Raw genomic sequence first — 105689 nt, forward strand, 5'->3', positions numbered from 1 at the left:
CATCTAAAAGAGAGACGGTTAAATCTATTGCTTGTAATATATATATATATATATATATATATATATATATATATATATATATATATATATATATATATATATATATATATATATATATATATATATATATATATATATATATATATATATATATATATATATTTTAAACCGCAATTCAATTCAATGTTATCTTGCACCACAATAAATCGATAGTTCGGCAGTCGTGATGAATCCGCAGGAGGCCTTAACCCCCCCACCCCCTTCCGCGAGTTATTCTAATTGAAGTAACAATTGAAATTTTGAGATGCTCCCTTACAGATTCAAGGTTTTAACATATCAGACAATTTTCCTCTTCATAGCTGATTAGATAATCATTGGCATTTATGTTGTAATGCATAGCACCTGGCACCAGTTACTTGGACGAATGAACCAGCGAAGCCCTTATTTCATTACATCAAATAGTAGCGGCTTGACCAGGTGTGTTTTTACCGTATATCATGAATTTCCATCTAAAACATTATGATAAACGCTTTTTTAAACAGACTGCAGATTAATAGTTAATCAATAATTGCTTATCCAATATGCTTATTCAATAATTACCTACACTCAGATACAATACAGACACCTTTCATCCTCTGAACGATACGATTCCTCCCCGTTCAAATCATACATACGTATGCTTTCTTCATCATCGGCCTTTCGTGATTGATTGGCTACAAGTGATTGTAGTGGTTATGCAGTACAGGATTAGTTCAGCAAATGCCATCCTCTGAACCTCACGATTCATCCGATCCATTCACTTTTGTCCTCTGAACAGTATGATTTATCCAATTCGTTCAAATCATACATCCGTGCTTCATCATCAGTCTTTCGTGACATATTGGAAACAAGCGATTGTAGTGGTTATGCAGGACAGAATTATTTGAGCGAATGCAGGTCACCTGAAGAAAAAAACCGAAAAAGCTAATTATGATGACGGTAATAAGGTGACATCAGCGGGGACAGACATGGTACAGCAGAGTACAGATGATTAGGATAAATGCACATGACAGTGGTTAATTTGTAAAGTCCCATTTCGGAATAAACTATTGTATGAATAAGTCAGATTTCATAAGCCAGCCTAAAATCTCTCAGTCAAAATCAGAAAATAAGTACAGTAGACTCTGCCTGAATCGGTAGCGGTCTATCCGGTAATCAGTTCAATTTGGTAATAAGATTCCTGTTCGCTACTATTTTTCAATACATAAACACTGCCTAGTGCAGTATCACTAAATTGGTTATCTGCCTTCTTACTGTCATACAGTTGCTATCCATTGTTGGTCCATCAAATTTCATACAAGTTACCATAAAAAAAATTTATGTTATTATGACCACGTATCTTCCTTCTTATCAAATCTTTCAGGTATAACTCAGGATGCAGAAAAATCAAACATAACCCCAACACATTCACTATATTATCACCGCAGGGTGAAAGGCGAAAAACCAGTCGAGTATGGCTTCAAAGCAAAAATGAACTTTAATTAACATTGCTGACGGCTACAGAAAATGAGGGAATATACAATTATGGAAATTTAAGCATCAGGTTTGCAAAATCAGCTTTGCGATTTTGGATTAGGTTTTTAAGTTAAAATTTTTTTAAACTAATTACCACCACATCTCGATCGCTACACCATATCAGGTATACATCATGTATACGTGATCTGAAAGTCGACGTTAATTAACGGGAGGCGTTGTCCTTCCGCTTCATTGCGAAGTGGCTCCGCGACAAATATGACAAGCACTTCGTTAAGCACCGGTTCTAGTACTAATACAGCGACATCGTACGATTCTGGAAGCGGCAACAACACGAGCAATGAAAAGGCCTTGACTGTCGAAACGACGACTCTGAATTGGTGCCAGATCGAACGAAAGCTACCAGTACAATTCCAATACGAGTTCAGCGTTTATCTTTACCTCGTCGCCTACACGACGTTCTGCATATTCGGAGTGTTCTTCAACAGCCTGACGATAAGCACGCTGCGACGAATGCCGAAGAGCGATTCGTATTACCTCGTACGAGTGCTCGCGATCTTTGATTTAACGTTCTTGCTCGTCGTCACCGCTCTGTACCCGATACGAACGACGTACGTATACATCGTGCTCGGCGACATCATTTTTCGAAGCGACGATTACCACTATGGGAAAGTCATCATTCAAATAGCCGAGCCGCTTTACTATACCCTGCAGATGGGGAGGAATTGGATCGTCGTCTTGTTAAGCTTCGAACGCATGGTCATCGTTTTATTTCCATTGAAGTCGCGTGCGCTTTGGACGCGAACGGTCGTCAACGCACACATATCGTTCATCGTTGTCGCGTCGTTCGCCGCATTTTCGCTCTACTATCTACCGCGCTTCGTCCCCCGCCCGGTCGATTGCAACGTGAAATGGGTCGACATCGTCGAATGGCACGAAACCGTGTTCAACAAAATGTGGGACGTATTCTTCGTAATATACGTGATGGAAAACATATCGGCGATGTTCTTCACTTTCATGACGCCGGTCAGCTTGCTGCTCGTCATCAATTCCGTGCTTATGGTAACGTTCGTTGTCAAGAAATTCAGTCGTCGAAAACTATTCACGCAGAAAGCGTCGATCAGTCAGTCACACGCCGCCGAACAGAGCAAACTGATTCGAATGTCGATAGCCGTCGTCATTACGTACACGGCGTGCGAACTACCGGGAATAATCGATCGGGTCATCATGCTCGGATGGATCGAAACGAACATCACGCTACGAGAGGCGATGTACTTCCGCAAAATTTCCATATCATTGACGATTTTAGATTCGTGCTTGAACTTTTTCCTCTACTGTTTCACGAACAACAAATTCAAACATAAAGCCATCGAAATTCTTTGCTGCGGCGAAAACAAGGTGAAGTTTTTCCATCGGCGTAAGTCACCCTGATCGCAAATACTGTACTCTTAAACTATGTATCAAGTCAGATGTTTTAATGGGATTTAAAGGGAATTTTTACGTCTTTTGTTCTCTTGAAGAATGAAAACCCTAACTAAAAAAAGACATACAGCTCAATTTTTGTACGATGTATTGACTTTCCTTTCTAAATACCGACTGCAGGGGTGAGACTTGCATCTCTACCTTATAACTGTGTTTGCTTCATAGCATGTCTGCCCTCAGTGTCCGACTTGTAGCTAGTGTTATTAACACAGTTTTTATCATTCGCGTCACAAAATACTACACCTTAACACGATATCCTCAAATATTTTCATCTGTTTGGTTCTGGAGGAGCCAACTCACCAACAGAAATGAGAAATGATTCCAGTGATAGACTGCTGAGACGACTAATACAGAGGATCTTAAACATGGCTCCTACAAATCATTTATCCCAAAATCTAAGATCATTCCAAGACATTGTAGATAATTTAGGGGGTCACTCGCCAAAATTTTCTGATATACTTATGAATTAGTGCCTTTGAAAAATTGCAGGTCGACAATTCTTAGTATTTTGCACTTAATAAGACTGAATTTTGGGAATTTTAGATAGGCAGGTACCATGTTTTAAGCGTGATACTTCACCTTCATGGACCTTCAAGCACGGACCAGTTAAAAGTCAAACTTGATTACCATTACTTATATATACTTCATAGCCACTTGGCGCTTGTCGGCAAATACTGTTTAAATATTCCCTATATGAACTGTTATGTAATCTTTCATTAATCATACACACATCTTACACACAATAATAACACTGCCCCTTTCGCAGGGATAAATCTTGAATGTGTCAAAAAAATGATGTTCCATTTCGTCATTACAATTTCAACGTAGTCCTAAATCAAAATGAAAAATTTGAAATAAATGTGAAAGGAAATAGAGCGGCAAGTGAAAATTCTGAATATCGTAAACAACCAGACACAAAAAATATCCGACCAATAATTCACTTGAAAAATTTCTTCATCCAATAAACTTGATCATAATTTCATTCAGGTCATCAGTTGAAACGGGACTTATTAAAAATCCATTCCATTATTGCGAAGACAGTTGTCAGTTTTCCGATTGCTTTAATTACGATGCTTTAATCAACGAAATTACTTACCAGTATGTCAGTAGTCATTTGTTTTTCAGTTAATTTTCTATTAGAAATTTCTGTCCTTATAAGCACAGGTGAAGCCCCAAATATTTGGAAGAATATTCAAGCAGGCCCATATTGAACGCACTAGCGAGTGCATCCAAACAGCAGGGTTCTGAATTATTCATGAACGGATTGAAAATACATGAAAACAAACATAGCATGGTAAACGCCATTTTCACATCACTCCCATCATCGGCATAACAAAAGCAGGCTTAATAAGCGCCGAATCACATACGATGCCAACTCACTCTTCGTTAGCCCAGAATTGCTAGTTAACATCCCTTTGATACGTATTATGTTCGTGACATGTGGTGCAGGCCATTAATGTCAGAGCGCTTATACTCGCTCTATACACGATGCCCAGTCTATCCATGATTTATATCTTCATGATTCATAATGTAAAACTAACATACATTAGCGTTCAATCCTACGTAGCAACATAGGAAATAATCTCTACGGAATGATAAGGTTTTCAGCTGTTTTCGCAATCGGCTGCCTTCTATTCGTAAATCATTCAAAAAAGATCATAGGAAAATACTACTCAAGATGATCAGCCATTTAGCTGCAGGGACAACTGAATGCTCCCCTCCTCCCAGTTATGGCTGTGAGTTCTGCTTGCATACAGTGACATAAAAATTCATGTTGAAAGCCCATCTAGAATACTTCCACTTATTCATTGTAATAACACATCGTTGGTTTTTGCAAGAATAGGCTGCCAACAATTTGCCTGACATAAAAAAACCTCCGTATATCCATATCTACCGGTAAATAAGTCTCAGATCTCTACCCTATGGTGACAATAGAATAATTCATACAAGTGCTACATTAATAAGACAGAAACCGTTTATATTATTCTAGATTATTCTAGATTCTCACTGATTAGGCAGGGGCTAATCATCTCCGTATGATAGAGGCTATCATTTTAGCTTCTTAGCATTATTCCATTTGAATGCTAACTAGTTCTGGAGTCGAGCTTGTCACAGCATTGTTTCTATAGTAACGAGTGATCGTGATTTATAGGCCTACACACTCTAACAATGCATGCAAATGTTGTGTAGGGAGCCAGCTGCAAATTAATTCCTTAACGATGTGATATGTGGGAGCTATTTCAATGGGTATGGGGCATTAAGCCCCATATCTGTAATTGCCAATAGCATTCATCTGAAACAAGTTTTTTCATCAGAATCAATTCAAAACCTCTTGTAGGGTATGTCTAAAATAATACCTAGGCCTATTAGAAATTCAAATATATTAATTATTTTTCAATAGTTCTCCCCGTAAAACTAAGACAAATATAGTGGTTGCCTCTTAGTTTTGGACCTTGCCGATATAGTATAGGCCTACTACAAGCGCATCAGTGACTCATTCATTGATCCAGCGATATAAGAAGATTTCACATGAGAAATTTCAGCATTAATATCAATTCGCAGCAGTTATCGCAGAGATGTTCAAATGATTACTCTTTGTTTTGAACCATTTCGATAAGTCTAAATAACCTAGCTCTTTTGTAACAAAAAAATAGCTTAAAACAAAATCAACAACAAACAATCAATACCCATTATAACGAATAAGCTTGCTTACCATCTCATCAATCAGCCCTCTCAGTCTCTCCTCCAACTGCACGATTTCTGATTCACCGAGATTCGCCTTAATGTCTGGGTAGAACATGGGACTCGTATCATCTGTATTGTCAGATTGCAGATCATTAGAAAAACCATAATAATGTGTTAGGCCTATATCCAGGGCACATAGCCTCTGTATGGTACTAACTGAAGTGTGGTGATGTCCGCACTGATTCGACTGCCTGGCTGACAATTAACTGACAAGTAAAATCAATCGCCTACAGTCAGCCCCACAAGGCTCCGCAACCGCAAATGGCACGTAACAGCAAATTACATGATGAAATCAAATACCAGAATTCATAGACGAAACGTCGCTTTTCAGAGATCAAACTTCAGTTCAGTGGTGGCTAATTCGGGCTTACGGGCCACTCGCAGTCCTGGTGGAACTTCAGTGAGTTCGCCGGCTCTGGTTATATTAGTAAACAGCCTAATTTCATTTATCAAGTCTGTTTTTGAAGTGAAGGTCCGCCTTGAAAACCAGCCGAGATATCCTACTGATATTTAATCGTTTCGGAGGAACCATTTTCTGGGACACACTGTATTGATAGTGCTTACAATCAGAGATCAAATTATCTAAAAATCCTCGAATTCTCGCACAAAGAAATCTCTAATGCTATCCACAGTCGCTATACTTTCTACATCTCACTTTCTATTCTAGTCTAAAAACCAAATTCGGCAACTTGAACTATATCTTATCATCCTCAAGACTTGGAACTTTTGTCACCGCTCGTTCGCAGTCCACTGCTGCATAGCTGAAAAGCTGGGTCTGGTCATGGACGTAAACTAGAGGCGAATTTATCCCATTATTTTTAGGCGATTTTCCTAATAATAAATTGCTAATCTAATCAAATAACATTTGCAAAACAGGATGAATTTGACGACTTGTTCGAAACTGCTGAGAAGAAAATACTGCCCGCTTTTTGAAATATCATTTCGAATGAGTTTCTTTTCTCTTAAGAAGTTTTGATCAATTTTTATCAGTTTCCGAAAAGAAATTTGTGAGTCCACCATCTTCAAATCGTATCAAATCACATCCGGAGGTGATTTGACAAATCGATTTGAATTTGATACCGTGTTAAATCGTCAAAAATTAGACCAAATCAAATTTGATTATGTCAAGATAAAAACGATTTTACTTTCAAATTTAATTTGATATGATAAATTCGCCTTAGATTTATTTAGATCTAGATTGTGACGTCCATGGTCTGATCGGGTGTGTAGGCACCGGTAACACTTGTAATTGCGAGGGCGGAGGCGGACCAAGAGCTTATATTGAGGGGTAGCACCCGACAAGAAGGGCAATGATTATCACAAAGAGGCACTACCCACGCGTAACGAAAGGGGGTCTGTTGGCCCTCCCCTACGAAAATTTCTAAAAATAAAACCCCGCCGATGAGATTTCTAAGCATTTGAGCTTGTTTCAACCAAAGGAGCCTTTCGACGTCCTCAGGTGTACCGAATTTTTGACGGGAATGATTTTCGAGACCAACTGAAAACCTAGAGGGTATAGCACGTGCCCCACGAGGTGCTACCCCCTGGATCCGCGTCTGTGAGGAGCATGTGCTATTTAATTGCAAAATTACATGTAGATCGTAGCCTTTCAATTTCACTGAACTCTATGTCCTTAGTCGAGTGTATAACTCAAACTCAAATGGAAAAATGTGTAATCTTTCTAAATTCATTAGTAGAATTAGACGAAAATATTTTCGGACGCCCTCCCTGAATAAATTGAAATTCATTAACATATCTTACGGAATAGAAGTTTTTTTCTGTCATGATTTGTACGCAATACATTTTATCAGATAGGCACACATTTTTGCATTTAAAAACGCCACTGAGGTGTCATAATAATTTTGAGAGAAAAACGTGGACTGTAACGGGGACATCGGGTATAGGCTACAGTAATTTAAAAATTCACTATTGTTGCAAATTTCTCGAAATTCTATAAAAACAATTAGTTTCTTGCAGAAATAATCAATTTTGATCAAAGGTCGTGAATTGGCTATTTGTCTGAATTTTTGATTAATCTCTGTCTGGGACACGAAACTGGCGACTCGTGATGGTGGCTGATTCGGGCCATAAGGCATACAACTAATATTTTGTACGCCTTTATCCGGCGCGATAAATTGTTTACATTAACCCATTTTTTGTTTTTGTTTTTCGCGCGGTAGTCCAAAAAGTTTGATTTTCTCGTGCGAGAAAAACACAACATTTTGGTTTTCTCGCGCGAGAAAACAAAATGTTTTGAATTCCTGCGCGAGAAAACCAAGGAATGGGCCAATGTAATCAATTTTTTCATTTTACTTTTAGTCGTCGAAAATTTCTTTTTTTAGTAAGGCCACCATATTTTCACCTCTCCTCGGCAGGGACTCGCACCTGATGGGGCCGAGACGGCTACGGTTCGGAGGGTGCACTTTCATGAAGAGATTTGGATTTTCGAGTTACACATAGACGCATGGTGTGCGCGCTGAGATGTTTCATGCCACACATGATTTGACCGCCGCCGGGTTTAGTAAGCTTCAACTCAATATTTCGTGCGTGGGGCGTATTGGTTCGACTCATTAATTCAATATTATAGTAGGATGGCTGAAGTTCTAAGCGGTAAAGAAGTTGCCCTGTAAGTATCAGTGACATAAAATGTCTACCTGGGTGGCTGATTAGGCGTGACATTTTGTAAATGGTCTGTTTGAAAGTAGTTTGATGAAGCGACTGCAGTGTTGTTTGGCAGTTTCTGTCCCCCTTTTCATTTTGGCTTGGCCTTATAATAATATGGTTACGTAAGGCTACCCGTACCTAACCATAACACTAGGCGTTTTTATGGAATCGAATCTTGTTCGGTTAAGCAAAACCCGAAACAAAAAAGGATTAGTAAATCGAATGATTTTTGGTAAATTTTTCAAGTCGATTTATCAATACAAGGTGCGAAATGGGCGTGATGCCGGTCACAGAATTATGATAGATTGATGGTGTGCAATAATAGCCTACGGGATGTCGACAAATTCAAGTTCTTGAATTACTCGTTTGATAGCGCTTGTCAGAACCGGAAATTGGAACCTAAATCCGCCATCTAGTTCATTTGCAAAGAAAATCACGTGTTTCAAGTTTTTAGTTAGTGATATTTTACTTACTTTAGATCGTGACGCGTAATCCTTTAAGTATGACATCCTGACAATGTGTTGATTCGATAAAACCTCACTTCAAATGCTAGAGATCACTAAAAGAGTCAAAAATTGTTTAAAAAATTACCAAAAATCACAAATTTAGTGATGACGCTTGAAGCAGCTAAAGGAAGTAAAGACTGGTACTGGGTGTCATAACTTTTATGTTGAGTTCAAGACTCTAAGGTGAATTAATTGCTGGCTACACTGATAAATATGAAATGATATTAAGAAATAAAATAAATTTTAGAAGGAAATCGTAGATCCATAAAAAAAATATGAAAAGTACCAAGACTCGAACCGACAATCAAAATTGGGCAACAAGTCTTTACATCGTCAGCTGTCGCAAAATGTTTTTGGCCGTTTTTTGTCTCAAGATAGGCACAGTTTTTATGCCAGATGCCACATTGCATTTGGTATTGCAAAATAAATTGTTAGTTAATAACTAACGACATTACTTTGTACCTTTAAAGGGAAATTCGTGGACAGTTGAAAACCGAAGTCGAAGCTATTCGGAAAGAGTTTTCGTCGTTCAGACCGGGTCTTGCAATCGTACAAGTCGGCAACCGAGATGATTCCAATGTGTACATTCGCATGAAACTGAAAGCATCCGAAGAATGTGGCATTCACGCTGAACACATAAAACTAGCGGATGATATCACAGAACGTGAGGTAAACAGTTTGAACAGTTCTTCCAAAAACATTCAGATAAATTTTTTCTGGGTAGAATTGTCCGATGGTGATGATTGTGAGCTCCGTAGTGTAGCAATCAATGATTTCGCTTGTGGTAAGTAAGGATCCACCAGGTTGCGACGATGTTGGACTTTTTCTCGAGATTCAATTAAAATTTCAAATTTTATGAATGATGAACGAAAATTGTGCTATGAACTCGAAAAATCAATCTTGAGTTGTTCACAAGATGTAGAGGGAGGCTAAAAAATCTAGATGAAATTTAGGCCTAACTTAATTTCGATTACCATTCAGAGGATCATTCGTCAACGGCCTCCCAGCTAAGCCACATGATGATGAAATACAAGCCTTATCAACAGCTGTATTCAAAATCGCACACTGTTGGCTATTTTGAATAAAGAAGTTTCCAGTTTCTAGGCGCCATTTTGTGGCGGTCCCTCGAGGTCCCCATTGTTGCGATGATTTGCGCTCATTTTTAAAACATAAGTTTAGATTGAATATCATATAGTTCTGCAGCCCCTTGTTCGATGAACTTAAGTTATACAGCATTTTAAAGGAAATGAAATGCAGATATTTGCTGGCGATTCTTGGAATTTTTGAACGCAACAATTGGGGGCATGTCCTGATACCGTTATATACATGTAGGCCCTACATCAATATGCACTTATGTACAAATGCGGTGGCATTACTCAATTTACATCCATATGCTTTTGTTAATGATATGCTAAAGCACATTTGACCTTTGTGACACATGTGACCTTTGTAACAAATGAAAATATTTTTCAATTATATGCTAGGCCTCGCATTTGATGAAGATTAACATATCATTAACAAAACGTGTTTTTTTAAAAGTTTTTTTAAAGTGGAAAATAGGTTCGGGCTGTTAGATTATTACTAGTATTGAATGTTTTGTGCCAGCCCGAAATAATTGGCTGTTTCCTTTCTATAGGGTGCAGTTTTTGAAATCGATTGTTCATTTTAATACACCAAGTGTATAGCATCGAGCTTAAGGTCCCTATTGATTTTGGTGTAATTTGCATTTATGATGGCTCATTGGCGGCCTTATTTGATCCTTAAGATTCATAGTTTCCATTCTACAAGGTGCCGTTTTTCAAGTAGAGTAATCATTTTAATATATAAAGTTTTCATATATTAACTTGAATAAATAATTGATAAATATGGCGGAATGTGTTAACTGAACACATCAATGACTCTTGGGATGAAGTGAGGTAGTGTTACTGCAAACTGACAATTATTTTGGAAATAACTGCTATCAGCAGATCCGAGACATCTTTTCTTTTGTAACCAATAAACTTGCCACCCATGGCTCAGTTCCACAGTTGTGAGTTAGCTCTTTGAGTTAAAGATAGTTCATTTTCGATGATTTGACGATGTAGTTTAATCTCAATGCCTTACTGTGGAACTGGGTTCAGGATTCTATTTCTTTATTATTCTGCTATTCAATAACATTTTCAAAAATTGATGAGTGATGCATTTTTAGCCCACTTGGGACTTTAGTCCCAGCAGGCTATTGCATTCACTTTTCATCCGTCGTCCATCCGTTTGTCCGTCCATCACTCGGGTTGGGTACGAGACTGGTATGAGGGGGTCAGGTGGGGAGACTGGTACGAGGAGATGGACGGACAAAAGGAATGTGTACATTGGTTTTTGTATATGGTCACCAGGGGGCGTTGAATATTGAAATTGTTAGATTGTTGAGCATTTGAAACCATTTCCCAAGTAGGCATGGTGTCCCTGGACCCCTCGTTATGTTTATTCATGTTGTTACAGATTTTGAATCGACTGGCTGAACTGAATGCTGATCATAAAGTTCATGGAATTATCGTACAGGTACGCCAAAAACAAAAGAAATTTAGAAATGAATTAGTGCATTTCGGAAGTATCTTAAGCCATTTGGAATAAATTTTAGGCAAAAATTGCATATCATCAAATTGAACATAACAAACCCTAAAAAATGGTTATTTAAGTAAACTGTAAATCATAAATCTGACTTGCTTTCAGCTGCCTCTCGATTGTAAAAATTCTGTTGATGTTCACAAAGTGACGAATGCAATCATCCATGAAAAAGATGTAGATGGGTATGATGAATTTTTTTTCATTCTAATATCAATTATTATTTGATCAATTCATATCGTAATTAAGTTAATCAATATATCTAACTCACAATGGCTAAGTGGGCACAAGTTACATCTACATGGGCAAAAGTTACATGGATATTCGATTTATATATGTTCTCTGAAAATAGATTAGATAAGCTTTTCAAATAGCTGTAGGTCTAGATCATAGTTTAGTTATTTAAAATTAAAGTTTAGATATGCGAATTTTCTCAAGAATCCCTTTGTATCCATTCAAAACAAATCTAGATTTCAACTTTGTGGGTAAGGAATGAAAATTCAGTTATGTTTCATATGCAAGATACAAATACAGATGATTTTGGATAATTTTATATAGAAATTTGATTTCATAGTAGTTCCCTATGGTATACGGAAAAAATGCCACCGGTAATAATGCCACCAGAAAAAAATTTTCAACAGTTTGAAATGAACAGATGATGATAAAATTCCACAGTCTATGTTCAGACATTTCCTATCCAGATTATATACATGTTTGTATGTAAATAATGTTTTTCTGGTTGCATTTTTTCCTACCTTACAAAAAGTGGCATTTTTACCGGTCGCATTTTTTCCTATATTGCAAAATTTGGTGGCATTTTTACCTACAATCGTTCCCTATGGTCTATCTAAGGACAACGTGTCTCAGTTAGCTATCATGTGTCACATATTGTAAGATCGATGATTACCGTATTGAATATGTTTAATATTTGTGTTTCAGTTCAGAAATAAACTTCTTCAGTTGATGTCTGTCCTTTGCCATTGATCAAATTGTCGAGTTAGATTTATCATTTCACAACATTATGCCTACAAGTATTAATAAGGATTTAGGACCTACTCATTGCGAAGAGCTGTTTCCTACCAAGATAACTACAGTTTCCATTTACTTCTTCAGACTTGGAGAAGCTAATGCTGGAAAATTGTCACGTGGAGACTTGGATAGCTGTATTGTACCATGCACTCCCCGTGGATGTTTAGAATTGATCAAGAGATCAGGTAAGGTGTATTTGCTCTTGTCTTGAATTCTGATTTCGGTGTCTGCTATAGCCTCCTCTCTCATGGTCCATTCTCTCCAATTTTTCACTCAAATTTCTGAATTTTATTGGAACTTGAAGGCTTTTTGAATTTGATACTTTGAACTTAAAAAATTGTCTATTTGTTATGAAAGTTTCTAGAGTTGACTGATATGTAGCTTTGATTGTTAAGTATGGCACTATAAAAACCTTATCACTGTTAGGAATATATTACTAGTGTATAGCAAGCTTGATTTTATATCACACAGCTATAGGGTTTTATTTCATATCATACCATTCATTTTCAGCATTGTCCTAAACATTTCAGGCAAAGCTAATCATTGAGCTATTCTCTCAAATATCATATTACAGTAGTCTTTGTTTGGGGTATAAAAATATTTGGGTAACTCCCCTAGGATTAGGTCATGCGACATTCATCATCACTACATTCATTAACGTTACATTGATTGGCAATTACATTGATTGGCTGCTTGTCGTGCTGGTTACTGGTTAATTCAGTTTCACACGGGGACACAAGAAGTACCTCTTGACTATCAAAACGAATTATTTAACTTGTTACCAATACATCAACTTTTATAGATTATCAAATAGATTTCTATAATAATCTCATAACATAAGCCCATTTAGTGTTGCAACAGGAACTTGGCCTAATAGCTTAGTCTGCGTAGTCATAGATTGTTAGTTCGAATATTTATTATTCTTTTATGCATCTTTTTTGCAGGTGTGAAAATTGAAGGCGCAAATGCTGTTGTTCTAGGAAGAAGTAAAATTGTTGGAGCGCCAATGGCGGATTTGTTGCGTTGCAATAATGCAACAGTAACAATTTGTCATTCACGAACTAAGGATTTGGCAGAAGAGGTATATTTGAATTGTTTGAAGAATCTTTTTCGCTGGAAATTAAAACACTATTTTTCGTAATAAGTTCAGACATAGATAAGTATTGGAAGATCTTAATGATTCAGATCACAGCGATTCACTAAATGTCTCGATTGTTCTTGGGGTTAAGGTACGACGAGCTGATATCGTAGTTGTGGCGATCGGCAGACCACAAATGGTAAAAGGTGACTGGATAAAAGAACGAGCCGTTGTTATCGATTGTGGCATCAATTCTTTACCAGGTTTGTAGCGTTTTGATCTTGCCTGCAAGGTTATCATACAACAAAAATTTGTGGTGCAGAGCTGACTTCAATTTGAGAATAGTTACTACTCTTGTAAGAATTCAATAATACTCCTGAGAAATGTCCAAATATACTAAAAATCAGAATGGTAGCTAAAAACTAAAATTTAGTTCATTTTCAATTAAATTACTACGGTATTAAAGATGTCAAATTGTGGTGAAAGCCACTACAAAGATAGATACCAATGTATTCATGTCTGGGTATGAATAATGTGCAATGGACAAATTTAAGAATTATTCAATCATTGAAAACTTATAGCGACATATCCAATATGAAATTAATAGAATTCTAAACAGACTCTACCTAGCACCTAGCAACTTAATGTCAAATGAGCAGAAACTGGGGCCCGAAATATTTGAGCAGTTTTGAACTTAGATTAGAACGTTTATTTTTATAGATGCTACGAAGAAAAGCGGCTATCGTTTAGTCGGTGATTGTGATTATGGATCATGTAAAGAGAAAGCGTCTTGGATCACTCCAGTCCCTGGTGGTGTCGGCCCAATGACTGTGGCGATGTTACTTCGTAATACAGTCGATGGAGCGAAACGAGCTATGGAATCTGATAAGGTTTGAAGATAGTGTAGTTTGTTTATATATACTTAAGATACTTGATTGATTTATTTACCAGGGGTTTGTTGTCAAAATTATTACTGTACCTGACCCGCTTATAAACGATGCACATAAATGGATTATTTGGAGTTTTGTTTTTCAGTCAATGCAGTGGCGGTTGTCACTATTTTCTGTCAAGCCTCAAGTCCCTGTTCCAAGGTACGAATCATTGCATGATATCAGAGCTGAGTAGCATGTCGAATATATTCTGCTCAATACATATACTTGAAACTTCTCCCTAAGTGCATGTTTATGTATAGTATGTTCTCTATTTCATCTATAATTTAGTGATATTGAAATCGCAAATGCTCAGACTCCTAAAAACATCGGCGAACTAGCCGAAGAAATTCGATTATTGCCAGAAGAGGTTGATTTGTATGGGAAGAAAAAAGCGAAAGTTTCGCTAAACATTTTGAAAAGACTGGGAAATCAGCCCAATGGAAAATATGTAGTTGTTACTGGGTAAGTAAATGTTTTTCATATGAGTATATGTTATACAGTCAAAGCCTGTCGTTTAAGGCCATCATCGAGACTGATGACTATGAAAAGTATGGCGTTAAAGCAAACATGGCATTATAAACAATGGTATTTTCATTTAATATGAGTGTATTAGTTCTCAAAAGAATATAGGTGTTGAGTAGGCTCTGCGATTTAACAGGACAGTTTTATGATGGACTTTCACTGTACTTCAAAAGCGTATTCGAAACAAGGAAAAACCTCTAAAAACTGTAGAAAAACTTGCGCTCATTAGATTGCACTCATTTCAGAATAACACCCACCCCACTCGGCGAAGGAAAAAGTACAACAACTATAGGATTGTGTCAAGCTCTCGGTGCTCATCTGAAGAAGAATGTATTTGCCTGCGTGAGACAGCCTTCACAGGGACCTACGTTTGGCATCAAAGGTAATATTCTTATTCCTGGAGTCTAAAGTTTAATGTCAAATAGTTATGCAGTTCCAGGCTGGTTTTCGTTGATCTGAACTTTCCTCCTGCTGGTGGTCCAGACATTACTTACTTCATATCCACTTATACACAAGAACGCTTTCAATCCAAATTTTTTTCAAGTACAGGAAGATAAGATTAATTAGAAATAAGTAATGAAAGATCATAAAAAATCCATCTGGTTTGTTGAAGCAATCTGCATTGAAAGTCATTCTACATATGGTACATTTTAGTACAATTTGACTGTAAATAATGAGCACTTTTTTACTCTGAATTTGTTAGTCCAACAAATATATAGATTAATTACGCTTTGCTGTTTACATGTATATCAAAAAAACACTTGTGAGTGCATGGAATTAAGAATTTCGATTTTTTGCCTAGGTGGTGCGGCTGGTGGAGGGTATTCCCAGGTGATTCCGATGGATGAATTCAATTTACATCTGACCGGTGATATACACGCTATAACGGCTGCTAACAACTTGCTTGCGGCACAAATCGATGCTCGTATGTTCCACGAATCGACACAAAGCGATGAGGCCCTCTTTAGAAGGTTGGTGCCGAAAAAGAAGACGTCTCACGAATTCTCCCCCGTACAGCTCGACAGATTAAAGGTGATTTTCTCGAAGGGGCATTAAAATGGATAGGGTGTCAAAATTGTTCGTAATAATAATATCTGTACTGTAATCATAGCGTGAAATGGCCCTACTGGGATTACTGAAAAAGTAGACCTGAAAGTACATTGGTTTTGTATGTGTTCAAGACCCCCATCTTGCTCAGTGTCTCATTGGGACCTAGATACTAAGAGTTGAGAACGAATATTTGTGAAGTTGTATGGACGAGTGGTCAGCGGGATTCACTGTCGGAAGCCAGGCGTCGTGTGTTCAAATTTGTACATTAGTTTAGTGTCCCCGGACAAGTCGGACAAGACACTTATCTTCATTGCCTCTCCACCCAGGTGTAAGTGGGTACCTGACCTTGTAGTAGTCGCTGGGATGTTACTTCTCAGGGAGAAATGATTGATACATTGTTAGCATTAGAGTTGTATAATACCGATTTAATGGAAAGCGCCTTGAACATTGTATCAGTAGAAAGGTCGCTGTAGAATTGATATCACTGTCACTACTAACGTGGATAAGTGAGCATTAGGCGCTGGTCTTTGGCTATGAATCCCTCTGGACTCCATACATAGGCCTGATCATTGCCATGGATAACAAAAAAAGATTATCGGGGAATATATAAACTTCGTGGGTCATATATGTGTACGATATTGTGTTAATCCACCAATATGGCGTAGTTATGCCGTCTACATGTACCCGGTATTTTAATTGTTGATACCAACCACCATTAAAGCCAAAAAAACAAGTCGGACAAGACACTTATCTTCATTGCCTCTCCACCCAGGTGTCAGTGGGTACCTGACCTTGTAGTAGTCGCTGGGATGTTACTTCTCAGGGAGAAATGATTGATACATTGTTAGCATTAGAGTTGTATAATACCGATTTAATGGAAAGCGCCTTGAACATTGTATCAGTAGAAAGGTCGCTGTAGAATTGATATCACTGTCACTACTAACGTGGATAAGTGAGCATTAGGCGCTGGTCTTTGGCTATGAATCCCTCTGGACTCCATACATAGGCCTGATCATTGCCATGGATAACAAAAAAAGATTATCGGGGAATATATAAACTTCGTGGGTCATATATGTGTACGATATTGTGTTAATCCACCAATATGGCGTAGTTATGCCGTCTACATGTACCCGGTATTTTAATTGTTGATACCAACCACCATTAAAGCCAAATCCTTGTTGACAATTAACAGGAATTGAACTTTAATGGATTATATTCTTTTATAATGTGTTAGCCTGTTACATGATTTCATATATATTTGTAGAGACTGGGCATTGAGAAAGAGGATCCAGCTTCGTTGACCAAAGAAGAGATTCACCAATTCGTAAGATTGGACATTGATCCGTCCACGATCACGTGGCAAAGAGGTAACTAATTAATGAGTGATAGTTCGAGGTAGCCTTGGATATGTAGACATTTTTGGTCAAAAGACCCTCCATTGTCGGCTTATAATGGCCTAAGTTGATTGAGGGGTGAAAAATTGAAAAACTGGTTGTTTCCGAGGCCGATTGGTACAATTTCTAGGAAATGTTTAGGTAAATGATATATCAATGAATAAGTTCTTATCCTGACAGCATGACACTGGCTGGATCTATGAGTATCAGATAGAATATATTGGAACTGCTAAATGTGTGGCACATTAGCTTCTTAGATCAAACTAACGTTTCAATTGTCGTGTTGGTTTGAAATCCTAGAAAATGATTCCGCGCAGAGTGCAGTTGTTAAACTGTTTGATGTTTTTGAATGTTCCTTGTTTCCGCTACTAAATGATTTCAAATATTCTTATTTGGCTGAAAATTGAATCCACAAAATACTTTCCAAAGTTTGAACCGAAACGAAAATATTGATTCTTTCGCTACAGCTTTGTCCAGAAAACTTGTTATCGATGCTTTGCAGCTCTTTGTATTTAACCTTGTATATTTCAGTTATGGATACAAATGATCGCTTCTTGAGACTAATCACAGTTGGTAAGTCTCCCACGGAACAGGGCAAGACCAGAGATACAAACTTCGATATTACAGTTGCTAGTGAAATAATGGCCGTGTTGGCTCTGACAACCAGTTTGGCAGATATGCGAGCCCGTCTGGGAAGGATGGTGGTTGCTAGTAGTAAGGCTGGTGTGCCTGTCACTGCAGATGATTTGGTATGTCTTATGCTTTTTAGTGTTTTCAAATGAGAGTTATTGTTCTCTTAAATTTGTGGCCTACATTGCAGTATTAACACCAAGCAGTTAAGTTAAAATGTTTATATTCCCATATTCAAAACTGCTTATTCTGATTGGTAAGTTATTTGGCCATGATTTAAATATGCAAGTCTTCTGGGGGAGATGAATACATCTCTATAGCTTCTATTTCAATACAGTCAATATTAACATGAACCTTTTATTTCTACCTAAATTATAGGGTATTGGAGGTGCTTTAACTGTTCTGATGAAAGATGCGATTCGTCCAAATTTGATGCAGACAATAGAGGTAATCAGTGCATTACATGGAATGGAACACATGTTTGCCATTGAATTTGTGTTCATGATTTCTTATGGACATACATTAAAGATCTTTGTTATTGTATTTCGTTATTGGCGTATATTATGATTTATCCAAATTTCAAGTCAAACTGAGTGTCGGTGAAAGTCGTAATCACCACACACCATGATGTTTCAAATATGCATTTCGAAGTCCTGTACACTTTGTTTCTGGTGTCTAAAATCATTGACTGCTTTTAGGGAACTCCAGTTTTCGTACATGCAGGGCCATTCGCAAACATCGCACATGGTAACTCTTCAGTTCTTGCTGATGCTATTGCTCTTAAACTTGTTGGAAAGGATGGATATGTTGGTAAGTAGTTGGATTGATTAATAGTCATTAGCAAAAAGGAATTGAGTTAACCCTTTCAGTGCTGACTAATTAATACCCTGTGGTAACTGGGTATATTGGTCAGTGCTGGAGATAATTTGAAAATTTTTAACCCTAGTGTGTTGAATAACAGGAATACCACTATAGTGTGTCTACACCGCGGCGCGGTGTATCGTTAGTTACCAGTATTTCACTATGTTTGACAGATGCTGCCATTTTTCAAGAGAAATAATTACTAATTACATCAATACACTGCAGTGCGGTGTACTAGCAAAATCTATCACTGATTTATACACTGCGCTGCGGTGTAGATGCACTATAAGGGTTAAACTAATGTGTAATTCCTAACTTTCAGTGACTGAAGCTGGATTTGGAGCAGATATTGGAATGGAGAAATTCTTCAACATAAAATGCCGCTATTCGGGTCTTGTTCCCAATGCCGTCGTTCTTGTAGCGACAGTTCGTGCATTGAAAATGCACGGTGGGGGACCGAAGGTGACCGCAGGAATGCCTCTACCAGCTGCTTATGGGGAAGAGGTAAGATTGATTATTTTTCGTCAATTCTACTATACATGTATAAAGTCATGCTTTATGTTACTTATTTGTTCATTGTACTTTTCTATTCAGAATTTAGAACTTTTAGAAAAAGGATGTGCCAATCTTTCTAAACAAATAGAAAATGCTGTGATGTTTGGAATTCCTGTTGTGGTTGCTGTGAATAGATTTTCGTAAGTTTAAATCCCAAAGACGAATTTGTGAACTCGAGTCAATTGGGCGCAGCAGTCACAAATCCCCTTACTCCTGAATGGCTTGATTCGGATATTGCATATTATTCTCAACATTAATTTCAATCAAGCACATGAACTGAATCATTTAGAACACACTCAATAATCAAATGTTTGGTTTTTGAGTTTAATCCGTATCAAAAACGATTACCCTAAGTAAAACAATTAGTTATGGTTAAATTCTTAAAACTTATTCAGATCAGACACTGAATCAGAGTTGAAACTAGTACAGAAGTTGGCAATCGAAGCAGGTGCTTTTGATGCTGTTATATGCAATCATTGGGCTGAAGGTGGCGCTGGTGCTGTAGAGCTCGGTCACGCATTGGACCGTGCATGTGAACAGCCGTCGAAATTCAGTTTCTTATACGATGTCACGGTGAGTTGCGAAAATTCAGGTCGGTATTTGGCGCTCAATTTAAATCTCTTACTATCTTGTATAAATTTTACAATGTAGTTGCCGCTTGAGGAAAAAATTGAACTTATTGCTCGCAAAGTTTATGGCGCTGATGGCATTGAACTGTCAGAAGAAGCTCAGAAGAAATTGGAGCGTTACAAAACACAGGTAGAAAAAATGAAAACCTGTTCAATCGCAGATACAATCGAACCTTGTTAATGCGAAACGAAATCTGTTCATTACAATGATTTCAGACTACAATACTGGCTCTGACATTGAAATTAATCGTCATTTGAATAAATAATATGAAACCTGTTTGATATGATGGTTTCACTGCTCACAAGATTCACATTAACGAGGATCCATTGTACTAAGGGAGCATCTCAAAATTTTGGTAGTTTCTTCAATTAGAATAACTCGCGGAAGGGGGCGGGGGTGGAGGCTTCCCACGGATTCATCACGACTGCCGAACTATCGATTTATTGCGGTGCAAGATAACAGTGAATTGAATTGCAGTTTCAAATATATTACACGTAGTTGATGTAACGTCTCTCTTTTAGATGCTGTTGGTATTTTAGATATATTTAATTTTGTTTATAAATTCTATTAGAGTTTAATAGGTTTTCCACTTGTAATTTTGCTATTCAATTTTTCAATTAAAAGTTGTGATCGACATACACTCGTGAGATGTCTTATCTTTGTCTGTGGTCTCTCATTAGAAAAATCAATAGTTCCAACTTTGGCATGTGTCTAATCGAAGGGGGGGTGGGGGGTTTAAAACCAATTAGACAGTTATTTTAATCGACGGAACTATAGAAATTTTTAGATGCTCCCTAACTGATGCAATTACCTCGCGATGTCCTGTATTCGAAAGTCATTTTTGTTTTGTAAATTATTTCAAGGGCTTCAATGATCTGCCAATTTGCATGGCGAAAACTCATCTGTCTCTATCTCATGACGCTACTCGCGTTGGACGGCCAGTTGGATTTACTCTACCAATTCGAGATCTCCGTGCAAGCATTGGCGCTGGATTTATTTATCCACTAGTCGGAACAGTAAGTAGCAATGCGTTCTAATGACTGGTCCTTTGCAATTTCTCAACAGCAACTGTTAACCGTCAAATTCCATTATAACGCCATCCTTTTAGTGCTAATGCTAACTAATCTTTGCCAGGTCTTAGTCATATTCAATAAAAATATTGGTAGCATTTGTTTTTACTGCAAAATTTGTTATAATGCCATGTTTTGCCCCAAAAGTGACGTTATATGGACTTAGAACATAGTGCTGTTTCATTAGGCTACTCTGTGAATTCATCATTTCCTTGCAAACCTTCTATTTTAGATGAGTACAATGCCTGGTTTGCCAACACGGCCATGTTTCTACGATATTGACATCAACCCTGATACAGAGGAAATTGTTGGATTAATGTGATGGAGAAGTTTGAGAAGAGTTCTATATAATTATTGTCAATATTTTTACATGAATCATGTGAAACATGAAACAATGATCCAGAGTTGTGTAATTATTATTGTCAGAGCATTTGCATGGTTGTTGTGCGATATTTGATTTGATTTGAAAGAATGTATTTTCGTTAATGATTATATTTTAGATCAATAAAATTGATATCTGAAAGATTTAAAAAACAATTGTCATTTATGATCTGTGGGAAGATTGAGAGGCAGATTAGCCTACTTAGGCTATATTCCATCTGTATTGTTTGTTCGTTTGGCTTTTATGTCAATTGGGTTGTGGGTTTCCAAGACTAACCCAAAGATCTGGATAGTGCATCATTGGTAAACTGTGGAGTGGCTGTAGGCTTTGGTGACTGAACATAGTAAGCGGTCCATAAGGATGCAGAATAAATCATTGCTCCAAAATCTGAACGACGTAAAGCCAAACAAACAAACAACGGATCTACAATTATTAAGTTACAGGTACAAATACAAACATACGAGGGGGAGAATCATGAACATGAACATGATTGCCGTGGGTCTGCTACACCAAATAGGTTTACAGTCGGCCCTCATTTTTTTTACATGCACAGCTTTAATAACTCAAGAAATTGTAAATTGTTGAAGTCATCGTGACGCTGAATCTAAATGGATATGGTTTAAAATTTCTGAAACCGTCGAAATAAGAAACAGGTAGGCCTACGTCTAGCCTATGTAATTAGAATGAAATGAAAATTGCGTTCTCATTCGTCCAGCGAAGGGTTACCAGTTAATAATCGATATAAGATTACTGAGGGATGCTGTGGTTAAGCATGTTAAGCCTAATATTTAAGCAATTGGAATGATCTTTTAGGAAAGCTTCAAGCTTTCATGGCATTCATTAAATTCATATAGAAAAATTATTTCGAATTATTCTAATAAAAGATATAATAGATATATGATAAATATATAAGAATAAATGTGATTAATAATGGATATAATAATAATACACATATATATATATATATATATATATATATATATATATATATATATATATATATATATATATATATATATATATATATATATATATATATATATATATATATATATATATATATATATATATATAACGCTTTTAGAGTACCGTATAGTTGAATCTGAAAATATTTTTACTGAATCGTCGTTTCGTCATGTAGTTTTAGTTCACAAAGCGGTCGCTAGTTTTCTCTGTCTGTGCGGCAATGCTGCATATGTGCGTGTGAGTCTTCTCCTCCGAGGTTATAAACACAAGTTCAAGGATTAATTCTCTATACGGTGCGTAAAACGTGGATGGATTCGGCATGGAAAGTTCTAATTCGACGCACAATTTAAAGCATGGCTCTCATTGATGATAACCGAACCGTAGATTTTGGTGCGAAAAGAAGAGAACAGAAGATAATCGAATACAGACAAAATAATCGGGTCCTGGCTTAAAAATAGAAGTTGGAACTGGAAGTTAAATCAATAGCAGCCGTCCGTGGTGCCCTATTGAATTCAGTTTTTTGGTAAGAAACAAGGCTTATGTAAGGGCCAAAGTCAGACATCCTACTAGTAGCGAGGCCAATGAATAGTATACCGGTACAGTACCTACCTAACTAGCGGTAACTGAAATGGATTTTTGACTTCATGATTGCCAACAATTGGGGGCGGTTAGTTGGCTTGTAAGGGAGGTCTATTTTATGGATTTTAATTTTAAAGCGAGGTAGGCCTAGGCCGCAAAGAAAACATTTCATCTTTGGATCCCACAATGCCTATACACTTAGTAGTCAGTAACCGGTGGTCATCCTTATTACCGAGATGACGTAATTTACCGAGATGAACTGAGATGACATGAAATAGGCCTACAACATATTTATTTATTCCTTATCGATTTTAACACTTGGAATCATATTATATCAGTAATAAATACCTTCTAGAGTCATATTCTACATATTTTTCCGCATATTTTGTTTAAAAAAATTTGAAATCGATAAGGAATAAATAAATATGTTATATTTCATGTCATCTCGGTTCATCTCGGTAAATTACGTCATCTTGGTAATAAGGAGTCCGACCGACCTGTCTGGTTTAGTTTCACGATCGGATATTTTCACAAACCACATCCGATTGGTATAGGTAAGCCCATACGATTATAAAAAGCCTACCACCAACGATTAAGTATCTAACTACTGTCCACCCAGCCTTGTGACCATCATCCAACCTTCTACAATTCCAGAACGTCATGCTGCCAATAATCTGAGAATCGATGAAAAGGTGCAACTTCAATCTTCGGATTTGATTTCGGTTACTTGACATTTTCAATAAGGACAACAATTCAAATTCTACCCTTTTTAGCCTCAACTTTTTCATGAATATGGACCCGAGGGCCATTTCATAAATGACTGGATAAAGCTTGCACAAATGCGTGAACATGACTAATGACACATAAAAGTCCTGTGAAAACAGCTCTTGAGAATGCGAAATTGGTGCTTTGACATAGGAAAAATATTTCATATTCAACTTCCCTGGGTTCAACATTGTTTAGGCCAAGGGGCAACAGAAAGTTACAATATTGACATAGGTTAAGTGACAGCTAGTGACAGTTCAATTTGGCTACTTACAAGTAAAGTTGTCACAGTATTTACATAGAGGCATAAGGTCTGTCATTTATGTATGTCTGTTTAGTTTATTGAAGCAACTTTTTGTGAACATTCGAAAACTTAAAAATTTGGCAAAGAGGTGTGTCTCAGTTCGACCGAAAGGTTAAATGTCCCAGTTCGGTGAAGTGAGCTTCTGTCCTGATGAAAGGTTATGCCTTTGTAGTAGCCCTTTTAAAAATGCATATACTCTACTTGCAATTAGCCCTAGTTGAAGTGCCGACTTCTCTGATACTACTATGATATATACTATCTTATAAAATCTATTAGATTACTGGCAGATCATGCTACTGGGGAGGGGGGAGTTGGTTGCTGTTATTGCTGACTGGATGTTGTGTAGTAATAGTCGAGTATGGTACCTCATAAGAAAGGATATTGCTAGCCAAGTTGCTTAGAGAACATCCATGGGCTTCCTTTATATTGATCCAACTTATCACTAGGTTTAATATTGGTGATTATGATATGTGATTAATTCTAGCAACTGATCATATTTTTCTTATTTTGTGAAATCGACACTCATAGAGAAAAAGATTGAATAATTGTCGGTCAAAGTATTTTTCCTACAATTTGTTCACCATTTATATTGTTTCACCCTAAACCTACTGGTTCTGCCTTTGATGTACCAATGAGTAGGCCCCTTGTTTTAATCATTCAATTAGATTTTACAGGTCGATTCGTCATTTGGATGGGATTTTCTATTTGTTATCATTAAACTGATAGGCTAATGTGATATAGGTTGAACGTATAATTAAAACGACATTAATGTGTGTACACTAGTCATTTGATTAAAACAGAGTTTATGGGTCTGTGGTGGACTATTGGATTCCACTATCTGGAAGATCGGGTAGACCTATTTGAGGAAAAATCCATTTTCTTTCATGAAATCTCCCAAAGAACTTTGAACCGAAATTCTGAGATATCGGATTTTAAGGCTTTTTTATTTTCATATTTTAAAAGGACGATATTATTATCAGGCCTAAGCCTAATGAAATATTGGATGATAGCCAGGGCTGGATTCTAATCCTTACTTCCTTATTTTTGTTGTAAGGACGCTCACTTTACTAAAGGCCTATTATAAATGCAAACCTATTCTGACAAATTCTTGATGTAACCGTCAATAATAATTCAAATCAATTGAATTGATTTAGGTTTGTGGTATTCTATTCAAATTAGACCAGGGGACTGGACGCGCACATGTTTAGGAAATGCCTTCAGAAATTATCGTACAATTTGATATTATTATTCTATTATACCATCAGATGTGTAGTGGATTACAACACAGCTGAACCGGTATACCGGCGAACTAGCGATGGCGCATATAGGGGTGTTGTATCTGCTAGTAATCCGGTGGTAGTCGTTGTCGAGTATAGGAGCCTAGTAGGCGTTTATCTCGCTAAGACATCATGTGACGGCGGCCGGCAACGATCCAACGTTGACGCATGAGTGTAACTGATAGACGCAGGTAAATGCAACGTTGGTACGTCTGATGCAGGATGATATTATAAATCGACGGTTAGAGCGGATTCAACTACGAAATCGGAACTGATTACATAGATAACGAATTATGTTGGCTTGTTACGGTCTTTGCTTTGAAAAGATATCGTATTCATGATTTCTGGCACTTCTGCTGAATTTTGAGATGAAGCTCGGTTCGATGTTTTTCACTGACTGATAACTTTGCAGTGGCGTTGGAACCGTAGCGACTGCAGCGGAGAAAGCTGCGGCAATAATTTACTGAATGATGTTTTTTCTTTCTTTGAATACCACATTTTTGAAGAAAATTAAGTGATTTCGCCGAGGCAATATTTAGAACCTGTCCACAATGGGTTTTTGGTCGCAGCAATCAAAAATTGCTTCGAACACGCCTGCTTTGAGAACTCTTTTGACAATTACCGATGTATCTATTGATATTAAGTCTGTGGATTGTCTAAGGCAATCCGATTCAATTCAATCACAGGAATGATAACATCGTTAGAGAATTTACAATTAAGTTAGAGAAGACCAAATGATATCCAAAATACGATATCGATATACCGGTAACAATTGATATTTCCTGTGAATATGCGTATAATTCATTGAAAAATGAAAGTTGATTGCAAATGAATCTTGCAGTGATGAGGGTGGAGATAACCACTAAGTTGAATTGGTCGTTTGATCATATCGAAGGATTAGGAGAAACAGTTTATTTGATCTGGGATGTATCCAGGATGACGGGGGGGGGGGGGCAATTTTTTTGTTCAGAATAATTTAGAATGGCAGTGTTAAAAGAAAAAGATAAGTTTTTTCGGAGGGGGATTCCAGACACTCTGAAATGCTCCCTGGATTTGCCCCTGTTGGTCCTTTGGTTTGGTGGTTCTTTTCTTAAAGCACTTCGCACCATTGTCATGTCAACCAACAACTGTGGACTGCAATCATCAGTAGTAGGTTTTGACGCAGTTTGACAGTTGAGGATTTTGAATAGGAGTTTTTGACTCTCAAATTATTTGACTCAAGTTCTACCTAAACGATATGGTTTTGCAACTAGCAAGCGAGCCAGTTCCAGTTTAATGAGTTCATCATTTCGAAAATAATTATTTGAATTTAAAATAAGAGGTATGAAATATATTCAAGCGCACAATAAATGACGAAATTCACGATTGTAATTGTTATTTCGAAATGCTGATATTGATATAAAGTATAAGTGCACTTTGGCTCATGCGGAACCTTTTACGCAAAGTAGTTATTGATGTATGGAAACAATGGTTTTTTCAGCGTCCACAAAAAAGTTACTTTCAAATTTTTACGCCCTAAGTATTAATTTCCAATGGGAACTGTTTCGCAATTCTCTTTCTATAGCGCAGTGGCCTGGTGTTTACAACAGTCTTATTGTCACCACATCCGCCGATTTCCGATTACAAAAGTCTGTGTGTAGGTGTGATTAGACAACTAAATCAATTTGAAATGATTAACTCACTATGAAGGAAATCTTCGTTGCCTGGCAACTGCTTCAGTCGCAGCATGTCGGAGCACATTTCCTTCTCGAATAAACTTTTAAATGAATTCTATTAGTGCCACCTTTCTGTTTTTCGGATCTGTTTAAAAGTCATTATTCATGTGGAGTGGTAGATGTTTTACCACGCTTATGCAAGTAGGTCGACGACTTCTCCTACAGTTGCCGACTTGTCGGTTAGAAATCGGTATGAAAACTGTTCGGCAGTTGGCAGTTGAAAATTGTGACGAAATTTTTACAGTTTCTTGTGTGATTTTCGTAGAATTATGCATTTAACTTGTTGCTGCGCTCTCTGCTGGATTGCTGTTAGGCGTTGTGGTCAGTAAAATCATTTAGAAATAATCTGTTATTTGTATTATTGAAAAGTATGCAATTCTCTTTTAATGTACTTTTTTCAGTCGGTAGCTCTAATGTTTAGATAAAGCAAATGTTTTAATATCTCAATTCATCAGATATTTTTCTTCAAGTATTATGCTTTATTTCCACTGTGTGCAATCATGACTATAGAATATGAATTTGGCTTTAGAAGAAAATCCATTGCTTAATTGTCTAGATTTTAGATAAAGCTGGGCGATTGTTAGTTACGAGCGGTAAGATTTTTAATCGGCGGCAACTTTTGATTAAATCACCGACAATCACCCTTCTAGTTATCCACGATCGCCTACTAGTTGTGGCCAAATTCTTTCGCTTCAGGAGGCCGCCCATTCGAAAATTTCACACGATTTTTATCTCGGCGCTTATTGGCTATTTGTTATCAGAATTCGAAGTGACTCGTCGCTAGTAGTAGCCGCACACTAGGCGACCGGCGGCATTATGCTTGGTCTTCGACAATCTTCTCACTGAATACCTAGCATGCTAGATACTGAGCAAATTAGTCGCTGTTGGCCACTATTCGTCGGCCGACAATAGGTTACCAGTGACCGCACACCAGGCTACGTCATAATGAATTTGTCTCAATGAAAATCGCCAAGAAATTGCCTAGTATGCAAACAAATTTGGCACTGTTGCTTCTAATTCTTTTTTACGGTGGCTTTGTGGCAATCGGTTGTTCTGTTCCAAAGCTGCCTCACACTACCGAAATAATGGCACCGTTCTAAATTGGTGCATTGACCTGCAACGGACAAAGTTAGAATGGGCCAACCTGGAGGTGTGCATTGTTTAATTTACTATGGATTAGTTATCGCTGATGTGGCCTTGATTATTTTACCTGGAAGTTTCTATCGTAATGATAGTTTCAGAGTTCATGGCTTTTATTCATTAAGAAAATTTTTTACAGTTCCGTACTGAAATACGTGGCTCATTAAGCTTGGAATGCGATTCCGCGCCGAAAACCCGATCTCAGTACGGAACTGAACTGGTGGCGTATTTTCTGTAGTGGGAACGCAGATTCGGAGAGTATTCACATCCGCGTAGTATAAACACTAATTACACTCCCCTCTATCGGCACACCGGGTGACTACTATACAAGGCTTACTAAGTGCCGAATTGCCGCCTCACCGTGTGAATGTAACTTGCTGTGTAAGCGCCGTATTTTGGTGAATTCGGCACCAGCGAAGTACAGTGCTTCATAAGCACCTTTTCTAGTGTGAATTTTTGTTCGATATTTCGAGGACTTCAGGCAGCTTGAGGAGTAATAGGCATGACGGATCTGGGCGGCTTGAGTGCTAATGGGTTAACACACACCTGGATCTTGGTCCAAATTGGTCTGGTCATGGAATGGATCAATTTATAACAGTTTGAATGCGTAGTCTAAATTGGAAGGTACCAAATTTCGACTGTACTTAATTACGTGGTATGAACATGGCTTAATAGAACAATGCCAGCCTGTTTTCTGATATATATAACAGGATTCATTTGATAGTAAGTAATATTAGTAGCACGGAGAAATATATGTATACATGTATTTTTGCTAAGTATAATATCACTGGTGGAAGTAGGTTGGCTGCAGCTTGAAATGAAGGCCTTTATTTAGAATATTACGCAATATATTCGTTAATTTGAGAAGATCCATCATTTAACCATCCGTCCTGTTTTACGGATTGATCAAGAAATGATTTATGTCTCCCGTTAATCCATTTAGCGCATTTCGCTTCTATGTTTTGTACTAACTCCTTTAGGCCTGGACAACTCCCTGGGAGAGATGAATAATTGAGTTTCTCGAGGTTCAGTGTTTATATGATTACCGTCTGCTATTCCTAATTATCATATAATCCGTCGTCTGTTCATTATACGGCTTCAATGTGAATCGATCGAATTGTTCAAATTTAGTCAGGTCTATACAAATGATGTAGGGTCTAATGAAGAATGGTGTTGGAGTTGTGAAGAGAAATTCAATCCATTCAATTTCCAATAGTCCTAGTGGTAATAGTATTCGGGTAATGATTTTTCAATTCTTCGTCGATGAAAGCTCTATTATATTTCGGACATCGAATTTTCATTTTTACGGATAAGACGAAGGCTAGATTCTTCGGAAGAGCTGCCAAACCAGTTTTATACGTAAACCGCAAAAGCTAGTTCCTCATCACAAGATCTATATTTATTCTTGTCTATGATTATAGTAAAAAAGCATCGGTTATAGTATATCAGCACTCATCAAATTATTTTTCTGAGAATGGCGACTTGTTCTTTTTACGATAAGCCTAGCTGATTACGCCTAGAGCCATCACATAAGGTCGTGTTGATGATTGAACTTTATAACCGAATATATCTTACTCAACGGTGGTACTCAATTGGGCTTAATTGAGACTCGTTCTGTCAATAATTCTTTCTGGACTAAGTTCTGGGCTCAGATCTCGTGATTCAGTTATTGTCTGTCATCTATTGTGAGACCAGCACTCGCTTGACGCTGATATTTTTCCGATGAGGAATATGTCAAACTTGACTCGTTTTTAATGAAAATGCCATCGTTTATGACGCCGCGTTATGGTCCTAATGGTGCCATTATGTTTTAAAGGATCTTAACCGTTACACTAAGAGATCATTTTCAACTGGGTATGTGTGTGAAATAAAATGTGCTTGCATGTACTTCAGTAATATAGAAACATGATAGATGTTATGCCGACATCTAGCAAGGTTTAGTATAGTACGCATATCTCCTTCACAAATTATTTCTTTCTGCAGGTATATTTTTCCTATAAGCGATATATATATATAGGTGTTTGTATATGAATCCTAGGAACTTGTGATAACGTATACATCTATTTTCATCATCATTAAGTTTTTTATTAAGCTATATAGGCCTATGTATACTTATTACACATTTCTTCGTCTATTTTTTTCTAACATTTGAATAATTTTAGCTCACTTAGGGCTAAGCCCAGGAGGCTTATTGCATGCACTTGTTCGTACATTGATGGAATCTAGTTATGTTGGGAGGTTTTGAAAATTCTTGGATTAATTGTCTTCATTTTTGGTTTTCATGTACCGTATGTGTCTTAGAGGTAGATTCTACCCTGGAGACATCTGTGGCCGGATCAGAATCAGAATTGCTGACTAGCCACCTTTTTTATTACTTTTTTTTATTATTACGAAAACTTTGTTTCTTAATTCAATACTTATTAACTTTATTCAGAAATCTTATTCATTTCATATAAGTACCTATGTATATTTTGTGATTGCAATCGGTTGCCATGTTGTGGTTATGTATTCTGACTGGAGTGAGATTCAATATCATTGATTTCTGTTATGTTCACTGCGCATTGAATTAGTAAAATTAGATTTTAGATTAGGCTTTCCATGGTATCTATATTTTTTAACCACAGCCATAGCAAAGTCAGAGTGAATGACATGTTCTATGATAGTTATCAGATTTAAGATCTGTTTTGTTCACCAGGGGGCATTGTATATCAGAAAGTGAAGTATTTTACCGGGTGAGCATGGTGTCCTTCGACCCTTAGTTCTTACTTTTCTTGTTATGAACTACTTTGCGATTGAAAGTAGAAATAGAAACTATCTGGTTTTCATTTGCTAGAATCCTCGATATTTTTGAAACGTGGAACTAAGTAATATCCGTTCTATTTCGATGTAAATCGTTTTAAAAGTAATGAGACAGAAAAAGAAATTCGGTAGTTATTTTTGAGGTCATTTTATGCAGCTGCGTTCGATGCTACGTACATGCCAACTGTGCCAGTGTGGTACTGTGAAGCGATATAATGACAGTCAATTATGCCACTAGATAAATGAAGTCAGTAATTTTTTCAGGAGAGACAGGTGTGCAGTTGTCGGTATGTCACAGAAATTTTGTATAGGTTGACTATAGACCGTATGAAAATATTCCGCATGGGTTTCATAATGATATCTCTTAATGTGTTTGCATTATTCTAATGCCATTATAGTAATGAATGAATTTTTATCAACTTTGTTCAGACTTGAAAGGGTATATACCTTGCTTAAATTAAGGACATATTTAGGGCTATTAATAGAAGAGGGTTTCGCTCTCTAGGCCTGCTGATTCCATCATTCTGTTTGTTCTGGTGCATCTGTTTCGACCAGAGTACGCTACCCATTCTGGAACCTATCCTCTTAACCTGATTTCTTCTATCGTTATATTGATTATAAAATTTCTCAATGAAAATTAAGTTGTTAACTATTAGGCCTCGTACTTTCAGAACATTGGTGTCTTGAAATGTAGATCAACTTGAAAGATAACATGATAGGCCTATAGCCTGAATGAGTCAATAGTTTCGTTATTACGTTACGTATTCAATTATGCTGATTATAATTCTATTTCATAGATATAGGCCTACTTTTATTGATACTCAAGCCTAGATTTTCGAATAAACCATTATTGGCATAATGTCACCGAAATCGATACACCCAGTTTGATGGGTGTCGTAGGTTGGCCTTGCAACTGCTAGTGACTCTGCGATCCTTAAATACTGTTGACCTATGCACCATCGGACAGGCTGTCCCTCAAAGATGCACTGACATACAAGTTTGCGACTGCTAGTGATACAGCTGCACATCCGCTTTTCGCCACACGACAGTCCCAGCAAAACCCAACTTAAGCTGCCCTTGCGTATTTTCAATAAATGATATTTCTAAGTAGAAAAAAAATCTATGCGCATGTGCCTAAATTTTGCGTTCTTTAGTCCAAGCCTCTGAGATGAGTGCTCGTAGGTCCAAGGCAATCAATATGCGGATGACTACATCACTTGGTGCAAATGGGCACAGAATGTGCATCATTGCACCTGTCGATCTTTCTAAATCACCATATCTCACTCTGAAATTTTAGTTGTAGTCGAGTAACATGTTGTATTTGGTACGGCTCGGGCTTCATAAATTTTTACTAAGTATAAGTATTAATATTCAGATTAATTAGATTGAATTTAAGAGTGACAGATATGTATAAATTCAATTTCAATCCAACCCTGAAATATATGAAGTTCGATTTTATTAGCATGAATTGTAGGGAAAAAATCGCCCTGTATTGTGTTCCTACCACATCCAACCACTGCTGACTTTAGTTAAAGAATGGGGAAAAATAATTATCTATCATATATCATATATCAGCCACTCCAAAGAGCATGGTTGGTTACATACGTATTCTTAGAATTATGACATAAGCCGCGATTGCACAAGCACTTTTGGCCCGGGCCAAAGCTTCAAGGCCCATGGGCCTCTCTTGTCAATCATTCATCTCTATAGAAGAATCTTATTTTAACTCAAAACAGGATTCTGGCTTTTGATTTCTATAGTAGGCTTTGCTTGTGTTGGATAATGGATTTAAGGGATTGAGCAGAGTCTGCTGTATCAAACACGCGTTTACCCTTGAGGGTTGAATCAGGTGATTAAATATTGTTTCGCTGACACACTACCACACTACATGATATGAGAGAGTGATTGAGTTGGATTGGCCTGAAAGGTTGCTATCTATCTCTGCCTTAGATGGTATTAGATACATGAGTAGTTGGACATGTAGAAATAAGGAGAAAATAGGCCTAGATAGATTCTTATGCCCCCCCCCCCAAGCTCAACTTCAACAGAGAGGGGGCATAAAGATTTACCCGCATCTGAATATGCTGTCGCTGCCGCAAGTGACGTTACCAGCCTAGAGGCGGCAACCGGTCTCTTTCAAACTTGGTAAACAAGTAGGAGATTATTTGGGGTAGAACCCTATGTACAAATGGAATGTAGGTAATGATCCCCTCCCGGTAAAAATCCCCCCCCCCCCAGTTTAGTTTTCTATCAAACAAAAGTATAAAACCTAAATGAGATTAGACAGACTTTCTGCAATAGTATTGAGGAATGTGTACACACATATCTTATTATTAGTTTTTAACTATATCTCTTCATAGAAATTTTTTAAACGGATTGTTTCAATTTTGATGCAAGTAGCATGCAGGTTACTTGCTACGTCACAGAATAATGTCATTTTCATGCACGTTGCTCGCTTTCAGTCACAAATAATCCAAGGTGAATATTGTGAAAATAACACGAAGAATATGAAAATTATTAAAGTTTTTCAACATAAGAATAATGCAGTGTTTTGCTGGGAAATCAAATTTGGGGGTCTATACGAGTATGGCCACCAGGGGCTGACATAAAAGCAACGTTTAACAGCCTAGAGGCGGCAAACGTTGACTGATCTTTTTCAAACTTGGTATCTTGGAATCAGGGCACTTCAGTTTCGCTTCAACAAGTATTTACATACGCAGATCAGTACCTCAGATGTGCCATGCAACTACGGGTGTGTCAAATAACAGGAGTAAGAATGTCATTAAATTCAGTTCAAACTGAGAAGGACCTGAGGGTACATATAGACTTTAATCTGACTATCAAATCATTATAACAGCTTTGTACTTCAATTATTCTACACTTATGATAAATTTGTATGCCTAGAATTTACCATTGTTGACGATAATTCCAACTCTTTGTCTAATATAAGTCTTATGGAGATAATTGCGGCCACAATATTTCTGATGTCTAATATAAGTCTTTTGGAGATAATTGCGGCCACAATATTTCCAACGCATTCACCGCAAACCCTGTAACTTGTGGCGGTGAATTTAGGCCGGGGGGGGGGGGCTTCCAGGCGTTTGCCCCATTGTAGTCTCTTGAGTTATTCAACTTACATTCTGCCTAATGGGCTTATATGTGAATTCATTGATAATTAGTGTTTGTCATAGTCTGATGGTATGATTAAATGGGTTTTTTTTCGGTGACCAGGAAGTTCTCACACATCTGAATACGGTGATATTCGGATGTACAGTGTTCTTATTCTGCAATCGAATGATTGTTCCGTGAATAGATGACTTTTGTCCGCAATATTGTCATTACCAAAACAAGACAATTCGACGTGAAGCAGTGATTTCAAACTCGCTTGTGATATTGGACACTAATTTAATTAGGCCTCAAATTTGAAAATTACTTGGAGTACGGTATCTTCCACTTCTTCTAGTTGTAAGTCGTGTCTTCATGATTCTTTTCTTGATATTACTCAAGTTTTGCAGATTCTGGATTCTGGGATTTCAATCCTGAGATGTTACGTGGCAATACTCAGAACTTTTGTTTTGATTTTCTATCGCTGTTCCCTTTTATTTTGTTCCCGAAAAAACCTGTACTTTGATTGAGCAACAGGTCTCACTGTAGTAGCGCCTGTTATAACTGTTACAATGTTCGGCGAGGTGATATCTATGGTCACTGGTGTTCGGCAAGGTGATATCTATGGTCACTGGTGTTCGGCGAGGTGATATCTATGGTCACTGGTGTTCGGCGAGGTGATATCTATGGTCACTGGTGTTCGGCGTACTCTTTTCTGAAAAAATGTCTTCAGGTTCATTTCGAAGTCGACGACGACGTCGGTTTGGCCATTTTATACAATGCTAATGATGCATCACGGGAACATCTGTCTCTCCAGTGCGGAATAACAATTTTGTCTCTTCTCTTCATGATGAATAACAAATGAATCTAAATATTTCTATTGTTTATACGTACACAGTGTTCTCCAAATGGTGGAATTTTTAAGTGGCTGCCGAATACCCCCCTCAATACCCCCAAAAATGCAGAAAATATAAGCTTGATTTTGGTGTAATCTTCTATTTTGTCACGTTAGCTAAATATATTTCAAAGCAATTATCAGTATTGGTAGAATATTGACATCACTCTGGTAGGGGCAGTGGATATTTTATAAGGGATGGCTGATTTTCAGAGGGGTGGATTTTCAGTAAAAATGAAGCGGGTGGCTGTCCCTCTAAAACCTGTTGCGGATGTTATGATGTTATTGGGGATCATTCATTTATTACGTACGCATTTGGGAGTGGGAGGGGTAAGTGCCATTGCGTTCTGTAATGCTTAATTTATATGAAAAAATGGCTGATTTTGTGTACAGGGGGAGGGGGGTTAAAAAAGTCAAATTTCATGCGTACGTAATAAAAGTATGATCCCTTGAATGATACACATATTTTAGTTGGACAACTTATCATTTTGAATAATCTCGTGTTAAGATTCTACGTCAGATCGACTTTCATGGTACATGTAACAATAACCTAACTGATGCTCCGATTCGATACTGGATCTCTGTGCTACTGAGGTGGGAGGATCGGCGGACATAGAATTTGGCATAAACTGGTAAAGAATAATGAGGTTTGCTTGAGTTATCGAAATACCGAGTATTTCGTTATTTATTTCAACAAATTCGGCTAAATGTAATCGCCGTGTATCGCAGCCTACGGCGTACACGAGTTGTAGGTAAATTACCACGAAAATCCATTACAGATTGAAGACGCCAATAAGCTCGGTGATTTTCTGTAAGACGTTGGCTTTTAGTATTAAGTATCAGTTACTCCGCAAACATGAATCTGGAAATTTGATTTGCACTGTTTACGTATCTATTAGCCAGTAAACGGTGAAGCCGTTGTCGTACGCACTGATGGTTGTTACTGCGTAAGTTCGCGTCCTACAATTACAATTAGTTTATTGCTCCACAAAATTTACATTTGCACAGAGCACAAAAAACAGGTTCATACATTGTACACGTATCCATGCAGTTTACATTATTCATACAAACACGGTTTAAATGAAAAGAAATACATGAATTCTTATCAATCAACAATAGCTTAAGGCGGGCATTGAACAGTACATATTTAATATGAGTTAGAGAAACTTTGATCTTTGCTGTATGAAGCGAGACAGGTTACAGAGCTGTTTGCCCTTAGAATTTAATAATTATATCAGTTTGAAGGCACTTGGTCTTATTCTAAAATATGGTTTAATGAACCTACGAAGTGATGAAACCGGGAGTGACTCGTCGCTGCTTGCGAGCAGGACGCCGCGACTGAAGATTTACAAGCGATCAGTGATGAGTCGCAGCGCCGCTCCGTGTAGCAGGTCACCGCAATTATCTTCCAAGAATTGTTCCCGATTCGTTCAAAAACATTAAATGTGATTATCAGGGGCTTTAATCCGCGTTCCATACTCATGAAAAATAGAAGCAAAAGTTTTCATGGCCGGGTAGAATGTTTTTCATTTAGGAGTTGGGAGCGCGATTACTGGTCATTTTTAACTGTAAGTACCGGGCAAGCGTCATTTTGTGACTTACTTGTGGATACAGTTACCCTCGTGCGCCAGCTATATAGCAATTGTTTAAATACAGTGGAACCTCGTTACAATGAACTTGGATACAATGATTCATCGGGTATAGAAAATAATTATAGGATTTTGACCCGATGAAGAAAATTTAATTAATTTCATATTGGATATAAAGAGCGAACATATTTTCTGGTGCTGTGAAGTTTGCTGTAACGAGGTTTCACGGTAGTTGCCTTGAATTTCACTCATCAAATCGTCGTGAAAGTATCGACACATTTTAGTTGGATACGTAAATTGTTGCAAAAATTGACTTTCATTTTGATAAGCGACATTACCAGCCATGAGAGAACGATCGTGCATTGAAATTCTAGTCTCTGATCGACGTTCATTTCAACCGATACAACCGCGTTGGTGTGTGTGTGTATTTTATCGTGTGTTGTCTTCTACAATCGATAAATCAGGGCCCTTCCAACTTGCCCACCTTTTCAATCCTACTGTATGAGCCTTCTGCTCGGCGCACTGGAACTCACGGTATATACCGAGCGTTGGAAGTTCATACGCAAACTGAAATGACATAGGCCATGCTGAGCACGTAGATCTCGTGTACTGCAGCGACGAAACCACCTCACCTGAATTAGCGGACGTAGCTTTCTCGTAATAAATGTCACTATAGGTCTAGATAACTCTCGTACGACTCATCGTTAAGTATGTGTGTGTGTGTGTAATTTCAGGGAGACGTCTATGATTTTGTGAATAAATGCGGTCAGCATGATGGAACCGTCGAATCTAGATCCACGTAAAGAGCGAATGGGCGCCGTACCGGAAGGCCTACGAGATTGGGGATCGTTTCACCGCGCGCCAGCATTCGACGATACAGATTATGCAGGTAATTAAGCAACTATCCGTCAATTTTTTGTCTATCTCTTGACATTATGGGCATATATATATATATATATATATATATATATATATATATATATATATATATATATATATATATATATATATACCATGACAGATGTGGTAATGACGATTAATGTAATCATTTTATCGAGTCTGCATTGGATTAATAGTTCCGCCTGATAAATGAGATTCCGGCAATTTTTATCAATACGTAGTTTGAAAATTTCCAAGAATCTACCAGTGATATTTATATTCCTGTGAAATGTACGTCGAGACTAGTATTTCTAGAATGTTGTCGCGTTGGACTGTTTGCCGAATGTCTGTGTCTGACTTAGAACCCGGATAACTGGTCTTTTTTTCAGTCCCATATTTTTGTAGTGAATAGCAAAATAGATTTTGCCCTTTGAAAAGGTAGGTTCGTGAATCACAAACATGCGTACATGTATATCAATATAACCCGTGACCTTTCAATGTCAAATCGGGAAAAAAATCTTGAGTGATGAAATTGCTAGAATTTGAATGTCCAGAAAATTCGTTTCTCAATTGCAAATCTTTAACTGCTGTTTTACTGAATTCTAGGTGGGCCACGACCTGGAAATGGAATATTCCCTTCATCAGCGTCGGCTTTCATATTGTTTTTAAGACAATCAAGATTGATCCGTCTTAATCTTAAGAGTTCCTGTGATGATTGAGCTGCTGTTTCATACTTCATATTCCTTATTTTTCACGTATCTATCTATTTATCCTGTGTAGATGATAATTAACTATTGTTACGATAATAATCGAACTATTGTTACGATAATGATGAGGATATATTTGAAATTTGGTGCAATATTTTTTCAATGAATCACGTGTGAGATAAAAAGAAACAACAAATATTATAGTTAATGTGATCCTGTAATAGTGAAGAGAGTGAAAATTGCATGGAATTGCATCATTGGTTCAAACAGTTTATTCTTTTCGTTGACTCGATACACAAAAGATTTAATGTCTCACCGATTTCTTTGTCTAATCATTAATCACTTTACAAGACTTCAAGATATTTCGTGCTATATTCATGATCGATGGGGCCATTTCTTCGAAGAAATAGCAATATTTTGTTAATCGTATCGATCATTGTTTTGAAGATCTCTCCGTCCGGTCTACAGACGGTGTGCTCTAGTAAAACTGGTTTTCCGCGTGGCGAACGTTATTCGCTAGTAAATCAATGAAAGAAGCCGGTAGTACCGAAGAAAGGCCTTATCAGGTGTCCGTGATTTTCCGGGATGAATTGATGAAGTGAATAGCCTTGTAGCAGAGCAATTAATTCTTGCCAATGTCAACTGTTTTTTTATTGCTGACAGAGTAAAATATTACATCCTGACTACCAGTGGGTAAATCAAGATACTGTTGACGTGAATGGCAATACTTTTTGCCGGGTGGTGTCGTAAAAAGCTCATCAAGTAGCTTTCTCCTTGGTTGTACCATTGTAACAAATACCTCAACAGAATATAGGTTTCCGACACTCCAAATGGTCATGTAGTTAGTAGAGAACAATTGTAGGCCCGCCTGATTCTCCAATCTCAAGTACAACCCATGAATTGCACGTAATCAACCCCAAGGATTTTTCACCTTTTCTTTAAGACAAATCATGAAAGTTCTGTAGGGATGATGAAGTAGCTAAATTGCTTTTGGTTAAAGATCCATATAGCTATCGTGTAAAGACCATTTTCCCTAAAGATAAGAAAATTAGATTTCGATAGACCACTTATAGAATATTTATTGGCTGCGCTGATATTGACAGTTTCTCATTTCTACTTTCGTAGGACATAGGTCCGACCAGGCTATTTATATCGGACTGCATCTACCGAAGTCAAAGCGTCGCCATCACCACCATCGACGTCGGTCATCGAAAACACCATCTGTAATCGATGAAGAATGTCCTAGTAAACCACCAGGTACGTACACTACACGCAAACTGCGAGCATTAGTCAACCATTGCGGGTACTCGGAACAAAGTCTTTTAGTAACTGTGACTAGAAGCCTCTCTCGCGGAGCGCCAGAAGATGAAGAACATTGTAATAAAGAGTGCTTCATGGTTAAAGATATAACACCAATTTTGTAATAAGATTCTTGGCTCTTTAACGCTAGTATCATCTCGGTTTTTATGACAGTTAATTCTTTGGAGTGTCTTACGAGATAACAATTTCTAGAGAAAACAACCGCGAATTGTCTCTATCGGCCTACTCGACTTAGAAAGAGACATATACTTAGAAAAGGACATATCTATGTAAAGTGTATTTGGAGAATGTCTGACATTTGACAATATGTTGATTTGTGGCTGTCTGGTTTTCTCTTTGAACTGGAAAACCTGCACCAGTGCCTCGATCTCTTGTATTTGGGAGAAATGTTTCACATGCCCACGTATAGAAAGAATATATATCGAAATCATCGGCTTAAGTCTCACATATACACCAACAATTATGAGTATGAGACTCTCTAAGGATTTCCTAGCTATATATTAACTATCTATTTAATACAGACTATGTCAGTTCATAGTAGACTCTGGAATTGTATATCTCGGAAAATTTTAACCTCTTTTGGGAACTCTTATTCAAATTCCCCCTTCCCCCAATATCTTTCCCCCACTTCTTATGCTGATTTGGCCTTAAAATATCGATTCCTTTTTAGCAGATATTTTCAAGACTGCAGAAGGTAACTAACTCAAACGTATCAATATTTTGTCACCTGTATATTTGGATTTTTAGTTTCAAATGCAATAAATGTTTCAAAATTGGCCTGAAAATTGTTATCCCTTTGTCTGGGTATTCCCCCATAGTCAAACCATTGCCTCCAATTGTTTGTCATTTTTTGCTCACATCAGTTTGCAACATTCACATCAATGACAAAAGTTCCTAAATTGTTTCATAATACTGTTTATATGCGATGTTTATCACTATTGATCGGTGGTAGATGATTACAGTGAATCCTTCTCTGGTTAATCTGTTGTCTGCTTCCTGTGTTCTCTCTGATTATGCGAGTGAAGTGAGTTGTGAAGACTCTTGTAGGCTTTCCCTCTCATATAGTTCCCTCTAGTAATTTAACCCTGGCTTAACACGTAAACAGATTAGGTGTATACTGTATATATTTGAAATCAGATATATATACGAATAATTGTTCACAATTTCTGTTGTGGAGCTGTTTCGATAATAAATAGTCACGAACTAAGATTGTTGCAACACGAAAAAAAAATGGAACTGTTCGCTTTTCTTGTGTCCGACTTAGTTAAAACCTTTTTCAAAATGTTCCTTTGTGCGTATAGCTATTGTCCGAAGGATAGGAATGATTAGTTAGTACCGCATGGAAAAACATGAAAAGTTGGCTCGTTGTTGTCTTTCAAATCATGTCATGTCTCTTAGAGTTCTCAAATATCTTTGATGGACATTCGTCAATGATAAAGTCCGACTATGGGTGATCGTCGGGGGCATCTGATTTCTTTCAGCTACGATAGAAATTTCATGTCCAAATATATAGAAAAATACCACACTGATTTAACGGAAGAAATAGGGTGAAAAGTTTCTTTTCAGCTATTAATTTATTTAATCCAACGTTGCGACTATATCCTAATGGTCATCATCAGGAATGTGTGTTATAGCAGTGTGGGATTTTCTGTATATTGTTACAACACTGAATAGTGTTTCACCAAGGTTTTCAGGTCCAAATAGTTACCTCGCATACATTTTGGACTGATCAGTTTTATTTTCCGGATATGGTAGCAATGGATGATATCAACCATGTTGAGTAGCTATTGGAGTTGAGTCAGTGATGACTTGCCGCGATATGTGATCATCGTCAACCAGCTCGGTCAAACTCAACTGGGATGGCAATTAATACTGCCAGAGAAGTCGCATGATTATACATTATATTGTGATTATGTGACAAATCGATGATGGCAAGCGTTACTTTAACTGTTGGGCTATCGGCCTACGTGAGCCATGGTTTGGGTTTCCCTTAGGCCAATCTATCGATGCTCAGTATCCAGATCGTGGCATTTGGAGCTATCCACACACACACTCTTATCTAGTGGGTTGCTCGATTCAGGTGGAATCAGCTAAGAATATCCATCATACCCAAACTTGATCTCTGAATATATGAACTAAAACTCGCCAATTTATAGTTGCTTCAAGATTTCAGTTTCATATTTGTATTTGTATAGCTACCCCTCCGGAACAACGGGTTCGGTTTATTCTTGGCCAAGAAGCAGAAGATGAAGATGAAAAGGAGGCGCACGAGGCGCATGATATTTTCTGTGAAATGAGTGAGCTGTTCGACGATGGTGAAGAGGACAGTGAATGGAAGGAAACTGCCAGGTATGTTAGAGACTATCAGCCTCCTTCGAAGGGATTCATTAACTCCATGGACCCACTACTATACAGTACCCTCAATTATCCACCTTCTGAGTAACGGCTACGTATATGCCATTGTATGGATTTCCCCAATGCTTTGTTTGCTAACTGACATTTTCTGTTTGCAATCTGCCGCAAGTTTCTTCGTTCAAGTGTCCTTCAATGTCCTTAATTTAGTCTTAATTATTAGCTAAGGAAAATTTCTGAGAAAGTTTTCTCTATTTGTCGAGCTCTATTTCAAGATTGATTTTCTTGATGAACGTTATAGTACTTCAGTAGAGACTGATGAAATGAACTCCAACTTCTACCGTGCAAACTCAAACGAAGAAAGAACAAATTTTAGTGCTTTAGAGTTGAATGATGTATTTTAAACCTGAATTGAACTTTCAGTGGCACAATAGGGCTGTTTAGCTCTCTGGCGAAATGACACTTGTCCCAAAGTTGGCAGATAATCAACAGTTCACTGTTGTTCTAGATGAAGTTTTTGTCTATAGATGTTCAGTTAGAATGAGCACATTTCAGATTTGATTACTTCAAATTTCAACTAGCAACTTGGAATCAAAACTGTGAAACTTGTTCTCGCCGACCAGTAGAAATTAGACCGGTTGCATGGCTATCTGAAGTATTGCCATTTCCAAACATCACACAGTGTTCTTTGTATACTAGGAGTTCATTTTCGTAATGAATTATTCATTCAATAGACAATTTATTGTGATTGTCTCAATAAATTTTTCAATCGTCAAATGTTTTACTTTCAACGTGAAGATGCTCCAATAGCTATACGGTAGTACAGTCTTGATGCCATCCGGTTTCAATCCCTGTCAGGGAATGACTTCACACTGGCGCTAATGAGCCTTTTATTGAATTTTTAGGCTAACGCCTAATTTCAATACTTGATAATCGATTTTCTATGGTTTGATCGATGCTCCCATAAACATTTAGCAACATTCGTCAATGATTATCCCTAGGTATGGTTCGAATTTGTTATCAGGGGCAGACCCAAGGGGCTTTAAGGGCTACTTTACGGAGAATTGAGATTAGGGAAAGTGATTTAAAGGCAGCAATTGGGGGAGTATGTGGTCAAAGGGGCTTTGGGCACTCAAAACGTTTAAAAAGATAGGTACTTGTTTCCTCAGGAAAAATGATGAGATGATGTATTTAAGGTAGGGGGCACATGAGGGTATTTTTTCGCCCAATTGCCGCAAATTCAGAAATCGCCTGAAAATTTTTGCCCTGTGCCCGTTCACGGCAATGAGGAGGATTTCATTGGCCGACTCAATCGCCCAGCTATTCGTCCGTATTGAACATGTTTGATATTTTCGATCGGTTATTTACGCCAAGCGATCGATTTTTATCAACCAATAAGATGCATCGCTGATATCATGTGATTTGTTAAGTCTCTCCCAATATGCGGCATTGACGGAACTTCGATTTGATTGCTTCATATCGTCACATGAAAAAATACGCCTGTCTGTCCCTAGCTTAAGGTGTATTGGCTCACAATAAGATACTAACATCATGTTGATAACACAATGAATCAGTCGCTTGCCTGTTCAGACTGGTTGTAAGATTGTTTGAATGAGCCAGCACTGAATATCCAAATTATGTACTTCGATTTTAATAAAAAAATTCTGTTAACTCGACCGCCGATCACACAACTATATTTGTACTTCGATTTCCGATTTCAAAATCAAACCCCATGTTTCGCTCCAGGTAGGTGTGGTGGGTTTGTAAGGCAATCAATCAAAAAAAATATCAAACGAAATTTACCAACCAAATGAATAACAGGGTCAATCCCTATTTTGAGATGCAAAAAAATAACACTATGAAGGTACCTTTCTGCCATAATTTGACTTACATCATCTGATTCAAACGTACGTTCATTCTATTTCAGGTGGGTGAAATTCGAAGAAGACGTCGAGGAAGGCGGCGAACGATGGTCGAAACCTCACGTCGCGACGTTATCGCTTTACTCGTTGTTCGAACTCAGAAAATGTCTGCTGAACGGAACGGTTTTACTCGATACCGAGGCGTATACGCTGTCGCAAGTAGCAGGTTCGTGTCGCTAATACGTAGTAATATCGCTTCATTTCCCCGCAACAGAGTGTATATCGTTTGCTTTATAGTTATGGTAAATATCGCGAGCTCCCCGGTAAACGCTTTTCCATTCACGCCCTCATCCACATTGCTAACGTGCTCGATAAAGAATGGAACATTTATCGCTATTCCATTATTTGCCGTAGTCGAAATTTTAGTTTATTCAACAGGAGAAGGTGTAAAATCACAGTAGATTGATTTGATACAAAATAAAAATGTATATAATCGCAGTCGATTGATTTTTGTATTGATATGCATACAACTATCTCATTGTTCTCGAATCAAGTTTATGACGTTTGATATGGCAAAACCGCTTGTGCTTTGCTATAAAGTTTAGTAAAATTCCAATCTAAATGAATAAAGTGAAGTACTGTACTTGAACTAGAAAATAATGTATTTTGTGATCAGTGTGACGAGGCAACTGTATCAGGCATACCAAGAGTCTATGAAAGTCATAAATCGGTCAGTGATGAAGTCGGTCGCAAGTTATCAATTATTGACAATTTTCAATGAAAAAATTAAGACCACTACTATGAGTTGACTAAGACCTCGTATCACCTACTTAATCGCCGAATCTCATAATTCCCAAATTTCTTAAAACTTTGATTTCAAATTTGCAATTCCACATTAGCTTATCCCAAAAATTCCATTTTTTTCGCAGGCGTCAAATAATTTATTGAAATTAATTTTCTTGTTTATTGCTAATATTCTTCAGTCCAAGTTCTTAGATGGTTAAGATCATATAATCAAGTTCCACAATGAAATAAGAGTCAGAAATTTGCTAATATTTTCATTTCATTAGCCACAACGATTCAGCCTTTGTCAGGTGGTTAAGATCAGTTATGGTATTAATGTCAGTTCCATTGTCTTCAAGCTGATTGCATGAAGTCATATTTGGTTTTCAATCATGCGCCCAAATCATGGCATTTGGAGCCATGCGGCTTGATATGTCCATTATCATCATGGAAACTTAGTTCCTAGGTAGAAAGACTATTGCGCAACATTTTCAGGACGCTCTAGTCGTGCGGCCAAACGGTGTCTCGTTTTCACTCTTTTAAGTTTTCGCTCGACCTTTTTCAGACCTGATTCTGGATCACATGATTGCGAATAAACAGCTGGAAGAGCAACACCGCGAGAGCGTGCGCGACGCGTTGCTGCGACGCCATCGACATTTACACGACAAAAAACACCGCAAAGAAGGCGACATGAGCCATCGTGGTTCGATGCTGCCGTTGATCCGTTCACTGGCCGACATCGGCAAAAAACGCTCCGAACCGAGCAACATGAACAGCGGTAAGTGACTACGCCCGCGCTGTAGCTATACTAACCTTATTTATGTTAATATATATATATATATATATATATGTATATGTATATGTATATGTATATGTATATGTATATGTATATGTATACTATATACAATAGAGATGTAGACAATGTGACCTTTGTAAATGTTAGAGGAAAAAAGCTGTTTTCAAAATTTTGAAATCGTCAACTTATGAGCAAATTTGGAAACAAGCTTGAAAATTTTAGATACCTGTCTCAATGTCTAGAGAGGAACTTTTGATATAACGTAGTGATTTTGAGGTTTTCTTATGAAGCTCTTTGAACGGACTTGAACGTATTAAATTTCCAATCATAGTTGATGGATCACGTATGATGCAAAGTTCTTGTGGATCTATGTAGTTTAATTATCACGATGTGTTGACTGTCAGTAATAGTAATAGAACTCATTATTCGTGCAAACCACTGCAAATTTCCAAGTAATGAAGTGTGTACAGCTTGAATTTTGTTAATTAAGAACCTTGTGTATTTATTCACTATTATTTATTATTATACATAGGCCTATCATAAACATAATCATCATTAACATTTGTATCACGATGAAACAGTTTGCATTGACTAGGCCTACAGCGCCTGCTGGAAAGGATATAAGAACAGAGCCCGTATTTTAACGCGTGTTATACAAGCTTAAGAGCTTTTTAGCTGATCATCCTTTTATTTCGGACAATTACTACATCATTTACATCATTTCACTTTTTTATGGTGTCTGTCTCTATTGTGTATATGATTTATCATCTTCACTCCTCGACTCGACTATCAGTTGTCTTCTAAACAGGGTTTCCGATATTATTTTGGCGATTATTCCTAAATAAGCAGTTTCGTCGTTTTATTTGCACTTCATTTGCAAGTATTGGACATCCTCCCCAGGCAGGGATTTGAATCTAATGGCATCGCTAAACTCAGCCACGGCACAAACCCCTGCCACATTGGACTGGGTGCACAGGTACATGCGAAAGCTTTGCCACACGAAAACTTGCGGCACCAATCAGATTGCTGGTATAACTGCTGAGGAAAATTTCATGGAAATAATATCAATGGGAAAAAACCTGGGCTTAAATAAAACAGGATTTCTGATTGGCTAATAATGACATGATCTAAACTGCGTGTTTATCTGCGCACTCGGTCTAGTGTGGCAGGGTTTCGTACCCTAGCAATCTCGATGCCATCAGGTTTCGAATCCCTGCCCAGGGATGATGGTATTGAATGAATGTCTCTTTTCTGTTTGGTTTTGATGTTCATCGAAGAAATCGTATCCATTTATCAATTTTTGTTAATTCGTTTGGTGAAACCCTGTTCACTATTATTAATTTCATCATCGTACTCGACACTGGTATTATTGTTCTATTTTTATTTTCGGTACATCATGTGGCGTCCGCATCATGATCAGCGTCATCATTACCATTATTATTTGTTGTGTATTTTGAAATATTCCAGGCCCTTTGAGTAATTATTGGTTAAGAAGAGGTACGTTGCTTCCGTTCAGTGTCGAAACTATTTTCAAAAAAAAAAAAACAGAAATGAAAAATTCTCCGCGTTACGAACGAACAGGACATTATTTCATTTTGGCCGGCTTCAATTTTCTTTTGGCAATGATACTTATATATTGAACGCAATAGCATGTGTGACATGTGAACACTTCTGATGACAGATCTTTGGAAATGGCCAGGTTAAATTCTTCCTGCTGGTTAAAGTTACACCGATTTAACGATTTCGTTCTTAGCTAACCGACAGAGATCTCGGCTAGTGCTAGCTTGAAGATTTGTCGAATGATGGGAAAAATGTGTTTTCCTCGGCATTTGATAATTCGACGGCTATTTACTAGTGTAAATACAGCATTCTAAGAGAATGCGGCTATTCGTTTGAAAACGTGCCATAACCCCTCACTAGTAGATCTCGTACGTTAGCGTGGAACTATGAATTTCATTTCTTTAAAAGTAAAAAAGTTAGCTATGAAGTGCTGGTGGAATTTCGGTATTGGTTTTTTTATTCTTAACCGAGAACCCAATTTCGCTTTTTAGTTCATTTTCGATGATTCTTTGCAACTGCACGAAACTCGCAGGAAGAAGCACGCCTATCATGAAAGAAATATGCTGCTTTCATCGCTCACCAATTTTATTATTCCTCGGATGATTTTGAGGGTGTTGTCGATTTTTGTTGTTGAAAACCACGACAGCGCTTACGTATCATACTGATTTCACAGTAAACGGCGTCGAAATACTTTTGATTTTTCTTTCGAATATATGAAAATTTTCGTTAGTCATAACAATCTGCTTCTAGCATATAATCATAACGTCACCATCGCTTATTTCATATATACTGAGATATCTATATTTCTCCACAGCAGTCGAAATGATTGTTTCTTTGTGCTGGCGGATAGTTGTGGAAAGCTGGTTAAGATTTGACTATAGAATTAAAACATAGAGCTAATCCAACTATAGAGTTAAATTTAACCGTGAATTGTGGAACTGAGCCCTGGACCTAGTTCATAGTTCGGAGTTAAGATATGACTCGTAGTTAACTCATTGAATATGAATTAATCTTAAGTCGGAGTTAGCTTTTAAGTAACAACTGTTGAACTGGATCCTCGTTATTGAATTAGGGTTTTCCATTGGATGGACAATGATTTTCGACAGGCAATTGATAATCAGCGAATTTGGCCAATCTTATATCGCTTCTTTTCAAATCGACGATATGCTCCGTGGGCCCAGTTTCAAATTAACGTTAACTGCGTTACTAAAGACACTGTCAATTCTGGGAGGGTAGTGTAAGAAAAATATATGCTGACTGCGATCAGGTCCGGATAAACTGACTTTTCACAACTATATCCAGTCCATGTTTTCAGGTGGCTTTATAGTATTGAGGCTTTATGAGGAAATATGTGTGAGATTCGTGAAAAAGGGGTATAGAATAGAACTGCCCGACCTAACTATATATCTGCCGTAACTATTTTATTATGCAGCTTTGCTTTGCTTTTATTGCTTAATACTTCTTGTTTTTCTGCTTACAAATCCTATCCTCTGGTATATTTTCCACCATGACAATAGTGGATTTAGATTAATTTTGATTTCATTTTTAGTTTCGCCCTCCAAAGTGATTTTCCAACTGGTTACTGTATTCACTTTTCAACTATGTGTGCATTGGATATCTAGTCAAAGATTTGATAATTTCATTAATAAATGATTTTTTCCACAAGTTCTTCAGTGCCTAGTGCATGTTCAGAGTTTGATCTGGGATTTTGGTTGGTAATAGATTAATCCATTAACACCAAAATGAAGGTAGACTAATGGGAGATGGTCGACATACCGATGTACTTACGAAATAACGTATGTGTATTAGGTGTCGTTGACATTTCCCGGTGGATCTATGTAATTTCAATCGAAATAGTCCTCTTGAATTAATCGTGATCCTTGACATCAAATGGACATTCGATTTTTTGGTTTGAGTAAATGTCCTCTAAAAACTCTACTCATTCTGACTGACCTCCTGATAGTGATCAGCAATCGTGGGTTTTTCACAGCAAACACGCACATGCTGTGTACGGGAAGCTGGAGAAAATAGCTGAGGTTAAGTCTTATTTCTCAGTAATGGCTTTACCAAAATCAAAATTAGTAACACACTTATCATTTATACACATATCACATTTAGAAAATAGGTTTTACGCAATATTCTATCTAGAGGGCAGTTGACCTTTAAATAAGAAAGTGCTGATACATTCAAAAGCGATTTTATCCTATTCCCTATTAGCACTGCTGTCAACTGTCTCATTTCATCTGGACATTTCAAACAAGCTGTTATTACCAAGTTAATCGTCGCGAAATATTTCTCATCTAATAGTGCTCGGATCGAAGAAAAACTCATTTTCGCGGGAAATCAATTGTAATCTTGTTTAGCATTGTGTTTTAATTTCGATGCTCTCCCTGACTATTTCTGCTTCTCACAATTGGTTTTCTTCCGTAGTAATTTAAGTAGCCTTTATCCTGGTAATAACTAGAATTCCCAGATGCAAATTGCTGCAGTTCTTATACCCTTAATCATTGTAAACAGCTACATTTACCATAAAAATTCGTAATTTAAAAATCTGTTGCACTGGACGATAATATTTGAGTTGGTTGGTAGCTCTGGCATATGTGTGTCCAGTTTAATCTGTCATTTATTTCCACACACCTTTTGTTTCTCGATTACCGTAAAGGAAATCTTCCTCTTTTTACCCCACCTTGATCATGTTATGATACCCGTTTCAGGCACTTCTAAATCCCTTCGAGTGCATACCTGCTGCATGTACCGTAAGCAAACAAGCGTATGGTATATAAATCATGTTAAGGAATTATAAGGAAATTCGATAATAATACAATATGCTGATTATACGATACATATATATGATAAGGTTGAGAAACAGTATATATTGCATGAATCGAATGTTTCGGCAAAAACTACTGCGCACATATCGAAAGGACCCCCGCTTTCATTCATATATAATCTTGGTAAGGCGCATGTCATCGTACTGGTAACTGAATTCTGTGGCCCTTTATGTAAGGATGGCTGCCCACATATCCTGACTGATGTTATCAAATTTACCGATTTACTCTAAGAAAATGAAAGCTAAATCGTTATTAGTTGAAAGTTGGAATTTGTAATGTCAAAGGGTGTGTGTATATATATATATATATGTATATTAGAGGTGGTCACATCTTTGTTGAAGGGTTTGTATAGGATTATGCTGTTCACCTGCACATTTAAGTGCGGCGATGCTGGCTATATGACCTTAGATATATATTTTCTTAATGAAATTGTGTGTAACTAGCCTAAGGTAAGGTAAGGATATATGAATATATATTGACGAGACATCAAGGATTCATAAACAACCTGGTGTTTTCATTTCCCCGTCGAATAAATTTTATAACGATATATGTGAAATACACGGCTGCGTTTTTCTTTTTACAGCGAGTGCCGGCAATTTTAACATGCATCGCACAGGTAGCAGCAGTAAAATGTCAAAGAGTTCGAGCAACAATCTCATGGGTCTCGACTTGCATACGAATTCATCGGTTAAAGACAACATGACTCATAACGATAGCGGATCAGAGCTGCATGAAACACCGTCGTCGCATAAGGTTTGTGTCGAGTAGAATTGAAAAATGTTGAAGCTTGAACTTGAATATCTTGTTCTCAAAAGCTACCATCTTGGTTTCCTGCCAATAGATTCTACCAACATGGTCAACCCCTTTTCCCAAATATCTTAATCTCACTTATATTGAATTATCGCCTCAAATACTATCTAAGGGCACTTCATCCCTTGCGCACACGAATCCGAACTACTCCTACTCCATTCCAATCTCTAAACCTATTATTAGCTTAACTCGCTTCCTTGCAAGCCATTAGTTTTTCCTACCCTTACAAGTTGTACCCTTCTAAACATACCTTAACCCTTATGTAAACCTATGTATGCATGGTGTCTACAGAAGTGTTAACTTAAGCCCAGTCAAGTTAGCGAATTAGGAGCGTTTTACGGAACACAGATCTTGGTGCAGAAAATGAATTGTCGCATCTATAAGAACAGTAATATTGTATCTTCTATATCTACAGATGAATGTGGCGTTCATGAAGAAGATTCCTCCGGGCGCCGAAGCTTCGAATATTCTTGTCGGCGAGGTCGAATTCTTAAAGCATCCGATCATTGCATTTGTCCGTCTAAACAAGGCGTCGTTGATGGGCGACCTGACGGAGGTACCCGTGCCGACTCGTTTTCTCTTCATTTTACTCGGACCGAAGAATAACGAGCAGTCTTCAAACTACCACGAGATCGGACGATCGATCGCCACGTTGATGTCCGACGAGATCTTCCACGACGTCGCGTATAAAGCGCGCAAGCGTAACGACCTGTTGGCCGGCGTCGACGAGTTTCTCAGCAATTGTACGGTGTTGCCGCCCGGTGAATGGGACCCGACGATACGAATTGAACCACCGAAATCTGTACCATCACAGGTATGCTTAAAGTATCAGACATAATTTGGTAATTGTAAAAAATTCCACCTTTTTATAATTCCAGTACTTTGTATAACATGCATATGCTATAGTGTAGTGTGTCTACACCACAGTGCAGTGTATCATTTCTAAATAATTATCAACCGTGTTTGATAGGTGCTGCCATCTTTCAATAGAGAGAACAAATTACTTATTACATCGATACACTGCAGTACGGTGTACTAGCTATGTCTGGTTAATTGGAAATAACTGGAATAACTGGAAATAAATAAATTATATCTCAATTATATTTAATGAGAACTAAAGATCCGGATGCGGTTGTTATCAGACAAATCAGTTTAAACAAAACATTGGAAATACTAACAAATTGATGCATTATTGGTCAAATTGAAAAGTACACACTTCAAGCTAAATGGACCAATGTCGTTTTCCAATCTGTCTTTCGCATTCATTTGGGATTTTGGTCTTATCTGATTTTTCTTGAAAACTACTTTATTCATCTTCATTTGGCACTCTCTTAACCACTGTATTATTCTTTTTTTCAAACCTACTCAAACTAGAGTTTCGTTCAAATGACTCTTATGAGATATTGAAATTGCAATTGATTTATCTCATTAGGAATCACGTAAAACACCAACTGGCAGCCATCCGAATCCTAGTCAAACACCGAATGGTAATGCTCAACCTACGATGGAGCATGAAGATCATGGAGATGCCACCCTTATAAGGACGGGCAGGTTAGAATAGTTTTATTACTACGTTAAGTGGAGTAACTTTACTCATTTGGGGGCAAAAGCTGTTATGTAGATGGTTTTTCCTGTGTGTGCACCTGGGCAGTGTTAATATAGATGCAACTAGACTGTTTACCAAGCCTGATTGAGTGAAAACCATTTACTTCAGTTGGAATGAAAATGGACATTCCAAAGAAATCTTATAACCCATATTCGAATGATTAAGCTCCAATGACATGTCCAGCCATTTTTTGCTTGTTACAGGTTTTTTGGTGGTCTCATCGACGATGTCAAGCGGAAGGCTCCATTTTACGCAAGCGACTTCAAAGATGCGTTACATATCCAGAGCATTGCCTCATTTATCTTCCTCTATTTTGCCTGTCTCACACCTATTATTACGTTTGGAGGTCTTCTTGGTGATGCTACGGGCAATAATATGGTACATGTCATTATTGTTCATGCTTTTGATTTTGTTACGAATCAGAAGATATTTCATCTGTAATTGGTTCATCTCAATTTTCAGGCTGCATTGGAGAGCATATTAGCTGGAGCTATATGTGGAGTTGTGTACGCGTTGTTTGCCGGGCAGCCGTTGACTATACTCGGCAGTACAGGACCTGTACTCGTTTTCGAAACAATAACGTACAAGTTTTGCTCGTGAGTATCGATTTGAAAGAAACCCGCATTTAAACTATCGATGCTACTGCTGGGACCATTTCTAAATCACTGCTATTACATTGATGGATGTATTTTCAAAAAGTTTTATCATTCTATGATTCGATCATATAAAACTTACTGGGTACTAAAAATCAATCTTCATCAACTGCAGCGGCTCTATTTCGTTTACAAATACTTATCATAAACATGTCAAATTGGACTCCTTGGTTTTTCGGATTCACTCTTATAAGCCTCTAATTTTCATCGTTTTAGCACTTATGGACTGGATTATTTGGGCTTGCGATGGTGGATCGGTCTGTGGACGGCCCTTATATTGATAATTATGGTCGCGTTCGACCTAAGCGCGCTGGTGCGATATATCACGCGTTTCACCGAAGAGAGTTTCGCCGTGCTCATATCGCTCATATTCATCTTTAAAGCATTCGAGAAGCTGGCGAAAGTGCTCGAGAAGAATCCGATCAATTTACACCCGGACGCCGTCTTGGATTACGAGTGTTATTGCATGCCGAAGGAGAACGCAACGAATGCGTCGTCAACGATAGCTCCGGCGGCGGCGACGACAACGCAGATACCGGATGCAATGACGACGGCGATCAGCTACGTCGGAGGCGTATTAATGAACGACTCGTACCAGCGTAAAGACTGTCTAAAGCACAAAGATATTCTGGTCGGCTCCGGATGCAGTACGCCCTACTACCATGATAATGTCTTCTTTCTGTCTGTGATCTTGTTCTTCGGAACATTTTGTATAGCCATGGGGCTAAAAGCGTTCCGCACTGGCCGATTCTTACCCAATATGGTATGGCAATTGTCTCGATTCCCATTATTTAGTTGTAATGTAGAAATTGTCGGTGTATTAGCTATTAAGAATAATGCTATTTTAATGTAGGCTCGTCAAGTGATAAGTGATTTTTCGGTGTTGATCGCGATTCTTGCGATGGCTGGTTTAGATGCTATTGTGGGCGTGGCAACTCCGAAACTCGACGTGCCAAATGAATTCCGGGTATGTCTCTCGAATGTCCTCGAAAGCATTTCGATAAATTTGTTCCCCGCAAAGTTGATATGTATAGTTACTTGATTTTAATTTCATTAAATATCAGCCAACACTAAGCACACGTGAATGGGTCATCCATCCTTTTGGTCATGGAAAAAATCCATGGTGGACGTCTTTGGCAGCCATTCTTCCGGCTCTGCTTGCTACTATACTTATTTTCATGGATCAGCAAATTACTGCTGTTATAGTGAACAGAAAAGAGAACAAACTGAAGGTTTGTATACTACTGTTCAGAACTGATCTACATGTTTACTAATGAATTCAAAAATAGCTGTCAGTGTTTCTTATTCTAATCGCAGAAAGGTAGTGGCTATCACTTAGACTTGTTTCTGGTAGCTCTTCTGATCGCGGTTTGCTCAGTGTTGGGGCTGCCTTGGTTCGTCGCGGCGACTGTGCTGTCTATAAATCATGTAATGAGCTTGAAGAAAGAATCGAAGACCAGCGCTCCTGGTGAGCGGCCACAGTTTCTCGGCGTCAGGTAAGTCCATGATTATGGTCAGTTGAAACTGGTGATGGCGGTAACGCGATTGTCGGAAACAAATGGTCGAAAGTCAACAGGCAAATTTATATGACATTTTTCTTCATTTTCAGGGAGCAGCGCGTTACAGGAATTTGTATATTCCTCGCGATAGGTCTATCTGTGCTCATAACGTTTGTTCTTCGGGTAAGCACTACCTACGAATCGGCGGTTTTTTTTCATACAACTGTCGACAGTGAAGACGGCATAATTATCTCACTTTATTTCTTTCTTTCTCTACAGTTTATACCAATGCCTGTGTTATATGGGGTTTTCCTTTATATGGGTGTATCTTCGTTGAAAGGAATTGAGGTAGGGAATTCTTTGAATATTTTTATATTAGATCTGAAATTACTAACTTAAACGCAGTTTTCTGTCAATATCTACATCACTGACTACGTCATCTCGTAATTCAGTGCGTGCCGGTGGCTCATTTGATGGCTAAATTCTATACGATCTCATGTTTCTGGTTGTCTTTTTGCAGTTCGTCAATCGGTTGATGATATTGTTCATGCCTCCTAAATACCAGCCAGACTACATGTATCTGCGACACGTACCGACGAAGCGTGTACACATGTTCACGCTGATACAAATCATTTGTTTAGTCATTCTGTGGGTGATTAAAACTATTCAGATGATCTCGATCGCATTTCCGATCATGGTAGGTTTCAGTTGTGCACTTTATATCGTAGATTCAGTATCAAACCAATCGAACAATGTAGATTCTTGTTCGCATACCCCCAAACCGAGCAGCTCTTAATTTTGCTGAATTTTCTGTCCTGAAGTAACTGAAAAATGTAAACAGCATTTTGCCTTGGTTCATTATTGTGATCCAAATCAAATGTTTAGTGCAGTTTGGTGTGGCCTTGACGGCGCACTTAAGAGCGAAATAGTGATGTATACTGCGGTAATGCCATACTTTCTTGTCCTTAGGATTAGTGTTATTCGAAGTAATGCGTTTTAAAACAAGTATGTTTTATTAGCACGGATATGATATCACTCATAGTGCCATAGTTAGCTTCATCACTATGCTCTGACTAGGTCAGACTGTATACTCTGACTGGTCGAGAATTCTCGAAGAAATGCGTCGATTTCCGGGGGAAATTCTTATCCATATTTGTGGTTGGTTTTCAGGTGCTCGCAATATGCTTTATACGTAAAGCACTGGATTGGGTTTTCACTCAGCGTGAACTCTCCTGGCTCGATGACATCATGCCAGAGATCAGCAAACGTGAAAAGGAGGACGCGGAGAAGAAGAAACACGAGGAAGTGGTAAGTATTTCATTACAGGTACCGCTCTTGAGCGGCTCCGCATAAAAATATCATCGTTAAATATTTAGTTATTGGTGTCGCTCTCAAGCGGCTCTGGTTCACTTACGAAAATGTTGTCTGCTATGAATTATTAACGATAAGAAACGATTATCTGTCTAATTTCGAGAAAAACGAATTGTCTAAATGTGAAATATTTTCGTTTCGCTTGTGAAATTCACAGATCAAATCATTCAATATGCCGCAGCAAGTATGATCACTTTATCCGTATTTGTTATGTCTTTCTTCTTCATACGTGTACTTAGTTTCTAAATGCTACCTCTCTCCAGTAGAATATGAGTTGTAAAGCTTCAATTAATGCCATCAAAAACTGTATTGAGTTTTGTACAACATATACGCAGTATTATTGTATTGAGTTTAGAAATTTAGCATCGTCTACCTGTTCAAACAGATATTCAGATAAGATATGGCCGGTACAATACCTTTCCCGTCTAAGCTATAAAAAAAAGTTTATCTTCATAAGATATTCAGACTTCATACTGTTCGACAAATTCTGGTCAACCAGATATAACTGTGTCTAAAATGTTGAAGTTAATCTTGTTTTATTTAGCAAGGAGTGCCTACTATTTCATATGAAGTGGACCAAGACGTCAGTTTGAATGTAAAATAATGCTCTTGTTGATGTATCCTGTAGCACCGCTGGTTTTAACCCCAGGGATGAGAAATTTGGCGGTTTCTTGCTTTTTAAACATGAAGAATATAATACTCGCCTTTAAATTAATTGAAAACCTCGTACCCTCGGGCGTAGCGAAGGTCCATTCTGTGGACCGGTTTTAACTTTAACCACAGGTCGCTCACTCGATTAAACCCGGGGCTTAGTCAAATCTGGTCAGTATAACCAACCATTGGGGTGCATTTATTATTAGTATACTTACAATTTCTATCTTTACCTTAAAAGGATCAACTCACTTGGCTGTTAATCGAGTTGAACTGTGGATTAAGGCTTAAACTGGTCCATAAAAGCCAAGTAGGTGCTTAGTATTAATAACATACTGATGTACACCACACTCAGTGCACATCAATAGAAGATATTTATAAACCCTAACCCTACCTGCAGCTAGGTATCGTACAACTGACCAGTACGGGGAGGAAAGTCAATACTTCTACATCACATCGTGGTTCACTTGCATCAGTGATGATGATGGTGCTATCAAATGCCCAACTACTATACCGGTACGATCTCGAATTTCCCTGAGCTGCTGTTCTCATCCCTGAACTCGTTGAATGTTCATACGATTTGAACGCAAAGCAAAAAAATAGCGTTAAATGTATCTTGAAGCAAATATTTTTTGGGGAAAATCCCCAAAACAGCAATCACAATTCAATACTGATAGAATAGAACAAGCATTGAATTTAGCAAATATGTGTGCCGCAGAACCTTGCACTGTGATAAACCTTTTCGCTTCCGATACTTGTTTTGGGCAGATTTTAACGATCGACTTTTTAGTGCAGAGAAAAACCTGTCGGATGAGATAACAGTGAAGGTTCTGCGGTGGCAAATATTAATTTTCTGCCAATGTTCTCGTCAAACGTCGAGGAAACGAATGTTGATGACAGCTTCTTCGATATCGGATTATGAAATGGTTTTGAATATGCATGCATTTGGTCTGTTAGTATCAATGTTGACATGTGTATGAATGTGTGTTCGATGTATCCTCGTTGGATTTCGACCGTTTGTCATCCTTGTATCGCATAAACACAACTGCGTACATGTGTACTGTGTGTGCTTGTCGTACGAATCAAAATTTACCCAATAAAAGGGATTGAAACCTTAAAGCATGAAGTAGGACCATTGATTCACGAGTTTGGCTTCTTTATTGAGCATCATCAGCAATAGGTAACATGCTACTTGAATATGTGCTCCCTAGTTCTAATGTAACTATATCGTAGGTTTACGCTTCGAGTGTTGCCATTATCCATAAAACTGGATTGCCTTTGAACTTTTGCAGTTTAACCCTCTTCCGCCTAAATAACCTTTTTCAGCCTATTTGAGGCCCCAGCAGGCTATTGTGTTCACTTGCATCTGTCTGAATCGAGATATTTTCTGAAGTTTTTAAATGCTTTGACATTATTTTGATATTTGGTTCGTAAGTGTCTCTAGTCAAGACATATCAGCAGCACAAAAATTGGCCTGAACAGAATCAAGCCAGCGCCTCCTAGTTATTGTTTGCCAAGATCAGCGCTTTTTTAGTTTTCAAGGGAAAATTTGAATACACTCTGATCAATTATCGTGATGTTTTATACTTACCGGTATATGTATCGTATCGGGGCCCATCGTCACAAGAAGAATTAGGCCGATTTGATAAAAGATGGCCTTTCTGTGACCTTGTGTGCCAAAAAATGGCATTCTTTGTAAGAATTCTGAGGCCTGTAGCTTTATGGTTCGTCATATTTTATCGAAACCGGAAATGGCTATACTTGGGTAAGGGGTCATTGACTTATAGTAGATCATGATATTTGATGAATGTGTTAAGTTTCTGGTTTCTATTACTTCACCAGAGGGAGTTGAATGTTGAAATAATCAGATTGGCAACATTTCACCAAGGGAGCATGGTGTCCTTGGACCCCTAGTTAATCTGCATGACATTTGATATCTAAAATCTTATTGAATATAGAATGATGAATTTTAACCGTCATTTTACGCTCAATTCTCTTACAGCTTCACCTGGTAATTTTTCAAAATCTTATCCCGTTTTTACATTTTTTTTCATTTTGACAGAAGAAGCGGAAGAACTATCTGGGCAATTCATTTCATGCTAGCGATTATATGATCCCCGGACAAACGCCTAAAAATTCCAAAGTACTAAAAACCGAATCTTTTCTACTCAGAAAAAAATACTCCCGGTGTCGGTTGCTCAAAATAGTAGTTGAACGATCACTGGAAACTACCTTTTGAGAAACTGGACCCTGCTTTATTGTGCACCAAGCTTGTCTGTGTTAGTGTGTAGTGTTGTTACCTAGCTATATCGATTACATTACAAGATTAGAAAGAGTGACGTGTGTAGGAATTTTTCCTCTCGCTTACGAATTCATGAATTAAATTTATAAAGCATTTTCAACCCTTTGCTATCTGCCGGGTGCCGATATTATCGTAGCCTATAGATGTCTCTTCTTATCGAGGCCACTTTTTGCTTGACTCGCTCGAGACCTCACGATAACGATGACCCGCCTGCTACTTACTGATGCAGAAGCAGTGCTATGATCCGTGTCGCGGAGATTTCTAGGTTCTAGCAGTTAACGAAGGGTTAATGAATTTCATGCGTTTTAAATTTTGTTTACTGACTGTCGATTAAAGCTGATTGAAAAAATTCTGAACGGTTTGCATTTTAGGTTAAAATTGTCGCACACTTGACAACGTGGTTCAACAGAAATATGTCTATATCAGTAATACTTGAAATGAGAAAATCATCTTCGGCTCGTCGTTTAGATATCTAATTTATCAATTCTTTTACTAGAATTTGAATATTTTGATAATTCCCTGTAATTGCCCTTGTGCTCTCGATATAATGCCTGCTACGTTTGTCGAAGCGACAAGTTTTTCTAGAGGCCGATCAAAATCTGAACTTAAATACACAATTGATCCCTATAGCTGAAAACACTTGTCTTAGGTCCGCCCCTGAGAAATGGGGCGAAAGCAGCATAAAGCGATCTGGAATGTAGAATGTGCTGGACGCAAAACTCCGATACTTGATACTTGTAAACTTGTTGACTAAATTTTGACAGCCACCAAAAATATTAAAAACACCCGGTACCAAAAATACCACTTGGAACCCAACCTTTGTACAACCTACGAGCGATTATCTGATAATTGCTCGTAGGTACTACAGACCATTTTCTTTTCACACCATGTCAAGGAGTTTATTATGTACTGTGAGTTTTTTAAAGTGAAGTGCAAGTCGTTTAAATGACACATTCCATTCTAAATTGGCATTGGTTTTCCGCTACCAGATAATACTTGAACTGATTTTGTTTCCTCAGTAATGTCAGGTATGGCTATCACTTCTAATTGCTCTTGCAGCCCTAGTACCATCGAACTCGGTCATTCTTAACCTTATCGACGAGTGAAAAATCTGGGCGATGTTTATCAATGAGTAATAATGGTAGACAGGAGTTTTGCACACTGAATTGTTTGTTTTTCCATGGGAAAAGGTTTAACCGAATTTGTTTTGGAAAGAAATTCAATATTTTCAAGTCACCATTATCAAAATTGTCTTCAAATATCTTTACCACATTTGATCCATCAGTAATTGGTATGGCGGCGGTGTCGGATCAACGTGAATTTCATTCCAAAATAGATTGATTTATGAATAGCTCTGGTTTCATCTATATCCATATATATTATAACCACACTGAAACACTTCTCTAACTGCATCTTATATTCGCTGAATAAAATGCTAAATGTTTAACCAAATAATATCTTATGTAATACATTAAACAATATGATACATATATATTCGTTCATGTCAATGAAATAATGCATATTCATATTCAGATGATTTAAATTACTGAGCCCTACTTGAGTTCATTAGTGAGATTTGAAATTTTTGTATTTTCTCAACAATTTGAGTACCTCACCTTGGAGAAGTATGCGAATCATTTGAATTTTCCCTGTTCAAATTCGCCCAATAAGTTTAAGTTTAATAATTTTGCATCCAAGTTTTACTAAACAAGACGGATAGTGTGTAAGTCATTCAGTTTGTGTTTTACTGTTAGTGATTCTACATTTATTAAAAAGAAGGATGCGTATATGTGCAGTACAAATCAACAATCTCTTAAACGCAAATACATGTATCTGGATCTTTTATGCCTTCCCTGAGTAGAATATATGTAAAGGAAGTGTGCTCACATATTTTTGGTTTTTTTAGATAAAGACGAACCTCGACGTCGGCGAAGGCGGAAACGTTGAAATCCCATTATCGGATGGTAATGTGATGAGTATACCTGTTGAGAAGATAACTTACAAACCGGAAACGCGTACGGTCAACATATCAGAGGAGATGGCTAAGACGGCCATCTGGAAACAGATCGCGATGAACGCTGAAAAAGAGAAGATCGGTGAAAAGAAAAAGTATGTAATTAGCCCATGAGCACTCAAGCCGCCCGTATCCGCCCTGCCTATTACTCCTCAACCCGTCGTTTTTTCGTATGCTGCACAAAAACGGTTGTAGTGGGATTCGAGCCCAATAGCTGATGATGAACTAGACACCCGTGTCCTCAAAATACCGTACAGAAATCAACATCTTCCTATTTCAAATTCTCAAGTATTTGGAGTACGAACATGACAAATCTGAGCGCTCACTTTAAATCTAAGTAAGTTTGGATGAATTTCCGGGGGGCCAAAAGGACACGAATTTGGTGGCCCACCTCATCAAATCTTATATCATATGAAAGCCTTGACAATTTACTACAAAATAACATGAACTTGTAATGCATGAAAATGAACAGCTAATGAGTTATTCTGTATTGTGATAAACTTGAATTTTCTGAGGAATAATTGGCACTACTGAGTATTCCTTGAGTGCTAATGGGTTAACGTGAGATGTCGGGTTTATCCGAGTATTTTATTTTGCAAGTTGATTGAAAATTGACTAATCTTTGACTACCGATGCATGAAAATATTGGATTTTGTATTCAGGAAAGAGAAGAAGAAAAAGAAGAAGCGATACCGCGTGGACGAACATGAAGTGCCGTTGAACGAGCAGGACGAACTCGACGCGAACGTCGCTTTAGAGATGAAACCAGTCAACGCGGCGAGCACCGAAAAGGGACACCAAGACGAGATGGTATCGCTTATGGCTCCGGATATCGTTGTTGAACCGCCGACACCCGGCCAGAATTCACCTGAAAAATCGAACAATTCGCTGGCATAATGGTTCGGCAGACGGTTCGCTGTATGCTGTAATGTGTTGTTTGATGAGCGACCTGTTTAGTGCACAATGGCTTATCTTGTATTTTAGTACTACTCTATATACATTACACTGAATGTTTAATGATACTGTATATCTGTGTATTGGGGATGTTGAACGAAGCCTCTAAGGACGGCTCGTTAGTCACGTAGAATGTTAGTACCACTACTTCAAGTTGAAATGTCACGGTGTCTATGTGCGTCGATCTGGAGTAGTAGTTTATTGATGTACGATGATACCGCACTCGGAAAGTCTCCCAACATCAGTGTTTAATCAGTTGGATTTCCCACTAGTCTATAAAGCATCCAAATAATCTTCGGTCGTAATAAGACATTGGAAAATATAATGAAATTGTGTTCAGTAATAAAGGTATCAATGCACATTGGCCGACTTTTTATCTTAGTTTACAATCACTAATGTTCAGCAAAATCCAGCAGTATTTTATAGGCCATTCGAAATATGACGGAAGCCTTCAATAAATGATGATCCAAAATTCCTGATTTATCTAGTCGATCACATGTTGTATTGTGATTGTCAATGGAGATATACTGAGGTTCGAGCACCGATAGCATTAAAGCTGCGATCACACACAGACAATTTGGCCCGGATTAAAATGACCGTGCCAGGCCCGATTCATATTTTGCCCGCACCTAATAAGAGAGCACGTTCACACATAAACTACTCGCCCATTACTAAAATGCTATTGAAACGATTCAGTGTTAAGCGAGGTGAGTCACTTAAAAAACCAGTTAGCGTTCAGACGCAATAATTTGATCCATGCTTTAATTTGATACTGGCCTGGTCCGATGTATTTGGTCGGACCAAATTTGAGCCGGGTCAAAAATGCTTGTGTGATCGTGACTTAAATATTACGGTAGACCCTGCCTAAACCAGTACTGGTCAATCTGATGATCCATGCATTCATTTCGGTAAACGAAACATTGATTTTGCCTAGTCTGGCATTGCCCTATTCAGTAGAACTTTGACTTCATTTCCATTCATATATCTCCTAAACTGGTAAACAGTATTAAGGCTCTAAGCAACAATACTACACTAGATTGCCTAGACTCCTAAATTAACCCCAGTTTTCATTCATATGCTAATGTATCGTGAGTGAACCCAGGGACCAGTTGCATGGTCGTGACTTTAGTCCAAAAGTGGTCTTAAATCTTAAGACTGGTCTAAAGTTTGTTAGATTGGCTATAGAATTAAGTTAGTCCTAGACGGTCTGAAGTCTAAGCCTTGACTATGCAACCGGCCCCTGGCTTTTTCTACTTTTAACTAGGGTCCTAGAAGCTGAAAATTCATCAGTACCGATAAATAAATGAAGTGCAGATTTTTAGAATTTCAAGATTTTATTCCCAACGCCAATTACATGTTACTGTCTAGATGATCGTCTGAAATACTATGGAATGTATGTAATATGCCATTTACATTGTCATTAGGTTCCATAATTCCATACTTTTTATCGAGTAATAATTCCATACTTTTATCGAATTCTATACTTTCATCCACTGATTTTCCCGGTTGTTCAATTCAGAGAATTCTTGATTGGCTAGAAAAATGAAGTTCTCAATTGTACCGGTTTAGGTGGTGTCTGCTGTGGTTTTGAAGGTTTTCTACACAATAAACTATTTTGTGGACCAATTATGCTGACTTGAATTCAATAGCAACTGTTCATCATCCCACATGATTGAGTAAGCCTATGTGAAATTTTCAATGATGATCTATTTTGTGTTTTGAAATTCAGGGAAACTTAATTATCTGTGTTATTTTAGGTATTCTCTTTTTTTGAGTTCTGTGGTATTCGGAACTTAACCAAGCCAGTAATCTGGCCTAGAAATAAATAAAACAGATACAATCATGTGTATACTTACTTATAAAATATATAACTTATTGATTTTACTTAGTCCATACTAACAATGCAAATAATAATAATAACAGACTCTTCCAGACTGCCCTGAAAACTTAGAATTCAGTGGCCTGTTTGGGCTGAAGCGCTGGTATATACTAAAATAAATGTAGTCAAACTTTGTTAGTATGGTTGGGTCTTGATACTAAAACTCCTCCAATGTACGACTGCCAGAGCCAGGGTCAAAGCCATACTCAAGTGGTATTTGGCCATCTTGAAGGGCACCATCGAGTAGTTGGAAGAGGACTAGGTCTGAATTGCACGAAACCTTTTCAGTACCAGGATTACACTGTTGCCCATTAGGTTCGTAATAACGAGGTTTGACTACCGGGTATAAGCGTGTACACGTCTCGTGTTGAAATGTTTTATCGTGTTCGTGTACAAAGGTTTATCGAAAATAGTCTCTACTTAAGGCTAATGTTGTAACACATACTGGTAATGTTTTGTTTTAATGAGAGAACCCGATTACTGTAGATTTCATTATGTTGTTGAAAACTGCTTTTAGAATGATTTGATTATTGATTGGCATTGTTAGTAGAGAATATTAGAATAGGCTAGAAAATTAGAAATGTTATTATTGTAAATAATTTTACCATGTACTTGGTAAGGATGTAAATATTGTCACATCAGTCTGATGTAGCAAATAGCGATCATACTGTAATCACTTATTTATTTTCAATAAATGAGATGAAAGATGGACAGAAATAGTAGTAGTATGATTCCCTCCTAGATTCATTTTGCTACGCTTCCCTGAATAACTGGTTTTAAAAATGTCTTGTGTTATGGTCTCTCATTTCGGTTGATGGTAAATAAACTATACGTTTTTGGAATGAGATTATGTTTGAATATAATATGGCAGAAAAATTGTAAAATGAAAAAAAATTGAAAAACTATATTTAAAGAAAAACTTGGTGATTGTACTAATTGTACAAACTCTGATGCTTGAATTCTTTTTGAATTTCACTTAAAAACAAGTATGGTTAGTAGGCAGCTATGATGTGTGATATAGAAACACAGTATCACAGATATCGCAAATATACTTAAGTATATTCTAATTAGTTTGTTTGATAATACACTTAATAAACAAAAGTCAATTTGGCCTATATTGTTTTTTTTTCGGTGGAAATTGAAAAAAAATTGGAAATAGAAAACCCACTCCAAAAAAACTTGTCGAAAGCAAAACGTTGTTGATGCAACATTTTGGCAATTTTTTTTCTCGAAAATAGAGAACAACCATATTTTTGTCAGTATTTGACTCCATGGACTCGATAACATTTGCATTCGAGTAACTTATGAATAAAATTGTGTTTTTTTTTTATAGATAAATAAAAGCAAAAAATTGAGCTTTTTGAATACCCTTACTGAAATTTAATGCCAACATAGTAAGGGGCAATAGGATATTCATTCCTCCTTAATAAATGTGTTATATTTTCTATAAATATTGAGGCGCGATAGAAATATGTGTGCTGCTCAAAAGGATTTTCAAATTTTAACTGCATTTTTTGCTTAGGCATTGTATTACTTTGACTCCATGTAGAGCTACCTCACCATAAAATGAAGGAGTGGATGTTTTTAAGACACAAGCCAACCATATGCACTAATGCGTAATGGTCTTGCATCCGTGCTATATCATCCATACTCAGTCATCAAGATATTTTCATTCCAAGACTTAGGTTTATTAGGGAGATATTTTGGACAGTATAAACTATAGTTTACAGGTCCAAGCTTGGACACAATGAGCCTTTGTTTCGTAGGTATGAGAGTACATGTAGACAATTCAGTTGCAGTTCTTCCAGAAAATTGGCTTAGAACTTTTCTAATCTATTGTCTCATATGTCCCCTGTCATAACTAGATTTAGGTTGAAGTTTTGACCAGCTTTAATGTTGGTTCAAGGGATAATGGCTTTGACGGTTCTTGGTCAACGCTTATATGGACTTGGGGGATTATTTGTTGTAATGGAACTGTTTTTAGTAAGGAAACTCCTGGGATTTGAGTTAGTGTCAAAACAGTAATGAACTACATGTACAATAAACCTTGCTAAATGAATATCGAACGTTTAGGACCATGAAATTCCAAGTTCGAGAAAATAGCCGTAAGCATCAGATTAAAAAAAATGTCCTTTAGCTTACGTCCCACTTGAATGTGTGAACAAGGAGAGGTTTATCGTACATGTTCATGTCCAGTTTATGGTACAGTTGCTTTGCTTTTTAGGTTGCAAAAAAAGTGAAATTGGCATTAACTGTTGTTTTTGAAGCTATTTAATCCGTAGAATACATTGGCAGTATTAGCAGTATTTATTTAGAAATAATGGTAGTGAGTTGCCATTCAAGTTATTTTAGTCTCACAAATTTTGACAAATGTTAACTTAGATTAAATTTGAGTGCTTTCACTGCAGTGGTGTACACAATTGGCAGTAAAATTTAAGAGCATCAGCCATTTTTGCGCGTTGAACAGTCAAATTATTGTGTTTTAACTGCTGTTATGGTAATGTAAGTCGAGGCCCCATGTAGACCAATTATAAATGTCACCCATTCGATTTAGACCCTCTAATGTACGAAGTTGACCTGGGCGCCATATATATTGTTATTAGTCTTATGTATATAATTAGCAGCTTATCAGCTTGTGGAAGTTAACTGTGTTACAATCAAAAAAGAAAAATAAAGAGAGATGCAATATGTCTAAATTTACTTAGTGTTGTTGCATTATACTAGGACTGACAATATTCAGATGGGTTAGAGTTTGTTACCTTGCCTATAGTGTTTACTTACAATTCCTCATGTATGAAGGTGCTCAACTCAACAGAGAAGATTGTTATTTAAGTTTGAAACCCAGACCAGCAAAATCTAACACTGCGCCAGTGAGGCCATACCGGTGAGCATAGGATGTTCCAACCACTTAACCAGTGAGGCCAGATGCTAGCAGCCAAACTCAACCTAATTAACCATAAACCTCTGTTTACTGCGATTATCCTGAATCGGAGTAACATCTGTTACAGACACATCCGTCGATCCCATCCATTCGTCTTTGCCAACCCTGGTTTAGTATACAGGGCCCAGTTCCAAAGTTCTGGGTAAAGATTTGAGTTAGCTCATTGAAAATGAACTAATTTAACTCGCAACTGTAGAACTGAATCCTGATCAACCTAATCCTACTGCCATTATCCCAGAATAACACCTGTTACAGACTTGTCCATTGATTCTTTCCATTCGTCTTTGCCAGCCCTAGTTTTGTATGCTGAGGATCAACTGGCTGATGGCAGCTTGTATGTTCACCTTTTTAATGTTTTAATTTTGGACTTTAAGAGAATGTGACATACACGTATACTACTTGACTAGTACACTTTAATGTAGGTTCTTGTACTTCTTTCCAAATCGGTATGTTCACTCTATATTTAGGTGATATCGACTGATGGTTAAACCATTCGACTTGTTCAATACCCCAGCTTTAAACTCTATTTGCGCGCAGTGGCGACGGGAAGGTTGCCTCTCACTCGTCACCGATCTCATTAAAAACTACCAAAAACCCCATTTAAGAAAGAAAAAAAAACTCAGTGCGATATTTTACCATATAAAACAAGAAATAATTGTATAGTTGACTCCGCCTTTAACAGTAGCACCGGGACTGGCAATTTGTTACCATCATAGACTACGGATATAGATTTTCCGATTTTTTCCCATCGACAAACAGTAGGATCAGAAAATCTGCTTATCATGCTTCCATTTTAAACAAACAACCGAAAGATGTTGCTTAAGACAGAGTCAACTGTACTTGAAAGCAGCATCCAAAGTTGAATATCTTTGGATATCTATCATTAAGCTCAAATTCAGCTCACAAATGACAAAAGAAACGTTGACACAATCGATTATTAATACGTTTTTTATAAAATTTATTTCCAAATCTAATATAGATAGTATGATGGTACTCAGGATAAACCATGAAATACGATAACTGAAAATCATCCCACAAACTTCACGCAAAGTTCACAGGTCATCGCTGAAATAGCTTACCCGGTATTATGGAACAATTGGCGGCCTTAACATATATCGCTTATCTTCCAGGCCAAAATGGTTCTACTTTTCTCTATTACTACCTTTCATTCTCCCGCTATCCCCACAACATTACAATTAAAATCTCAAAATCAATGTAAACAATTTACAAGTGAAAACAATGTTCAAAAAGGAACAGACTCGGTATTCTTCTACCTATATTCTTTGGAAAAATTAACGTATTTTATCTACCTGCAATTATTTACGCGCGGGAGAGTCATGACTCGTATTTTCCTCCACTGGTGCCTAATGCAGCTATCAATCTGTAGCCTTGAACTGACCCTACAGTAATTCACCAACGTAGTGGTGAAGTCTTGAGGCGGAACACCTTTTGAAAGTGTGGTGATAAAACATACCGATGTCCTGACACCAGGTTATGTTTTAACAATGAAAAGAAGGAAGAATGGTCATAAAGTACCAGAGGTCCGAAGAGTGGGTCCAGACTGCAGATTGATACCAGCATACAAATGGCTGTCAGGTTCAAATGCCTGCATGGGGGGAATAGTGATATCATGATGTCATGTTCATACTCTAGACCATTGATAATAACCTACTTGCTAGTAAGTCAAAAATACATGTTAAAAATGGCGAACACTTCAACATCTAAAGTATCATGACAGTATAACAAAAATTATCAAATCTCATATATAAACATTGTAATGCCACAAAACTTTGTTGCATATGTAAAACTGTAATGACAGTTTGAACACATTCGTATCAAATAATAAAACATAAGTATATATAGGTCATTAAAGAACATGTCCGACGTAGGCAACAAATTGATCTCATCAAGATCGCCGACACAATTCATCATTCTTGTTTATTTCAAGCAAGTGAAAAAAAAATGTCCGGAGTCGGTCGATATTCTATCTTCATCGGAAAAATCGACAAATTACGGTTAAAAAAGAACAGCTCTCAACAGAAATTACAGAATGATTAGCAAGTACAATGTACATTGTACAGTAGGCTTCACTAAACTCGGATCCGATCAACTTGAATAACTCTTTGTTATGATGTTTATTGAGATATTCTTCAGATCCATATGAATTACATACCATTGAACTAACATATCGTTCAATTCTGAGAAATATGCACGGTCCAGAAATATCTGATTTGAGCAGTCTTTTGAAGACTATGAATATGATTAATTGTAGTAATATGATTGTCGCCGCACCATATCCTAAATCAGAGAAGCTCAGTCGATATATATCGAAGCTCAAGTTTTTTTAAATACAGGTATCTAGAACTTGAGAAATTCACGTACACAGGACGAGAACAGGGAATTTCACGAGAAAAGGTAATAACAATAATACATCTAAACACGTTGGCAGCCAACTAGGAGACGAGTGGACCAAAGGTACTGTGGTCTTGAGGCCCTGTTTTCATAATCTCAGTGAAAATATATACATATGTTCTACTGATTTTGGGTAAACGAAACCCACAGTTGATAATCTAAAAACAAAAACCTCATCATCAAAGAAATGAGAAACTTCTCGTCTCTGATGATGTTTATTTAAAACACTCTTACATCATATAAATGCACTAACTTAAACACATTTCATTCCATTTTTGCAAGAGGTAGGCTCAAATTTCATTTGAACAATATGAAGATAAATTCAAAATTAGATTCGAATCCATGATTTTGCATCAAGCAGATGATGTAAAAATATTTCAGCAGGAATTATTAAGTTCATTAAGTGCGTATGCAAGCTGCATGTAGCTGGGCCCGATAAGTCAAAAGCATATGATCTGCCTATATAGCTACGTAGCCATTGACTTATGGCGTATATTTCTAATGATATTGCTGAATGAAAATGAATGAAAAAGAGAGAGTATTTTAAGACAGATGACGTTAAGTAACGATATCTATCATTTTTGTTGGTGTTCATCCTCAGAAACACATATTTGCTATTTCACCCAACGTCTCAACATTAGATATTGGGACCACCTCATGTTCTGCATACGTACTTAATGAACTCTACTGAACTAAATACATATGGTGGACAATGGGAGTGATATTTCTGAGATTGAGCCCCTTATTCAAATTTAAAACATCCACTGGATTGGAACCCATTGAAATTCATCTTCAATCATTTTTGCCAATGATTTCAATTTTTCGACCGTTGTACCCAGATCAGTGAATTCGACGGTTGTGTCGTAAAAATGCGAATACTTTTCTAGGTCGGCCATCGTTTCAATGAAATCAGTGTTGGTCATACGAGAGCTGGCGTCGACTGTGGACCAGGTTTCTAGATATTCGGGCTGGATAAAGATCACATACGGTTTCAGATCGGCATTACGTAGCGCCTGCAAAGCCTGAAATATCGAAGATTTTTCGGTTGGGAAGAGAAACGAAGTTATGATTAAAATGCAAGTCGAGGTTATTTGAGGGTACCTGAGGACGAGGGTTTAAAATGCACACTTTCATCTGTTTCATGATAGTTTCTACTTGAAGGTGTGTTGTTCCATATAAATAACCACGGTATTTGCTATATTCCAGAAATCTGCACAAACATGTTAACAAACTGATTAGTAAATGGAGCGAATGATGCAACCCTGACATCGATTAAAACACAGAGTTTTGCCTTACTTATGTTTTAGAATCTCTTTTTCCATATCCTCCTTTTTCAGAAAGTTATGGTCCATGCCATCAACTTCCGTTGAATGACGTGGACGATTGGTATCTAGAAAAATAAAGACATATATAAGAACATCATCTACACTGCATGTTACATTTCATTCATTCACGGAAGTGACAAAATGGGCATTACCAAAGGGAGATCAGCACAAACGTTTTGCAGCTCCAGAGATGTGTAAATTATTGAAGGATTTTTCTAGAATAGGACCCTGAACCTTGCTATTCCATATCTAGATTGTCGTCAAAATATTTATACATATGATCCCTTTTAAATGAGAATTCTTGTGATCCTTGCCAAAGCATAGTAATCTGAACCCAGAAGATCAAGCGCATGAGCACCAATCAAAGAGTTAAGATCAAAATCGTTTCTTCAAATGAGAATAGTGTAAAGTAGCCAATTGCTAACCTGATATCGAATAAAAGGTAAGAACAGACAGTACTATAAGCTTAACCGATTCGATTTGATATCACAAGCTCTGACTAACATAGTGCATATTAGCTCTATTTTCATTTTGGTATAAAAAACGCAGGATAAACTTATAACCACTGGCCTGCAGATTTTCATACGCAGATGGAAACTTACATGAAAGTGGACTCTCAAAACGATCTGGATTCGTGGTCACAAAATGTCTGGCAATTTCATTGCATCCTTCTCTGGTTGGCCCAATCAGGATAATCACACGAGGACTGCGCTCTGATGCTATATACCTGAATACTTCTTCATAGACAACAACCTTCTCATTAACATCTGTAAATATCAATACATGACTAAGAGTCAAATATACGCAAGTCAGATGTTTTGGGACTAGAAGATGTTTCTTAAACTTGGAAACTCTGACATTGAGAAGCAAGTCTTTTAATACATCACATTAGCCAGGGGCGGATCCAGGATTCTAGGAAAGAGGGGCGCCCATCTCAATAATCTCCTTAGCTGTGGATGCGTGATGGGCGCTTGGCCTCGTTACAGCGAAGCAACGGCGCCGCAGGCGGAAATTTTCGATATTTCTGCTTCTCACACTCATTCTGAGACAATCTTCTTAAGACCCAAAATTCAAATGTCTGAATTTAAAATTAAGACCGTTTTCTCTTTTAAATCTGTGATATAAGTAATAAACTCTTAAAGTACGAAAGTTCTGCGTGTGTTTTATGGTCGAAAGGCCGGCGATTATCACTGCGCACGTGGCATGATACGTGGCCGCGGCATGTCCGGTACCGGGTATAAAAAAAGATTTAAACAGGTGAATAACCTGCTATCAGGAGGCACCGCGCTGGCCTAATCACCAATGTGATTGCTGTTACATTTTCTAGTCTTGCCTATATACAATACCGATGCTTTTGTGAGGTGAGAAAACGTACGTTTTATGATAAGTGCGATAACAAAATTTGCAAAAGGGGGCGCGCGCCGGCGATGCCCCCCATGGATCCGCCACTGTTAGCTATGTTTTTTCTGGACTGATCTGATGAAGGTGGCACAGCTATTGAATGCACTATATTGAGGGAGCATTTTAAACATACTTTAACCAAACTTTTTCGCATGTATCACACATATCAACCTATCGTGCAATTGGGGATCCAAAAATGATGATTTTGATAACCCTACCTTCAGACTGGATGCAGTTGATATTTTTTTTGCTTCGTTTTGATCCTCGGCTAAACAGTCCATTCTTAAATGGGATCTTGGATTTCGTTCCCTTGAAAACATGTATTCCCGACTTCGGCAAAGGTTTCACCGCAGCTGCTTGCCGCCTACGAAATCAAGCAAAGTTAGAATTTAATAGAACGATAACCACACTCAAACGTGGTGAACGGATAATAAGATAAAAACCCACTATTTACAGATTAAAAGAATTTAAAAAACAAGAATTTATTTATTATATCTAAAATATATATAAGACACGACATTTCGATCTCACCCTAGAGACACCTGACGATGATCTCTAGGGTGAGATCGAAACGTCGTGTCTTATATATATTTTAGATTGAATAAATAAATTCTTGTTTTTTAGATTCTTTTAATCTGTAAATAGTGGGTTTTTATCTTATTAAAGTTAGAATTTATTGGCCGAATTTGGATATTCTTTTGCAGAATTCAATGACTAAATTTTTCAAAAAAAATTTGAAAAGACATTGTTCCACTCTTTCCAAAGAATTTGTGTCGACCAAAAGCTTGATATTTCAAACAACAGTAGAGAACTCACTTTTCCAGCAATTTACGACTGGGCACCAGTCCAACTTTGGAGCTCAATTCTTTTCGCGCCTGCCACCATAATGGGTCATCTTGATTTACAATACGTAGAATTTCGCCAGTTTTGAAAGATAAGCCTGCCTCTTTACATGGAATGAGTGGGTCTTCGGTTGCATTATATGTGCAGCAAGTGCGAATGTTGATCATCTGTAATAGATAAATCACAAAGCTGTTTAAACTAAACACACTATGCACCGGAAATACGATTCAATGATATGACTAGGCTTATTGGATACGGCTAGGCAATTGGATACGGTAACATGCCAATTACAGAGTATAATTGCTGGCTGAAGATAGATAGCCAGCCACTGTGTACAGTTAAAATGAAAAATAAGTTGCGTTCACACTAGATGATTTTGAATGTTTAAAATGGTAAGATCTATTCAAACCAACCAACCAACCAACCAACCAACCAACCAACCAACCAACCAACCAACCAACCAACCAACCAACCAACCAACCAACCAACCAACCAACCAACCAACCAACCAACCAACCAACCAACCAACCAACCAACCAACCAACCAACCAACCAACCAACCAACCAACCAACCAACCAACCAACCAACCAACCAACCAACCAACCAACCAACCAACCAACCAACCAACCAACCAACCAACCAACCAACCAACCAACCAACCAACCAACCAACCAACCAACCAACCAACCAACCAACCAACCAACCAACCAACCAACCAACCAACCAACCAACCAACCAACCAACCAACCAACCAACCAACCAACCAACCAACCAACCAACCAACCAACCAACCAACCAACCAACCAACCAACCAACCAACCAACCAACCAACCAACCAACCAACCAACCAACCAACCAACCAACCAACCAACCAACCAACCAACCAACCAACCAACCAACCAACCAACCAACCAACCAACCAACCAACCAACCAACCAACCAACCAACCAACCAACCAACCAACCAACCAACCAACCAACCAACCAACCAACCAACCAACCAACCAACCAACCAACCAACCAACCAACCAACCAACCAACCAACCAACCAACCAACCAACCAACCAACCAACCAACCAACCAACCAACCAACCAACCAACCAACCAACCAACCAACCAACCAACCAACCAACCAACCAACCAACCAACCAACCAACCAACCAACCAACCAACCAACCAACCAACCAACCAACCAACCAACCAACCAACCAACCAACCAACCAACCAACCAACCAACCAACCAACCAACCAACCAACCAACCAACCAACCAACCAACCAACCAACCAACCAACCAACCAACCAACCAACCAACCAACCAACCAACCAACCAACCAACCAACCAACCAACCAACCAACCAACCAACCAACCAACCAACCAACCAACCAACCAACCAACCAACCAACCAACCAACCAACCAACCAACCAACCAACCAACCAACCAACCAACCAACCAACCAACCAACCAACCAACCAACCAACCAACCAACCAACCAACCAACCAACCAACCAACCAACCAACCAACCAACCAACCAACCAACCAACCAACCAACCAACCAAATAATACATCTGGAGAGAGATATGTCATAGAAACTTCGCTTTTAATTGCCTTTCAGTCACGGTGTTGAATATAACAAATCGGTGAGCACAAACAAATGTGAATGCATAGTTCTAGTTTTCAGCGATTATACGACGCGCAATCTGATTGGTGCCGCAAGTTTTCGTGCGGCTGCGCATGTACCTGCGCAACCAGTCTAGTGTGGCAGGGGTCCGTGCCGTGGCTGAGTGTAGTGATGCCATCGGGTTCGAATCCCTGCCAAGGGAGGATGGTCCATACTAGGTACGAGCTAAATCATAACGCCTATCAATAGTTAGTATGAATGCAGCTATGGTGCTACCAGTATTTGTCATTATTTCATTCATCAGTCAAGATATGACATGATTATATTGTTAAGTATAATACTGGTATATGTCAATCACATGTAGGCTAGCCAAAAAACCACTGGTCATTCCAAGTACATCTATATACAACCTTGTGTTATTCTTATAGAGTAGTATTCGATGAATAAAGACCCTCTGAATAATAATAAAGCCTTAAAAACCTAGCCTCTTAGCCTACTCTCACTTAGAAAAAAACACAAATATAGCCAGCAAACCAGATATATTCTAAGCGTAAACTAGTCATCAAAGCTCATTTAGATCAAAAACATGATCAAGACTCACAGGTATGTAACAGGTAGAAGCACGTCTAATGTTCTAACACACAAGCCTGTTTATATCTACAGACATAGTTCGATTAATGGCAATGGTCACAGTACCTAGCATTTAGCACAGTGACACTGTATATTGAACATGTTAAGACAATCATCGGCGCGAATCAAGGTGGAATCATAGGCTTTTGCAAGTATCTACACATATCATAAGCAAAATGGACATAGCTATGTAGTACACGTGTACATTGTACATTCCGGACGATACACGAGTGAAACATGCATATAGAGATAGCTTGAAATTAGTATCAGCCATCCTTGATTAATAATTAAGACAACTCTCTCTCTCTACCTGACACAGAATCGAAGTATAAAATGTGAGGGCACATCAACTAAATAAAAAGATGATAACGATAATAAGAACACGTAGTAGTTTGTGTATCAATTATCAAACATTTCGTGAAACTAAAATACTAGCTCGACCGTGCATTTATTTCAACAGGATGAAAATTTCTTTAAAGACATAAGACACAACATGTGACAGGGCAGACTGGAGAATGTGCGGTACAACAAAAAACACTTAGGAGAACACATCGATTGGTATAAAATTTCCAAAGGAACGTCTATGGTATTTTCGTTACCTATTCAGAATAGTTTGACCCGCTTGTACAAAAATTTAACCAACGCGGCTTGAAAAAATGTCAAATGAATCGTGAATACATAGTTTAAATGCTGCAATAGCTTGTATGTTGATTGCAACATTCCTAGTTGAATCGTGAATGATTTTAACAATTGAAAAGTTCAAATTAAAACAATTTTTCTAATATATGATTTATATGAATTCGGTTTTTTGTATCCACAATATATGTTTCCGTACTATAAATCATTCTTACCTTGCTTTCTCGTTCTTGTTGTTTTTGTACTTCATCAGCTGGAACGAGTTTCAGTGTCAGAGGACCCGCTATACTAGTCTGAAAATCGTAACAAAAAATTCTGGTTCAATAAGGAATATATCTGACTAAGTACCAAAATACCAAAGTATTGTTAATAATTGAAAGTCTGATTCTAAGAACATGTCTATCCCACTTATATATACGATATCAGCTAATTTTCCAGGGCTGGGTTTCATAGAGGTGGAAGAAAGATTGCCTTGGAACAGTTTGAAATTTGTCAGTTATAACCATGGTTTCTCATTGTTACTATGGAGGTTGTCACCCAGATTGAGGATTTACCCCAAGGGATAACTTTGATACTTAGTCTATGAAACCAGGCCCTTAAAAGCAATCACTCTGAAACAGGCTTCATTTCGTTTGGTGGTTCGATAAAACTACTATGCCTCAACCGATAATTTTCAACGTCCGCGATCGAAAACAGTGAGAAGTTATTAATCCCATGATGAAAAAGATGGCTAAAAATGTTAACCGTTTGGAACTAGTTCCATAGTTTGGTGCCCTTGCATACGACAATGATGACACCGGCAGTACTTACAAGAGTATTTACAAATGCTTGCGGATCACTGCTATTCTTGCAAACGCCGTTCACTTCAACTACCTCGTCACCCGCTTGAATGAGACCGCTGCGATCGGCGGCACCGCCATGCATCACACGCGCAATCAAAACAGCACCGCTACCCAGTATCTTTAACGTAGCACCCTGTGGTATAAAGATTATTGATCGTCAGAGCATGCATGTCAACAGCTGTTAGTTCTAAATGTTTCCCTACGACCCCGAAATATTCAACTGTCCATCTATCTAACTGTCCATCTAATGCACCGGAAGGATGTTTTAAGACATACCAGCCAGTTGTAGGCATGGACACAATGTAAACCGACCAAAATTTAAATACAAAGGTAAGAAAATTAACGCCTTGAAAGTAGTCTTTCAGAAAATAAAGCGATCTGGCAATTCCAGATTAGCATGCACCGAGGTGGTCCGATACAGCTGGAAACGAGATCACTTGTTTTTGAAGGAATCAAAAGAAGACCCTTCTAGACAATATGATTGATTGATTACATAATACTTACAAGTGGTTCGTTGTGTTTCAGTAATCTCACAATTTTGATCGAAACGTGGTCATCTTCATCGACTTCATGAGGAATATCTGGTAACGAAGGCCCATAATGTTTTTGAGCAACGAGATCATGAGCACTCATCAGAGCCTGCAACAAAAAATAGGAGTCTAGAGACATTATGTCCACTTTAAGGAAGTGGTCTAAAATGCTTAAGACAAAGAGTCTAGGACATAATTTTTGAGGTATACATTCAAAATTGGTGGCAGGTACACGTGCATGTATAGCCGCGATCACACAGAGACGATTTGGCCCGGGCCAAATTGGCACGTACCAAATTAGAGAGAACACTCACACGCAAACCATTCACTCGAAACTAAACAATGCTCAAACAAAGTGAAGTGGTCCGGCCAAGTTTGACCAAGGCCCATTTGGTACCCGTGTGAACTGCTGTTACGGGCCAAATTTGGCTCGGCCCAAAAATGCTCGTGTGATCGCGGGGTATGTCTGAATGTGACATCAAGTTAGAGAATAGAAGGAAGGTTCAAGGTGGTTTTATGAAGGTCGTCTCTGTCCCATAATCAGTGGTTTAGAAAATCCAAATTATGAATGATTTCATGAAGACATAAATCTAATATTGCACGCATGAACAGCATTTATCTATTTTCAAATCAAATCAGTCATAAATAATGGTGCAAAGGGAATCTTGCGTAAAATTGTATAATGTCTAGTAGGCCAATTGGTACTTCAAGCCGAAGGTGCATGAATGGAGGGATTTCGCAGTTATTTCACCAAAAAATGGGAAAAATATATAATAGTCATAATTGGAGCTGTACGGGCACTGCCTCTCCCAGTATGATTATTTCGGTAATTGGCTCACTTCGGTGAATTTTTATTCAAATTTATTTCCAACCAACTCAATTGAAGATTTGTTTTGGCAAAATTTGCCGAGATATATTTAAAATTGTTAATCATTGGTTCTGCTCTGTAAAGCGAATTGCTTAAGCCTAACATGTACAGCGAAAAAAAAACCACGAAACCAGAAACATATTTTGTGTTTATGCATTTCTATGCACCTAGCACCACTAGCAATGAGAAGAAGTAAGATATAGTTGTATCATATGATATCAAACAGGCAGTGATATCAATCAGTCATGTGATACGCTCGTTGTCAATGCTGATATTGTTCATCAGTGTTTCTTTTTTAGATACCGTAGTCTTCACATCACAAACAGCAAATGAAACAATGTTTCTCATTTGTGTTTGTGAAACTGATATGTTTGAGAAAGTGTCAAACAATGCTTCAGGGGGGGGGGCTCCGCATTCAGAGCGACGAAACAAGCCAGAAAATGTTTTTGTTTTTTTTAAGTGCTATGCATGCTAGGCTTTCTTTCTTCAGAAAGAAATGCTTGAAGAAAGAAATGCTTTACAATAAGGTTCAGTACAATTGCGTGAACACCTACAATGCAGGTTCAAGAAACAATAATTATGGTTTTATTCTAATTAGATAAAACAATAACTATTGTTTCTTGAATCTGCATTGTGGGTGTTCACGCAATTTATACTCAAGACTGGAAATAAGCCGCGATCACACTAGATACAGCGCTTATGAAGTACCGCACTTTGTCGGTGCCGAATTCACCAAAATACGGCGCTTACACAGCCAGTTACGTTCACACTACCAGTCGGCAATTCGGCACTTAGTAAACCCAGTATAGCAGTCACCCGGTGTGCCGATAGAGGGGAGTGTAATTAGTGTTGTGTGTATTGTACTACTACGCAGATGTAAATACTCGCCGAATCTGCGTTCCCACTACAGTCAAAATACACAGCCAGCTCAGTTTCGTACTGAGATTGGGTTTTCGGCGCGGAATCACTTTCCGCGCTTAATAAGCCGCGTATTTCAGTATGGAACTGAATAAGCCGCGAATAGGCCTCGAATAATTTCCAAGTGTGATTGCTTAGTACCGTACTGAAATCCTAGTGTGAACGCAGCTATAGTCTCAACCATTTATAAAGGCGCAGTACCTTCATATGTGGATTTTCGAGCAGTTTCAACAATTCCACCGATTCCGACGAGAATGGATGGCAATGTAAATGATCCGCAGCCTCAGCAGCGATTGACGCCGCTTTCTCGGTATCCGGTTTCAGCTCGCGATCGTCCAGATCCGCCATACGTTGATGAACCTTCAACAGCGACGTGAAGTCTTCGCTTTTGAAATAGCCTTGCAGGAAATTAACGTCGTCATCTTTCGCGCCGCTTTTTGTTCGTATTTGGCTCAAAGAACTCAACAATTTTTGTACGCCTGAAAACAAGAAAATTCAAATTTTCCATTAAAGGGTTTCATGAAACTTCCCTTATTCTATAAGAAAATCAACATTGATATCATTCGTTATAGTTCATCATCTTTTCCCAAGGGCCTGAATGTCCATAACGGCAGTGCAGCCATTAGAGCACTTTTTACACCTCCGATTAACCTGCATTGTTTGCAATACCTCCACAAAAACATCTGATATTCTTCACACATCTGATTCAAGTTTAAACCAGGGCGAATTCAGGGGGTGGTCTCAGGGATCCCGACCCTGCCTTCCTATATCAGGTTGCCCTTTTCTTTAAAACAGAGATTGCGTGGAAACTGTATATTTTACACTCATCCTCTTTGAAATTGCATCCTTTCCGGTTTACTTCCTCAAAGATATCTAATACCGAGGGAGGAATCTGCTGGTGGCCATTGACATGGCTGCTATATCCGAGAAATGCCCTATCTTTTCTTCTGAACCCCTGCCTTCCAATTATTCTAGATCCATCCCTGTTTAAATTCTATACCCATCAATATCTCCACTGCGTAAAACAATTTTCTTGAGTAGCGTACCTGTACCTGTGGATGCAACATTGTTTATTTACTCATCAATAATCAAAACACACGCACCGCTGTACAGGTATATCATGGTTAGGGTAGAATTTCAAGAAAATTTCTCACTAATATTAATAGCTGATCTTTTTTTAGTTTGAACTTGATATTAACCCTAATTTGACTTAACAAAGGGCACTCAGCAATCGATGTGTCCCAAATGGATTAAACCCTATATAATGATCAAACTATTCAGATTCTGCAAGGGTATGGGCTCCTCCCTTGATCACTATCCATTTTGGGTAGGTAGTGATATCTGACCACCAAGTGATTGCTTTTGCCGGAAATATGCAGTCAAATTCCTGTGGGGACCATCATAATTTCTTTTCAATCATTTTTCCACAGCAGTTTGATAGGCATGGGTGTCCATAAAAATGTTCAAATTTGAACTTGAAGCACTGTAGCTGATGTTCACAAAGATTGTAGGTAAAAAGATATGCTGTAATAATGCCAGCGGTAATAATGCCAGAGGTAAAAATGCCATAGGTAATAATGCCAGAAATAAAAATGCCAGAGGTAAAAATGCCAGGGGTATAAAAATGCCCGAGGAAATAATGCCAGAAGGGTAAATTGATTCCATTTTTATAAGAAACAAGTGTATCAAAAACTTGTAAACTATTCATCAAATGGTTGCTTGATGTTATGAATTACAGCAAACTAACTCGTCGAAAACTTTTTGATTTTAATTATCATACCTATTATTGTACCTAAATAAATTCTTCGCTTAAATTCCCTCATATTTCCTTCTGGCATTTTTACTTATGAAGTGATTTTACCTCTGGCATTTTTGCCTCTAGCATTTTTACTTCTGGCATTATTACCCGGATTCGGTAAAAATGCCACCAAATTTCGCAACAGGAAAAAAATGCCACTTTTTGAATAGTAGGAAACCAGGAAAAAATTATTTACATACATAGATTTAAGTTGACTGTAATTATCATTCATCTTATCAATGATGTTTCAATTGAATTTCCAACTTACTATTGTATTTGGCTGTATTTTAGTACCCCTAAGTTTCCCCACTTAAGTTTACGGCTGGTTTTATATATTGTTTATTACCCCTAGCGTGTACTTATTACTTACATAATTATTAGTCTGTCTGAAAAAAACTGTGGAATTGTTATCAGAATTGTCATCCGACGAATTACTAAAAATCTATTAGCCTCTATTCCTAATAAAAATAAAATTCATGGTCAGTAGTAAAGTAGTAATCAAATTTCGAACATGTATATAATCTGAATAGGTAATGTCTGAACATAAACTGTGGAATTTTACTATAATCGTTTCGTTCGTTTTAAACTGTTGAAAAGAAATCATTGTATATTACTTGTTAATCGAAAAATGTACATTACTTGTTAATCTTGCAAATTATTATTCTGTCTGAAAATAAACTGTGGAATTATTATCAATATTTGTTCATTTGAAACTGTTGAAAAAAATCGTCGGTCGCATTTTTACCGGTGGCATTTTTTTCCGTATATCGTTCACAAATACGTTTGAAATTTCAAATGAGACTATAAAATTTAATTCAAATAGGCCTGACTATTTTTACATAGTCGAAAGGAGTATATTGTAACAAACTAAGTTCCCATTGATTTAACTGAATATTTCCTATAGATTTAGATTCGAAACTCATAAACCAATGTATAAAATCGGCCGAATGAAACATTACGGCGCTTTTCTGTGCTTTTTTTTCTCAAAGAAACAGGTAGACCCGATAGCACAAGGACATTTCGCTCTTGCCGCTTTTGATAAATAAAAACTTTCGAAAGCAAACATCTTTGTTTTTGAAGCAATAAGCGAGGCAGGCTATTCTCCAACAATAATGTGAACTCAAGTCGATAATGAAATTATCTCAAGACGCCAAAAGGATACTCCACGAGTGAGTCACACTCAACGTACTACACACATCATGCATAAACGTTCTACTCGTAATTTACTATACGCAACAACGACAGTTCCTTCATGTACTAGTCTTCCACCGCAGGCACACTAAGTCAAATTCATTTATATTTCTATGGTTTCATAGCACTATTAAAATCATTGAAAGAAATATTTTTCAGCACCTTTAAGGCAATCATTGATTTTAGCATGGATTCTTTTTATACAACGCATTACAAAAACACCACTAAGAACACCATTCAGTATCTGAATAAAATATTGCAACTCAGATAACCCTTTCAATACCACATAGTGTCTCCGCTGCTGTACCGGAGGGAATTTAGGGGTTTATAGGGGTATATTTGAGGCTTCATAGAATGGTTAGGCCTACCAAGGAATCTGACACAGAAAAATCATATAGCATGTTGATAACTTTTGGGCCAACAAAGTAAATATAAATAATTTGGATGTAAGTAAACTTGAGGTCAAGGTCACATACTCCAAGATGGCTGCCATGAAAACAAATGACAAAAAAGTTTCAGATAAACTGATCTGTCTCCCAGGAAAATGCACTAATCTATTTAATTTCAACTGAAATTGTATGCCATATATCCTTACCTTATAAAGTAAAAATTTCAAAGCAATAGAACTAAAAAATTTTATTTTTCCACTCACTTACGCACTTTTCCACCGATATGTTGGAAGGTCGTGTGTAAGGGGTTTCAGTGGGGTATAATTTCAGGCCTCAGAAAATTGTTACCTACCTATTTGACACTGATACATTGTATAACATGGTGTTGATAAACTTTTGGCTTACAAATAAGACAAATAATTTGAATATATATGACCTTGAGGATGGACAGTTTCTGGTACTTCATTATTGTTATCGGTGTCCATTGCCATGACAACCGGATCAACAGGGTCTAAAAAAATTGTCACTGATTTCATTTTCATCATCAAAATCATTGCCGACACTAAACCTATTTTCTGACTAAGTCTCATCATTTGAACTGCACTGTCATATTCGTTGTTTGTCCACTACCAAATTCCAAGTCACCAGTATCCCTGTCAGCATCATATACGAGCTGCTGAACCATTTCATCCAGCCAAATTGTTTTTCCTGGCTGCTGCAATCTTGGATTTTATGCAGATGGCAGTACCGGCTGATACTGATAGATATGCCCTTCTAGAAGAAGGGTTAAGCGATATCACATACGGTGCAGGTATGCTAGCTTGCCAATTTGTACCATATGCCATACGGTAGTGGTATTGTAAGGGTTAAGGCAAAATATGTGGCTTCTAAGCAACATAAAAACTGGAAGGAATATTCCAGGAAGGAACAGGAACTGTATTCCGGAATATAGTCAGTAAAAAATTTGACTTACATATTTTTAAAAGTACATAATCTGAAAGGTCCCGAATGCCTTAGATAGATGGAAAACGAGTACTTTTTCAAAAATTTCCTGGGGAGGACCCCAAACTCCTCCTCTTTAATCAGTTTCACACGTACAATGCTAGCTACTTCGTTGGCAGATCATTGAGCAGTAATTTCTAGAAATATAGTAAAATTCACCCGCTGGATCCACCCCTGAGGAATATATTGGAAAGGAATGCATTTCAAACTGTATCACCACTACCCACGAGAGGATTTTAGTAGAAATTCATTAATCCGTTACCAGACATCGTCCCATCTGTTACAGTACTGAGTATATTGTGAGCTGCAAGTTCATCTATTTGCTTTGTTAGCTCGTCCTATACAGAACACACAAATAGAGCAAATTGAATCGTCGGAGGGTGTCACATTATCCCCAGGGAAAATTTCACCAGGAAAAAGGAACCCCTGCAACTTCTTATTGTGGGTCTTATATGGGGTCAACCCGGCCAGCCACCTCCGGCTTCCAAATTTCACCATCATGAGGCACCATTCTTAATATTTTCGAAATGACCCTAACTATGAAATTCAATCCATTGATATAGTCGAACTGGAATCTGAACTCTCTTATTTCTTTGAATCATATTTCTTTGATGCTTATAATAAAGCCATTATCCGTCTGCATTAATAGGGTGTGTGAAATCTACCTTATTCTTCACATATTTGATTACTGGATTACTGTATTTTTATTAGGCATTTCACTCATTTCTTTCAAAATTAAGCATCAAATGGACGAATCGGAAAATTCTCCGCTATAAGCTTTAATTTCGCGTCAACTTCGTTTAATATAAGCAACTAATTCCGAGAAATCAAATTGATAAATACTGATACAGACCTGGATCAATGAGCTGTCCATGGGCATTTGGTGAGATAACTGGCATCATGCAGCACAGAAACCCTGGCCTATAACTATTCCCCCTGTCCTTCCTGGAAATACAAATTATGAATAGAATAAGATTAGATTCATAAGACAATATAATGTAAGATTCAATCAATGAACGATGAAGTGGTCAGAATATCAAGAGCAGCCAATATTTAATACGACAATTAACAGATATAGGCCTATAGATATATAGACCCATAAATATATATATACATTTTTTAAACTCAAATTCTCCACTAAAACTCTACAATTCCTCAGAAAGATTCCCAGAAATACGCACTCCATGAAAGATAGATCTTCACATTTCCCTTCTATTCGAAAAAATGGATAGAACTTCAGATTGGTGCTTGCAACGTGGCGATGGTTTACTACTAGCAGGTGTTTCTCATAATGTATCACCCAGGCTTCACATTTGCTTGCGGTTTTTTGATGTTCGACATGTTTTCGCACTTACGCGAATTCGCCAGTTAATCATCAACCGAGCCATCAAGTACCCACCTGCATTTCCTCTATATAAATAACATAATCCTTCAGTAGTTTATACAGATCGAGCTGACATACCCGCCAGGCAGGTTTACGCAATCTCGACAAAGAGAAGATCCGCCTAACTCCTCAACGCGTTGTCAGGGGAGAGTGAATTTTTTGCTCTTGGATAGCCGCGAACTCTATTCCAGCTTACTCGCTCGACGTTTTCGATGCTACCGGATAGATCTGCACTATCGTTCAATGCACTGTAACATCACCGAGGGGAGAGTCGACGAATCAAAAGCGAGATACCGGTTTCCATGGCGACGAGGATATCTACGCTACTGATCTATCGCCGGCGATGATGATGCAAAATGCGAAGCTCGGTGATCAGCGTAGACTCACGGAGCCAGGAATATTTATTCCCTGGATGCCGGGACATCATCGAAGGATAAATGAATAAATAATAAATAATGTTGTTACGAGGTGAATCATTATACTAATATAATAAACTCAATTCGAGGCACTTCCGCCGCTGCCAACGATTCATTAATTGTTCAAACAGCTATAAAGAGCCTTCCACGTTCCACGAAATGATGAAAGCGTGTTGCCGACTACTATTCCCCATATTTCAGTCCCCGTATTTCCCGGACTCGCGTGCGTGTGAAAAGTGTCAATTTTTCGCTAATGCCCTGATTAGTTTTGCCACTCTAATTCATCGTTTTCGCATAAAAGAGTTATTGAAATTTTTTTTTAAAGTTTTCACGAGGTCCCCAGAATGTCGGAACTTTTGAGAAAAATAAATCAGAACGGCATTGTAGTAGTCCCTTATTCGAGGCTTTTACGTTCCAATTTCAACCAAATAAGTAAATAGGAAAATCATCCTTACTTTGAATAATTCTTTTTGTAATCTATAGTCTTTATCACTAAGAGCAAAATAAATATTCGTGCACAGAATTGCTGTAATACACTATCTGATCACTAATTAGACCGTTCTAAATGGGTCCCTACCTGGAACGGACGAAATTTAGGATGGGCCATATCATCAGAATGCTCCTTCACACGTGTTGCTAATTTGGCTACAGATGATTACAAATGGGCCCGCAAGATTTTGTCATGAGTATTTTACCCAGCAATTCATATCTAAATGATAGATTTTATAGAGAGAAATGATAGATGAGTCCCTGGCCGTTCGAAAATTATGATGAATGCAATTTATACCAGGACACATCAATCTATGGCAAATTCTAGGAGATTTTTGAAGCAATCCCTAAAAAGCTACTTCTTGAACAAAACACGCAATAGACAGGTTTTAAGACAATATTCTGTTAGCCTATCCATTAATTTTTAGGCTATATAATTCAAAGATTATAATATGAAATCGGAAAACTATATTAATCAGCTTGATGACGAATTGCTGATGATTTTATTACAATTGAATCCATAACGCAGAGTACAATTTAGAATGGACCAGGAACCATTCCTTTCCAAAACAAACATTTAAGCGGAGACGATCTGGCCCGGGCCAAATTGGCACGGATCAGTCTCGGGCCAAATGCTCGTGTGATCGCGGTTAGTCTGTTCCAAAATTTAGAAAAGACCTGGATCAGTCATTAAGGTCCTTCCAAATTTGAATGGAACAGACTTTTTGCTAGTGTGAATGCTTGGTCCGTTCTAATTTGGAAGGAGCCAAATTTAGACCGTTCTAAATAATGTAGAGTGAATGCGCCTTATGAATCAGATCTTTGAAAAATGTGTCTTTCCCCAGTGTTTAAGAATAGAAGTTTACCCGAGCCTACTCCATTCTTTTCTCAAAGTTTTGAAATTCTTTTCATTTCTTTTCGAAGTTTACCGATTTTTATCAACTCAAAGCTAATTGCAAAGACAACACGTAGTCAGGTATGCAAACAGCCAACTTGCACATTTTAGGGAGAAAATTGGGATTTCAATCTTTTTAAAGTAGGAATTTTTAGGGATAATTGGGCTCACTCATATTTTAGGACATTATAGGACAATTTGAAGGTCCAAATTCCAAAATCATGAGATGTTTACATACTAACTATAGGTACCATACATAGGTCCGATCAGGCCAGTAGGTTCAAACCCTTGCTCATTGACGGAGTTCCGCCCTGATACTGGTCAAAGAAAATCTGAGCATCAATTTCAAAAGATTCAATCACTCATTGGTAACACTTTTTCATTCGTTTTTCGTTCAAAATATGCACTTGCTCCAAATCTTAGTCGACTTGAGGCCCAATTGTAAGAAAAAGAAGCCAAATTTTCACCTCAAATATGCTTAAGTTGGAAAATTGCTTCTCTTTTTGCATCTCATTTACAAAAACTTTTTCGCAAGTACTCCCAGGACCCAACATTTGCATGGGCACCTTACAAAAAGTTCCACAATGAAGAAAAAAAGAAAAAAGTTCCACTTTCATGAAAATTGAACCCCTCATAGACATGGCTAGATCTTTTGCATAGCACCGAGAGGCTTACCTCATGAGAAAAACATATAGGGTGTCTCCGAAAATGTGTGTTAGCCTGAACACGTCAGATCACTTACATCTGGTCTCTGATCAGTCTTAACGATCCAAATAAAAGGTGGTTAAAGATTACCAGCGAATAGTTGACAAAGTGCCAATTAAAAGTTCATTGCTACTTTATTTATTTATCTGCAATTTATCTTTGATCAACTTTTGAACAACTGGACCAAGATCGTTAAGACTCATCGCAGACCAGATGTAAGCCGATCGGACATGTTCCATTTATGTACTCATGTCACAAAAAATTCCAGACTGAAAAATCAACGACTGGTTGCCAATTCATCGATCAGTTCTTATGCGACTACAGGCATGTCGCTATCTTAGGTCCTCTCTCTTTTCCTAGATCCACCCCAGTTACCGACTACCCCTCATCGATAAAGCAATTGTTTTACTTACCCTATTTCCTTCGTCGTCAACATTGGGAGATACAAAATAGTTTTATCACAATAAACAGATATCTGAAAAATGTGAAAAGATAGGGGACTGCATAGTTTGCTGCATATTGTCAATGACTCAGGTATAGGCTCGCAATAAAAATCATTGCAAATTATGTACGTATGTAGGTTAGGCGTATCAGTATTTGAGATCCAAGTAGGCTACCACCAGTTGATCAAAGACAATAGAGCTTAGAAGTGATATACGTTCTAGCCTGGTATTCTTGCTTTCATCAAGGGGTCCAGTGACCACAGCTCGCCTTTTTGATACAAAAAAGGTCACAGGACGACCCTCCTGAGTTTTAATCAACCCATTTTCTCTAATGCTGATGAGCCCTTGGGTGATACAATAATTTCCAGCTCAGTCGGCCATCTTGATTCTCATTAGGCCAGTTTTTGGGCTGAAGAAGGATAGATACACGTATTAACCAAAATATCATCTTCAAAACTTCCCAAAGTTACGGACGGACGGACGAAAATTGAACGCAATAGCCTGCTGTGACCAAAGTCCCAAGTGGGCTAAAAATGAAATAGGGTCTCATCGGTACATCTCATGAATAAACAAATTGTAGGCTACATAATTTAACATTCAACTCCTCTCAGTGGCGCGAAAAAATAACTAGGTAGGGCTTATCATGATTCCTTGGTGATGAGATATCCTACGACAGTACAAGACTATAGGCCTGGATTAAAAACCTGTTTCCATACAAATGAGACCGGACTGATGACACTTAAGATGGCCTCAAATTGCATGATAATTGACTAATCATAAAACCAATCATATACCAAACATCCATTCCCAAAGAAGTTACCGTACCCATCATGATTTCAGCGAAAAATGGCAAGCCATTCTTAGGAACCTACAGGTCTTGGAATTAAATAAGATGGATGGCCGGACAAAAATGAATGCAATAGCCTGCTTGGACTTGAGTCCCAAGTGGGCTAATAGTAACTACTACTTTGTGCATGTTTGTGCTGCAGCCAAACAACTTGCTCATGCTGCGTTTAGCAGCATAAATGGCTCCGCCTCGAGCACCAATGAGTGTGATACTAAACACACACCATGGAACGGCAAACAAAAAATTATAAAATCATTTTCAAATAATCAAATCAAACAAATGGATTTAATGCAATTGCAGTAAACGTTTTTTTTCGGCCAGACTGCCACAGACAGTCACAAATAAGATGTGTAAAATTAAAAAATAACAACACTGCTACGGCGGTAGGCCTACAAATTATCTAAAAAAAGACCTAGGCAACACAACAACCCACCACCACCAGCGCAAATTGAAGACAATCGAATCTGTTTACTTTAAAATGGAGACTTACCAAAAATACAGGAGACTAAAGCCCGAAAAATCGTAAGAAAAGCAACAGTTTTTCAATTAAATAAACCACATGTGCACGAGGTTTGTTTTTGTGACATCATGACATGTACATGTTACATGTAGCGCCACACACAACGCAGATCGGACACCGATCCGGACCAAAAAAGAAACGGTTTTATTTCATCTTACAGGCGTTATTTTCTAACTTGGTGTCGAATTTTTTTAGATAAGTAATATTTCTTGACCACTCTATTCATCCTTTGTATGCTTTCATATCGGCATCCGTATTTTGAAGCAATTCGAGATCGAGTGAGTTCGTTGCTCGGAAACAGCGTTAAACAACATGGCGGCGGAGCACTGGATTTTCTAGTTGATCTGTAGTAAAAGTTGATTTGAGAAAACCATTTATGACTTTGTTATATTATTGGTAAGAACTGCAAAAGATATCTGAAATAAGAATATTGTCTTTTTTAACCAGACTGTTAGGCCTATGTCATAACTTCAGTTGGCCTCAAAGCCTTAAATTGATAATTAATTGACCACCAATCCATGAATCATGAATCAAATGCAGAAAAATTGAATTGATTTTTCATTGAAGACATAAAGAATGGCAATGTGTCAATATTTCAATGATAAATGATTTTAATCATTGTGATGTTGATTCAATGAATTATATGTTTTTGTTTTCATTGTTGGCCTTCATTGTTTCATTTCAGCAGGCCTATAGTTTTATTTCATTTTTTCAGAGGATTGTAACATAGTGATCGAAGATACAATATTCATAATGCCTGGTATCGTTGCACTGCCGAGCAACAAAACTTGTTGTTTTGGAATCGAAGTTGTCACCGGAATTACGTGGCAGGGCTGGGAACCGGGGAAAGAGTACACTAGAAATCTCACCCTGAAAAATGTAAAAACGAAAACTCAGAAACTAAAATACAGGTAGGTACAAATTAAGATAATCATTTTGTCGTAAACGGAAATCTTTCGTCTCCAGTCCCAGAGTTTCATTTTCATTTTCTAAACCGTTCAACTCTCGAGTCAAATTTCAAACCGGGAGTCATGCCAACAGTACGGGTTTAGATTTTACAAACATTGGAAATAAACTAATTTTAACTCTTAACTGACAACTGTGGAACTACACTAATGTCTATTTATTAATTGATGAGACCTGTTTTTCTGGGATATTTTGCTTACTTTTTGGGGTACATACCTCATTTATGTCTTAACAGAATGCCAAAAATCGCGGACAACAACTGAATATCCGATATATTTCCAGTTCTGTACCAATTAGATGGATTGGCAAAAAGACTCCTTAAGTCCAGTTGAATGAGAGAGAAAATCCTCCATTTTGTCAAATTTCTTGGATTTGAACATTGTTACCATGCCTACGCCACCCTGATTTAGTTGTTGAGACCCCACAAGAAAAATAACTTCATTTCGTAGGCATGGTCACAATGTAAAAATTCAAGAAATTTCACAAAATGGAGGATTTTCTCTCTCATTCAACTGGACTTAAGGAGTCTTTTTGCCAATCCATCTAATTGGTACTGAACTAGAAATATATCGGATATTCAGTTGTTGTCCGCGATTTTTGGCATTCTGTTAAGACATAAATGAGGTATGTACCCCAAAAAGTAAGCAAAATATCCAAGAAAAACAGGTCTCATCCATTAATAAATAGACATTAGGCCTACTGGATACTGAAATAATTTTCATTGTTAGGCCTAAATCAAAGTCACTTTTCTATAAAGTTCCTACAGTGGAGCATCTTACGTGTTCCATTGAATACCCCTTTCTAAAGTATCGTCGCATCTGTACAGCGTTGTTCATTTAACCCTTTCAGTGCTGACTTAATAATACCCTATAGTGCTGAAGATAATTTGAAAATTTTGAAAAATTTCAACCTAGTGTGCTGGATAACGGGAATACCGCTGTAGTGCGTAATACACCGCGGCACGGTGTATCGTTAGTTACTAATATTTCACTATGTTTGACAGGTGCTGCCATCTTTCAATAGAGATAAAAACTAATTACTAATTACATCAATACACCGCCGTGCGGTGTACTAGCAAAATCCATCACCAAATTATACACCGCACTGCGGTGTAGATGCACTGAAAGGGCTAATAGGGCTATGCTATACACCGGTAGTCTCTTAAAAACCAATAATGGGTTATCTGTTTGATGTTTAAGAAATCAAAGCTCCAACGCAAGAATTGATATTACTGATACTTTCTTATATTTCTTTTCATCTATTCCAGTGTGCCGGGGACAAGGTTTTTTTCGACCCTTTATCCACAACCAATTTCGCTAAGTGCCGGTACAAGTTTCACTTTACCCGTTACCTTCCGTCCACTAGAGAAAAAGGTCTATGATGACGAGATAGAATTCAAGACTAAAGTAAGTTTAAGTGGATATTCTTATATTCAGAACCTGGTTGTTTGCAGGCTCATTGTAGGGTCAGATAGAGTCAGAGTGTGATCTAACAGTCTTGTTAGATTCAACCCTGAAATGGAATTGTATACTCTGATTTAAGGAGTTTCAAAGTTAAAAATTTAACCCAGAATTGCAGAACTGGGTCCAGTATTTGGGTCTTCACTTTAATTAGTTATTGAGAATATGATCAATGAAGATGCTGGTTAATTTCATTCAAGGATGGTATTTTCAAAGTGCCGATCAAGGCTGTGTTGCCAGAATTTGACATTCAAATTCCGGAGCTCATCGACATGAAAATGTGCGCAGTTCAAGACTATGTCGAAGCAATATTTGAAATGAAAAATAACAGGTAATGTCTTTTCAATTTCTAAACAGTTTCAATACATACAAAATCCTTCGAATGTCATTATTGACCTTCCAGCTAGGATAAAACCTAACTGCCCTAACCCAAGTACTCCTACTATGATTCAGAAAAATGAATCCATCATGTAGGATGTCACCACATTGAAAACCAGTGAAAGTCAGTGAATGACATTAGGCCAAATAAAAAAAATTAGTTGTTTATCGTCCTTTTTTTCAAAAAGCTTGGGTCACCCGGGAGGTTTTTTTTAAAATTTTTTATTTTAGATCGAGTGTTGTACATGATATACGATTGATATAATAAAGCATATTTTTCATCGACTGGAAGTGTGGCGCCACAAGCAATACAAATACAATTCAATTCATAGAACTTTATTAACTTAGATTTTAAAATCAATCTAAATATGCTCCACAACCGGAAATCCACGCTGTGTACGCTCCATAACCGAATAATGACTTCAATTTGTTATTCAATGAACGTACTTCGTCGATCTATAAATCGTTTTGTTTGCTGCTATACTGTCCTACAATCGACATGAAAGGTTAGCTATGGCAAATATTTTCGATTGGAACCAAAATAGAACACAATAAAAAAAAAAAATTGGGTCGGGTATTTTTCGTAGGGTAGGGCGGGGACGATAAACAACTAATCTTTTTTATTTGGCCTTATAATATGAAGAGGCAGCCATCTAATCACGAATAAATTTGTTTGAAGTAAAGTAAACTAATGATTTCATTTTTAGCGAGCTTCAGACACCATTCCATTGGGATAGTGAGCAACCTTTTTTGATTGAACCAAATTCTGGGGTTATAGATCCTTGGACAACGCTGACCTTGAAGGCTACTTTTAGACCAAAAGTGAGTTGTGCGGACGGTAAAGTATTGCTTTAACCCTGGATCCTTTTACCGGGGTAATCTTTATCCTTGGTTTATCATATCATTGTAGTACCTTAGACTCCTCACACCATGAATCAATTGGGATCAGTGTTTTTTGTTCGGGTGAGGATTCCACCATTAAGAATCAATGTTTCAGAGGAGGATCTAGGGGCAAGATCTGAGGGTCTTGCTGAATATTTCTTATGGCAAATGAATAAGAAAAGGGTATTTGACCCCTTGTCAGAATTTCTGATAAAAGTTTTGCCTTAGTTTACCAGAAATTGCCCTTTTAGATTTTCAAAATTTATGGTAGTCATCACCATAGATTTCATAGATTATGAATTTAACTTACCTCGAATTGATGAAGCCAGTTCATGTAGATTATGGTTTCGTCAAGTTTTGACAATTTTAGGAGATTCAAAATATCATCCACTTTTTTCATTTCATATAAGAGCGCAAAAGTCTATCATTTGAGTGCAGTTTGTAATTATGGAGTGGAGTTCTCTTATTCAAAAACTACTACATTTGAAGGAATAGGTAGGTACATCATATTTCATGAACACCTATGTTTTAAGGATGCAATAAGAATAATGCCATGGCTTCGTATACCCGGTATCTCATTATAGGTAAATACCCTCATTTGTTGGTTTCATCCAGTGGAAAAGCATCGCTTGACTTAGATCATGACAAGTCGGAAGCAATTGTCAGTTTCGGCGATATTCCTATCGGGCATATGACTGAAAAATGGGTTGAACTGCATAATCTATCACCCGTGAGTTTTCATTTAGATGCTTGAAAATTTCAGCAAAACACTGCACGCTTATCTAATCATTTTGTCTTATGCTTTATTGGCAGGTGAATGCCCCATTTAGAATTGAGCATCCAGCCGGGCCGAATAGAATTGATACAGTGTTCGCTTGTCCGCAGAAAAATGGGATCGTTCCGGCAATGAGTGCTATCAGGATTCCTGTAAGTTGACCTTGAGTCACAATTTTTTTAAAAACTGTGATACTATGAGAATGAATTGTATCAATTAAAACGTGCGTAATCATGTGAATTGAAGTCTTGTGTCTCTCTCTTTAGAACTGACCATTCAATTGAATTCATCACCAATTGAAACATCGATTATTGATGTAGTTAGTTCCTCACATTTCATAATGTATTGAGAGAATGATTTTTCTCATCTTTACCATAAAGTTGACGTACACGCCTCACATGGTAAATCTTACCAGTATTGACTATTTCCATGTTATTGCTATCGGAAATTTGAGCAAGACAGTTATCAAATGTGTTGGCTCTTCAGTTGGTAAGTTAGAATATGTTAGCCAAATCATGAAAAGTCTGCACTCATCATTGTAACCAGCATGATTTTGTTTTGCTTTGAATAGGACCCAAAGTTCGTTTAAGCTCGAGCGTGATCAATTACATACAAGTCGACTCTGGAACGAGCAAAACAAAAACCTTTGAAATCATTAACGATTCTGATGTTGAAGCAACTGTTCAGGTATACAAATTTACATAATTGGATCAATTTGATAACTCCATTGTTGAAAAATTGATTATATAAATACTGTCATAATTGTTACTGTGTTAATTGATGTCTGAATGAATCGATAGTTTTCTAAACTAATAAGAACATCACCACATTAGAAGTCTTTTAGGAGTCTGACACGTGAATTTCAATGTTTTCATGTGGTGAATACCATATTTCTTCATTCAAGTTCCAACTTGACTGCAAAGAAAGCGTTTTCAAGTTTAGTAAAACAAGTTTTGTGATAAGTGGCAAATCAAGCGAAACAGTTATCGTTAAATTCCAACCCATTCATCCGATCAACTACTACAGACAGATTACATGTATCGTAAATAATCAGGTAATTTTTTTGCCGGGACTGCTTATTTTGTATCAAACCATCTAATTTACTAAGTCATCTGTTCCTCTTTGGGAAGATACATCTTTTTGATGAATAAAATGCTTATTGAAAGAATAAACCATTGCTATAGATTCATGCCTGTGTATATGGGGTGAACTTAACCTTTCTAGTTCTTCTTTCATTCAACCCATTCACTTATTGTACAATTTCATATTCTAGGGTCCATTAACATTGGATTTACTTGGCACCTGTCATACCGAACAAGGAAAGCCCGCTGTCCTGCAAAACAAACATATCGATAGGTACCAAACTCATAAGGAAAGGGGACTGTCTATGTTTCCACCAGAGGTAAATTGTATATATATTATACAGTTTATAATATACATTGTATTTAGAAATGAAACATTTAAAGTAACATCGCATACGGTTACCAGTATATTATTGCAGTTCATCTGCTGGCTTATGACTGACGCATGTTTTGTTTCAGCAACTGAATGAAATGTTCAAATCGGGAAAGTTAGAAGTTGATAAAAATGGTAGCCTTATGTACAAAGAAGTAAGATAAATACCTATTGTAATTACAGTACAAATACGCTAACATGTTTAGAAGAATAGCGCTGTGTATATAAAATTTGTATTCCTCCTACAGGCAGAAGCTATGGAACCGTTTTGTCAGCCGGCTCAGAAAATTCCACCTTATGATTTTTTCTTCAACGATGGTTATCATTCTGATACAGTGGTGAGTTCACGCTTTATTCATCTTTCAGAGATTTGCCAAGAACCTCATGATGGAGCCGTAGATACTAAAAATCATTCCTGTCACAGCTACCTTGTTGATGAGTTTCAAATAGCTGAAGTTTTGTAGCATTTTAACATAGTTTTTCCTTTAATCAAAAATATTTTCTTAAATTGAAAGTTTTTTGATTTTTAAACCAATGTTATTGAAGTTTATTATTAGCCCCCACTTGAGGGAATACTGACAAGGAATACTCTCTCAAACTGTCTATTCATGGTTGAATTTCAGCACGCTATACCTCATGTTAGTACTGATACTATCAATATGGATTTTGGGAACTGCACGCATGAACTACAGTACATTGAACCAAAAAGCATCTGTTTGACTAACCATACAAAAGGCAAAATTACCGTTACCTGGATGGGAGGTATGTACAGCTAAGGACTCTCTTTCACAACGCACATGTCTGTCCATAATTGTAATTTTTGTAGATCTATAAATACCCCACATCCTATTACGGTTTTGATATGAAATTATTTTATTTTGATATAGGGCCTGATCATGTATTTTCTGTGCAGCCACAAACAATGGATATTCCACCATTGAAATCGGCATCATTCAGAATTAGTTTCAAACCGGTACGTACAAGTAATGAATAACTTAGTATTATGCAATTAGTTCAAAGTTGGTCTGAGATAAAATGAATATAACTAAACTTGTACCTTATTCCCTAATATCGGTACTAGGAGTGGATCCAATCTTATAGAGCTACTATCGACTAGGAGCAAAAGCTTTTGATTTCTGATAACATCAGTTAACCTACAGCACAACCAATTTTAGCTGTCTAGGAATTTATTATTCCCAGCGTGCTATTGCGTTATCTATTGTTTGTCCATAGATAGCATTCCAGTTATTTTGGGAAGTTTTAAAGAAGTTTCACTGGATTGCCTTGATATTTTGTTTATACATTTATCTACCCTAACACATCTGCAGCCCAAAAACTGGCCCAATCAGAATTAATATGGCCATCCCACGACCTTTGCTGCCCAAAAAGGTCATTCTTGGCCTGAATTCAGATGGCCATAATAACCCTGGACCCCTTGTTGTTAATGTTGATCGATTTACAAACTGATGTTGACTTTACAGTGATCCTATTTTCTAGTCTGCGTCAAATACGTTTTTCGGTGCTGAATTGGAGTGTTTTGCTTTCTACAAAAGTTTAAGAGATTACCGGCTGGTTGAGGATTTGACACATTCTCCGCCATGGTGTGTTACTGTTACCTGTACTGGTAAGTAAGATCTGACAATAACTATTGGAAACGAATGAATCATTTTCTTATATGATGATGGCGAAAACAAAAAAAAGTTTGGTTTGTTTTAAAAAAGTGTTCCCTTTGCAAATTCCTGGTTCAAAAGGAATCAGTGAAAAAAATGGGGGAAATAGTTTTAGCAAATTTTGTTTTATAAAGAAAAATAGTGCACATAATAACCACTCGAAATAGCTCGTGAAAATTGCCTTGTCTGGAATTAGTTTGGGCTTTCTCAAAAAGTTCTATTTGCTGTTGATCCTAATTAACCTATGTTGTACCTTCATTTTGAATATTTTAGACTCTCATCCAGCTTGATGACTATTTCTCACTCTATTACTGTGATTTATGTATTTAGGGCAAACTTTCCAAGCTGGAAACGAAACATTTTTGCCGCGTTATTCGTTAGATTCGGCTTCACTCGTATTCCCGGCTGTGAATGTCAATGATGCCACATACAGGACAGTGACCTTGAGGAACACCGGAAATAACCCTATATTGTACAACTTCGAAAAGGACCCTAATGGGTAAGTGACCATCTAATAAGCTTAGGATTTTTTTAGAAATCTAGATTAAACATAGCATACATTCGTGTTGATAATAGCTGGATGTGATCAAGCTCCAGATTAAACTGATCTTACCTAGATTAAGTGGGTTTGACTGCACTGAGCTTATGTCAAGATCTTTTTCTTTTTTAATAGAATATTCTCTGTGAAACCCTCTCAAGGACTGCTGACCGATGAATTGCAGATTTTTGTCATTAAGTGTGTACCAAATACGGTGAAGGTTTTTAAGAATTCTATGAAACTGAAACTAAACGATGCCAACAAAAATGATGTGGTCAGTTTACCGTATTATACCAAGATTGACAATTTCCTCCAATTTTTTACGTTCAGTATGAACGGTTTATTGTGACTGGAGTATCATTTATTTGATTATTCTAGGATATCACATTGTTTGGGTCAGCTGAAACTCCAGATGTTCTGCTCGATAGCGATGGTGTTATGTACTTCAAACCAACATGTGTCGGCACAAATTCTCGAAGGCAATTTAGCGTCCGGAATGTCTCTAGAATTCCTATCAGGTATAATGGCAATTTGTTGCATCTTTTTTATGTACAAATCTTGTGTCTGTTATACAAAAAATCCGATGCATCTCAACGCTATAAATGTATTGTAAATGTATTTTTCCTGTCTTTTTTCAGATTTGAATGGCATCTAACGCACGAAGAGTCAAAAGTTCTCAGTGTTGAACCGCGTTGTGGCATCATTCAGCCAAATGAAATACAGCCTCATTTATGGACGTTTACCCCCCGAGAGCAAAGCAAAATGGTCCTGAAACCAAACTTGGTTGTCTGGGGCCAAGGACAAAGCAACAAATGCTCTGGTGGTAAGAAAAGAAAATTTCCTGTTCGTGTGATCGGCGAGGGACTTACTGGTGATATTCAGGTAAGTTCAAGGCTTAAAAGTTAAAATAGATTTTACAGATAAAGTAAAATACATGTATTGTGTATTGTGTCTTGTACATTTGGAATGTATCCTATGCATTCAATGGTAAAGGTATATTGTAAAGAGGATAAAGAGGTATTATTTTATTAATAGGCCACATCTGTTCTGTTTTACTTCCATAAAGTATATCAATTATACCATATGTATTCTTAGGCTGATGAGCAATATGTTGACTTTGGCAACGTCGTTGTTGGAAGTTCTCAAACAAAATCATTCACAATATTCAACAACAGCAACTGTAATTTGGACTACAAATTACATATTGAGCAGAATATCGAAGGTCCGTACCCGGAATCACAGACGAAAGGAGATCCAGTTGGTACGTATGTGATCACGTCACCGGAAATCTTTTATATTTGATAGCGTTTACAATTTAAAAACTACATCAAATGGAGTCCGAGTTTTATAGTGACAGTTGTCAACCTTGTGTGAAAAACTGGATTGACCTGAGGGTTTAAAGTTTTATTATGACACTTAATCAAAAAATCCAATGAAATTTACCAACTAAATAAATAACAGGGACAATCCCTATTTTAAGATTTAAGTTTTATTATGTTGGTTGTCAACTAAGTTCCGCGGATGAGAATCAAATCTGACTGAATTTGAAAGTTTTCATTTATTCATATATCAGTACATGTACCGGTATATCAAAATCTAGAGAGAGTCAGATATCTCCATAATAACTTGAATGTTAACTTGAATAACATTGAAGTGAGCCCAAGTTTGGAATATTTTGACTTTTCCAAAAAACATACCTCATGGGTTAGTTTCAGAAAAGTTAACTCCAATATAAGTTAACTTTATTTCTCAAAAGGACTAGGACCAAGTACTCGGTAGAAAATTGTTTATTCAAATCAGTGTATGTCTATGTATGTTATTTTGCAGCATTAATTCTGGATGAGACACGTGGGACTTTACCAGCACGTTCTAAGCATACAATTCACGGAATAGTAAAACCTCTTCGTAGAGTGTTTTACCAGTTCACTGTTTCATATGAGCTGTTGACTCCAGAAGGTACGTATAATGTAATAAACCATCAAGGAATTAGTCGCGGATTCTGAGAATCGAATATCTGTCACCTTCAGAATTCCTCCAAATTCTTTATACGTTGTTATTTTTCTAGCTGATGAGAAGATTAGTTCTGAGCATCACCATTTATGCCACATTCTTGCAACCGGTGTCTTTCCGTTTTTGACGGTGACAGATGCTCGCTGTGCAGGAAGTGCCATCGGAATCAGTAAGAAGCAACTATGGAACTTATTCAACGTTGACAAGTAAGTATAAGTTCTTTGGGCTGGTGAAGAAAGATGATACAAAGGATGGATTGAGAAGATTAGAATCCCACACTGAGATTCACTTGGAAACCACTATGTAAATTCCACTCTGATTCTATTGAAATTTGAAACAATCTTTAGAAAATCTAAATGAAATTCTATTTGCAACCATAGAATTTTGTTTTTCATCCAGTTTGAACGTATGTCTTGATGCTGATCCTAATCCAATGGAGTTGATGTATTCTGCCATTACAAGGCAAGGGTAAGTTGAATAATAAGTTGAATAAGTTATTGAGTTTATTTTCAATTTGGCCTTCCCGATTGTTGATTGCTAAAATAATTTGTGATACTGGTATAGCCTGATTATCAATAAGCCTGAGAATTTGCGTGTTAGAATTACTATTCCCTGGCATAGTCTCTCAATTCAACTTTGAGCTTTGGGTTGGTTGGTCTTCTCATAGGCTAGGAGATTGAAAACTCAGCAGTCTTATTGAAAAAACTCTGCATCTTTTGCTTTACGATGTTTGAATCTTAATTTTCCTAAATTAATGATACTGGGATGTCCATTTAACCTCACGACAGGATGGCCCTTGATGAAGTATTGCCCTCACACTGAAAGCAGGCAGCAGGAACCTGCTTGTCAACAACGGGGGAAAAATGTCCTTGTGATGTACCTGGTAGTAGCATTGTTGCCTTTTGAATTTTCAGGCATCATCGCCGTCCTGAGGTTTTCACCAGGGACATAGTCGATTTTAACTTCAGCGCGGCGCCATTACACAGCGAACCTTGTGAGGTTTTCTTGAAATTCAAAAACAACGGAGCCGTGCCGACAGAATGGGGTTTCTATTTCCCATGCGACTTACAGATGGAGTTGGAATACTGGGCAGAAACTGGTGAATATGATGCTGATGAGTTACATGAGGTATTTTACATTGTAATTAGAAGCGTATTAAACATCGAAGTTTCAGAAAAAATCATCTCAAAAGTACCATTATTCGATAGAAAGATATTTCCATTCATGTACATTATATTGCAGATGAAAGTTATGGACAATAGATTGTTTTCAATTGAACCAAAATGCGGTAAATTGGAACCAGGCGAACATACAGTTGTCAAATTTACATACAACCATAAGATGGCTGGTACGGATCGTTTACCTGTTCTACTAAAACTGGCTCGGGGCAGAGAAATAATGGTAGGTACTATGATTTTGATTTGTAGGGTAGTTAACAATTTAGGTTTACAAATAATTGTATCAAATACATTCAAAAGGTCATCTTTTTTTATTAAAAAGGTAAGCCAGAAAAAAAAATTAACATGCAATGTACTATATACAAATTTATGTGTAGATTATCCGTCAGAGAGCTGTAGTAGATATTGAAGAAAAGCCTTATATAGCATTCATTTACGCATTATGTATCCTGAATAACGTGGTTCTCATCATCAATTCATGTATAACAAAATCAATATGTGCCTGTACTTCTTATAGTTGAACTTCATCGGTGTGACAGTCGAACCAGATCGAAAATATTTACATTTTCCCAGTAATAAGCACACATTTGCCCCAGTACCAATAGGAGAGAAGAACAGTCCTGTGCAGGTATGTTTTCTGCTGAGTTCAGGCAGAAAAAATCATTTCAAATGCAAACTTCTGGTCAGCAGAACATTTTGATATATGATATATGCACTTATAAGCAGTAATTTTCCCTTTGTATTTAAGGTATATGAACTATATAACGGTGGTGCGTTACCAGTGCAATATGATGTTGATCAACGGCCTGAACTAGAATTAACAAGGGCTAATTTTAATCACCCCGTATTTGAGTGTGTCAACCCGATTGGTAAGATTCTGCCTGGTCGAAGCGCTGCTATTGGATGGAAATTTTCACCGTTGGAAGCCAGGACGTATACAGTGAGTAGAAATTGTGTGGAATTATGACTGCAAAGGATGGTGTGGGCCATAGATTTATAGCTCTATTCGTAGCATAGTACACTTATGACCTTGATAAACCAATTGTTATTGCGAAGTTACAGCACCACTCAGTTATCCATACTACAGAAAAATTACCAGTTGTTTTGAAAAATAGCTAAAATTGGACTTGACTGCAACACAGTTATTATTGAGATAGTTAGGATCCAATTTTACAGTTGTGCGTTATCTTAACTCACAATTGTGGAACCAAATCTAGGATAACATGTTCTGATATCATCGCAAGTTGAATCATGTTGCCAGGGCAACTAACACATATTTAGAACCTTTATGTTACCAGTTATAGCTTAATTACAGCTTCATTTTAACGTGAACGTCTGGTTCATGCTTAATTGACAAATTGTTTCCAGATGAATGTTCCAATCAGAATACACAATGGTGACTGTGCAGTGATCACATTCACTGGAATTGGTTATGACAAACGTTTAATGGGTGATACTATGCCGATTGTTGACCAGACAGAATCTAATGGCGTTCCGACTACACAAACGGTTCCATTGCCTGGACAACTGGCTTTCCTGTCAGAAGAACGGATTTCATTTGGTAATCTGCCATTGTTCAGTTGTGGGAGACGTGTTATCTATCTGTCCAATAGATCACCTGACCACACCATTTCGTTCAAATGGCATGTCACTGTAGGTACTGACAAAGAGGTAAATCCTTGATCCTGTTTATCCTTAGATTTTCATCCTGAGTAAATGTGGTAAAAACGGGAGTATTTTTAATCGAATCTTTTGGCAATACTTTAGGTGGTCCGTGTGTCTCCAAACTGTGGTGTTTTGAAGCCTAGCTGTAGTCAACAAATACAAATCAAATTCCTGGCATGCACAGTTCCTTCATTTTATGACATCGATTTAGTTTGTGAGGTATGTAAGAAAAATATTTTATCGCAACCACATATTGAACCACTGGCTGAAAGTGCAAGAAGATGTGCAACGTTTTATTTGCTTCAGATCACTGATGAAACTGAAATGGATAAGTATAAAGAAAAGTTGGCAGCTTGGTTTGAGGAGAAAGAACGACAGAAAGTTGAATTTACGATCACTGAGAATAACATCGACGCTGATATGATTCATGACCTGAATCCCGAGGTATCAATCGAAAACCATTTCCAATCCTTGATTGAGTTTAACTTGCTTAGTGGGTAACTCTGAATATAATCACAATAAGTAAGAGTTCGAACTGCTAGATTTTGTAATTGGTGTATAGAGGCCTTTAGCAAAATCTAACGTGTTCGCTGCCCGCTATGAGTATACTCTTCAGTGCCATTACGAATATACTTGTAGCTGATTTTTTCTATTCACTCTTAGATATTTGCCCTCTTGCACACGGGAATGACCTGATTGGCTGTTAATGTTAACAAACTCTTCTACATTCTGAATGCTCATTGGCCAATTTCGAGCAAAGGCTGACTATGTAGAAGCTCCAGTACCGACCTACAAGTATACTCATAATGGCAATTGGGGGTGGCAGGGAATGTGTTAAACATTTCAGTCCATGTAAAGATCAAAGTGTATCTTAACTAGGCAACGTTAATTGTATCTGGTTCAGTGAATTTTTTGCCGTATATAAATCTGCTGTCATAAAACAAACTGATAGGCAGCTTTTAATGTCTTAACAGAAGCGGCCACCTAGTGGAAAATTAAAGGCTCTGGAAGAAATTGAAAAGGCAGCTCTAGAGGGTAATATGCCATCGTATTCCACTTTACCACCAATTAAACGACTCACCGATGACCAAGCTATCGCATTGGAAAAAGAGAAGAGAAAACTACAGCAGGAGTATTACCCTAAGCCAAAAGCAGCTAAACCATTTCTTCTCCATCTCGGCGTTACTTCCAGAAGTCATGACGTTGCAGAATTTCAGAGTAACTTCCCCGATGATTATGAGAAATATCATATCGATAGGTGATTATTGTCCTTTGGAGTTGTCCAGCGAACAACCCTTTTTTCTGGGTACCAATACATTGTATTTACAATAGATCCCCAGGTATCTTATATTGAATCTAGAATCAAAAGCGAGGCGCAGTGGCCGAGTGGTTAAAGCCGCCGGTCACTGGTCTCGTCAATCCAGGGTTTATGGGTTCAAACCCTGGTGGCGACAGAGTTTCGAAGGTTCTTCTCTGGTCTCTCCCGATTGGGAAAAAGAAACATCGAACCTGCTTATAATGCCCTGTGTGGCGCTTAGCGGGTTGAGGGTGTTAAAAAAAAAAAATCAAAAGCTCTGTAGATACCCAGGCATTAGGTAATGATACACATCTGTCACCAACTGCCTCATCGAAAACTGATAAAGTAACAGTGATCCTGCCATTTGAGGATCAACACACGGCCGATCACGTCAAGCAAACATGATATACGTAGTTAAAGTGCCTATCTTGGTGTCAACATAAGACTTACATTCTTTAGTATTAAACTCAATGCCTTTTGAAAACTGTCAATGTTTTCAATTCAATGTAATTCAGCAATTTTCAGTTCTTAGAAAATGTTAAAGCAATTTTCATTGCCTTGTAAATGAAATACTCCTAATTAAAACCATGGAACCAATCATTAAGTGGAGTCTATGTAGCTATGAACAAATTATCATTGAATTTTCAGGTGCCTAAAAGAGCACGCTCCAAAGAATGAAAGCCAGAAAAATGAAACGAGTGAAGCGACGGTGGCTTTAACGTGCAGTGAGGCTGAAGCAGATGTTATAAGTGGTGTAATGAGCAATATTCTAAGGTACATACCTTAACTCTTACAAAGTACTTACTCTTTCATTGATGAAAATTCAATGCAAATTTCTTTCCCAATCATTTTCAGGAGTTTACTGAACGATGCCGACTTCCACGGGACAGTCGCCGAGATACCTAATGAGCCACTGCCCTATTTCCAGCAACTCTGTAGCTCTACTAAGGATGAATACGAGTCACCTAAGCCAACGCCAGATCATTCAAAGGTACATTACATTACAGTTAACATTGACCTCTGGGGTATCATAAATACCGGAAATTTAAGCGGAATGGATTTATCTATTATGATATCTATTAATAGTTGGCGAGTCCCGAGCCTGATGTTGAACTTACACTTGATGCACAACCTGCGTTGGATGATGTGGAACCAGAATTAGCTAATATCAAGGTAACTTAATTTTATAGTGTCCGGTTTCAAGAAACTCCTCTTGCATACATTTATGCTCGCCTTTAATAATGTGTATGTGAAATGAAAACCCATGCTAATTGAAGAATTAGATAGCATTTTAAAATCATCAACTTGAACCTCATTTTTCAGGCTGCCGATAGCGAGGATGTTGTTCCAGTAACGAGCCCTCAGCCTACAGTACTGCCGAGCCCACCTAGTTCTGCACTTCCTCCTACAGATTCTGATATAAAACGAAGCTACGAAGAGGAAGGCAAAGACCAAGAAAAGCAGGTCATCAGAAGGTAAATATGTGTTCAAGTATTGTGCAGGAGGTAAAATGATTAGTGGTTAAAGTATTTGTCATTTCTCCTCGATAGTTCACCAGAGTTTGTTAACTTACTCGAGATGGTCATTGAGAACACCTTATCAAATATAATGATGGAAGCGTCGAACAAAGAGTTTAATATCACTGCTAGGCCACGAATTATTGCCTTATTACCGAAACCTGGATCAGCGTCGAGCACGGGCAGTCGTAAATCTACGAAATAGGTGATGAAACTGTTTATGTGGTGATAAAGTGGCAATTCTGCTGGATCAAACTCTCGTTATTAAATGGTGGTTGTATAAAATATTAAGTTAAATTTTATTTTGTTTAAAAATTCTATTATTTCTATACAGTTATGGTAAAATTGGTTAATGATTGCCGTATGCTTAAGTGAATCGTTGTACATGTACTACCATACATGGGCTGATATATACGTATCCATTGCCATTGCCGCTTCAGATTTTATGATATCAGGAGCTCTGTCCATTATGATTGTGATAAGATACTGGTTGCTATGAAACTTAAAAAATTGTATGGCAATATATATTCACATATATTTTTTGTTTAACATAATGAATAAACAATGATAAAGAATAATTGCTGCAATTTTTCATTCGTTGACTAAATATACATTTTATTCGATTGAAGCCTTGCTCTCGCGATGGCCATGTGATCTTCCATTCCTTACATAATCACGAGCAGGAGGTCCAACTGCTTGCTTGTCGACCTTCGTTCAAATCTAGGACATGAGTGGTTTTGCTTCGCACATTGAAGTTAATCAACTAATGTTTTTCTTTTTAAATTATACTTGTTTCCAAGCAACCAATGGGCATTGTGTATCACATTGACATTTCTTCAAAGCTTTCAATCGCCATCTGTTGTATATTGATCTGTTTTCTTGTGATGGTTGGGGTTGGTATATACCATTGTGTAGAATGAGGGTAAAAATGGACGATTTCCATTAGTTATTTTGTGTGCATAGGTACTGAAACTGAACCTATACATGTATCGTTCTTTGTTACATGACACACAGAGCAAATGACCCATGGACATTTTCAGGAGCTAAGCTGATGTCTTAACAAACTAGTCCGGATACGAAGAACACTCGAGGGCTAAACACTTCTCCATGCTTTTAGGGGGTATAAAATCTGTCACACTTAAGACTGGGGGGCAGAGCTGTCGGAAGGAATTTTTCGGTGGCGAGGCTTATTTCTGAAGGGGGTCCTTCCCTAGAAAAATTTTGAAAATTGAATCGCCAGAGATG

The 105689-nt window shown here is 37.6% G+C and overlaps 4 protein-coding genes and 1 long non-coding RNA gene across 8 annotated transcripts; 3 read left to right on the forward strand and 2 right to left on the reverse strand.

Moving 5' to 3' along the window:
- Positions 1-255: 255 nt before the first annotated feature.
- LOC141915261 (uncharacterized) lies at positions 256-5927 on the reverse strand. The gene is made up of 3 exons (XR_012620931.1): positions 5708-5927; positions 601-941; positions 256-509 (listed from the first exon to the last, which is right to left on the reverse strand). It is a non-coding gene; the product is annotated as an uncharacterized LOC141915261 (long non-coding RNA).
- Positions 5928-8244: 2317 nt separating this feature from the next.
- On the forward strand, positions 8245-21769 carry LOC141901572 (C-1-tetrahydrofolate synthase, cytoplasmic-like). The gene is made up of 22 exons (XM_074788901.1): positions 8245-8365; positions 9380-9578; positions 11388-11447; positions 11619-11695; positions 12624-12724; positions 13484-13620; positions 13769-13880; positions 14338-14507; positions 14653-14708; positions 14838-15011; positions 15317-15453; positions 15874-16103; positions 17386-17488; positions 18047-18264; positions 18524-18592; positions 18844-18955; positions 19329-19510; positions 19601-19701; positions 19957-20134; positions 20213-20320; positions 21055-21207; positions 21494-21769. Exons 1-22 carry the CDS (start codon positions 8331-8333, stop codon positions 21581-21583), a joined length of 2802 nt encoding a protein of 933 aa, XP_074645002.1. The 5' UTR covers positions 8245-8330; the 3' UTR covers positions 21584-21769.
- A 1092-nt stretch (positions 21770-22861) lies between these two features.
- On the forward strand, positions 22862-66285 carry LOC141903828 (sodium-driven chloride bicarbonate exchanger-like). Its single transcript, XM_074792166.1, has 23 exons — positions 22862-23132; positions 37512-37666; positions 39489-39620; positions 41879-42032; positions 43963-44123; positions 45246-45458; positions 46944-46973; positions 50451-50620; positions 51093-51491; positions 52110-52228; positions 52487-52661; positions 52746-52879; positions 53153-53699; positions 53790-53903; positions 54001-54168; positions 54254-54432; positions 54546-54618; positions 54715-54783; positions 54956-55132; positions 55606-55743; positions 58520-58600; positions 60666-60868; positions 61436-66285. The coding sequence occupies exons 2-23, from the start codon at positions 37549-37551 to the stop codon at positions 61668-61670; spliced, it is 3789 nt and encodes a 1262-aa protein (XP_074648267.1). The 5' UTR covers positions 22862-23132; positions 37512-37548; the 3' UTR covers positions 61671-66285.
- A 1214-nt stretch (positions 66286-67499) lies between these two features.
- Positions 67500-93478, reverse strand: LOC141900271 (MAGUK p55 subfamily member 7-like). Of its 4 annotated transcripts, none has more exons than XM_074787077.1 (13): positions 93388-93478; positions 87257-87318; positions 83808-83899; positions 78776-79053; positions 76763-76897; positions 76227-76391; positions 75632-75709; positions 72502-72695; positions 71904-72049; positions 70887-71051; positions 70256-70349; positions 70061-70169; positions 67500-69981 (listed from the first exon to the last, which is right to left on the reverse strand). In XM_074787077.1, the coding sequence occupies exons 1-13, from the start codon at positions 93388-93390 to the stop codon at positions 69712-69714; spliced, it is 1791 nt and encodes a 596-aa protein (XP_074643178.1). In that variant the 5' UTR covers positions 93391-93478; the 3' UTR covers positions 67500-69711. The 4 variants fall into 4 exon arrangements, with proteins under 4 accessions (XP_074643178.1, XP_074643187.1, XP_074643201.1 ...); XM_074787086.1 differs by lacking the exon at positions 93388-93478 and adding an exon at positions 88624-88714; XM_074787100.1 differs by lacking the exons at positions 87257-87318; positions 93388-93478 and adding an exon at positions 84354-84704.
- LOC141900261 (cilia- and flagella-associated protein 65-like) lies at positions 88968-104957 on the forward strand. The gene is made up of 38 exons (XM_074787068.1): positions 88968-89049; positions 89369-89564; positions 90887-91025; positions 91280-91410; positions 92165-92279; positions 92750-92834; positions 92924-93069; positions 93153-93266; positions 93495-93603; positions 93686-93801; positions 94019-94168; positions 94388-94516; positions 94656-94724; positions 94818-94907; positions 95193-95331; positions 95457-95542; positions 96067-96193; positions 96570-96738; positions 96913-97051; positions 97156-97295; positions 97416-97659; positions 97873-98038; positions 98605-98733; positions 98843-98993; positions 99187-99255; positions 99702-99915; positions 100030-100188; positions 100483-100593; positions 100714-100905; positions 101334-101636; positions 101733-101849; positions 101937-102074; positions 102605-102888; positions 103576-103701; positions 103783-103918; positions 104014-104100; positions 104251-104402; positions 104478-104957. Exons 2-38 carry the CDS (start codon positions 89407-89409, stop codon positions 104647-104649), a joined length of 5301 nt encoding a protein of 1766 aa, XP_074643169.1. The 5' UTR covers positions 88968-89049; positions 89369-89406; the 3' UTR covers positions 104650-104957.
- The last annotated feature ends 732 nt before the right edge of the window (positions 104958-105689 follow it).

The sequence above is a fragment of the Tubulanus polymorphus genome, chromosome 1 (assembly GCF_964204645.1).
Source record: "Tubulanus polymorphus chromosome 1, tnTubPoly1.2, whole genome shotgun sequence".
In the NCBI taxonomy this organism is placed as follows: Eukaryota; Metazoa; Nemertea; class Palaeonemertea; order Tubulaniformes; family Tubulanidae; genus Tubulanus; species Tubulanus polymorphus.

What these genes read in the sequence shown, in the direction of transcription:
- LOC141901572 (XM_074788901.1), top strand. Translation starts at nt 8,331, where the DNA reads ATGGCTGAAGTTCTAAGCGGTAAAGAAGTTGCCCT. An exon ending in CCTCAAGTCCCTGTTCCAAG is followed by an intron (nt 14,709 to 14,837) that starts GTACGAATCATT and finishes TCTATAATTTAG; the next exon opens with TGATATTGAAATCGCAAATG. An exon ending in GTTTCTTATACGATGTCACG is followed by an intron (nt 20,135 to 20,212) that starts GTGAGTTGCGAA and finishes TTTACAATGTAG; the next exon opens with TTGCCGCTTGAGGAAAAAAT.
- LOC141903828 (XM_074792166.1), top strand. Translation starts at nt 37,549, where the DNA reads ATGATGGAACCGTCGAATCTAGATCCACGTAAAGAGCGAATGGGCGCC. An exon ending in ACGTGCCAAATGAATTCCGG is followed by an intron (nt 53,904 to 54,000) that starts GTATGTCTCTCG and finishes ATTAAATATCAG; the next exon opens with CCAACACTAAGCACACGTGA. An exon ending in CTTCGTTGAAAGGAATTGAG is followed by an intron (nt 54,784 to 54,955) that starts GTAGGGAATTCT and finishes GTCTTTTTGCAG; the next exon opens with TTCGTCAATCGGTTGATGAT.
- LOC141900261 (XM_074787068.1), top strand. Translation starts at nt 89,407, where the DNA reads ATGCCTGGTATCGTTGCACTGCCGAGCAACAAAACTTGTTGTTTTGGA. An exon ending in ATGTTGAAGCAACTGTTCAG is followed by an intron (nt 93,802 to 94,018) that starts GTATACAAATTT and finishes TCTTCATTCAAG; the next exon opens with TTCCAACTTGACTGCAAAGA. An exon ending in GTTATCATTCTGATACAGTG is followed by an intron (nt 94,908 to 95,192) that starts GTGAGTTCACGC and finishes GTTGAATTTCAG; the next exon opens with CACGCTATACCTCATGTTAG.
- LOC141900271 (XM_074787077.1), bottom strand. An exon ending in TTGACGACGAAGGAAATAGG is followed by an intron (nt 83,900 to 87,256) that starts GTAAGTAAAACA and finishes TTGTATTTCCAG; the next exon opens with GAAGGACAGGGGGAATAGTT. An exon ending in TTTTGAGAGTCCACTTTCAT is followed by an intron (nt 70,350 to 70,886) that starts GTAAGTTTCCAT and finishes TTATTTTTCTAG; the next exon opens with ATACCAATCGTCCACGTCAT.